At 41.9% G+C, this 116,482-nt stretch overlaps 1 protein-coding gene, 1 long non-coding RNA gene and 1 pseudogene across 10 annotated transcripts; 1 reads left to right on the top strand and 2 right to left on the bottom strand.

The window, feature by feature from the left end:
* Positions 1-12,000: 12,000 nt before the first annotated feature.
* PPP4R1 (protein phosphatase 4 regulatory subunit 1) lies at positions 12,001-76,663 on the bottom strand. Of its 4 annotated transcripts, XM_086682453.1 has the most exons (21): positions 76,510-76,663; positions 76,263-76,307; positions 64,064-64,159; positions 56,061-56,145; positions 55,163-55,269; positions 50,418-50,560; positions 49,810-49,956; positions 47,028-47,135; positions 46,825-46,890; positions 45,990-46,148; positions 41,761-41,888; positions 33,780-34,303; positions 27,355-27,527; positions 25,936-26,031; positions 23,495-23,680; positions 21,647-21,808; positions 18,556-18,656; positions 14,942-15,062; positions 14,710-14,844; positions 14,106-14,247; positions 12,001-13,151 (listed from the first exon to the last, which is right to left on the bottom strand). In XM_086682453.1, the coding sequence occupies exons 1-21, from the start codon at positions 76,514-76,516 to the stop codon at positions 12,988-12,990; spliced, it is 2,895 nt and encodes a 964-aa protein (XP_086538579.1). In that variant the 5' UTR covers positions 76,517-76,663; the 3' UTR covers positions 12,001-12,987. The 4 variants fall into 4 exon arrangements, with proteins under 4 accessions (XP_086538579.1, XP_086538581.1, XP_086538582.1 ...); XM_086682455.1 differs by lacking the exon at positions 64,064-64,159 and having other exon boundaries at positions 56,061-56,196; XM_086682456.1 differs by lacking the exon at positions 64,064-64,159.
* Positions 76,664-77,733: 1,070 nt separating this feature from the next.
* Positions 77,734-101,910, bottom strand: LOC147575492 (uncharacterized). Of its 6 annotated transcripts, XR_015242439.1 has the most exons (9): positions 101,659-101,910; positions 92,664-92,798; positions 87,740-87,834; positions 82,498-82,589; positions 81,043-81,179; positions 80,165-80,394; positions 79,830-79,930; positions 79,148-79,254; positions 77,734-77,973 (listed from the first exon to the last, which is right to left on the bottom strand). It is a non-coding gene; the product is annotated as an uncharacterized LOC147575492 (long non-coding RNA). The 6 variants fall into 6 exon arrangements; XR_015242440.1 differs by lacking the exon at positions 87,740-87,834; XR_015242441.1 differs by lacking the exon at positions 92,664-92,798.
* An 8,379-nt stretch (positions 101,911-110,289) lies between these two features.
* On the top strand, positions 110,290-110,785 carry LOC112868242 (ubiquitin-ribosomal protein eS31 fusion protein pseudogene; annotated as a pseudogene).
* Positions 110,786-116,482: the final 5,697 nt, after the last annotated feature.

Below are 116,482 nucleotides of genomic sequence, written 5' to 3'. Positions count from 1 at the left end.
TGTGATCAAAATATAAGGCATTAGTGCTTCTCTCTATCACTCTGAGGTTCTTGCAGTTTTTGCCAAATCTCTGTAGCGTTTCGCAGATCATGGTGTTGGGTTCACAGTCTTTAAGCTGGCCATTCTCTGTCCCTTTTCTCCTGTTCTATCTTAAGGAGTTTGCGTGGTGCTTAGTGGCTGCAGACACACAGTTAAAGCTTTTGAGAGATTCCGCGCACCGTGGAGCTACTGTGATCGTAAGCAGGATAATGCTGAGCGCACTTATCCAGAGTGCACTTCGGAGCCCTTGTTCCCAAGACCCAAGTCAGTGAACAAAGATTTCCCTGTCGAAGGAGTCACGTAAGGGCCGCCTGGGTGGCTCATTCGGTCAAACGGCCGACTCTTGATCTCCGCTCAGGTCATGGTCTCATGGTTTGTGGGTTCGAGTCCCGCATTGGGCTCTGCACTGACAGCGTGGAGCCTGCTTGGGATTCTCTCTCTCCCCACCCCCGCCCCCCTCTCTCTCAGAAAAAATAAAAATTTAAAAAAATTTTGTTTTGAAGGAGTCACTTAAGCCAGTTGGCTTGTACACAGACCTCATGTAGCTGGAGTGTCAACCTCCACGTAAGTGTCGATCCAAATGCAGGGAGCACAGACACCTCCTTGCTCAGCTGCCGGATAACTGATGGCTTTCCTATCATGGAGCCCATCTTTGGCGAGAGAGCTGAGGGTTTTTTGTTGTCATCGGGCAGCTAATTGCTTTAGCAGCAGATTCTTCAGTATCTTCGGAGTTCAGGAGAGGTTCCTGATCATAGCTTCATTTGCACTTAGCCCGGTGAGTAGGGGAATCTGTTGAAGGAAGTGAATTTGGAATCGATTACGCCTCCTGGAAATTCTGGTTTGAGTCTGTGGCTTGGGACTGGACAGCTGATCGCCATGAAGGCCAGTCTAATTTCCGGATCTGTAGGCTGCTCAGGTGGTTTTATTCTAGTCAACATCTTGTGTCTGTTTCTTTGTCCGGAGCCTGGAGGCAAGGTCCCCCGGGTTTGGGGTTAACTGGAGACAGGGAGATGGAGCCTGAGGGTTAGGGAGCCTGACAGGATTGAGGTGGCTGAGCTTGTTCCAGAGAAACTGAGGCATCGGGAATCAGAGAGAAATTTGTGATGGACAGAACTATAGGCTCACCAGCATCGTGGCAAATCCCACGATTGTTTGGATGCGATTACCCGCTTGAGAGAATTTTCTGGGCCAGAGGCAAGGCAAAAAAGGCTGAAGAAAAGAATCCTAAAGACCTTCATGATGTAAGAATTGGGAAAAGGATGGCCAGAGAGGGAAGGGGGAGTAGAAGGAAACACTCTTGGCCCTGTGTCTTGGGATGATGTTGGCTCGATGTCGGCTACTTGCCTTCCTGGTCAGTTTTATCTTGAGGTCTCCAGCATTTGCACAGGACCGGATGTCAGGTGGGGCCATCTTGTGAAATAAACACCCAGGGTTCAACGCCTTGCAGTTTGGCAGCACAGAGTACCTGGCGGGGCCTGTCCACAAATCTCACTGTTACAGAAGCATCGGAGTAGAGCAACCGTTTGTAAATGACAGAAGACTTCAACGGGCCCGTGCTTAAGGAGCCAACGGGTTCACCGGAGAAGGAAGTGGAGTTACTTCTGTGGCATATGATCATTTAGGGTAATAACTGGACACTGAGAGCTTTGACAGATCTCTAGAAACTTCGGTTCAGATCTCTAGAAACTTCGGTTTTCTGGTACATCCACACACATATAGCCTGAGGTTTACTGTACACACAAAACCAAAGCATTTGACGGCGCTTCCCACATATTTGAACATATTAAATTAATGAGAGACAGCCTTTGAAGTCTTTCGGGAGCCCTCTGGGATAAATCTCAAGCTAGTTTAAAGTTAAAAAGACTATTGAGAATTTTAAGAAAATGTTAAAAGATTTGAACATTTGATTAAACAGGATAACAGGTAATTATGAAATAATTGTGTAACAAAAGTGGCAATAGAAAACGTTAAGGTAGGGGCGCCTGGGTGGCTCAGTCAGTGGAGCATCCGACTTTGGCTGAGGTCATGATCTCATGTTCGTGGGTTCGAGACCCACGTCGGATCCTGTGCTGACAGCTCAGCCTGGAGCTGTCTTTGGATTCTGTGTCTCCCTCTCTCTGCTCCTCCCCTGCTTATGCTGTCTCTCAAAAAATAAAACTTTATAATTAAAAAAAAATGTTACGGTAAATATAGAAAATTAAGGTAAATACAGGTGAACAAAAGTTAGCTTTCTCAGTATGACAAAGACTGGATTTTCTTAAGTAATCAAACACCTGATATAAGACTGTAGACAGCACAGTAAGTTATTTGGGAAAGAAAAAAATCTTTGCTATCCAAAGGTTAAAAAAAGAACAACCACAAAACAACCTTTGCAGCAGTTGCTTAGGTTCTTAGTAGCAGACCAATAATCTAAGAAAACTTTGTCCTTTTAACGGAGAGAAAACCAAATTCTAATTTTGTACCAGTGTACTTTTGATATTAAAACTCATTTTTTAAAAAACTTTAATAAATCTATTCCAATCTTAGCCAGCTTGACCACATGTAAAATCCTGCCAAGATTCTCTTTCCACAAACCTTCTACAACTTTTTTCTATCCATTCAGATTTTGTCCTAGGTTTTCTCTTTTAATTCTGGAAAATTCAACCAATCATTTTACATTCCTTACCTATTTTCCATACACAGATGTTTCCTTCCGCCCTTATAATTTCTAAGTAGCTTTCATTACACACATGGAGAAGAACTTGGAAGCCTTAGATCTTTCGTTCCTAGTGAAAACTAAGAAGTAAGCAAATGTGGACCGTAAAGCCTGCATTCTGTGGACTGGCAAATTTATAAATACATTTTCAAAGTTGCTAAAAGCATATTCTTTCTCTTGGTAAAATTTCCAATGCAGCACAAAAACGGGTTTACTGGTAGATCCGAATGTCTTCACCTCCTCTGTAAAAGGAAGCCAAAGTGGTTAAAACCTTTGTTGAGTCAATGTTTTGGTATTTTTATCTTATTTGGAAAGTGATCTAGATACTCCATGAATATGCATTATCTGTCTCAGTATAACTTTAAGGCTTCAAGTTACCAAAAAGATTTTGAAAACTACTTTTAAGTAGACATACCAAAAAGCACAATTGTTGTTGAAAAGTTCATTTATAAAGTTTTATCTTGCATCTATTTTAATTCACTTGCCCTTAACAATTTAGACCGGTCATTGAAATTTTCCTGCAATTAAGCAGCTAACCACCATCTTATCTTTCTTGCTGACAAAATCTGTAACAGACATAATGTGAGCCTATTTGATTTTTAAGTAAACTAAGGTAGAATAAAAGTTATATGTACACATTATATTTAATGTTAGTAACTCTAAAGACATGCCTGTTTTAGTTAAACCAACAAACTTAAACTAGCTTTTATGTACTGAAGATTATCCTAGATCACATGAACTAGAAAGTCTTTTGGGTTAGTTCCAGTATTTCTGAGAGGATACTTGATTTACATAATACTTGTCTGTCTTTAAGCCAATTAAATAGGGCTCTTTACAAATTAATTTTGGCAACACCTTTTGGAGCTAAAAAAGAAATCACGTTTATAACGTACATACATTGACATACATAAACCTACAGATGCAAACAGATCTTGTAGCTTTCATTTTAAGATTTTAGCCGCGAGATAGCTAAATAATACAAAACTCACTAGTTTACAAAAGAACCAAATTTTGTTTCTGGCAGAATGGAGTCAGTTAAGGTTACCTGCTCAGATGGCTTAAGCTTTTCACTAATATCTGTGCAGAAGATGTTAAAATAGTTTTCTTTCCTGACAAGCATTACATCGGGGAGACCAGGTAGAGGACTCTTCCATCTCAAAGGCACAGAGAACGAATGCAAGTTCCGCTGAGAAGGACTTTTGTTCCCTAAGTCCGCATCTTTCACAATACCTGCAGGCCTTCTGAGGTGAAGGGGGGCGGTTTTAGGGTTCATGAAAATGACAGGTGAGCTTTAGACTGTTTCAGGGCCACATTTCTAGTCTTGTGAAGGCTCAATCTGTAAGGCAAACATGTTTTTATTTATTTTTTAAAGTTTGGTTTTAGCAATCTCTACACCCAGTGTGGGGCTTGAACCCATGACGCTGAGTTTGAGCCGCTCACTCTTCTGAGCCAGGCAGGCACCAGAAGTACGGTTGTTTTGAATTCCTTAAAGAATTGGGTTGCAATCAGAATGATACCAAGAGGCTGCCCCACCCATCCAACTACATTATCTTAAAAAAAATTTGTTTTTAGAGTGGGAGTGGCGGGTGGGACGGGGTGGGGGCAGAGAGAGAGGATTCCAAGCAGGCTCCATGATCAGCCGGAGAGCCTGATTCAGGGCTTGCTCCCACGACCCTGGGATGTGACCTGAGCTGAAATCAAGTGTTGGATGTTCGACTGAGCCACCCAGGTGCCCCCAACTATATTATCTTCAATTTGCCTTTTTTTTTTTTTTCCTTAGAGACAGAGACTACAAGTGGGGAGAGGGACAGAGGGAGACAGAATCTTAAGCAGTCTCCATGCTCAGCATGTGGGGCTTGATCCCACAACCCTGATATCATGACCTGAGCCAAAATCTAAAGCCAGACACTCAAATGACTGAGCCACCTGAGTGCCTGCAATTTTCTCCTTTTATTTTTTTTTTTTTATTTTTTATTTTTTTTAATTTTTATTTTTGAGACAGAGACAGAGCATGAACGGGGGAGGGGCAGAGAGAGAGGGAGACACAGAATCGGAAGCAGGCTCCAGGCTCCGAGCCATCAGCCCAGAGCCCGACGCGGGGCTCGAACTCACGGACCGCGAGATCGTGACCTGGCTGAAGTCGGACGCTTAACCGACTGCGCCACCCAGGCGCCCCAATTTTCTCCTTTTACATCAGGGAGAAGATCTTCAATTAAGATGGAAATCAAGATTCTTACTCTCTAGTTTTAGAGCTCTGTGTCTTTGGAATGTTTTAGTAAATACTTCCACAAAGACTTCAGAATATTTTTCTTTCCTTCAGGACCTATAGTTTCAGGTTAACTTTGGGGAGAAGGCCTAAAAAAGTTCCTATCAGGCTCTGAATATCAGCTTCCAGTTTGGCCAACTTCTGGCCATTTAGCTAATTTAAAAAATTCTTTCAAATAGCTTGTCGGGTTTTAGCTGAGACAATAGATACTCCTGTCAGTATTGAACAACCCCATGGACACAAGAGGTATCCCCAAAGAAGGTGCATAAGATACTACTGTCTGATTATCCTAAAGACAGCCAGAAGAGACAGTTCCCCTGAGAGTTGGCAACAGAGGTTTGGACCCTAGCCCCAAAGGGAGAGTGTAACCCACATTTTTGTCCAGCCATACTTTTGGGGTCCCCATCCTGAAAGTCGACAAGCTAAGTTCTGTGGATACAAAATGAGACAATGAGGCAACATAACTGTCCATGGGAGAGAAAGGATCGATAACCAATGGGTAGTGGAAAGCAAATTCCAAGTTACAGTTCAAAGATCTAATTTTTTTTTAATGTTTATTTTGAGAGAGAAAACACAAGCAGGGGAAGGGTGGAGAGAGGGGGTGGGGGGGGAAAGGACAGAACCCCAAACAGACTCTGTGCTGTCAGCACGGAGCCTGACGTGGGGCTCGATCTCATGAACTGTGAGATCGTGACCTGAGCGGAAATCGAGAGTCAGATGCTTAACCAACTGAGCCACCCAGGCGCCCCAGGAAGGTCTAATTCTTACAAATGCTTCTTGCCTGCCAGTCTGAATTTGGGAAGAAAGGGAGGGAGGGACACAGTAACATTTTACCTTCCTCTCTGGACCAGGCACCACAGAGACACGGGAGCGCTGACTGGTAAGAATTCTCACAGCTCGCTGGCTTCTGCCAGTTTCCCCAGGATCCTGGCTGCAGTAAGTGCGTTGTTCCACCAGGTCTCTTCCTGCTCACCAGAAACCGTAGACGAGGAAAAATAATTTTCCTCTACTTTTAATGGTGAGCGCTTGGCTGAGACCCATTTTTCTCTAGGCATGCCATAAATGGATAAGCTTAGCTAGGTTAAAAGTTGTCCACTGTGGCCACTATGTAACTCGAGATTATCCTTGGTAAGGTAAACCTGCTTGTTCAGCCTCACAGCAGATTTTATTCATCTGAGGCCTCACACGACCCAGTCCCGCCCGCTAAATTAGACTGAGTCCGACCCCAGACCCAGTCCGGTTTCCAACTTGGACCTAGTCTGACCTTGGATACAATCCAGTTTTCAGGCTGGACCTGGTGAAATCTGGATCCATTCTGGTTAAGTCAAACCCAATCTGGGTGGGGGGGATGGGCGGGGGGGGAGAGGCTCAAAGCCTGAAAGCTCACAACGCAAAAGCTCCAAGGGCCGGAGCTAAGAAGGACTTACCCACCATCTCCAAGGCAACCAGAAAGCAGCAAGCTCAGCCATAGATGGGCACCTATGCCTGGTTCCTCACTGGTCCTGGGGGCTGATGGGTGTCTCCTTCAGATCCCACATCTGACACCAGAACGGTTACAAACTGAGGCTTGTTAAAAAATTTGGGGGGGCAAAAACTGATTTGAATCAGGCAATACCCCGTCTAGTAGACAGAAGGGAGTTTAAGGAACTGTACGAAGTGAGATTTTATAGGCTGCAGCGAGCAGGGACAAAGAAGTTGTAACGGGCCAAAAAAGCAGGTCAGTTACTGCAAAGTTGTCTTCCCAGGATGGCCTGGGTCCACTACCTTACAATTCCGTTTCTGGGAGAAGCTGAAACTTTAAGCCGAGTCTCGGTTTGGTGATGTGGGGGTTAACGTAAGAGACTCCACAGCATGCGTGTGCTGTCACCACACACCCCTGAGAGGGAATGAAGTAGCCTCTGTGAAGACATCCCGGGCCCAGTTCCGATGGCCTCAAAACAGACCCGGGGGAGGGAGAGACGGGCTCAATTCTCTGGAGTGCCCAGCTCCCACAGGCCGGAAACTGCTGAGGATTCCAATTAGAGCAAGCAAGACCTGCCTCTTCAGGAGCATGTCTGTAGCCTCGGGATAAAGGCCGCACCGAAAATTCTACCATTTGCTGCTATTAAGATGGTCTCGGTGACATCTGCTGTCTGCTTCCCTTAGCAGGGAGCAGCAGCACGGAAGGAGTGGCGAGTTCTCTGGAATGAAACGTGACCTGGCAGGCGGGGCCACCCAGGCACGTCTGTCCGTCTGTCCGAGGGCAGCTCCTCGGGCGGAAGAGCCCCCTGAGGAGTGATGCCATCTCGCTCCCAGGCCTCTGGTCTTTTGACTTAGGCTGACCTTCTGGTGAGGTTGCCGTTGAAGTGCAGACGTCCTGGTTCCGTTTTACTTTCATATCAGCAGTGACAGATATTTGAATAAGGGTGTCCTGGCTTTTCTCTCCTCTCCTGTATTTTTATTTTTTGTCTGGTCAGCCCACCTCAGTGCGCTAACTAGCGACGGGGCTGCTCACGCCTGAGACCCTGAGTGCTGCACAGGCCAGGGCCGTTCTTGCTTGAGGGGAACAGAGGGGCCTCGGTGTACTGAAGAAACGCAGAGAAAATGCGGGAAGTGCTGACGCTACCAAGTAGGTGGAACTGGGGAGGGAAGGACGCATTTAGGACTGACCACGTTTGGCTCTTTGCCTTCAATGTAAGATAGCGGGGAGCCCCACTGAGCAAGCTCACGGTCTGATCACCAGGGGGCGGACTTATGTACGAAGGAGGCAGCAGACGGGAAGACGGTGGGTGAGGCGAGCGGAACAGTCTGGGGCCACTGGAGGACACAGCCCCCCCCCGTCCCGCCATCCTGCACCTGGCTGACCCTCGCCGATCCCAGTCACCTGCAGGAGGGCTGGCTCTTCCTGGGCTTCAGGCTCGCCTACCAGCCGCGTCTGGTGCTGCCGTTGCAGCCACTGTGGCCGTGACGCCTGCCTGATGGCCAGGCACCACGTGGGCACCGCCACACACATGAATGCGCTGGTTGGCAACTGAGGAAACCGACTATAAGTATCAAATACTCAACCCTTTTCTTTTTAATGTTTGAAGGCGGAAGGCGGTGGGGGGGGGGGGTGGCGGGGAGGGGAGGGGCAGAGAGGGAGACAGAGATTCCCAAGCAGGCTCCATGCTCCATGCAGAGCTCGACGTGGGGCTCGATCCCACAAACCGTGAAATCACGACCTGAGCCAGAGTCGGACTTGAACCAACCGGGCCACCCAGGCGCCCCTACCAGCCATATTTAGAAGCCAGAACCAAACAAAACCGCCAGAAAAACCTCAGAATAAATGGCTGTCCAAAACAAGCCAGCTGGCGGCCTTACGATGCACACACACGGACCACACCGCACTGAGAATTTTCCCGCGAGGGGGAGGGTGGGTGTCCCGCCGAGGGGGCAAATCCCTGCTGTGGCGGCACCAGAGGTTAAATGGCAGCGGGCACGGCCTCCCTGGAACGGAGAAGAGCGAGCCAAGTGAGACTGTCTGTGCCCCGGGAGAAGCTGGCCCGCTTTCCTCCTGTCCGTGCCTGAGTAGGTAACGTTCCTGTCCTCCGATACTTTCCTTCCCAAACTCGTACCTTCCCAGGGCACTGGGCTACCGGCAAGCCCCAGGCTCTGCCATCTCTCAGGGACAGGAGCGGTGACAGTTTCCTCGGCCGCCCGACGAGAACCGCTCACGGCTTCCTCACGGAACACCGACAGACACGACCCAATACGTGCATTGTATCCAGTCAATAACTGCTGGCATCGTGACACGAAGTACAGCTGGTCAGGCTGAGAGATTCAGAGGCTACACTCTCTGACTAGAAACTCCAAGTATCCGATCTTGCCACGTTTAGATCGGGAAAATTTGACTTAAATAAGCCTTGGAAATAAACCTGTGACAGCGGTGTAAAACGCTGCATGGAATAAAATCTGATCCCTGAACGGGATGCTCGCCGTCCGACTTTCTAAGAAAAGGATGCTTAAGGAAAACAGTTTCTGTAAGATTAAAACTAGTTTCTTCTCTATAGAAAACAGATGAAAGAATTCATTTGGCCTTGATGCAGTTCACTGCAGAAATTCCTTCACCAAAACGGATCACTGTTCGAATTTTTGTGTTCACGAACGGGCACACGTTCTCAAGGTCAACACCTCCCCTGGGTCAAAACATCCATTCACATTCAAAGGATCACACGGCCTCGGATTTGGGGTTTCTGGTGGGAGAATCGGAGAATTGGGCTTCTTTCCCCTACCCTACCCTCACCTAAACCACCACCTGGTTTCCTAGTGAGCAGCAGGTACGCGAACTCTCCCGGCTCGGACTCATCCAGGTCACGTAACCGTCAGGAACACCAAGAGGGAAGGGCCTGGCCTCCATCCACGCAGGGTCCCCACCCTGCTGGCTGCAGGTCCCAGTGCCGGGTGCAGCCGGGCCCCCTTCCTTCCCGGCCATCCTCCTCCAGCGACCGACCCCTCCAGGTGGCCCTGCTCTTGACCTTCTCCACCTGGTATGAGGACTTTAGAAAGGCTCAAGAGGGAATTCACAAATACAACAGAACCACAGAGTCCTGCTTACTCACATGATTTCCAGACTCACCTTCTTTTCCTCTGGTTTGAGTCAGAAGATTATTAATCGTAACGAGGCCGCTTGCATGGTTTCAAGTTGCTGGGAGTTTCTCTTCCTCCCATCACTCATTCCTTCTGTCTCCTGGAATCTTGCACGGAAACATTACCATACAAGGAAACAATCGCGTGCGTCCCAGAGCCTGAGCCGCGCTTTTTCCTGTAGATGGTCACTTTCAAACCCCGCCGCCCCCTCTCGAAACTCCCTCCTTGGAGCTGTGTCTGTGAAGTATTGCTCCCTGAGGCTTCCCAAATATGCCACACACCTGCCGTTTCAGACACCCGTGTTCCCCTGACGCCGGAGAGGGCAGATTCTCGACTTGCTTCCTTGGGCGTATTCAGCTGCCAGTCTGCCAGGAAACAGATTCACCCAATGTGAAGCGGGGCACGGACCCGACAGGCGTGGGAAGGATCAGTAACACACCGTGCACCCGACTGCCTGTCCGGCAAACTAAGAATCGCCTGGACGGACGTTCGGTGACAGGGTGCCGGCAGCTTGGGCAGCTCATAGGACATGTGCATGGTAAATGATCTCAGGAACTCAGCACTTGCCAACTCAGCTAGAGGGTTCCAGAAAAATGAGCGGTCTGGCATCACAGAAATACCTCCAAGACCTAAGGACAAAGATCACAGCCAAAATTCCACTACGCAAATAAGTCTGGTGACCTGGGGGCCGGGTAAAGGGATGCCCTGAAAACTCACAGAAGCTCGCCCACTGATTTCTCCCAGATGAGGGGGGGGGCAGCCAAGGTCAGGTGCGGCACCATGACGCTGAGCGCCAGGCAGAGGCTGAAGAAGGGGGTGCTGCACGCTCCCAGCCTGCCTGGTGGGGGAGGCGAGGGCCGAGGACGGGAGACGCGCCCGGCAATGACCAACTGTACTGGCTGAGTAATGAGCTCTAGTTTTTGAAAAATACAGTTTTCCTCTTCACCTTGTCGACCTGCCTCAAAAGTCCTAGGATCACAGAGTATCTTCTAAGATTGGCCACCCCACGTTAAATACCTAGGAGGACGTGATTATTACTATTTTATTCATTTTTCTCTTATGAAATTAGTTGGAGTATTAACTGGTTTGTAGTTTTTGCCTCCTCAAGGATTTCAAAGAACTGCTGAGTCGTCAACTTTACTCATTTGCTTGGTTTTGTGCTGCCTTTGGAAGCCCACTCTTCTCCCTTAGGAGATCCTGTCAGCCGAGAGGGCGCCCTTGCTGTCCTGGGGACCCGGCCACCGCTCTCCATCACGCCCCGAAGCAGGACCAGCCACACCTCGGCCAGCCCACTGCAGGGGCTAAATACAGTTGAGAACCGAAGAGGTGACACCTGCAGCCTTTTCCTTATCTTGAATGATTATCCACACCGGGTTGCTTTCATTGTCGTCGCTGCTCAACAGTGCAGGTGGCTTCTGTACGCACTGCCATGGACGTGAGTGGAATCCCAGCGTGGCCCCGGGGCACCTGGAGACCCCCAGGGCACCTGCTGCTGTTCCTCAGCGCGGCACCGGGCAGCAGCAGGAAGGCTCACGAGGAAGAACTGGCTGCTGCATTTGTCGGCTTACCCTGGGTTCAAGTTCTTTACCCCAAAACATGCTGTTACTGCCACTGCTTAAAAGAAAACGCTGCTGTTTGTGTAGAACTGCAGTTGTACACTTAGAGAAGTTGTACAATTTCAGGTGTGGTTTGTGCACCGCAAAGTTTAGGGGGCCAAGTGTATGACCAGAACTTAGCATCAGGGAACAAGCACCCCAGAGATTCGGCTACATCAGACGAGGCCACACCCTCCTCCGATCTCTGCTCTGATCGCCCTCCAGGCCCCACGGACCCCTCATCACCTTCCTGTTCTCCACAGCCCGGCCCTCGGCACCCGCTTCACATGCCACCCGCGTACTTCCTGCCTCCTCTGTCCCAGTGGAACTCGCTCACGTTTACGATCCTGGGCTGTTAACGCGAGAGTGAAGGAACACAAGGCTTCTTTGTAATGATCTGTACAGAAAGTGGCCCACGTTCCCAGATCCACGCACAAGGTTCAAGGGAGCCTGTCCTGCTTCCGCAACCCTGAGGAGCCCCTGGCAGCCGAGTCACCAAAACCAAAGCTCACCCACGCAGGCACCGCAGGGACTCGAGCCGAAGGTCTTTCAACCTGGGCCCATCAGAGGGACGGACATTTCTACACGGCACTTCAATGCAATGCTCTCATCGGAGCTCGAGACCACTCTGCCCCGGACGAGCGGGTTTCACTATCCTGTTCCGCGGAAACACAGAGGCTCCGAATGTTCTCCGAGAAACAGAGCTTCAGCACTAAGCGCCCGGTGCACGATGCTGTCTGCCGAGAGCAGAGCCCGGCCCTGGGTGGCAGGTGTGGATGCCAAAGAAATTACTAAACTACTTAAAAGACAAATATTTTAATCTAGTTTCCCCACTTTATACTAAATCATTGCTACAGGTCACAGATTGGATTTGCAGACACCTAGAAAACAATCGGAAGTGTATACATCTTTCTCTATAGATCTCATTAATAAATTTTATTTGGACAAGAGAACTTGTGCCACAACAGGTTAAACAGCATGATTAAAGACGGCAGCACTCCCCAGAGTGGTTACAGGCCTGTGCAGCGCGTGAAGGAAAGCCGCACCTCACAGCCGGTCGTGATCAAGGTAAAAACACCTGACACGCAGCACACGTGCCAATAAACTCCTTCAGGTCATGACCAGCATGAAGAAAATCAGGACACAGATACTTGGCCAACGTTCTGTAAATGTGCACAGCAATATGCTGCATTTAAGAGTTAAAATCGGATTCTACTTTAGTGTTAGCATCAAGCCCTTAGGAGAAACCCCCAAAAAATCTCCTTTCCCATTTACACACGTCAGAAACTATTCACACTTAGGGCGGACTGGGCAGAGGGCCACAGAACCGACAGGTCCTTGCCTGCGTGGAAACAGGGCTAATACTGAAGGTCTCTTTCGCATCCCGGCTCACAGCCGCCTTCTGGCTGCCACTCCACCTATTTAAATAAAACCAGGAGAAAGCAATGCAGGTCTCTGGGAATCTCCTCCCTTCCATAAGGAAAATGCTCTGCCAATTCAAGTTTCATTCAGTCAGGAAGACGGAAGGATTTAAGGCTTCGGTGACAATTATAATCCTCTGAGAAATTATTTTCCCTTAAAGTCAAGATAAGATAATAGTGTTTACTGTACTTTCTCTTGACTCTTAAAATCCCTGGTATCAGTGTAGGCAACTTGCACCTGCAATTAAGTCTGCAAGAGAGGGAGGTCTCTCCTCCTCCCAGAGGCTGTCCCAGATCACACACGTGCGGAGCGCCTGTCAGCCTGTGGATCCCTAGGAAGCAGGAGGACACCAAGGTTCAAGCTTTCTAGTAGGTTGAGGAAGCGGTGCTCATGGCATCTTCAGAGATTTTGGTGCTGGCGGGATGGATGCTTGCGAAATACTTGACGTCACTGTCACGATCCATCTGAAGAGCCATGATGGTTTGTTCTACGGCCTCCTGATGACAGCTGGCAGAGGTTAAGAAATATTCTGGAAATGCAAAGGGCAGATTACAAATGAAATCGGTTTTATGGACATGTCAGTTTTATCAAGTATAAGTACACTAAGTTCTCCGTCATAACCCTAACTTCTCCAAGTATAAACACAAGCCATGCTGAATTATACGCAGTAATCCAAACTGATTTGTGTGATATGAAAAGACTCCCCAAACGTAAGAGAGTTAGAAGGTTCATCTTGACTGTTTTTAGAATGGACTAAAAGGCTGAGTGGTGCTAAGCTAATATATTAAAACTTACACTTGTGACAGCTATTCATTCGCTCAGGAAAAACACCTCAAATACCAATCATACATGCAGACTGAAAGCCAGTCTTCTCTAGCCATTTCCCTATAATTGCTCCTAAAACAATTTAACTGGGTTCTAAAGGAGAAAAAAGAAACACTATTCATTTACCCATATTCTTATAAACCTATTACAAACCTCTTTCTGTGCTTCATTCATGAGTTCATGCATTTAAATGATATTTATTAGGTATTTTAGGAGGATTACAATAAAACAAGTGAAATCCTGAGCAGCTTACTAGGATTTGCAGCAAAGCAAATGCTAGGGGCATTTGTCTTTCGTCTAATGAAGAGGAGGGGGAAACACAAACATGCCTCCTAGCTCCAAACACAGTAACAGATGTCAATTGGGGCCGACTAAAGGCGGTAATTTTTCATGTCTTAAGTGACTATCCAATTTTTCAAACAGTAAGTTTGCAATTATCAAATAAATGCAACTAGAGCAGAAAGGTGAAAAGTCCCTGTCCTCTAATCTATGTCCTTTCTAGGGGGAACCTCCATTAACAACTTACAAATATATTCTTTTATTAGACTCTGCCTATGAACATACAATATTCCTGCTTAGCAACTTATCTATCCATGTAGTCTACGAACCTCCTCCCTGCCACGTACGGTTTTCCTAACACAGTCACCTACCCACCCACCTTTCTCTAGGAGGGTCTGTCTTAATGTCTTTGCAAGTAGCACTCGAACGTTTGGAACCCTATCATTTGCCAAGGTTAGCAAATGTGGCATCAGATGCACAGCGAACTGGTCCATGGGAAGGCAATCATCCTCAATGACAGTCTAGGGAAGAGAAACAGCTGCTTTAGATTTGCCAAGTTAGTCTATCAAACCATAATACCAGCTAGCGTTATCTTTTAGTGACAGCTTAAGTGCTACAGATTTTAGTTAGTTCCTTTCAAACCAATATTCCAGGCACCTGGGAACTCAAAACAAAAATGACAAAATTTTAAGCCCCTGCAGACACACAGCTTTTAAGTGGCTCCACGCAGACCTGGAGTGTGCAGTCACATTCATTTGCACACATGTGCCATGGGCCGTGGACCCCGAGCACCCTCTAGTGGATGGCTGTGGGATGGGCAAGGCAGACACCCAACTCCAAGGAACAGGTGATCCTGTGAAAAGCCACCTGGCAAAACTCTGTTCCGCAGGGATAAGAAACAAGGTGTTGAGAGGCCAAGAGTGAAAGAAGAAACATAGCTTTAGATAGAGAAAGGGGTCACAAATGGGTAAGTCTTCACTTACCTGGCAGACAAAGACAAAGGCTTGCCGACCAGACCACTTGGGACATCTACCGAAGTTTTCTACAAGCTCATTGATGAGGTCCACTCCAAACGTGGGTGGCGTGGCCACGTGCAGCTTCTTCACCATCTCACTGACCTAAGAGGGTGAACACACACAAGTGAGGAATGTCTTCTGTTCTAAGATCTTATTAAATAGTTAGCTGTTCTAAAATTATAAAAATTTTAACACATACCAACTTGTAGGAAATCCAACGAACAGAAGAAACTTTATCTGCACATAGATTCAGAGCAATGGGACGTAAATAGTCATAAACATCTCTGGGACTATATAATTCTAGAAGTAAAATCAGCTGTCTATAAAAATGAATTATAAAAATAAAAATATAATTACAATTTTAAAATAAATAAATGAAAACAGGTTAATCATGTAAATCATCTGTCCCACTGGACACTTGTCTGTAAGACAAGTGCATGCAAAGACTCGATTTTTTTTTTTTAATTTTTTTTTTTCAACATTTATTTATTTTTGGGACAGAGAGAGACAGAGCATGAACGGGGGAGGGGCAGAGAGAGAGGGAGACACAGAATCGGAAACAGGCTCCAGGCTCTGAGCCATCAGCCCAGAGCCCGACCCGGGGCTCGAACTCACGGAGCGCGAGATCGTGACCTGGCTGAAGTCGGACGCTTAACCGACTGCGCCACCCAGGCGCCCCAGCAAAGACTCATGATTAGTGTGGTCTCTCATGCATAGAGTTATTTCCAGTCTCCGTGTATCTGGAAATGCATCTAAACGCTATGAGAGTTCAAGAAGTAGCTCTTGCCTTCTGAATGTAAGGGAGACAACTGCGGCATTCTGTGTCCGCAGGGACTGACACAGAGCAAAGCATTTCCTAGTAGGTTCAAATGGGACACGGAACATGTTTTTTCCACAGGTATTGTCCAGATACTGAGATACTTCCACCTATAAATCAGTTTTCTAAATAAGAAGTTCTGGCGGTATCAGGTAGCCTGGTGTGGAACTGCCAAGGCTCTGAGCAGCTTTGAAGGGAATGGCAGGCCTACGAGGGATAAGAAGTGAAGAGGTCCTCTACCTTTAGCGAGTGTTCCTATTATGTCTCGCGAGACCTGAAGACTGACAGTGTCCATGATGCTACTCTGAGTGGACGCAACAATGCCCTTCAAGAAATACCTCAGATACGAATGAGACTTTTGCCTTTCAGGTTTTATGGTTAAGATTATTTACATTTGTAGTCGGCAGGGAATAAGCTAGAGGCATGAATATACATAACGCAGCGATGACCAATGTACCTGTGTATACATACAAACATAAATCCTTAGAGACGGGCACACTTATCAACTCTTATTTTGTGACACTGCAATCTTTCTTGTTGGCCTCCCTTCCCTGGGCGCACACCACATGAGCCAGTCTGGCACCAGGTAAGCAAAGTGGAGAGGCCCCTTAGCAGGCAGGAAATGATTGACACATGTTGGGGGACAGGCATCAAACCCCGCGCACTCCCCTCCTGGGTCCTTCTCTTTACCCAGCTCGAGCCTTAAGGCGCTGACGGAGGGGCAGCAGAGCCTGTCCACGCCTGGGTGCAGGCAGACACTGCAGCTGGGGGCAGAGGAGAAGAGCAAACTCTATTCCAGGGAAAGGGGTAGAGAACCTTCCAAGCTGAGACCCTGCACTGATAACAGGCACAAGTCTCCTTCTGCTGAGGAGGGGCAGGAGCCTCTGCCCAACACTGACCATAGATACAAGGCAGAAACTGGATGTTACAGGGAGAGGGCAGAATTCTGAGAAAGCCCAGGCACACAGGGCCTCCCCAAATAACCAAGATTCTCCCCTTTTCCAGCACGAGCCAACCACGTCCTCACAGCAGCCTACAGCCAGGGGAAGGGAAGAGACCCACCCGTTTTGCAGGGGTGCACGAGAGCTGAGGGAGGAATGCTAACACGTGAAAAGGCCCCCTGGCACCCCAGTCCCCACCCTCAGCAGAAGGCACTGGCAGGCCCCGGCGAGAAGAATCAAAGCGTATCCTGCACCGAAGACAATCACAGCAACAACAAGCCCAAACCCAGCTTGCTCCTGAGTAGATGGACCCAACCCTCCACACTAAGGGCAGAAGAGGTGTGCCTATTTACAGTCCAAACCTGGCAAGCCAGAACTCAGTGGACTGACACCTTTAAGGTATGAAGAAAACAACAAACAACAACCCAACCTGGCAGTCCCGATTCTATATCCAGCAAAGATATCTTTTAAAAATGCAGGGGCGCCTGGGTGGCGCAGTCGGTTAAGCGTCCGACTTCAGCCAGGTCACAATCTCGCGGTCCGTGAGTTCAAGCCCCGCGTCAGGCTCTGGGCTGATGGCTCGGAGCCTGGAGCCTGTTTCCGATTCTGTGTCTCCCTCTCTCTCTGCCCCTCCCCCGTTCATGCTCTGTCTCTCTCTGTCCCAAAAATAAATAAAAACGTTGAAAAAAAAATTTAAAAAAAAAAAAAAATGCAAGTGAAGTCTGGAATCCGGAACATATACAGAACTCCTACAACTTAACCCAACTTAAGATAAACCCAATTAAAAAATGGGCAACGGATCTGAATAGACATTTCTTTAGATTATATACGAATGGTCAACAAGCATATGAAAAGGTGTTAAACACCACCGGTTATTAAGGAAATACAAATTAAGATGACCATAAAACACTGCTTCACACCCACTATAATAATGTCTATAATCTTTTTTTTTTTTTTTTTTAAATTTTTTTTTCAACGTTTATTTATTTTTGGGACAGAGAGAGACAGAGCATGAACGGGGGAGGGGCAGAGAGAGGGAGACACAGAATCGGAAACAGGCTCCAGGCTCTGAGCCATCAGCCCAGAGCCCGACGCGGGGCTCGAACTCACGGACCGCGAGATCGTGACCTGGCTGAAGTCGGACGCCCAACCGACTGCGCCACCCAGGCGCCCCTCTATAATCTTTTTAAAAAAGGCAAATACCAAGTGTTGGGGAGGATGTGGTAAAACTAAACCCTTGTACATTACTCATAGGAATGTAAAATGGTACAGCTGTTGTGGCAAACAGTTTGGTGGCTCCTCAGCAAACGAAACGGAATTATCAAATAACCCAGCAAATCCACCACAAAATAACTGAAGATAGATAGGTGTTCACAGAAAAACTTGTATTTGAATATTACGGGCAGTACCAGTCACTTCAGCCAAAAAAGTAGAAACAACCCAAACGTGTATCAATTGAATGGATTTTAAAAAGTGGTACACAATGCAGTATTATTCAGTCACAAAAAGTAATAACGTTCTGACACCTGCTACAACATGAATGAATCTCGAAAATATTATGCTAAGTGGAGAAATCAGACACAAAAGGCCACATGTGATAAAACTCCACTTATATGAAATGTCCAGAACAGGCAAATCCATACATAATAGGTTAACAGCTGCTAGAAGTCGAGGGCAGAGAGGGATGCGGAATGACTGGGAAAGGGTATGGTGTTCCTTTTGGGAAGATGGAATGTTCCAGAACCAGAGAGTGGTAATGGTTGCATAACAATGAACCTACTACATTTCACCAATGGCAAATTTGGTTATGTGTATGTTATCACAATAATAATAATAATAATAATAATAATAATAATAAATGGTGAAACAGGCTTAAAAAAAAAAGCTGAGAAAATTCACTGCTGTCAACACTTGCATTTCAAGACATATTAAAAGGAATAGAACATCAGACAGACATTTGTATCTACACAAAGTAATGAACAAATCTAGAAAAGGTAAATAGGAAGTAAGTAAACATCCCTCCAAAATATAGTCCAATAAATTGTTAGAACTTACTCAGCCAATTCAGCTCGAAAGCGCCAATTTCTACTATTATCTGTCACCAAAAACTCCTGAAGTTGATAAAGATATTCTCTTCTTTTGTCAATATGAAGAAGCTGAAGTGACAAAATGAAAATATGCACTAAAACAATATATGGGCATTACTACTTTTATCACACTGCTTGAAAACGACTACAATAAACAATATAGTTAATTCTTCTGAAGGAAAACAGATATAGTAGGTACATCTAATTGTTCTAAAACCTGTTAAGTTCATTTCTCCCTGATAATCCCATTTACCACCAAGAGTCTTACCCTCTTTTGAAATACTTGTTCTCTGGGCCATGTGTGACCACCTCTGAACCCTACAGCACCTTGCGCACAGCTTTATGGTAGCAATGACCCACTTTATTCACTGGACACCCTTGTTACTGTGAACTCTTTGAAGACAATAACGTGCTCCTCCTCAGATATATGAGCCTAGTGGATGGCACCGTGATGGCACATGGTAGGTAATCTATATTTGTTGAGCGAAAAGAGTGAATTTATCCCAGTAACTGCTCTACAGGTATGGTCAAGTAGGTTTATAGTCAGCAAGGGGGAAAACCATAAATGTGATACCAACAGAAGCAAACTTAACTGTACATCAAACAGGTAAGAATCACATAGAAAGAAGTACTCTGACTATACATGTTTGTGGGTTATGCTGTAAGGACAAAGTGCTGAAGGAAATCTTGAATGTTACTGAATTGAGTTGATGTCAGAATTATTATTGGTGCAGTAATTCTGAAACTACTTCATGTATGTTGTAGAACTGAGCAAACGACTTAATATATTCATGTTAAGAACAGTTTTTTACCATGAGAGGAAAGAAAAAACACGAAGTGGAAAAAGGAGAGGAAATCGTATGGGACTGGAAGCTGAATGATCGAGATGAACTCAATAATTTAAACACAACAAACCAAAAAAAGCCCCCCACCTCCCCCCCAGCTCGTCTGTCCCCTGAAAAGTAAAGGAAATGACACTATGGGAGCAGTGTGCATATCCAGTGCCTGGGTCTTGGCTTCTAAATACCACTCTCCACTCTCTAAATACCAGGCTCCTTGGAGAAAGAGCTGACTCGGGGCTAGGGGAGAGGAAGTCCTCAGAGGTGGGCCTGGAAATAAGGATGTGCTTAAACGTGAGGGCACAGATCAAAAGGGGCACAGAAGTCAGCTTTCAGGGGTTCCTGGTAGCCAAGCTGATGTTCACAACCAAGGACAAAAATGGATTACACTAAACAGGAAAAGAATTCTGAGAAAAAAAGAGAGAGAAGAGAGAGAGAGAGAGAGAGAGAGAGAGAGAGAGAGAGAGAAGGCAAGGAATGTAAAGAAAAAAATATCTAAAAAAAATAAAGTTAAAAAAAAATCTGGAGTTCACACACTAAAAAACCTTCCAAAAACAGGGAGGGAGAGAAGGGAAAGATTAGCTTTACATGAGAATGCCAACTGATAATGGAGAAATTATAAAAATAGAAAATCAGATTATTACAACCAACACAGTAACCACTGATTTAGGCAAGGACCATGTATAGATGCACAGATGCAAAAGCCCTGTGTGAGAGACACGGGGGAAAAAGACTCACCCCACCAAGTAATTATTATTATTTTTAAAATTATTTTTATTTACTTTATTATCTTTTTGAGAGAACAAACAAGCATGTGAGCGAGGGACAGAGAGAGGGGGAGAGAGAAGCAAGGCTTACCTAAAGCAGGGCTTGTGTTTTACCCGACACAGGGCTCAAACTCACCCAGCGTGGGGCTCGAATTCACAAACCGTGAGATCGTGACCTGAGCCGAAGTCAGATGCTTACCCGACTGAGCCACCCAGGTGCCCCCCCACCAAGTAATTATTAATCACAAAGCTGAAAGGTTGTTACAACAGAGGAAACGTGCTGACATAATCAAGTGACCAGAGTCAGCATCACCAGTGATGATGTTCCTCCCAATAGGATACACAGGCAATGTGCCTGCAAAAAAACCTGTGTGACCTGAGTCTCACGGTGTATCAATACTCAGACAAATTCAAATTGAGAGCATTCTGGAAAACAACAGGTGGGCCTCTTCAAAAATGCCAATGATAATAAAGACAAAAGTCAGGGAAACCATCCTAGATTGAAGAGGGCTAAAGAGATACAACATTTAAATTCAATATGCAGGGGCACCTGGGTGGCTCAGTCAGGTACATGTCCAACTCTTGATTTTGACTCAGGCCATGATCTAATGGTTTGTGAGACTGAGCCCTGCATCTGGCTCTGCGCTGACAGTGCAAAGCCTGCTTGAGATTCTCTCTTCCCCCCTCTCTCTGCCCCCACCCCCCGCTCTTGCTCACCTGTTCTCTCAAAATAAACAAACATTTTTTAAAAAAAAGTAAATTCAACATGCAATTCCTGATTAGACTCTGATATTTAGCGGGGAAAGCTATAAAGGACATTACTGGGACAAGAGAAATTTCAGTGTGATCTGTATAAAATGTAACACCACGGTATCAAAATTTTTTTAAAAGCAGGATTACAGTACTTCTGTACCTCAAAACCTCAAATTACAAGAGCCCATTTCAAGGTTAAAGTCTAAAAAACAACAGTATTCCAGGACTAACAATTTTTAAGATGATAGCTGTTCATCTGCAAGGCCAGAGATCCACACCAAAGGACTGAAGACTACCGGGAAATTTTTGGACTCCTAAAATATCACAAAGCCTCCAAACTTAATGTTCATGGAATTTCTGTATGTACTTTCAATAACTGTATGTGTGTACTGTATTACTGAATTGTATGTAATTCAATAATTTGGGGGGGGGGAAGTACAAGTGTTTGTAGTCATGATATAACACCGTTTAGAAATGAGATCTGGTGTAAATATTCTAAATTAAAAATTAAAAGAACACCAGCAAAAGTGATGAGAACAGGACTATTTCTTTTTTTAAGTCATTACATCTATCAATTCATGGCTACATTTTCTGACGCATGAACATACAGAGACTTCATCTTGGTGGGAATAGAAAATCAAAACTTTCAGTCCACAGTGGAACTTCAGTGTGTTTTTATGCAGAATAATTTAAAAGTTACCTTCAGAAAATCATGCAAATGTTTAAGGACACCTATCCTGACTTCGTCGAGGTCTTTCAAAAATCCATTGAAGATCGGAACCAGATCTGCAGCCGTCAGCTGATCTCCGAGAATAACTGCCAGCTCATGGATGGAGAAGGCTAATGTCCTACGAACCTTCCACTGCAGAGACAGAGAGGACCACGTTCACAAGCGAAGCACACAGTACTGAGTGCTTTCACTCTCAGTACATGAAGGCTAACTTAACATCGGAACGTTACCAATCTCTAACAACTAAAGCAGAACTGAAGTAATGGAAGTAATAGAAGTAATAGATCCTCAGTTTGAAATGTATGCTATGTACCAAAAACTGGCTGAGAAAATTTCAAAGCCCTGCACAGTACGTATTCTCTCCTTCCATTTACGAAGGGAAAAATGATTGGAAATCACTAATGGCATAATCTCTGTAGTTCTCTGAACCCCTGATGCCCGATTTACGGATGTGTCCCATATCCATCATCCTCGCTTGACTGTTCCCCTTCTGATTCCTGTACAGCCTATCTTGGATTAAAAATTAGTAATGAAACTGGTTGTTAAGGAAGTGACAACTAAGGAAATGTAAGAATAGGAAAACGTAGGGAAATTTACATTAAAAACATGTTTTTCTTCACATTGTTTTAATTGTAAAATGTTTACTTTGTTACTTACCTTAAAACACTCTGCTTGAGGAGAAGCTATTTACAGCAAGCTCTCTAGACCCCGTTCTTGAAATAAAATTTTGCACCCACATTCAACACATCAAGCAGATGAAGGCAGAGGTGTTCGGATGGAGCGGAGGGGACAGAGAAGGCATGAAGCCCTAGCCATCTAGGGCCTTCCTAGTCACCAGGAACCCTGAAAGGTCTGTGGACTGATGATGGAAAACCACCAGCACTCTGGAAATTGGGCCTTTGTGGCCCCTGCCCAGTTCTACTAGTGAAGAAGTGTGTGAACACAGGATAAATTCACTTCACCTGGACCCTGGCTTCCTAAACTCATAGGTCAGTGGAAGAAATGAAACTATGTTCTCTCAAGATTACTTTCATCTCCTACCTTGCTTAATCAACAGCATGATTCCTTGAAAAATGCATTAATTACTAACACATTTAAGAGAAACTCATTCATATCGCAGCATAAATCAGTCTAACCAGACTGCTTTCTTAATAACCGAGAGATTAAATTCCACTGAAGGAACAGATTTTGTGCAAGAGGGGCAAAATTTTGGTGTACAATACAGAAACCAGACCTAATGGCAGGGGAAGTTAAGTCAACAAAATCTGGGAAAAGAGCCACAAAAAATACACAGATATCCAGACAAGATGACCCGGGTCAACACTTCACATTTCGTTTTCTTTCAGAGAGGGCGGTGGTGGTAGCGTGTGGGTCTGGACAAAGTGTGCACAAGTGCATGCACAAGCACGCAGCACACACGGAACTTCTCCCACCTTTATTAATGCAACACTCCCTGACCCAGGGCCAGAGCTCAGAAGTGCTAACACTACTCATACAGCTCTATTAAGGTCTTTAAAAAAAATCAAAGCAGCCATTTACAACACTATGTCTGGAATGAATCTATACATCAACTTCAGACAGTAACACACTTGTAAGTTAGGAACTTCGGCACGTAACTGTGATGATAATTTCCAAACGGTGGAACGTGGACCGTACAAAAAGAAACCTCTTTGGTATTACTTCTGAGCTCAGGCCCAATATCCCATAACACCAAGTATTTGCTGTAACATGGACAGAAATTCTAGTAGGTCTTGACGGGAAAATCACCACGCCTTCCATCCACGCACATTGTGCTTATTCCTCAGCTGCCCTGCTCACCTGCATGTCTGACGCCAGTGTCTCATAGGTCTCTCTCAGGCAGTGCCAGTTCTGCCTGCCGAGCGTCAGGGCCACGCCAGGAAGGCTGTATGCACAGTGCTTAGCAATCTCTGTGTCGACCGTCTGGGCACGAGAGGGGTCCGTCATAGATAAATACTGATCTAACAGAGCCTGAGGCACAACATCCTAATGAGGAGAGAGACACCACAGTGATTCATTTTAGCAGTGTAGACATAAATCAGGCAAACATATTTTTAAATCTATTAAATTTTTTGTTTTGTTTGAGAGAGAGCGAGCGTGAGTACCGGGAGAGAGGCAGAGGGAAAGAGAGAGAAAGAGAGACAGAGAGACATCTTAAGATGAGAGAGAGAGAGAGAGAATCTTAAGCAAGCTCCACACTCGGTGCAGAGGTCGATGTAGGACTCTATCCCACGACCCTGAGATCATGACCTGAGCCAAAATCAAGAGTCGGATGCTCAACCAACTGAGCCACCCAGGTGCCCTAAATGTATGAATTTAACATAGCATCTCAACTAACAGAGAAAAACCCAGTCTCAAAGTTTTAGGTATCTACTAACTGAAAAAAGGTAAGAAAAACATGCTAAGGGAAATACACAAATAAACAAAAGCAAACCTAGAAGAAAAATGGTTAAGATCTTAAAACTGGTAACAGCCTAAAGGATGATTAGAACTGATCACTAAATTTAAAAGAAACATTAAAAGACCAGCACATCCCAAAGACTGTAATGTTTGCAAAGACTGTAAAGTTTGATGTAACCTAGTACATGTGAGAAAACAGGCATTCATGTGCATTATTACCAACATGCATTTTTATAAAAACACCACCAAAATTTCCAATTTTAGATGGGAATTGAGCAACTATCTATAAATATTTATTTTAAATTTTTTTAATGTTTATTTTTGAGAGAGAGACAGAGAGAGAGTGCAAGCAAGGGAGGGACAGACAGAGAGAGAGACACAGAATCTAAAGCAAGCTCCAGGCTCTCAGCTATTAGCACAGAGCCTGACACGGGGCTCGAACCCACAAACAGTGAGATCATGACCAGAGCCGAAGTGGGCTTAACCGACTGAGCCACCCAAGCACCCCATCTATAAAAATTTAAAGTGTATAAACATCTAATCATCTGTATAAATGTGAGGAAAAGAAGGACGTATACACAATCTTGCTCACGTATATGTAATGCAGCTCTGGAAGAATATACAAAAGAAATGCAAAACTGGTTGCTTTGGGGGCAGCCAAATGGATAGAAGAGAAAAGCTGAGAAGGAACTATCACTGACTGCCTTTGTACCTTTTGAATTTTGAACTACGTAAACTTACAAATCTTTTAAAAGTAAAATGGGGCATCTGGGTGGCTCAGTCGGTTAAGCGTGTGGTCTCGCAGTTTGTTGGTTCCAGCCCTGCATCGGGCTCTGTGCTGAAAGCTCGGAGCCTGGAACCTGCTTTGGATTCTGTGTCTCCCTCTCTCTGCCCCTCCCAAGCTCACACAAAATGTACTGTCTCAGTCTCTCTCTCTCAAAATTAAATAAACATAAAAAAAAAAAATTTAAGTAAATTAAAACAAATAAATTCATTAAAAGAATGAGACAGTCTGTTTTAACTTGAAAATATCTCTACAGGAGTGGTTAAAAGACTGTTTCACAACGCCGTGAACACCAATTTTATTTTCAATAAACAGAAAAAGAACGTACACCATCTGACCTAGGAAATCTACAGTCCCAGAAGCAAATGCCACACATAATCACAACGAGTGCAGCACTGCTTGTAAAATCACAGGACTAAACCCGGAGGCGAGTAAGGAACCACAAAAGGCGTAAAGTCTTTGCAAGACAGAGGCCACGCTGCATGGACACTGCGCTCCCGTGGCGGGTGGGGGTGATGGCAAGCACATGGAAAGATCAACACATGCACGCACGCACGCAAGGTACAAACTACCATATTCCAAATATTCCATCAACACATTTTCCCATGTTTAAAATTTCTGAAACTGGAGTGTAACTTGTCACTGATGGCACTTCATGTGGCTTTGGGACATTTTTTCATTACTGTCATCCCTGAAATCGAGCTGTATCTTGTAATTCTTGGCAAATTAGGCATCATGACATACCTAGGTACAACGGCATGATTCTGTCTCCGACAGACAAAAAGGGGTGTGCATGCATGTTTCTGTACCCATGAAACGTTTATGAAGAAATATACGAGGAGCTGTGATCCGTGGTTACTCCAAAGGATGTTATCACAGGTATGAGAAGAGGAAGATTTCTGCTTGTGTTTTACTCTATTTGAATTTTCTTATCGAAAGTATGATATACTAGGTCTTATTTTTAAAAAACTTACCGTAAGAAGGACCAAATTCAGTGGGAAATGGGTTTAGAACAGGAAGGGACAAGACCCACACCACATAAAGGCTTGTCACTCACCTGTACTTTAGATCTCCTCTCCTCATCAGGGCTAAAACTGCTGTTGGTGCTCAAGTCCGAGTCGTTATGAATATAGCGAAGGGCAGAGTCCATATTCTGTTAGGAAAAAACATTTACATAAACAACCATCCCTTCTTAAACCTTCACTTTACTTAAACCATCTTACTAAGTTACCTACCTTTCAAGACTGCCAGATGATATACATACATAAATTCTTCATGCTTTTAAAAGCTTGTAAACATACCTAAGACCTCTTAAGAACTTCCCCTAAGTCAAACTCGAATAGGTTGCTAAATGTATGAAAATGAATTCCAGAGTAAGCTCATTAAAATGTAAATTTAGAAATAGTTTTGAAATGGTTCAAATATCTAAAATTAGCTTATTCATTAGATAGTATTTAGAGGGGGCTTTCGGTCAACGTTTTAAAGGCCATGGGAGGTCATACGTAGCTTTTCTTCTACTGTTTCTCTTCCTGGCTATCTCTTATTTCACAAATACACTTTTTTATCAGCGCCAATAAAACCTCCAAAACACACAAAACACCTTCTAAAATGCAGAGGTATCACAGTATTCAAATCTCCAATGCTGAAAGGTGGCCAGGGTTTCATTCTGAAGCACTGGTATTATAAAAGATTTCTAACTCTACCAGATGTCACCTAACAAAAAACAAAACAGAAATCCACTGACACTCCAAGAACCCTCTCCATCCCCGGTGTGTATGTAGGCACTTTTCCTGAGCTTATCACTCAAGCTGCTCTGATCTGTGACCGTTGGAGTCTGGCAACCAGTGGTGTATTGCTTATCCTTTATTTATATAAACAAGGGATAAGAAATACTGATACCAAATGATGCTGGCTGGGGGTGGGGGGGGAATGCAGGAGGAGATCAGGGAAGGATCACACAGAACAGCTCCAAGTACACAGCGAAGATGATGCTAGTAACAGTACCCACCCTCACACTCCAGAGTCCAGATAATGCCACTGGCCCCTCCGCAACATGGCCTCAAGTCCCGATCTTCCGCTCAGAATACTGTGTTGCTTGCTGCAGTGAAATGGTCCGAGCAGAAACAAAGCACCTCTCCAAAAAGAAAAGGGAAGAGTTAATTATTCTTGATAAAGGGCTTTGTTTCCAGTAAGACTATTTCACTGCAGTGAGCTACGTTAACACATTGAGGCTACTCAAATGGTCGTGTAGACAGGATCGGGATTTACGTCTCCAAGCACTGAACATGACACTAACGTCACAAAGACAGGATGCGCTGACGACTACTTTTACTTTACGCCAGAGGGAGAGCTGAGGCAATCAGCCACAAACGGAACGTACTGACGCGAAAGTGACCCGGCTACAACTATTCCCCAACAGAAGACTTTTCGGACTGGAACTATTCTCACTGGATAAACGCTCGACTGAGTGCGTTACCTCAACGGCATCGCTGATTAAAGGCACGGAGGCGTCGTGAGTTGTTTTACAGTTTGGCAGCTCATTCGCACCCAGCGCGTCCTGCCCGTCACTCCTCTTCTCGGCGTCGCTGGCCTCCTCACGGGCGTCCAGGCTGGAAGCGCGCAGCGCGGCGGACAGCACGTCCACTTGCGCTGTGGGCGGAACAGGGAGAGGGCGTGTGAGCGGCAGAGCCGACAGTGCGCTTGCCAGTTTTTTCTCCGTTTGCATTACAGGTTATCAATGAAATGCACACTTTTGTGACACTGCCATCAGAAAGCTGAAAAAAAACTACTGTGGTAAATCATTAGTCCTTCAGGAGAAAAAGGAGAAAACTAATATGCTTTCATGAGATTAAAAATGTTTATCCACTACTGTACATTATTCTGCGTTAGTATGAAAGAGAGAAGCTATCTAGTTTTGGAGGTACCTCCAGTTTATTAAAAGGAGTCAATTTCAATGTAAGTTAACTATGTTTTGGTAGTGCAGGAATCGAACTGACAAGGCTTACTTACTAAGCTAGTTTAGCAGAAGAGCAGTCACACAAGCCCTGCCAACATAAAACAACGGTAATTACAAAGATTTTTGTTGCAATTACATTTCAACATCTCATATCTTATCCCAGTTTATTTTATTTTCCCCTACTTCCTGTTGAACATGCAATTAGTGACTTAGACATCCCAAACTGAGCACTGTCTTGCTTGCAGCAAACCAAAATGACAAATTATAGCACCGTCTACATTTCGAGTTACATTTTCTTTTATAAAAGTGATTCAAAACTGAAATAAGGCATTCTTCCTTCCCCAAAAACGAGACACTTAGCAAAAAAACAAAAAAAACAGAAAAAAAAAAAACAACACTGCTTAGAGTTCACTTTAAGTAACAATTCACCTGGAAGCTCAAAATATAGTAATTCATCAATTTTAACTTTGAACTTAATTAGTACGAAGGTCAGAAAGTATGTCCCCTCTCTACTTAAAGATTATAAAAAAGCAATCAGAACTCTCTCACTAAGACAATCTGTTACTGTGCTACAGCCATCTCTGACACTCAAGCCCAAGCACATTGGGAACCCGGAAACGGAGATGCAAGAGACATACAGGATGAAGTTCTAGTCTATTAGGTCATTAGTTGCTAAATTAAGTAAGTAAACTGAAGGTGTTTAATCATAAAAAGTCACTCATGAAAAGTATGCTCATTCTTGTGAGAATTCCAGCTGTAATCTTTACTAATCCTTATCATTGGTTTAGTCCCCCTTCTGTAATCTACTAAGTTTCCAAAACAAAATCACAACAGTACTAAAAGAGACTGTACAACACCTAAAAATTAAAATGTTTTGTCCCACATAAAATGCATGCGGTGTGTGTGAGAGAGAGCCCCAATGGATTTTAATTCTGCTTCCCTGGAAGTAAGTGATTAATGAAAGCCTTTCAAGGAAAATGCCTTACGTGAGTCATTTATCTCTACATGGACCACATACTTCTCTTTCTCTATTTGCTAAAGACAGAGTGTGAACGGAGGAGGGACAGAGAGAGAGAGAGACATAGAATCTGAAGCAGGCTCCGGGCTCTGAGCCGTCAGCACAGAGCCTGACAAGGGGCTCGAACTCAGGAACTGCAAGATCATGACCTGAGCTGAGGTCGGACGTTTAACCCACTGAGCCACACAGGCGCCCCTCCCTTTGTCTATTTTGATGTTTGTGCGTTCATAAAAGTTTAAATGAGTTACACTGTGACATTACCTTCCTCAAAAAATTGATACATAAAGATCAGAAAGACAGAGCCTAGTGCTGATTCCTGAGGAACCCTGATCTGCTTCAATTCTCCAACCAGAGAATGAAGCAGATTCTAATGCCTGCCTAACGCTGACCTTTTAGAAGGATCCACCACCATGACAAATTTAAGAAAACAGAACACACACGTCCTTCATCAAGATCTGCATTTTACTTATAATACAGATGGAAACCCCAGGAACCGGGGCTGGTTTCATCGTGGACCGGTGAAAGAAACACAGACCCTAGTGACTCATGCTCAGAAACAGGGACAACCTAGAAACTTCGAATTTTACTCCCTGAAGAAGCTGGTAGAGTTAGGCCAAACCTTTATAATCTCTAACTCTTCCACATATTATACTGGTGGGTAGTCACAAATTCCTAACCATTCATTGATTTCAATCAAGAAACATTATTCTGACCACAGCTACCAAAATGGCTCAATTCTCCCACTGGGCCTAAATTGGGTAGAAATCTGTATTTTGTGAGCCTAGGCATTTTTTCCTTTTGTAGTCCATGAATCTAGCTAGAGTAAACCAAGCTGGCATCAATAAGGCTACTCAGTCAGAGTTCAATCCTGAATCAGCTCAGCAACAGAGATTTTGTAGCTGCCCTAAACAAAGACCAAAAAACCTCAAATTCCCTTGGTAAGTATTTTAGAAAAGGGGATCTCTTATGCCTTCTTTGCATTTGACTATTTCCCTCTTTGGCCTTCCATGTAGGCTACGTTTCTGTTCTAGAACACAGAAAGTGTTCTTTTTCTGACTAGAAGATCTCATTCTAATCCCTGGAAACACTTGAATTTTTTGACCAAAAAACCCACAAAGAAAAAAAAAATCCCTGCTTTGAAGAAGGTTAAGAGTTAAAGTAGCAAGACTGTTAAGCAAAGGTTGCCTTAAAAAAAGAAACCCTAGCCTTGTTACTGCTTCCCATGACACTGCCCGCTGGACAGCTAGCAACACAGGAAAGGAACGACTGACACAGAGGCTTGGGAACTTGGAAACCCGACTTTTGAGCATATGCCCTAAAACACTGTCTCTGGGCAGTGTGCTTCCTTACCATTCTATAGCCCAGCTGACAAAAATCTACACATGCAAAAATTACACATGAACTACTTATGTAGTAGTTCCGTAGCTGGGCAGCAGTTAGTGTCCCAATTTTGGACTAAAGTTCTCTGCCTTTCAAAAATGTGGACGTTTTCTGATAGTTTTGAAGGAAATGGCTACCCCAATGGCAGAATCAGAAACGAGAAAGCATCCAAAATTAAGGTATATCCCTTCAAAACACCCTCTGGCTATGGAAAACTAAGGCACGGTTACTGAAATTAACAGAAGTTAAACATGTCCTCAGATTTCAATAAAACTACAAATTCAAGCATTCTGTAGCCTAAGCAGAAAATGCCCAACACGGCCCACTGAATACTTTACTGTAGAACATCTGACACAGGCAGTTTGTGCATCAAGTGTCTCATCCTTCTGCGCTCTCTGAGGCTGGGATTTCTGTCCGGTTTGCGGCTGCTACATATTTAGTGCTTAGGAAAGTATCTGGCACAATAGGAGTTGCTCAGTAAGTAATGTTGAGGGAACGAGTCCATGCACAGGTTATGCAAGTGTCATTATTACAGGCAGAAAGGATACCATAACAAATTTAAATTGCAGCAGGCTTAAGAGATAATTTAGAAAGAAAACTGACTAAATCACAATATAGTATTTGTGCTGAAATCTCTCAACTGCAGCCTGTAAATTTATGGTACTATTTTAAGTCAAACAGCATTAGCCATCTTTGGAAACACAAGGTCATATCCTAAAACTTGCATGTACATGTAGGTCTTTTTAAAAAGCATGCTATGCATAGCACTTTTAGCTATTTATTAAAACATTTTAATGTTTCAGTTGACATTTGTTAGTGCTACGATGGCAGAGAACTAGCAGGTACTATAATGCAGTGAGAGCCCCCAGAACAGGCCAAAAAAGCTGGGCTAGCAATCTTTTTTTCATAAAAATGGAGCATAAGATTCATTCAAAATAGCAGTTACTAAAGCCTGATCAACTGAATAAATGAATAGTAAAATTTGTAAAGCTAAAAGCTATAAATGTTTACCAAAAATTGAGTACCCTCAGCTATGAACATCCTTAGTTTGAGGTGTAATTCTCTGTGTCTCACTGCTCCTCATCTGGAGTGGGCAAGTGTGGAAGGGGTGGAGACAAACTACTAAGGGAAGATTCTGACGAAGCTTCTGACAAAACAAAAGCCTCAGTAGTTGCTACATCACCAAGCTGTCATATACTGTGGAATCCTGGGTCATGGGTAAAGATCAGTGACAGAAGCCACACTGAGAAATGAGCAAAGAAAGTGGTAAGATTATTTTTCACAAAAAATAATCTACCATGAGATAAAAAATAGGATATTCTATTAGAAATATTCCATCCATCCTCTGTTCTTGCCCTTGTTTCATTATATAGTAAAAAGGAATGATCAAAATAAATAAAAAGGAATGAACTAGTGATACATGGAATAACCAGGATAAATCTCAAAAACATGATGCTAAGCGACAGAAGTCAGACTCAAAAAAGGCTTATATTACTTGATTACATTTATGTGGCCTTCCACAAGAGGCAAAATGACAGGAACAGAAAACAGGTCAGTGGTTGCTAGTGGCTGGGCAGGAAAGCACTGGCTACAGGTGCACAAAGGAATGTTCTAGGGTGATGGTAACAGTTCTGCATCTTGACAGTGGTGAGGGTCACACACAACTTTATGTGCGTCTACTCTTACACAAATGTCCCTTCAGAAGGCTGGATTCTACAGATCTGAATTATATTCCAATAAACCTAACACAAAAGGTTAAAAATGAAACTGACCATCTGCCAATTAAATAAAAATAACTTTCAGGGGCACCTGGGTGGTTCAGTCGGTTAAGCATCAGACTTTGGCTTAGGTCATGATCTCACAGGCCATGGGTTCAAGCCCCACGTCTGGCTCTGTGCTGACGGCTCAGAGCCTGGAGCCTGCTTCAGATTCTGTGTCTCCCTCTCTCTCTGCCCCTCTCCTGCTCTGTCTCTCTCTGAAAAATTAACAAACACTTGGGGAGCCAGGGTGGCTCAGTCGGTTGAGTGACCAATTTCAGCTCAGGTCATGATCTCACGGTTTGTGAGTCCGAGCCTCGCGTTGGGCTCTGTGCTGACAGCTCAGAGCCTGGAACCTGCTTCGGATTCTATGTCTCCCTCTCTCTCTGCCCTTCCCCCACTTGTGCTCTGTCTGTGTCTCAGAAATAAATAAACATTAAAAAAAAATAATAAACATTCAAAAAAATTTAAAAAAATAACTTTCAAATGTCAAGGATATGAATTTGTCTTTAGTCAAATCATTTTTCTCCAAGGGTAAAATTATAGAAAATCTCTGAAAATGATAAATTAAAGCCAAATGAAGATAACTATGATTTTAACCACCACGGATATAATGTTCAAAGTTTAAAGAAGCAGGTTTTGTATGTTTTAGAAGAATACTAAAGGTATCCCTTTATCTGCTTTAAAACTGGGTATTTCCTGGGGTGCCTGGGTGGCTCAGTTCAGCATCTGAATTTGGCTCAGGTCATGATCTCATGGTTCTCGTGAGTTCAAGCCTTGCATCAGGCTCTCTGCTGTCAGCACAGAGACCGTTTGGATCCTCTGTCCCGCTCTCTCTCTCTGCCCCTCCCCTGCTCACATGAGCTCTCTATCAAAAATAAAAATAAACAGTAAAAGAAAATGGTATTTCCCAACACTGAGCAAACCGACAGCTTAGAAATTTTAGCTTCTGAAACTAACAAGAAAAAGGAAGAAAAGAAAACCCACAAAGTGATAGATCTGAAGATGAGTAGTTACAGGACTTTTCCAAAATTGTTTTTTGTTTGGAATACTATTTCACTGAGTGGTTACAGAAAGTCATGAGGAGGGCTTTAGTCTTCAAAGGGAAAGACAACACTTGCATCGGGTCCCAGCCCCAGTGGGCAGAACAATGGGGACTGTTCCAGCGTGCCTCATCTCCCACAGACTGCCTTAGAACATATTGCCCCTTAGAAAGAGGCCCCTCTTTATTCTAACATCAAACAACCTTTAGGGCTATTGTTCACAATGAAAGAATCTGGGTGATACACATATAACCCAATGGAAAAAAAGTCAAAACTGAGAAAAAGAAATCCAGTTGACTCTTACACATGTTTACGGCTCTTAAAACACCACGTTCCACAGGAAACATATCTCTGTCTGTTACTAGACCACAGTCCCTTCTTAAAAAGGAACACTGTATCTGCTGCTATTGTATAAAAAAGTTAATGAAACCCAGAGCAAAATAGTTAAGGCAGGGCTCCAGATTTGAAATGGTACGTGTAAAGCACGGTTTGAATGACTGTGAAAATTTCAGGGCGAGTGATTTGTAAATCAACAAATCTGTATATGTATGCTACCATCAGAAACACAGGGATGAGCTTGTCTAAATGAAATTTACGAAATAATCAGATTAAGCGTATTTACCAAGACAAGAACACATGACGATGGTGAAAACAAATTCTTAAAAGGCAATTTTTCTAGGAAAAAGGGTCACCAAATGATAGTTTATATCAGCTTTAGGGTAAAGAACTTGATGGACTCTTCCATACCTTTAACGTCTGGATCATCAATATGCGGCTCTAGATTTTCTATCATTTCTTCAAGTTCCTTTCTGGTGGCCATAGTGATATTTGAAGAACCTGGTATGGTGACTTCAGGTGTTTCTTCTGGTCTCTCTGGGCTGAGTATATTCCCAGAGCCCTGCTCAAGCTCTATATCTAGATCTATTTCAGGAAGAGGAGTCCTCCAGAAATGGAAGGAGTTGTACAATTCCTGATCTAAGAGAGCTGAATCTGGTGAGCTGGTGCCACCCTCTGGCCGTAATGTAGATTTGCAGTTAGCGGGCTTTTTATCATTCTCATTACTAGCTGCTTCCTGATGAGATTCTGAGGACAAAGTACAAAGTAAAGAGCTGTCCATTGGAACACTTATTTCACCTGGAGATTTCCTAGATGTTTCAGCATGTTCTTCCACCATGTTTTCCAGTTTGACACTGGAATTACTAATACTGGGATCTGAAGAAACATCCTCTGGCCTGATTTGTACATCCTCTGGGACTTCTTGATCTCTGATCCTTTTATTGTTTCAGTTGGGGAAAAAAGAAATGAAAGTATAAAAATAATTACTGGAAAAAACTCAATGAAAGATACTACATAAAGTATTTAAACAAGTTAAATATTAAAAATTAAAAAGATTATCCACACAAACTGTATAGTTTATGTACTGGTAATGCTTCTTTTTCCATCAGTTGTTCTGTGTTCAGAGATGTAAATATCTGTTAAGCATAAGTCTAGATATTAAAGTATTACAAGAGTTGGAAAAGATAACACTGTAGAATCCCAGGATTCTTAAATGCCATGCTAATTTCAATAATAAACTAAAGAAAAACTGTAGGAAGATAAATTCCTACAATGCATTTAAAAAATGATCTGATTCTGAGGATTATGGTATTGCCACTGCTCCAATGACATTGAAAAGCTGAGAAATAAAACTTACTTGTTTACATAAAAAAGGAAAAAACCTCTATAATAGTGTTAGAAAAGATCCTTACTATCTGACAAAATGTTAAAATTCACTTAAGTGTAAATAAAGGTTTTTAAATTTCTTCCACTCTTTCCAGCTCTACTTCCAAAGATTTTTTTTCAAAATAGAGTCACGACTTAATTGATAAGGACAGATGGTACAAGCTCCTAAATTCGAGTCCACTGATTATTACCATCCATTGTCTAAACTAAAGCGCTATAGTAAGTTTGAATGTTTATCCCTTATATTTTATCTGATTCAATTAAATTTAACAAACACATATTGAGCACCTACTAGGAGCCAGGAAATTAAGCCAGTGCTGAGGATCCACATGGGAATGAGATGCAGGCCTTGTCAGGGTGATTACAATTGGAGGCAGACAGGAGAAACAAACATGCAAGCCAAGTACCTGCCACACAGAGTGGTGAGCACTGTGAATGGAGCTGAAATTCAAAGGCTTAGAGGAAATGACAGGAGTGGTGTTTGGAAGAACCAGTAAATGTTTACGAGGCTAAGGGGAAGAAAACGCACTCAAGGAAGAAAAAGCATATGCAAAAGCAGGAGTGACAGAGTAAGTATTATATACTCAAAAAGCCACCAGGAGTTTCTTACAGCTAAGAGAAGGGAATGATGGGTGACCAGGGTGAAAAACTTCACCAGCACCACCATGTGCCCTGCCAAACACCTATGGAATGGATCCTATGGGCTACAGGGAATAATGTAGGAATTAGGAAAACTGCATTTTACATGCGTTATTTTTGAGAGAACATTCTGGAAGTGGTGTAGGAAATGGGGTGGAGGTGAGACAGAAGGCAGGGACAATAGGAAGGGCGGTGAGAGGCAATGATGACTTTGTGAATGAAGGCAAGGCTGGGGCTAGAGAAGAAGTAAACACATTCAAATGATGACAAGACCAATAGGGTATATTTACTTGTTCCATACTGGTGACAGAAAACAAAAGGGAGGAATCTGGAAACTGCCAAATTTCCGGCTAGGTGTGACAGAACAGATCCTGGTAGCACCAAATGAAAGTGGAAAATGCCAAAACAGTTTAATGAGAAAGCTAATGGGGTTCTGGTTTGGACAGGCTATGTGAGCTATCTAGGGTGCATTCCAGGTGGGGATGCCCACAGGAAACTGGTCAGACACCGGGGACAGATCTGGAGGTCACCAACTCAGAAGGATGTGTGCGGGGCTTTGATGCATGCAAGGCAAGAAAGATCAATGAAAACACGATGGGCACAGAGTAACAGAGTGGGGGCATTTTTCTCGTGATGCCTGAGAGAGGTGAGCAGAGATGTAGCAAGTGCAGACATGGGAGACTGGCAAAACCGATGAGAAAGCATCATCTTTGGAGAAGAAAGAACATGCGCTCAAGAACACAGGTGCACAAATTAAATGGGGAAAGAGCCACCTCTTTCTAAGGAATATGAAAGGGAAGTAAGGATGAGTGGTGCAGGTCAATTTGAAGGTGAACGTGAGGAAAAAAAATTAAAGGTGCTCCCTTGAAACAGCATGTGCCTTTAAACAGACACAGTAAAACATACTAAACAGGGGCTCACCAGGACCGAGCAAACCGAAGGGGACGTTAACAGCTGCGTAATATCCCAGGTAAGTAGCCACCGAGAAATGATCAACTCCCCCCAGTTGGGCTTTATCTCATAGTAATGTTCACATTGTTTTCCAAAATATGTATTTTTAAAAACACGTGATTATTGTAAAGAAACTTCAAAAACATAGAAAAAAATATGTTAAGAAGTCATCTGAAAACATACCACACAACGACAGCATTTAAATGCTGGTGTTTCCCTTCTATTCTTAGGACTACAGTCAGTCAGGGTACACAGGGTCACAGTCAGGGTACATAGGAGAGTTGTCACACCTGTGGGAGCGCTGGGCCCCGAGATCTTGGCCCTTGTCCCCAGTGCCCGCACTGCACCCCCATAAACCTGGGTTCGGATTCCAGTTACTCCTTATTCATGCAGAAGGGATTGGCTTAGACAACCTGTAAGATTCCTTCCCTCTCCGAAACTGTTCCTGAAGCTAGCGCTGCCATGCCAAATAAATTTCTCCTACATGAGTATTTTCCAATCATGTGCTCCTTATTGGAAGACATCGTTTTACTTTTGTTTAAAGAATTTTAATGGGATAATTGGTGAAATCTGAATGGAGTCTCTAGATTACTGTATTGATGTTAACCTCTTAATTTTGGTAACTGGACTGTGGTTTTGTAGTCATGTCTGCATTTTGAGTAAACACATGCTGAAATATTTAAGAGAGGTAAAAAGAGTATCATGTCTAAAACATTTTCAAAGAACTCAGGAAAAACAGTGAAGCAAATATAGTAAAATATTCCCACTTGGAGGATCTGAAGGTATATGGAATTCTCTATGCTATTTTTGCTATTTTTTGATATGAAAATTAAATTTTTAATAATTACAGTAACAAGACATTGCTTGGTGGGAGTGTGGACTAAAGGGGTTAAAACTTGTAAGACTTCATCTGTTATCTGATAAATTAAAAACACCTGCATTTAAAATACACAAAAAGAATACAATTAAAAGCCCATTCAGGGGCACCTGGCTGTCTCAGTTGGTGCAGCATATAACTCTTGATCTTGGGGTTGTGAATTTGAGCCCCACATTGGGCATAGAGCCTACTTAAAAATGAATAAATAAACTCATTAAAAAAAAAAAGTCATTCAGTATGTAAAACTATTCCACGGGCCTGAAGTTCCTTGATTACTACTCTTACCGTGGCATTAAGATTAAATTTTAGGGGGGCCTGGGTGGCTCAGTCGGTTGAGCTTCCGACTTCAGCTCAGGTCATGATCTCACAGTCCGTGAGTTCGAGCCCCGTGTCAGGCTCTGTGCTGACAGCTCAGAGCCTGGAGCCTGCTTTGGATTCTGTGTCTCCCTCTCTCTCTGCCCCCAGCCCCCACTCACATTCTCTCTCTCTCTTAAAAATAAAATAAAAACATAAAAAAGATTAAATTTTAATATTCTTAGCCAAAATGAAGAAGAAGAATGGCCAAGTCATTCTATTTGCCTGATGTTACTATACTAGTCTGTATTTAAAACTCCTAGTAAGGGGGTACCGAGGTGGCTCAGTCGGTTGAGCACCCGACTTCGGCTCAGGTCACGATCTCGCGGTCCGTGAGTTTGAGCCCCACATCAGGCTCGCTGCTGTCAGCCTGTCAGCACAGAGCCCATTCTGGATCCTCTGTCCCCCTCTCTCTGCCCCTCATCTGCTTGCGCTCTCCCAAAAAATAAGTAAACATTAAAAAAACAAAACAAACAACTCCTAGGATGGTTTTAAAGGGACAAAAAAATTCTTCCTACTATTAAATTCTGGGAAGAATGACTACATGTATGGATAACAGTTGCTTCAAATTGTCAAAAATATAAATTATCTAAACACTGAATTTTCCTAGAGCTAGGTTAACAATCAATGCAAGATCAAGCTGCTAAATACCAAAATTCTGATGTTCTTAGTTGTCAGATTTCCAAATGCTATCATACAAGCAAACATTGTTTTGAAACCTGGGGAGACCTCTGATTCTGCAAAATGAGATAATTATCCTATCTCCTAAGAGATGTAGCTAATAAGAGCACGAGAGGGTAAGCCAGAAATTTCTGTAACAGAATTTTCCTTTAGCGTCTACTTAAGTTTCCTATTAGAGACTCCAGGTCTACAAAAATAAGTACGTTATATTTCAAGGAGAAAATGACCTGTGGGACATCTGGTTAAAGAAGTTCTATATCCTGACATGAAAGAAAAGAACATAAACCTCTTTCTAGTACTGTGAAATAAATAAATGGAGTTTTCGCATTAGTGAAATAAATTTGTACCAACAGCAATCTCACTTTCACACAGTTGGCGTTAGGCTAAAGTGACAAAAACTGGCCTAAGCGGCATAGCTACGTAAAGCTTCTGAGATTAAATTATTTCCAGAGCGCCTGGGTGGCTCAGTTGGTTAAGCGTCTGACTTCGGCTCAGGTCATGATCTCACGGCTTGCGGGGCTCTCTGTTGTCAGCACAGAGCCCACTTTGGATCCTCTGTCCCTCTCTCTGCCCCTCCCCGACTCACGCTCTCTCTCGTTCAAAAACCAAGAAGCATTAAAATACATTTTTTAAAGAAATGATTTCCTTACAATTCATTCAGGGTTTATTATGTGCCAACCACGTGCTAGGCTCAGTGAAAGTGTTCTTTTACATGAAAATAAAAAAACTAGATTGCCAGAGCAGATGGACTTGTAGTCTACTAGGTGGTATCTGCAAATGCACAACTGAAAAGCTATGGATCAGAAATTAGAACTCTCATTCCAGTGCTAGTGTCAGCCAAGATGCAAAAGCTCTGAATTTCCCAAAAACTCAGGAAAAGATTCGTGGAGGTAGTGAGTCCAGAGACAGCAAGCATGCTGACATTCACTTTGTTACATGAGATATGGGTGGAACAGAACAGCTCTCGAACAGAAAGCAGGGAGAATCAAAAGGACATAGTGTATTCAGAGAATAATATAACACTTGATTTGACTAAGAAGAGAATGCTTATTTTACATAATTTAGAAATGCAAACTTAAACGTTTAACTCTGCTTTTGGAAGCAGCCTTTATTAATACCTTCAAAGCATTAATAGCCTGATCTAGGATGAGTGAAAGATAAATCTGGTATATAACGTCAGAGGTTTAAAATCCATTAATGGGGGCGCCTGGGTGGCGCAGTCGGTTAAGCGTCCGACTTCAGCCAGGTCACGATCTCGTGGTCCGTGAGTTCGAGCCCCGCGTCAGGCTCTGGGCTGATGGCTCAGAGCCTGGAGCCTGTTTCGGATTCTGTGTCTCCCTCTCTCTCTGCCCCTCCCCCGTTCATGCTCTGTCTCTCTCTGTCCCAAAAATAAATAAACGTTGGGAAAAAAAAAAAAAAAAAAAGCAACACTGCCTTTTAAAAAAAATAAATAAATAAAATAAAATCCATTAATGCTTCAAAGTATTAAGTGATATTGAATGTTTCCAGAATCAGATTAAACTATATAATAAATAAATAGTAGTGGAAACAGGCTGTCAAAAACTTGCTTACTCTGTAAGACCTGAATTCCAGGAAAACTGAGAGGACCTTGAGAACAGGAACCAAGTTCCTGATTTCTATCTACAGGAGCTGGTTCATAGTAGGTGCTCAATTAATTTCTGCATAATCAACCAATCAATCCTAAATAACAAAACAAGTTTTACGACAGCTTAAAACCAAAGCCAGTATAGAATTAAGAGAGGGTAAACAAACTAATGGTTCTGACATGAGTAATACAGGGGACTACTTTTTTTGAAGTCAGGAAGTAAAACTACACAAAAGCTTTTATAGTACAACTCCCTCCTTAGCCGCAAATTCTCTTCCCTCCCCTATACCGTTAACATGATTCAATCAAGTCTAACAATATAGTGAAAACCCAATGCTACAAATAGTACTGACTTGACATTAAGACATGCTTCATTACAATGGAAGAGGAATTAATTAAGGTTTGCAGGTAAAAGATAGCTACCTTCACACAGCTCTTCCAATAATGTTCTACACCAACAGTCAGTACAACTACTGGCCATGACAGCCACACCAACTATTCTGGTCAGTAAAGTTTTATTGGAACACAGCCACGCCCATCTATTTATGCACTGTCTATGGCTGCTTTCATGCTGCAAGGGCAGAGCTGAGTGGTCGTGGCAGACATTGAAAATATTTATTTAGCCTTGGGAAAAAGGTTGCTGACCCCTGACCTGTACAATTCTCTGTAAATTCATATTTTCACTTACTAAACTCTCTCCAGATTTAAAAATAAAGTTATGTAATAGTCTTTGTACAATTAGGTAGTGAACAAGGCAGTGAACACTGACTTTAAAAATGAAAAACAGATAACATTCCCCCCCCCCCCCCATTTTTGTCAAACTCCTTGCAGCAGCTGTTTTTCAAAAGAACTGACAGAATTTGCTCGCTAGGAAGACAGGTTTAGAGTGATTTTCTTCCTTTACAAAAAACAGTACCTCAGGTTTGTTTGGCTATTCAGCAGGACAGTAGGAGAACGGGCAAAAAGGTAAAACAAGGCAGCAGAGAAGAAAGGAAGAACTGCCAAATCAAAACACCAAGAAAGCAAATATCACAGTATCAAGACCTACAGAAGAAAATGTCCATTAGCATCATGACAAGGGAGGGACAAGACACTATGGCAACTTAAGCATTATAGTAGGGACTGTTTCAAAACCAGGTTCTAAATTATTTCAAGTGCACACCTGTAAAGTGCATATTTCCCATGCACCAAGTTAGGCTTGAATTTTTTCCCCTAAGTATATAATAAATTTTAAAAACTAAAACTCAAAATGTCTTAATGTAAAAAAGGTTTAAAAATAAAAAATCAGAGTTGTCCTTTGTATCTTAAAACGTAGCTGCCCTATTACATTTACAGTTGATATTCTAGTTAATAAGCACATTAATTTGGTGCTAATCATTACAATGCTTTCCCCCTCCATGAGAGATAATCATCATTCTGCAGAGTTCAAGATCCACAATTAAATTAACTGACTGAAAGGAAAAATAATAGTAAGAAATGGACTATATACTAAAACATATTCCCAAATTAGGTTCTATCCCTTAAAAAACTACTCTTTAGGTTGTACAATCATTACTCCGTCTATTCTAAATGTCAACAGATGGCTTACTAGGTAACTAACCTGTTAAATAAACTTACTGATTAAAAAGCTATCATATCTATCTCTCATTTACACTTCTCTCCATGGCCGGGGTCAAGCTCACTGCTACATGCATCTTCATCTTCTCATTTAAGACACAAATAACCAGAGGCATTTAACAAATGTATTTACAATACAGCTCTTTAAAAATATTTATCCATTTTTACAATCGAGACAAGTAGCAAAGGCTCCAAAAAGAACATTTATTATGAAAAACAGAGGAAATGAAAATCTGTTCACAGGCAATAAAGCTGGAAAGTAAAGTTTAAAGAAATCATACCTATTTTTGTCTTCTACTGATGTATCTTCTGAGCTTTTGCTTTCTTCTTTAAAATACTGGCCTGAGCTAGACGGATTAGCAAAAGTAGATATGAAAGGTCCCAAAGACTGAAAAGCTGCTTGGCGAACCTAGGAGGAAAAAGAGGAGGTAAAAATAAGGGATTATTAACAATCTACTGGCCATATACTGAAGTATGGTTAAGACAGGAGTAAGGTATTCTAAAAAACTCTCCCAGATTCAGAACTGTAAATCGTTCTTCAGCTAGGATTTAAGATTCTTTATAAACTATTCTGTTTTTTTACTTTCAACTTTAAAATCTGGCTTGAATATTCCAATCGTCAGAATATGAATATGAGAGCCCACAGAGCATTTGCGTGGGACTAAAGGAGGTCCTGCAGTGTTCTCAAGGAAACCAAGATTGCCAAACAGAAAACACAGGGCAATAAAGTAAAAAAATGTGATAATCCATTTCATGTTTTCTGGTAGGAAAGACTGTAATTTGCTTACTAAAAGGAAACAAGACAGATGTGCCAAAACTACAGACTTAATCGGAAATAGAATACTATTTCACAAAAAACTGGGTACACATACTACTGTTATCCATGAATGTCTCAAGCAGGAAAACTGAAAAAAGGTTATAGAATTTTATTTATCTTATATTGTATTTCTGTATTATTTTTGCAATCAAGATCACAAAAAAAAAAAAATGGGGGGAAGAGAGGATTCATGAGAGGAAGCGGAAGGATGGACACAGTCTGACAGGTCACTCTGAGGGGAGAAAAACCACAAACCAATTTCTCGAAGATCCTGCCCCTGAGGCATATCAATACCAATACTTTTTCCATGGTTTAAAATGAGGATTATGTGGGGCACCTGGGTGGCTCAGTCAGTTAAACATCAGACTTCGGCTCAGGTCATGATCTCACGGTCTGTGAGTTTGAGCCCCGCGTCGGGCCCTGTGCTGACAGCTCAGAGCCTAGAGCTTGCTTCGGACTCTGTGTCTCCCTCTCTCTCTTTGCCTTCCCCAGACTGCAATCTGTCTCCCTCTCAAAAATAAATAAAACATTAAAAAAAAAGAAAAAAGAAAAAAAACCATTTAAGATAGCAAAAAGCAGCGTATGTGTGAACTTACAGATTTTTTCCCCTTTATATGGTAAATGTTACTTCCATAAAAAAATAAAAGGTAACTTTTAAGATTATTTTTGCATGAGTGTAGTCTATTCTGGATACTGTTAAAACTCTGAGCTTGTCCCAAATAGGCCTAGGATTTACATATACCTCAAATGACAGATTTAAGGAATCCTTCATTTTAATATAAACATATTCCCAAATTACCAGGAAATACTGCATGTGCAAACAATGATAAAATAAAGTTTCAAAATGAAAACTTCAAATAAGCTACATAATCTTTTCTATCAAGCTCATGTAAGACATTTTTTAAAAAACATTAAAATAGTACTAAGGCTTAACAGTCTTTCCCTTTATGTAGAGTCTATTTGAATACGGAAAGGTCCTGAGATCTATTTCAGGTGTGACAACATAGGAGCGCCACTGACCAGTGAAATGGTTGAAATGGGGGGGGGGGAGAAAAAGACCTCCAAAAACCCACAATTTAACACCCAGGACATAGTCCTAGGGGCAGGCAAACAACAAAAGAAGGAATATCTACTCAAAAAAATCTGTAAATATTCAGTAAAAAACAAAAACAAAAAAAACTGAGTCTGGGGTATTTGAACCAGGGAGGTAAACCACTACTCCAAACTGTGGCAGCCAGCAACACTGGGCCGCCTCTCTTCTAGCTTCTAGCCAGAGGGATTTTGAGGTTTCTCCTCCTGCCCCAGCTACCTGATGCTGAGGCCAGGTCCTGGACAAGTACAGTGGGTGCAGGGGCTCCCTTCTTCTGAACAACGCCTATGGGTAGAATGGAAGCTCTACCTTGGATCTGGCTCAGAACACTGGGCCATGAGAATACTCAGAATACGGCCCCTGCCCCAGCTTATGGGGCCCCTCCTCCAGAATAGAGGAGCCAAGAGTACCCTCTGGCTGCCCACCCCGAGGCAGCCACCACTCCCACTCCCACCAAAATGCGGTCATCCCAGGGTGGCTGTGGGCATGCCCAGGGCTGCGCCTCCTGGAGGGGGAATAAGAGGCCACTAAAGCATTCCTGCCAGTCACTAAGCAAGTAAGTAGGTCATCATAACAAGCCCCAGAGAGGGGTACCAGTCCCCAAATTTGCTGTGTTACCTAAAATGACCAGTTTCAAAAATAAATAAATAAAAGGCATGAAAAGGAACAAAAAAGTATGATCCATACACTGGGGGAAAAGTTAGGGAACAGAAATTATGTGTGGGAACAGAAATTATGTGTGGGAACAGTAAGATGTTGGACTTAGAAAAAAACTTCAAAGTGACCAGTATAAATTATTGACAGAACAGAATGAAAGCAGGATTAAGGAAGTAAAGCAAGGTATGAGGACAGTGTCCTATCAAATGCAGGTTCATGAAGAGAATCAGATGGAAATTCTAGAGTTGAAAAGTACAACAACTGAAATAAAAACACCACATAAACTTAAATAGATCTGAACTGGTAGAAAAAAAGAATCAGTGAACACAAGGTGCATCATTATAGATTAGGCAAGATGAAGAACAGAAAGAAGAAAATGAGGAAAAATGAACAGAATCTCAGAAAATGTGGGACATAAAGTGTACCAACATATGTACAATAGGAATACCAGAAGGTCGGAAAAGACAGTATTTGGAGAAATGATGGCTTAAAACATCCCAAATTTATTAAAAATCAGTAACGTACACAACAAAGAAGCTCAACAAAGTAGGATGAACCAATGGAGATCTATAAATACATCGTAGTAAAAATGCCAGGAGTCAAAACAAGAAGAAAATCTTGAAAGCAGCAAAAGGAAAGTGACATATCATTTACAAGGGAACCCCAATAAACACTAATTTCCTGGCAAAAACAGGAGAGACAGACCAGAAGGCAGTGGGGACAACGTATTCAACGTGCGCAAACAAAAACCCCGTTAGCCAAGAATCCTATACCCAACAAAGCTATCTTTCAAAAACGAAGGCAAAATAAAGATATTCCCGAATGAACAGAAATTGAGAATTTACTGCTACCATATTTACATTATGGTAAATATGAAAGGAAGCTCTTCAGGTTGAAAGCCAGTTACCCTGGATGGTAATTCAAAGAAAAAAGAATGATTTCAAATTGATAACTTAATCTTCTACCTCAAGACACTGGAAAAAGAAGAGCAAAAGCAAGCAGAAGAGAGGGTATAATAAAGATTAGAGTGGAAGTTAATGAAATAAAGGACAGAAATTTAGAGAAAATCAGTGAAGCCAAAGTTGTAAAAGGCTGAAGAAAACAGAAAAACCTTTAGCAGAAACAAAGAGACAGGACTCAAATTACTAGAGTCAAAAAGAAGGGATATTACTACTAATGTTAGAGAAATACAAAGATTATGAAGTAAATACTATGGATCATATACCAGCAAATTAGAGCACTTACGTGAAACAGACGAATTCCTAGACAAACTATCAACTCTGACCCAAGAAGAAATCATCTGAGTAACTCTTTAACAAGTGAAAATAAACTTAATAGCCCTGTAACGAGCAAGTAGTAAAAAAAAAACCCAAAATCAAAACAAAACAAAAAAACCGCACACAAAGAAAAGTTAAAACTGAGATCGCATCACTTATTTCTACTCAACATTTAAAAGAGAACACCAATTCTTCGAAAATTCTCCCAAAACATAGAAGAGGAGGGAGTACTTCCTAAACTTGTTCTATGAGGAATTACTGTGTTAACAAAACAAACAAAAGAAAACAAACAAAAAGCCATCACAAGGAAGCTACAGACCATTATCTTTTACAAAACTATGAAAACCCCTAACAAAATAGTAGCATACTGAATCCAGCAACACAGCAAGAATTATTACACTATGACCAGGTAAGACTTACTAAAAGTCAGTTAACATCTGAAAATCAATATACCACAACATATCAATAGAATGAACATGATTTACATCTGTACCAAAGTTCTGCCCAGTTTAATAAACAAAAGTAACACAGTAGTTTACTTATTGCCTATTCCTAAAAGTATTAACAATAACATACTCTGAATAAATTGTTTCTTAAATTATGAAATCAAAACCATGTTTTATGTAAAATGTATTATTTTCCAAAAATGATAATTAGACAAAGCCCTACCCAACGTGAAGGATCACTGATCAAATTAATAAACAGTGCTGACAATTTAGTCCGCCGGATCTCTTGACATGTTGCGCAGGAAACCGCCATGAAGCATTCAGCACAAGCCTTCCGGACTCCCCACACATTGTCAGAACAAAGCTGGAAAAACCTGGGCAGCTATGCAAGGATAGGGTTTTGTTAGGCAGACAAACCAGGTTTCAGTGGTTACTTTTATTTCATTTTCTGTTTTTAAAATATTAGATTTTCCTATAACAATTTAGAAAAACCATGTAGCATTAACACTCAGTAATTTTAAATAAATCACACCTAATTCACAACAATGTTGACTATGGAAGAGCAAACCCAACAAATAAAGGTTAAATGTTATTCAAAAGCTTGTACCTAAACTGTTTTGCCTAACAGATGGCTTCAGAAGCTCTTCAAGTATGTTAACTTCTACTTTAAGCATGTATATCCCATGTACTCACCATTTAAAAATAACAAGCTGTAGGTTTAATTTGTCACTGAAATACTTGAGAGTTGCAGTTAAATTACAGACTTGTTTGAATAAAGAAAGAACTGATTTGTTTAATAGAAAATGGGAGAGGTAAAAACAAATCAATGGTTCTTATGCAATCACGTACATTCAGTTTTAACAAACCATCATCTAAATGCAATTCAAGGGCCCAGATTACAGAAATTTAAACTCTCAAGGTCATATTATCTTTCTGGTTTACGTTCACGGAATTGTGTTCATAAAATGTGGGGTGAATGTATGCACTGCAAATTCACGTGTCACTCTGTACCGTATTGCTTGCTCCTTTATTTACCCCTTTATTTCTGCAATACTTACCAACATCTCCTCAGTAGCTTGCTGGCCAACCACGCTGCAAATATCTCCAAAATTGGCAGCACAGACCTGCCAACAAAAGCATCACTGACATTTCAAAATATTACAAATACACTGCTTTAAAAATAATCTTCTACGTTTCACATATCAATACAGTAACCACTAAAACCACATGTTCTTAAACAAACAAAATGCCTAAAAAATACCTTTCGAACATGAAACATTCTGCAATCACAGCACATCTCACAAAACCTAGGGAGGATAAGACGCTCTGTAATGTCCTTCCCAACCATGGGAGCCATTTTGCACATTATCTAAAATGGATAAGAACAAAAGCACACTGAAAATATCTTCAAGTTAAGACTTTTCCAGTTAAGTTTGCTAACTTGTTAAAAGTATATACTTCAGGAAATATAAAATAGGATATGGCATCACACCGCAAACATCACAAAAAACATTCATCTTATTTATCCAAGTTGAAGACAGAAAAATAGATACTACCGCCAATAAAATCAATCAATAATTACTAAATGCACAGTAAACCCAGAGAGAATCTGAAAAATTTCATTTTCATCTATAGTTTCAATCTTATTAATCATTTTGCCTGATAATTTAAAAGCAGAATCCTCTACATTTTCCCAGTAAGAAAATGAGTGGTAACTGTTCAACGGGAAAGATTATCCATACGAAGAATGTGGATTTAGTATATTTGTGCTGCTAAGACTTATTTGGAGGCAGTCATTACCTTGCAAAGTACCGTTTTAACAGAAACTTGTGCATAAGAGAACTGCCTTGGTTCCAAGGAAGACAAGGACACGGTTCCAACGCACAGTTTCAGTTAACGCAGTACCAGGCAAAGTGAGAATGAACTATGTTTGAAAACCTGCCCAATGTTATTTAAATAAATCCCCCTTCCCCACTCTCCCAGTTAGTACAGAAAGAAATCTGATGGCCTATTATTATTTATCTATTACATCTACTCCTAGCCATACAAATAGGATTAGAAGTAAATGGAATAGAGATTGCAAAGAAAGAAAACTCCATTCACACACGGCAGGACTGTCTAGCTAGAAAACCCCAAGGAATCTACAAAGAGGCCACCAGACAAATAAGTGTACTTAGGAAGTTTACAGCACTTATGTCAGAACATAAAAATCAAATGTATTTCTATAAATTAGCAATGAACTGAAAACATTTAACAGCAGTATCACTGACAACAATGTTAAGAAACACAGTTCAACAAATTACATACGTTCTGTTTACCCAAAACTACAGAACACTAATGAGATACATAAAAGACCTAAATAAATGGAGAGACCTACATGCTCACGGATTTTTAGGTGGGCAACTATCCCTAAATTGATCTACAGATTCAACACTATCCCCATCAAAATCCCAGCATCCTCAGAACTGGAGATAACATCTGAAATCTCCCAAATCCCAAAACCAGTTTTGTTTTTTGACTCCCTACTATTTCTAAGCATTTTCAAATTCTAAAGATCCAAAGTTATACTGTATCACTGATGTAGCATAATTAAATTCATCAGAAAGAATTATTCCCAAGACAGAAAACAATTATTAGGACCAGGGAATGCAAAACATGACTAAATAAACCGACCGGTAAAAGAATTCTGGGTTTCATACTACTGCTAAATACAGTCTTTTTACTACAGTTACCATGTTTCATTATTGTTAAATCTAATAAAAATAAAAGAGCAAGTTAAACTCTGAGTTCCCCAAAAACGGATTTCCTTTACTGAGGAACTTGTGAAATTAAGCAAAACAAAATAAAATAAAACCTATGTTTGGGATTTGACAGAGGTGCTGGTTGTACAACACTGTGGATGTACTAAATGCTAACTTAACTGTGTGCTTTAAAAAGCGGTTTTTGGGGGCACCTGGGTGGCTCAGTCAGTTAAGTGTTTGACTTCGGCTCAGGTCATGATCTCACGGTTCATGAGTTTGAGCCCCATATGTCGGGCTCTGCACTGACAGCTTGGAGCCTGCGGCCTGCTTCGGATTCCATGTCTCCCCCACCTCCCCCCCCCCGCCCCTCCCCCACTTGCACTCTGTCTCTCTCTCTCAAAAATACATTAAAAAAATAAAAAATAAAAAAATGAAAAATAAAAGGCAGTTTTTTATTATGTGAATTTCATTTCAATAAAAATGGTATTACTGAAAAGTGCCTAAATTTATTATTCACTTATACAGTGTGTCTAAAATAATGGAATCAAGAAATTTCCAAAGGAAACGGGACTAGAGAGATGACCTAATTCATTCTTCTAATGATCCGGAAACACAATACAATTTTGGTATAATTTTTTTTATATCAACAAAAGTGCAATTATATTATTTTAGATTTAAACAGTAAACTCTCACTACCCAAAGAGATTTGAATTTTTAGATGGACTTATACCTGACTTTGTTATGCACATAATGATTTAATCTGTGCATTTTTCTTATAATCACAATTTGTATCACATATATCATAAAACTACTCACCTGACTATTCTTTTCTGAAAGACCAGACTGTCAAGGGCAGGAGGTAAGATGTTTTTTTTTCTTCTGTGTTTACACAGTGCTCAGAAAGTGTTCAATGGCAGCAACTAGAGTTTCACAAATGTTTCTTCACCCAATACAGGGCTGTGTTTTTGTCTTAACTACACTGATTATTTCTCCCATCTTATTTTTCCATAATAATGAATTTATAGTTACTTCTTACTCTCTTGCTGCATATCTGCTTCCTCAGAGCTCAGTGATAGAGCCCTCTAATTCACAGGTACAAAGCATAATATGGGGCCCAAAGAACACAGACCTTTTTTGTATGCCTATGTCCCTTTCTAGCCCTTTCTAATGACCTGTGGTTACTTTGATACTTAATATGTATAAACTCCATAGCACAGAATGCAGTGTAATATTTGAGCCATTATTATTTGTCAATATAGTGACTTATTTTTACCTAAACAGAAAAAAATGCCTTCTACTTACAGCCACAGCTTCTGTTTTCACATCATCGTTGCTATCTGGGGCAGTGAGCTCTATGAGGACAGGGCACACTTTGGTCTCCACATCAAATCGCTCAATTAACTCCTGCTCCAGCAGAGCCAGCAAAGCTGCCTGACTTGTTTTTCTTACCTATGAAAAAAAATCAGTAGTGTTAACAAAGTACAGACACAACAAAACTCTATCACTTGATTTTCACAAAACGGAAAACTTTTCATTTCAAAGGGATCCGTAAGTGGCAAAACGTTGCAAATAAAAACTGACGGCTATGTTCTCCAACTGTTGCAAACACAGAACCCCTGCAGACTGTGATATGACAAATGGTGACTCACAAATCAGCAAACTTTCTGAGGGACACCCATGAGGGTACCGAGGGAGAATGCAGCAAATGACACTGTCTCTAATGCATTAAGGAGACTCCCTAGATTTGCAACACTCTCAATGTATCTTGTCTAAGACAAACGGTCATCTCAAAAAATGGAATGATGAGTGGAGGAGGAAAAAAAATTCAAATGAGACCCCCTAGGGTAGGCCATTCTACATACGTCATACTACACAAATTTCCATTAAGAACACATAAATGGCACTCTTACCTGATTATTCTGATCTGCGAGATATCTAACCACAATAGGTAGTAAGTATTTGGAAAAAGCATATGGGATTGAAGGCCGGTTTTCTTGACAAAACAATGCAATGTGAGGCACCTGTTCCATCAGCTCTGCTCTCACAGTTGGCTCTATTGAAATAATAGAAATATGAGCAAACACACTCTCCCACAGTAACAAAATCTATGCATGGGCTTAAGACTAGGAAAGCTCTGGACTTCCATCCTCAGCATTCAAAGGGCTTACAAAATGTTCTCTGACTCTGGGATCCTTTTCACAATCCTAGGCAGGTCAACGCACGAGTGAAAGAAGACCCGACTCCCATCCCACACTTCTATTTTCATACAACACACTGAGTATGCAATCATTTCCTATCATGACTGAATTCATCCATCACCTACATTGTGCCACATATGCTAGGGGTTAAGTATCCAATATTCACATCAACAAAATATAGATTATCTATAAACTCAACTATTTAAGAGCCTCTTAGGACAAGCCATAAGGACTGGTTCCTAATAAATTTAAATCACTGCCTGGAGAATTTATAGTTAAAATTATGACTAAAATGGTAAATGACCATTAAAGAAGACCAATACAGTTAGAGGAAAAAAAAAAAAAAAAAAAACCAAAAACCTGAAGAGACCCAAGTAAATAGAGCACATTTAAGTGTGACAAATACAGCATTTCAAATCTCTGGTTTCAAAAGGGAAGTGTCTAAGAGTAATGGCAGAGAATCAGCTAGTTATGTGAGGAAAAAAGGGTGATTCCTATACTACACAGCTTAAACTCTAAGTGAATTAAAGTTCCAAACTTTATTATTTTTTTTTAAAGATCAAAAGCACTAAAAGACAACATTTTAAAAAAATGTTTCACCTTGAGGCAGGAAGGCCTTCAAAGGCAAAGAAAACCCCCAAACCAACCAAGAGACCAACTAATTCCATTTTATAAAGCCTTCAATACAGACAACAGGTCCCATACTCAGTTAAAAGGCAAACCAGCCTGGGAGAAAATACACACATAACAAAGTATTAATAACTATAAACCAAGAATCCACTGTTCAAATGAATACAAGAAAGAAAATAAGGATACAGACAAGTAATTCGTAGAAGAAATGCAAATGACTAAGACATACATAGACATGATGGATTATCAATACAATTCACCATATTAGACTCTGTTAGAACTTTGGCACCTATTAATGATTATATTATTAAAGTTACTTTAAGGTAAATATGCATGCATGGGGCCAGAGGAAATTTCTGACTTCAACAAATAGAAATTAATGAAAGTATCAGCAGAAAATGTACTAGCATTTTACAAAGCTAAGAATCTTATCAACAAACCACTATGTGGAATTTCTATTACAGGGCTGTGCCATTTGAAGTTAGACCATAATTGAACAAAAATAGTGCTTCTGCTTTGAAAAATAAAAAATTAGTTAAAAAAAAAAAAAAAGACCTAGGCCTCTCCTTTTCCTCATTAACCCTGAATTTGCTAACTGACCTAATAGTTACATGTATTTTTGAAGTACATGAAGGACACAAGTTACAGTTTTAGTTGAGAATGAAATCAGTACGTTTTCTTTCTTCAAAGCCTTCTTAGGCAACGGACCAAAACGGAGCTGAGAAATGAACCCACTGTGAGCTGTCTGGGAGAAACTGAAGGGCTGGGGAGGGATTTCAGAGCTACTGCGATGGTTGAAGGGAGTGAAGGAGAAGGGAGTTGAGCCTAAAGTCTCTAACTTGGTGGGCTGGGCTGATCATGACATCCAAGTTAAGGACTACTGAAAAATATACAGTTGTAAAATTAATGCATATATTCCATTCTCCTAAGCAAACAAGGGGCTTAGAACCTTTAAATCTTCTGTCTGCCTTATCCTTATCAACTTTGATCTTGACTTTTTTTCCCCTCTAAAGTATAGATTTTTATGATTTTATATAGCAAATGCTTGGTTAGACTTACTACTAACTTACTAATTTTTTTTTACCTCATTGGTACATCTTTCATCCAACTCTTTTCTGGTTCAATTTAAAAAATCCATAAATACAGTTACACCCCAACAACATAACAAGCTTCAGAAGTATGAAGCAGCTAGACACAAAAGAACATATTTAGTATGATTCCATATAAAGTTCAGAGAGGCAAACCAACCTATATACTTAGTGGTCAAGATATTGATTTCCTTGGGGAACAAGAACAGGACAGAAATGGGGGGGTGCCCTGAAATGGTTTCTGGGACGCTAGTTCTATTTCTTGAGCTGAGTACCAATTACATAGCTTCATTTTGCTTTACTTCATGGGGCTGAAAATTTATAGTCCGTGACTTTTTGTAGTAAGTTTCATTCAATATTAAAGTAACAGAGTCCCTCCCAACAAGTGTTCCTGTTGCCCATGTTTTTCACCAAGTCAGTCCACACTGGTACATTATCGTTCTAAATCACAAAAACACAAACTCTCTAGTACGGCATACAGTATAAATCCTTACAATCCAGACCCCAACTACCTTACTGAACAGCCTCATTACTTTAAACTGTAGACTCAGTAACCTACCTGTTGGGCAAATGGGCCACTATCATGAACTCCTTAAACCTCTAAACCGGTCTTGTCTTCTCTTCTCCTGAGTATGCTCCTTCCCTTCTTCGTACTTCATCATTCTACTAAATCCAACTCAACGTCACTAACATTCTGAAGCCAGTGCTAATCCTCTCCATTATAATTTATTGTTTAGGAGTTAGCTGCATTCATCAAACTGTTAATTTGATGACAGAAATTCTTATTCACCTTAGTAACTGCTCTAGCATTTATCCTAGATTCTGGCATAGGACTGCACACTATATTATGTTTACTGAATAAAATATATAAATGTCAATAGAGATATTTACCATGAACTTAACAACTTGAGAATATATATATCGTTTAAGTTTATTTATTGACTTTGAGAGTGAGCAAGTTGGCAAGGGGCAGAGAGACAGGGAGAGAAAGAATCCCAAGCAGGCTCCATGCTGTCAGCTCAGAGCCCGATGTGGTGCTCAAACTCACAAACTGTGAGATCATAACCTGAGCTGAAACCAAGAGCCAGACACTTAACCGACTGAGCTACCCAGGCGCCCCAAGAATATATTTCTAAAATCTAGCACCTGGGTGGCTTAGTCGGTTAAGCATCTGACTTCAGTTCAGGTCATGATCTCATAGTTTGTGAGTTTTGAACCCTGCGTCGGGCTCCGTGCTGACAGCTCATAGCCTGGAGCCTGCTTCGGATTCTGTATGCGTCTCTCTGCCCCTCCCCTGCTTGCACTGTGTCCCTAAACATCAAAAAAAAAAAAAAAATTTTTTTTTACATAAAGTTTACCCTTGAACAACTAGGGGGCTGAGGGACTGACGTCCTTTGTGCAGAAGATCCACATGCATCTTTTGACTCCCCAAAAACCTGACTACTAATCGCCTCCTATTGACTGGAAGCCTTACCAATAACAAACAGTTGATTAACACATAATTTCTATATTATATGTATTGAATACTGTATTCTTACAATAAAGTTAGCTAGAGAAAAGAAAATATTAAGAAAATCATAAGGAAAATAAACTTATAGTACTGTACTCACTGAAAAAAATCTGTAAAACTGGACCTGTACACAGTTCAAACCCATGCTGTTGAAGGGTCAACTGTATATACATATATATTAATAAAAACCAGCACTGTAGGTAAAAGAAAATAAACAAAAATTCCTCCATAAGGAATATCTATTTCTACTAAGAAGGAAAAAATCACAATGGGATGAGCCAAAATTTTAAGTCAAATCGTTATATTTCTGACCAGTTAAAATTATAAGGAAAAATTATAATTGATGAGACTCTCCTAAAACCATTCTGGCACAAGCATACACATAAGCAAGTACATACAAAGAACATCGTAATGAAAAAGATTAACTTACAAATATTTTTTCTACCCTATAGGAAAATAAAAATTACTTAATGCTTACGTAAATAGTAAAACATATTCCTACAAAACAAACTGCTCACCAAAAGACAGGCTCATCTAAAAATTAAAAAATGAGACTGCTGACATGACAAAAAGTTTGTTAGAAAGTGAAAAATAACACATTTTAATAAAGAGATAATAGGCTAAAGAAAAAAAATTATTTACTTTTGAATCTTTCTAAAATGAAAACACGCTTATGACTTAAGATTATGTTAAAATGGTAAATTGCATGTTATACATATTTCACAAGAAAAAATATTTTAAAGAAACTTAATATAACCATATTCCAAGCCTCAAATCAGGTTTACCTCTTTCTTAAGCAGACCGTTCTAGCTTTGCTTTGGAGACAAAAATCTTTAGCTTTACCATGTGTAACTGACATTTTTTTGCAAGTGAGAAAGCATACAAAAAGGAAGCATTTTATATTTGCCTCAAAAAGTTTACAGCCCACTCTGTCCCTTTTTAAAACTTATTCAAAATTATTTTTACGTTTTTAGTAATCCTACAATTAACATACATGATGCAAAACAGTATTTTTAGATTTTTCTGATGAGAAATTTCCAAAATTAAACTAAACAGAGACCAACTATAAAATGTATGAATCTTAGGAACAGGATTTTCTTGTTACTGACACAGTTGGGAATTTACTTAGGAAATCTTTTAAAGAAGTCTCATATCACACTAAGTTTTTTCAATAGTTTTTAAAAACTCAAATTTGGTAAAAGAAACCTTTCTCTGCATTAAAAATATACCTGAATCGTCAGCTAATCTGCTAATTCTTTCCAAAACAGCAATGCAATCTCTTTCATCATCACAGACTTCCCTCAACGTGTCCAGCAAACTCCGGGCCACCATTTGTCTAACAGAAAAAGAAAATAATATAGCATTTAGTGGAATTTTAGAATTTCAAAGTGTAGAATCTATATAAAGAAAATTTTTTATACATTTTATAACATAAATTAAGTCACTGATTTCCTAAGTGACAAATGCCACTATGGATTTTATTTTACCAAGATGAGAGAGAATAGTTACCAAAATATTTTTCATCTTTAACTGATGTAACAAATTTCTAAGGTCACTGAAAATTCTATAAAATTTCAAGCGTGATCTTCAATTATCAAACAATGGGAAAATACACACACTCTTCATTATACAGATGACCTTCACACATTTTTACTAAATGAGTTTTACACATCTATACTCAAAAATTTAAGCAAAGACTTATCAGAAAAGTCTGATACAGGTGATCTGGGGACCACCATTGGAGAAACAATGCATTAGGAAGTGTGTCCCAATCCCCTTGAACATCACCTGGCACACAGTAGGTATACAACATCACCTGCTCAAAGAAGAATATACTCCCCTCAGTAATCGCTTTACACAATCATCAAAATTATGCCTAATAGCAAAAAAGCAATGGTATTTTTTGTTTTGGACAAAAAGCAAAGAAAGAGTGCCACACAGTTACTAGGATTAAAGAGTAAACAATTATAAAAAAAGCTGTGGCTGTGATTATTAATAAAACATGGTGACTGAGACTGCACGTTAACAATACAACTTTAAACTAAAAAACTGTATGTATTTTCCTTACTGAAATTAATGTAGGAAAACCCTCCTTCCACTTCCATAATGAAAAGAATATGCATGTACCTGTTAAATACGTTCTCACTTGCAGCATACTTGTCCAGTCTCCCCAGTGGCGTCAACATTTCATCTTGTGAGACAAAGTCCAGGGCTGAAGGTATAATAATCACATCAGACTCTGAGCTGTAGTCATCCACACCAACTATCAGAGACATCAGAAATACTCCTTATAACACTTTGAAACTAAAAAGTATCCCTTGCCTGTCTGAAGAGCTTAAATAAAACTGCCTTTAATGTTTCTGGAGTGGTATAAAGGGTCACAAGTGACTCTTACATCAACTCGGAAGCCATGAATAACTGAAGGATGCTTCCTCTCCTTTTCCTACAGATAGGTCTAGTTGTCTCTAGAAACATGGCGGTCAGAGGCTTCAGAAACAGCATGGGGTGATAACGGAGAACTCACATGTTCAATCAGAACACTAACAACTTGTAAATAAATAAAATGTCAAACACGGATACTCTTAATTCTGTAATGCAGTCAGAGAAAAATTCCCCTTATAAACAAAGATAAGAATTACAGCAGACTTCTCATCACAATAAAAGCCAGGAGACAGTAATCTTTAAAGTGCTAAAAGAGGAAGAAGGAAAAAAAGTCTAACTAAAACTCTATACCCAGTAAATAAGCATCTTTAAAATATCTTTGAAATTCGTATCTTTCAAATACAAAGGTACAATAGACCTTTTCAGACACACAAAAGCTGACAGACATCATCACCGGCAAACCTGCACTGTAAGAAATATTAAAGTAAGTCTTTCAAGCAAAAGAAAATTGTACCAATTGGAAATCCAGACCTACACAAAGGACTAAAGAGCGCCAGAAATGGTAAATAGGTGGGTAAATACTAAAGACTTTTCATATTTAAAAATCTCTTTGAAAGATAACTGTTTAAAGTAAAAATATGTGTTGCAAAATAAAAAGATAAAAAACATACTGTGGGGACTCCTAACTATAGAGAACAAACAATAGTTACGGGGGGGGGATGGGTGAAATGGGTGATGGGGATTAAGAAGTGTACTTGTGGTGAGCACTGAGTAATGTACAGAATTGCTGAATCATTATATTGTACACCTGAAACTAATTTCACACTGTATGCTAACCAGAATTTAAATAAAAGTTTTTAAAAAGTACTGTGGGATTTCTAACACATATAGAAGTAAAATGTATGACTATAATAGCACAAAGGCAGGAAAGAGGCAAAGTCCACCTTCCTAACATTCTTACACTGTATATGAAGAGATATGTATTATTTGAAGTCAGACAGTAGTAAATTAAAGATGTATACTAATTATAAACTCTAGAGCAACCATTAAACATCAAAAACAACCCCACCAAAAGTTATACAGCTAGTAAGCCAATAAACGCCATAAAATGGAATCATAAAAAACACTCAACCCAAAAGGAAGAAAAAGAGGATAAAATAAGAGATAGGACAAACAGATGAGAAATAGCAAGATGAGAGATTTAAACCCAACCATGTCAATTATCACGCTGAACACAAATAGTCTCAACAACCCAATTAAAAGACAGAGATTTTCCAAATGGATTAAAAATAACACCTAACATGGAAATAATTGCTTACATAGTGCAGGAAAGTTTTATACAGGTTGTGCTGATCTACAACTCACAGCAAAGTACCTTACTTATTTTGAATCAGAAAGTTGTAAAAACTGCTCAGACGCTCTCACTTGGCCTCTGTTTTCTCCTTTCTCACACACATCTGTTGAGCTAGCATGGCCTCAAAAGCGCCTTTATGCAGGCTCTAGAATTCTATGACTATGACCAAACTGTTTCATCAGCCTCACACTTGTCAATCTTAAAGATAAACATTAATAACACTGACTCTAGTCCTTACGAAGCCTAGAGGGGCAACCATCGAACACTGCTGTGTTTAAGACAAGCCTGGCGCACTTATCTCTGAATGCACACTCCCAGGTCACACATTCAAATACTGATTATGTAGGCTCGGAGTGCGGCCCAGGAGCACCCATTTTAATAAATATTCCTACCAACTCAAATGCAGATTATTGAACTACCGTATTTGAGAACTATATTCTCAGAGGGCAACAAAATCAATTTTCCTTCAACTTCTGTCACCACTCTATCGTGGTTGACAATTGTCTACAAAAGGAGGTGTTCCACTCTGGCATAGGCAATGGTGACAAAGCTTCATTTCTATTTCCCATTACTGCTGCCTCCTGCCAATATCTGTGGAATCATTCTGGCCTGAATCGTCCTTTCTGAATTCAAGATTTCTTCATCAATTCTTGACTGGACCAATAAAGCTCTGGAAAGCATCATTATGGAGGCCACAAGGATTGGTTACCACAGTTACAGACTGCATGCTTAGATCTTACCCAGTCATCCTGCAAACACCTACCACAGGTTATACAAAAGAAAAACACAAAAATAATCAATAAAAAAAAACCTCTTACCACAAATGAAAAAAATCCTACAGCATATACCCTGAGTGATGGTACAGTAAATAATATCCTCTGATAAAACAGACAACATAGAGTAAATGTAGCTGTACTGCTACAAGGATTCTATAGTTTATGCAAAGTACAACACTAACTTTAAACAGAGTATGATAAATTAAAGACAAATTATAGTCCTTAGGAGTAATCTCAAAAACATGTAAGAAAGCAGCATAGCTAGAAAGCCAATAGGGGAATTAAAATGCAATACAAAAAAAGTATCATCAACCCCAAAGAAAGTCAGGAAAAAAGCAACATGAAAAAAAAAAAAAAAAGAAAGAAAAAAAAGAGACAAAAAGAAAAAAGCAGACCCAAGGGTACCTGGGTGGTTCAGTCAGTTAAGTGTGGACTCTTGATTTGGGTTCAGGTCATGATTCAGGGTCATGAGATCAAGCCCCGCATCAGGCTCCACACTGATCCCAGAGCCTGCTTAAGATTTTCTTTTTCCCCCTCTCTCTCTGCCCCTACTGCACACACGTGTGCACATGGGCATGCACATGCTATCCCTAGTAGAAAAAAATAAATTGAAAACAAAGAAAAAGAAAAAGAAAAAAGCAGACCTAAACACAATCAGACCAATAATTACATCACATATAAGTGGACTAAACATTTAAAAGCAGAGATTCCCAATTAAAAAAAAGTAACACCCAATTACGGATGTCCACCATAGACATAGCTTTAACGGCAAAATTTCAACTAAGAGATTGAAAAGAAAAGGAATTTTTATTTTTTTATTATTTATTTTGATACAGAGTACACCTGGGGGAGAGACAAAGAGAGAATCCCAAGCAGGCTCTGCACTGTCAGCACAGAGCCCAACGCAGGGCTTGAACCCACGAAATTGTGAGAACATGACCTGACTCAAAACCGAGAGCTGGATGCTTAACCAACTGAACCACCCGGGTGCCCCAAGGATTTTTTTTTTTTTTAAAGACAAAACATGAAATAGTAAGATAAGAAAGCTGGAGTGGTGATATTCTTAGACAAAACAGACAAAGACAAGGAATATTACTGTGGATGAAGAGAGACATTTCATGCCTCCATACCCCACCTGAGGGCTTTCTTTCTAGATAACTAAAGTTTACAGAAATTCACTATGACAGCAACAGCCCTTTAGGGTTTCATAGCTTTAAAAACTTAGTCTCCTCCACTGATGAAGTAAAAAAACCCATGTCATCTTTCCATGTTATTTGAAATTTCAAATTTACCAAAAAGCATATAAAAACAATGATCACTCTGAAATGCTTCTTCAAATTATCTGACCTCCCCAAATTTCCATACTTTCTCAGCTCCCTACACCAGAGAAAGCAATGTTCCATTTTCAGCTGTTTAAAATTTTTTTTTTTTCAACGTTTATTTATTTTTGGGACAGAGAGAGACAGAGCATGAACGGGGGAGGGGCAGAGAGAGAGGGAGACACAGAATCGGAAACAGGCTCCAGGCTCTGAGCCATCAGCCCAGAGCCCGACACGGGGCTCGAACTCACAGACCGCGAGATCGTGACCTGGCTGAAGTCAGACGCTTAACCGACTGCGCCACCCAGGCGCCCCTCAGCTGTTTTAAATTTAAGGAAATGAATGTCTAAAACATAAACGTTGGACCCATTTTTTAAGGTGATTAATTTAACCCCTACATAGTTACAGCAAAGTAGTATGAAAAGGGCAAAGGCTCTTTAAAGTAAGACAGATCTGGGTTCAAATGTCATGTTTTGCTACTTATGAACTTTCTATGTGGACTTACACAAATACCTAATTAATTTGGGTCTGCTTCCTCATCTATAAAATAACGCGACTTAAATAAAGGCCAAGACTTTTTAAGACACACATTCAAAGATAATGTGTACAAAGTATGATATGGTGTCAGGCAAATAAGGTAAACGTTCTGTCCCACCTGCATGTAGGTTTCTTTCTAGATACAGTGAGTCTCAATGTGGTTTCCATGTGTTTTTAAATGTTGTCATCCACGTCAACCAGTAAGAGGGCAGCACATATACTGTAAGTGCCAGGCACTCAACAAGAAACACAGATACAGGGGCGCCTGGGTGGCGCAGTCAGTTAAGCGTCCGACTTCAGCCAGGTCACGATCTCGCGGTCCGGGAGTTCGAGCCCCGCGTCAGGCTCTGGGCTGATGGCTCAGAGCCTGGAGCCTGTTTCCGATTCTGTGTCTCCCTCTCTCTCTGCCCCTCCCCCGTTCATGCTGTCTCTCTCTGTCCCAAAAATAAATAAACGTTGAAAAAAAAAAAATTAAAAAAAGAAACACAGATACAAACATTAGACAAAAAGTGTATGCATGTAGTATGCATGTATAAATATGTGCAGGTATCTATATGTGTCTACATATATACACTAAGAAAAGATACATGGCGTAAGCATACAAAATATGCTGTTAACTATTATATGTTGTTCATTATTATATGTCTAATCTGCCCTGGTGAGTGAATATAAGAAGGCTTCCAAAAGTCAAGCAATTCTTGGAAGGTATACTGGACTTTGCCAAGCAGGACAGAGGGCAGGAAGAGGGCATTCTAAGCAAAGAAATCTGAAGACAATGAGGAAGTAAAGGAAAACTATTAGTACAGGTGGGACACAAGGTTTATACAGAAGTGAGGCAGGAACAGCAGAGGAATGTGGCCAATCAAAATCAACTTAGCCATCTAATTTTTAAAAAGTAACATTACTACATTTTGCAAAATCCTCTTACCTGGCTAAATAAACCACATTACCACCCTATAATTAGGAATGGCATTTAAAATTTGCTAAGGTGCGCCTGGGTGGCGCAGTCGGTTAAGCGTCCAACTTCAGCCAGGTCACGATCTCGCGGTCCGTGAGTTCGAGCCCCGCGTCAGGCTCTGGGCTGATGGCTCGGAGCCTGGAGCCTGTTTCCGATTCTGTGTCTCCCTCTCTCTCTGCCCCTCCCCCGTTCATGCTCTGTCTCTCTCTGTCCCAAAAATAAATAAAAAACGTTGAAAAAAAAATTAAAAAAAAAAAAATTTGCTAAGCAACAACTTAGTTAAATTCAACAGCAGTACACCTCCTTTGAGCAACAGACAATTCCAGGCAGCATATATACTCACTCGTGCTCTACTAAGACCTTACTAAAATTATTATTAATCAAAACCATCATTTTTTTTAAACGTGCATTTATTTATTTTGAGAGAGACAGTGAGCAGGGGAGGGGCAGAGAGAGAGGATAACAGAATCCCAAGCAGGCTCTGCACTGTTAGTGCAGAGCCAGATGCGGGGCCTGAACTCACAAACTGTGAGATCATGACCTGAGCCGCAATCAAGAGTTGGAAGCTTAACCGACTGAGCCACCCAAGTGCCCCCAAATCATCATTTTTTAAAGTTAAGAAGCAAAGATCATGCTGTCTTTTCCAAATCAAAAGACCCTTTGCCTTCACACACCTGGAAGCCCAGGTGTCACATTACTCCTCTTCCGATTACCTGACACTCTCAGCTTTTGGAGCAGAGGAGAGAAGGATACAGAGAAGCCCTAGTCCCCTTCAAGAGTCCATTCTAATTCAGTGGAGACAATCCTGGTTGTACCTGCATGAATACCACAAGCAAACCTCCTTTCTATTCCTTGCTAACAATGCTCAGACATACTATAACTTCATGCTAATTTCAGGCTCACTCAATAAGAATTTTGAATGTGCTATTCTTAAATCTCAAATTCTCTCAGAAGATGTTCCCAGAACTACCCTCAAAAAATCAACTTCCTTTCCTCCTTTACGATCATACATGTATTTGATGAACTCTATAGCACCGTGTCAGAGGAAGCAGTACCAGCAGCCAGGAGGACAAAAGCAAGGGAGAAGTTTGAATAGTGCACCTGACAACCATTCTACTCTACAACCACATATATGCTTAAGGGCAGGAGAAGACAGGGCGCCTGGGTGGCTCAGTCAGTTAAGCGTCCCACCTCGGCTCAGGTCATGATCTCACAGCTAGTGAATCTGAGCCCTGCGCTGGGCTCTGTGCTGACAGCTCAGAGCCTAGAGCCTGCTTCGGATTCTGTGTTTGTGTCTCTGTCCCTCCCTCGGCTCGTGCTCTCTCAAAAATAAACATTAAATTTTCTAAATTAAAAAAAAAAAAAAAAGAGCATGAGAAGACATAAAAGTCCTTCAGCTGTCCTTGCATGCTTCTCAAAATGTAGCATCTCACTACTGCTGTCTGGATATATTTTTCCAACAACACTGCCTTTAAACACCAACGACCTCATTTAGGACTCACTACAGAAACAGTAACATTACAGTGGTGGAGGGAGAGTGAGGCCATGTATACCATACTTTATGTGCAATATAAAGGTAATTAAGAACAATTCTGACTAGGTGGGTTTTTTCCTAACACACTGATTCTAGAATTTAAGCCTGCTATTCTCTAACATGACTCTGTCAAACTTCTTCAAGAGGTAGTTCCCTTTACAGTCTTCACCCCAAGAAAAATAATCCGTCCTATTTCTCTTTCACTCTCGTGACCCCTGTGTTAAAGATCGGCAATAACTTGACAAAATTAGAGGGCCCTTCTCAGATTTATTGTCTTACTTCTCTATAGCACTTGACAAGGCTGACTCCATATCCCAACACCCTCCTCTTAAATTCTCTTTTCTTGGGTTCTCAGGAAGTACACAATGCTGAGTATTTTTCTACCTTTCTAGACTGTTCTTGCTTGCTTCTTTCTGATTTCTTTACAGAGGGAGTTTCCTTCTAATTTTTTCCTCATATTTTACACACACACGCACACACACACACACCCCTCCTCCCCTTGAAAATCTCCTTCATTACTTACAATGCAGATTACCTCCAGAGTTCTCCTGCCATGACCCCCAGATCCATATTTGCAAGTACTTCATAGAATCTCCACCTCAATGTCACATTTGTTCTGACAATTTAACTGTCTAAACAAATCTTATAAAAACCAGCTCTTCCTCATGACTTTCTCCCCAGTAACCTTGAGTTCTCAAACATGAAGTCTTCAGTTACCTTTTTAACAGTAACTTTCTGGCTCCCATTATCTAATCAGTTTCTAAGAACTATAAATTCTACTTTTACAAAGTATCCTGTATTCCCACCTCCCAGTTCCCAACACCCTAATTCAGAGGCTCTGATGCTTTTTGCTGGGAGCAAACCAGGGCATTTGAACCTCACGAGGGACACAAAGATCTTCCTAGGAATAAATCAGACGGATGACTTTAAGGGATATTCCAGACCCCAACTTCTACGAGTACTTCTTGCAAAAATATGCCTAGTGGTTTAGATCCTAAGGCTTTCCCTTTTACAATCTCCCATACTCCCACTGGACAAGGAAAGAGATATCTCTCAACTCCAAGGCCACTGTGTTACACTGCCCCAAGGCTGGAAAAAACCTCCACTGTCAAACAAAGGGACCCACTGAGATAATGCTGAAAGTGTTAAGAGATCAACTCTCTAAAGACTGTAACAAATACTTTTACAAGTCAGGCATTTTTCAATCCTTTGCTTTCAAAAAACTTGAAAGGCTGATAGATCATTAAAAATATAATTTAAAAAATTTTACCATATGAGTTGGACGAAATTAAGGAAATCAGCGACACTGTTAAAATCCTTTCCATCAACTTATTTACGTCAACAAAACTTCTCAGTGCACATAGGTCTTAAAATAAAAAATAGAAATCAATGCTAAATATTGTCTCATTCTAGCAACAAATTACATTCATTCATGAATACGTAACTTTTCAAAAGCTCCATCCATTTCATTTGCCCATTTAATAAAATTTTGTTTACCAAGTGTTTACCATAATGTGTGATTTATTTTGGCTGACCAAATGAGTATTAACGATAATAATGGAATAATAATAGCTGAAACAAAAAAAATTTTAGTTTTCTGGCCGCAGGAAATTAAAATTTTCCATTTCTCTTTGTATACATATTTTTGATGCAAGAAATGTGATTATCAGTGAAACTTTCAAGTGTAAAAAATTATATTAGGGTAAAATTTTGTGTAAGAGATGGAAAGAGATCAAGAAAAAAAAACAAGGTAAAATTCCCAATTTAGTTTATTCTTGAAAGTGGATGGATAGTGGGTATCAAAGTGCTGTGCTATGTACATTCCATTTTTAAACGTTTTATAATCATTACATGTACATATTCATAACTGTTTTATTTCAAAAAATACTCAAACTTAAAAAGTATGAGATGGAATTTTTGAAATTATTTTAGGAGGTATACCGTAATTAAGTTTGAAGACCACTGCCCTCAATCGTGGACTTCGCATCCCTCACCCGAACCCGGCTTCCACAGCACAGCCACTTCCACCTTCCTTGTGCTCTACTCTACTCCATTCCCTGCACTCCCTGCCCTTCCCTTCCCCCCCAACACCCCCAACTCGCCAGAAGGCAGCGCGGCCAGGATGAACCTACAGCTCCGGGGGCTCCAGGATCTGGCCAGCCTGTTTTCCTCTCTGGCACACAGCCCACGCAGGGGGCCGTTTCCGGTCGCAGGCCCCGCAGCTCTCCTGCCTCGTGTGCTTATGTTTGCCCCATTTCTGCCATTCATCCTCATCTGAGTTTAAATTCACCTACTCACGAACACCATCCCGAAAGCACTTCCCAGTCTTTCTAATTAACATCTCTTCCTCCTTTGAATTCCCCAGTCTTGGGTGTCCCTGCTTTTATTCTGCCAGCAAGAGTAGTGTTGGAGCGGTTCTTTCTCCTTTGCCTTTTCCTCTGCCTGCCCCTGGCCCCAAACGTAGATAGATTCCCTGAAGGCAGAGACTGTCTTGTGAATCTTTTTATTCTCTAAAAAACAGTCTAAGGCTTCTCCTGAATAATGTACATTCATTAATATTTGTTAGTGAAAGATAGCCCACCGGGATACTTGACGGGACTAGGGCACTACATCCCGGGCGAAGCTTGTGACAAGTTCATTAGCATATTAATGCCTCTGAGAAGTACCATGCCAGAGAACTGGTTAATTTGTGTGACTGGACTTTCACCAAACTTCATCATAACATCCTTCTGTTCACCATACAGCCTCTAATAATAGCCTTTAGAACAGAAAAAAACAGGGGCGCCTGGGTGACGGTTAAGTATCCTACTTCTTGATCTCAGCTCAGGTCATGCTCCCTCTGGCTCATGAGATTGAGCTCTGCACTGTCAGCGCTTGGGATTCTCTCTCCCTCTCTCTTTCAAAAATAAATAAAAATAAAACTTTAAGGAAAAAAAAAAGAGAGAGAGGAAAGCAGATAGTGTGTCCTCCCTTCTCCCCTTCAATTTTTCCATTGATACTGCTTAGACCACAAAACTTACCAAATTTTGTTTTTCAATTCTTTACATCTTAGAAAACGAAAACGAGACACTCCCTAGAGACTTAATCATCTTTATAAGACTTGCCTTAAGGCGTAGGCTTTAAAATTGATATTTTAATAAATAACCAAATAAATAGGGAGGAAGGAGAAGCTCTTCTCTGTTACATTTACAGCCAGTAAATGTAAATTGATCCAAGTAAGAATCCTGGCCACATTCTTAACACTAACGGGTAAAAGTCTGTTTGGGAATAGCACATTTCCTCAGTGTCAAAGTATTCCTCTTACTAATTACAAAAGAACAGAATCTTTAAGTGAGAAGTCTTGCAGACATCACCTTAATCGGAGTGGTTAAAGAATTACCACCACCAATAACAGACAGCTGACATCAGGTGCCTCTTGAGATAAAGCGCTGAGAAAAAAAAAAATCACAGTATTTCTTACATAGTATTCCTGTCTTCCCCACAACCCCCCCCCCCAAAAAAAAGCATAGCCTACATCAAATCATGAGGAAACAGATAAAACCAAACTGACTCTTCAAAAACCTCAGTATCATGAAAAATAAAGGCCTTTAAATTTTTTTTTTTTCCAACGTTTATTTATTTTTGGGACAGAGCATGAACGGGGGAGGAGCAGAGAGAGAGGGAGACACAGAATCGGAAACAGGCTCCAGGCTCTGAGCCATCAGCCCAGAGCCTGATGCGGGGCTCGAACTCACAGACCGCGAGATCGTGACCTGGCTGAAGTCGGACGCTTAACCGACTGCGCCACCCAGGCGCCCCGAAAAATAAAGGCCTTTAAAGAGACATGACAAGGAAATGCAATGCTGGAGCCTGGACTAGCAAGACAGTTGCTATAAAGAACATTATTAAACAAGAGGTGAAATCGGAAAATGGACTACTTATTACATATTTGTATTGTACTGATGTTACATTTTCTGAATTTGATGGCTGATTATGAGAGAACGGCCTTGCTCTTCAGAGATCCAAGCTAAAGGTCCTGATTTCTACAATTTATTTTCTAAAGGTGCAAAGAAGATTAAGAACAATGTACACATTACATTGTGTGTGTGTATATATATATATACACATGTATATACACCCACATATACATATGTATAAACACACACACGTATAGAGAAAAATAGAGCAAGCTGGCAAAATGTTAACAATGGGTGAATATAGGTGAAGGGTTTGAGGAATTAACTGTAACAGCTGTGCAACTTATGCATGGGTCTGACATTTTTCAAAGTAACACATTTAATTTGAAAATAAATTTCATTATTTGACAGCAAGTAAGGTTTTATGGTCATATTTAGTTTGGCCAGAAGAACCAAGGCTCACCTCAGCAAGTATATGCTAAAGGTCTGCTGTGTGATGGCACTCTGCTATAGGTAAAGAATAAAAATATTGAGACTCTGGACTTACCAGGACAATGCAGGGGCAGCAAAATGGCCAGTAGGTTAAACCAGCCTACAGTCTGTTTTTGTAAATAAAGTTTATTGGCACACAGCTATTGCCCATTCATTTACATACTGTCTATGGTTGCTTTCACCTTAGCAGATCTGAGTAACTGCAAGAGACCATGTGGCCCACAAAATTTAAAATATTTACAGTCTGGTCCTTTACTGAAACTTTCCAACCCCTTGTAATGTAACAGACATGCACATAAGTCATTGCTTGGAGGAAAAAAATGAATTAAGACAACAAATTTGAAGGACCATATAACTTAGTCCTCGTAAATACAGCCTCAAGCAACAGGTATGCCGTTTCAAATTTGTACTTTGTGACAACATAATGTTTATCAGGTATCTTTCCTTTAAATACAAAAAGTTTACTAAATCTTTAGCAACGATCTTTATTAACAAGTCATTTTACACTGAACTTAAGAATAATTTCCTGAAGTTCATTCTATGACATTCCAAAAAGCATTTTCCTAAAGTACACATATAAATAAAACAGCAGTGTGTTTATCGACTGTCAAATTAGTTACAAAGATCATGCTTCCTAAACACTGTTTGTCAGAGAAACAATGTGGCCTGTCGAAGCCCTTCCAAGTGCAGATCTCCCATACATTATAGATGCGCTGTTTGTTCCCTTCAGTGAGTAAACATTTTCCTTACGGTCTTATTAACCCAATTACTTTGGTTAGTAATCCTTTTTTCCATAGGTAATCCAAATATAAAACATGAGCTAATCTAGGTCCAAATTACCACCAGTCTCTAATAGAGTCTTGAATTTGTCTGAAGTCTTGAAGTTATTTCTACCAAAACCTAACTTGGTTTAAAATTTAAATGTAAACAGGGGCGCCTGGGTGCCTCAGTCAGTTAGGCATCTGACTTCAGCTCAGGTCATGATGGCACGGCTCGTGAGTTGGAGCCCCGCATCGGGCTCTGTGCTGACAGCTTGGAGCCTGGAGCCTGCTTCGGATTCTGTGTCTCCCTTTCTCTCTGCCCCACCCCTGCTTGCTCTCTCTCAAAACTGAATAAACATTAAAAAAAAATTTTTTTTAAATGTACATGTAAATATGACCTATCAAATCTGACTTGGACTATAAATTCAAAGCACTATAATAAATTTAAATATAAATTCAGATTTTAAAATGGCCTCTTCAGGTGATTAGCTAGAGACAAGATGAGACACATTAGATCTCATCAACATTCTTATCAACTTTTACTCCAATGACTGACTCTCCCATACATGGGTGCTTAAAACACACACACAAAAATGTATATTTTGTAAATTATACCATGTTCATGGCAGACAGGAGCAACTTAGGACAAAAATTATTTTACCTACCAGACACCTGGAGCATATTACTACCTTCACATCCTCTAGAACCTTTAGGAGGTTAAATGACCTACATAAGTGATAAATTAAGGAAAGTCAAATTGGAAGGCAGTAAGAACACAGTAGTAAAATAAAGTAAGAAAGATTGTGTCACACAGGTTTATTAACCTAACACTTTCAAGTTAGGTGACCGAGCAAATTATTTAACCATCAGATAAGCCTCACTGGATACCACTTTTGTAACTTTGTGGTTACTACATACCTCACAAGGGAATACTATAAGCAAGGTTATAGCACAGTGACCAACATCAGTATGAAAATGGTAAGTTAAAAAAAAATAAACAAGATCCAGAAATTTCTCCCACCTCCTGTTTGCAGTTAAAGAGCTATGTTAGACGATGTCTAGGAAAAGAATATCCAAACCTACCAGATCTGAACTGTATTCTAACCTCTGCCACCTTTATCTAGGAGACCCCAGGCCTAAACTTTCTATTGCTTAAGGGACAAATAATTACTCTGCCTTCTAGCTCTTGATTTCAGTAGTTCTGGGAACACTGGCTCACTAGAGGTACAGCACAGCTCAAATTTTAAAAGTTTTTATGACCCTCTAAATGACAGAATAAACCAAAATAGAAAATTCAACTTTTGTTCACCAGTATTCTTTTGCTACCGTAAAGAGTGACCCAAAAGGGTGAAATGTGCTTAGCAGGATAAAAATAAACAAGATGTTGCTTCTGTTAATTTGGTGATCAATATGAAAGTGAATTGAGTAGTCATTCAAACGTGCTTTATTGCAGTAGAACCAGCAAGGCAAATGTCTAAAAAATTTAATCATTTAAACTTTCATTATTTAGCACACCTTACCATAACCTTAGAGTCCTTCTGTTCATAGATTAAAACATCACACTTCAAGTATATGCCTTGTGAAATATTTATAGTTAAAATAAAATGACACCCGGGATATCTTTTAAGCATTCTGGCTGCCTCCTCTGTGCCTCCCCCCAACAAAAGCCCAGATGTTAAAAGGGGATAAATGAAGGTTCAAGCTAAATGGTGGGTATATGATGGCTCATCGGCCATAGGTTTGAAATTTCTCATTAAAAAAAATGGCATTCACTTAAAATAAAAATCAATGTAACTCATATTAAAAAAACTAAAAAAGAATATCATAGATGCAGAAAAAGAATGTGACAAAATCCAGCATCCATTCTTAATTTCAAAAAAAGTTCCCTGAGTTTACTCAGGGAAGTTTCTCAACCTGATAAAGGGCATTTGTGAAAAACTAAATGGAACATCGAAATTCAAAACTTCTCCTCAAAATATACTGTTGAGACTGATAAGACAAGACACCGACCAGAATATTTGCAAATCACATACTCGAGAAAGGACTTGTGCCTAGAATATACAATTCTTATTAAGAAAATAATCCAATAAAGGAATGGGCACAAAATTTGAACAGATACTTCATCAAAGATATCTGATGGGGGGCGCCTGGGTGGCGCAGTCGGTTGGGCGTCCGACTTCAGCCAGGTCACGATCTCGCGGTCTGTGGGTTCGAGCCCCGCGTCGGGCTCTGGGCTGATGGCTCAGAGCCTGGAGCCTGTTTCCGATTCTGTGTCTCCCTCTCTCTCTGCCCCTCCCCCGTTCATGCTCTGTCTCTCTCTGTCCCAAAAATAAATAAACGTTGGAAAAAAAAATTAAAAAAAAAAAGATATCTGATGGTAAATGAGCACATGAAAATAAAAGCATTATTAGTCATTAAGGAAATGCAAATTCAAACTACAAAAAAAAAAAAACCTCTGTATACACTTAATAGGATCGCTAAAATGAAGACTGGGGGCACCTGCATGGCTCAGTAGGTTGAGCGTCCAACTCCTGATTTTGGCTCAGGTCATGATCTCATAGTGGTGGGATCAAGCCCTGCGCAGGGGCTCCATGCTGAGTGTGGAGCCTGCCTGGGATTCTCTCTCCCTCTCTCTCTGCCCCTCCCTCACTGACGCGTGCTTGCTCTCTCTCAAAATAAATAGACATTAAAAATAAATAAATAAACTAAAACGAAGACTGCCCGCACCAAATGCCGGCAAGGGCGTGGAGCACCTGGAACTCTTCCACACTGCTGGTGGGAGTGTAAAATGGTTACCACTGCTTTGGAAAAAGTTCCTGAAAAAGGCAGCCAGCCATTCCACTTGCAGGTATATACCCAAGAGAAAGAATGTATATGTCCACACAGAGACTCGTCACAGCTTTATTTGTAACAGCCAAAAACTGGAATCAATCCAAAAGTCCATCAACCTTTTACAGATCGAGAACAGCTGAGAAAAGTGAAGGCACTTAAGATGATAAGTGAATGCAAAGCAAGGGCCAGAATCTGAACACAGCAGACGTAACATTTACAAAACCAAGAGCTCTCTCCTGGGCGGAGAAGCACATACCGAGATGTATTCCAGGATTACAGCATGATAAATGCTCAACCACCACCGAAGCTGACATCAATTAGGCCAGAGACCAAGCCTGCCGTGTAGTCTGGGGGTGGGGGGTAAGGAGCTAAGAAAGCTTGACCGAACAGTTAGGAGGATCAGAGGATGGATCTGGAGAAGGGGGACCTTAGGTGACCTGCCAGACGAAAGATCTGCGTAGAAGCACCCTCTTCAGAATTTACAGGGGATACAGGCCCTACAACCTTCACAGCCCAGATTCCACAGGTGTGCCACCTCCTATTCCTTCCAAAACATCCCGTCAGATTTCATGTTCAGATACGAAGTAAACAGAAAATACCATTTTAATTCCAGTCGAGGGACTGCCCACCCTACCATGTAGCCGCTGGCAAAAATTCTTTGCCCTCGAGAGAAAAATCCCAAATTCCAAAATAGAAGGCAAACGGAGGAGTGAAGAGTTTAAAATATAAATTCTTTGTTTTGATGAGAGGAGGAACTGAGGCAAAAGGGCCAGAAATAATAAATCAGTGATCAAACAAATGTGGTAGACTAATGAAATTTACCTAGCTAGGGCTATTTGTGTTTCATAGGCAGAAAGAGCAAACATTTTTTTTTTTTTTATTGCAGCTGCAAGCCCAGGCAGCTGACATGCATATTTACAAAAGGTTTTCCTTTTTCCTTCTTAAAGAAAAAAAAATTCTATACAGAATTCTTACCCAACACATCATTAACTGATTCTATACACATGAGTGTATCACTAAAACCATTTTTAAGCATGCTTTTCTAGGATATTAATTATATTACCTCCAAATAAAGATTTCTCCTGTCCAGTCTTGTTGGTAACAATCAAAATATGTTACCAAGTCTCATGACTCACTCTTCCAAATCCCCATTTAACAACACTTCTAAATATCATGACTTTCAAGGGCACCTTCCTAGAGTTTGTTTAACTGATTCCCTGGCCACTACACAGCCCCAGTTTTTTGCTCCTTAATCCCTTAGGTGCCAAGGACTTTAAGAATCTTATCAAAACTAGTTTTCTTTTTTTTTTTTTTTTTTAACTTTTACTTATTATTGAGAGACAGAGACAGAGCATGAGCAGGGGAGGGGCAGAGAGAGGAGGAGACACAGAATCCCAACCAGGCTCCAGGCTCCGAGCTGTTAGCACAGAGCCCAATGCAGGGCTGGAACTCAAGATCCACGAGATCATGACCTGAGCTGACGTCGGACACTTAACCGACTGAGCCCCCCAGGTGCCCCCAAAAACTAGTTTTCAAAAAGTAGTCGGAGGGCCCAGAGACTCTTTGAAAGAAGTACAGCCCAGGCAGTTATACCCAAGTGGTTCTGGATCCATCCTTAATTCACTCTAACCCAACAGTGCCCTCAAATCTGAAAAATACAAGTAGTGTGAAAGATTTCCAAAACTTCCTCAAACATGAACAACAGCTCCAAAAGCTCTTCAACAGCATGCTAGTTACAGCTGAAATAAAATTAACATAAAGACTAAACAAGCTAGATTACACCCAAGCTTCACTTGAATGATCTCTCTTGGTTAAATTAAACCATATGCAGATGCCAGATTAATTAATCTTCAAGGGTATCTGAAGCAAAGTTCAAACAAATTGCCTATACGACAGGCTTGGGCTGCTCAATGTTGTAAATGGGCAAATTAAGAAAAGACTACTTCATATACAATATTTAGAAGCAGGAGGCCTACCTTAAAATTCTGGCCAGTAGTTAAGGAGTTTCATTTCTTCAGAAAATAATTTAGCCTCTTTGTGCATCAGGTGACTTACTAATATCAGAATACCACAGCCTACACCTCCCAGGAGTGCTGTGAAGAATAATCTGTGCAATAAAGCTAACTCATCCAATCTGACTTAAGTCCTATCTCACCTATTTTAGAAACCTAGTAAGTTACATTTGGAAATGTAAACCAAAACTATATCTTTAGAAAAGTGACAAAAGAAACTTAAAATCTCTCTCTCTGAAAGTCTATGTGTGATTTTTGCATTGCCTGCCATTATTCAAGGAACAGAAAGGGTTTTCCCAGCTTGAAGTCACTCTGCTGAGATACCTATTCAAACGTTGAGTCACTGGCTTGCTTTCACTTTGAAATTCAAAGTATGTTTCATGACGCAGTATGGAAAGAATTACTTTTAACCTAAAACAAACTTAATTTTAATAGCACGGAATGATTTTCTTACCTTCATGACCTTCTGCTATGTACATACAATGCACCATCTTTCACATATTAGGATTTTGTTTCTTTTTCTCTAAGGACATCAGCCAAGTCAGTCTTTGACCAACCCTTTTCTCATTCTACCCACTTTTCTATGAGCTCTGTACAGACTTTGGGGCTTAAAACAAATCAGAAGACCTGACTCTTATCAAGGGTTGGCAATGCCCACCTTTCAAGATCTAGACCCTACCCAGGTTCCCTCCAAGTCTCCAAAGCTGCAGATCACCTGTACAGTAGTATCTGCTCTCTTCTTAGTCTAGGTTCTGCATTCAGGAAAGGCAACCAAGATTCTAGAGTTTGGCCAGAAAATAATTTCTTCCCCATCACAAAGACAGACCTAGACCTAAGCTTGGCTGAAGCGGCAGGATCTGGTTCATAACTCCAGAGGCGGGCCTCCAGACCAGTATTACTTAAGACAGAAAAATCAGGCTCCTAGGATCTGTTCTAGTCGTAAGGGCAGCCCCATGCTCCATTCTAACATCTCTGGTCCTCCACCTTCCCCAGGATGTGACAAGCTTTCTCAGCTTCTCCATACTTCTCTTACCTTTGACCTAGGCATCACAGCCAGATTTCCCCCTCATTCTTTCCCCCTTCATAATAGACAGCAAGTGGTCCTTCAAACTGGCCACATGTTCAAAGATTGCTCCTAAATATTCTGGATAGAGGTATCAACTGTAAAGACCTTAGCAACTGAAAAAAAAATTATTCTAAAAAAATCTTTAATCAATTTATAAATATGCAAGTAAACGATTTATGCCTTCAGTAAACTATTTATGTCTAATATTTTATCCTAAATTAAAACGCACTGGGAACGAAAAGAACCTTTAAAAAGTTAACTGCAAGCATTAGCAGCATCTATAAATGTATTTATTCTGTACTGTAATGTTCAGCATCAGTATTTCCTTCTCTGCTTTCTTTTAAGCTTCCCTACTCTTCACTCGTAACCACCACCACAAGATAGTCACTTAATCTACCAGGTACTGTTCTAAGTGCTTTTTCTGCATTAATATACATAAGGTTCTAAACAAGTCTTAAGTAGGCAATACTTACTATGCCTATTTACAAATGACAAAACTTAAGCATACAGAGGTTAAGTGAGTTGTAGGAGTCTGTCCAAAGTGGCAATCCCAAAACTGGAACAGAACAGTCTGGCTCTAGAGTGTTGTCTATTAACCACCGTGTTATATACTGCCTTTGAAATCTTCATTATCACATTTATATTAAAATTGCTTGTAAACCACTAGAGGGCATAGATTGTGACCATCCTTTGCAGAGCCACATCCTCAGTACCCTGAAGAAGTCCTGAGAGGCTCATGAATAAATCATCGTTGAGTTCTTCACAGGTGTGCTTTTCCCCTCTAGGCTAGGCTCCTTTATGGTCAATGAGGAAACTGACACCATGGCTCATCCTTAAAGAGTGCATGACACCTAAGTGAAAATAAAGGAATGTGCAGAAGTTGTTGCGCCACACATTCCTACCAAACACCTGCTGAAAGACAGATCTTCTCCTTAGTCTTGAACCTAATTAGGTAAATGAGAAGCCCCTGTTTGAGATAACAATCAGAGCCACCTCTCCAATCCTAACTTTGCAAGCAATCAATAGGTGCCTTAAATAACCTTATAAACTTACTAGCAGGCAGGTAGGTGGCCTAATGTAAAACATTAAGTGAAACGTAAAAGCTGTCCTTCACTACATTAGTACTGCTCCCTTTAAGAGCACTTCTTACTTAAAAAACAAAAACCCAGAGTAGCAGAAGTTTGCGTTTGAGTGATTTGCGTTAAAAATAATCACTCTTTTTCGAGAACCCTTGTGAATAAATTCCTCTTACTTCACTCAAAACACCTAGGAATTTAAAAATTAAGTTTAATTTGGCCAAGGGAAACCACATTAGACGATGCTATGGATTAACTACACAGTATTTTAAAAGAACAATTGCAGACTGCAACCATCTCTGACTTACTTACCTAGGTATTAGCCACAGTAAATCTCAGCATCAGGCAGGCTTTCCCCTAAATACACCACAAATTCTACCAGGGTTATCATTTCAACCCAGAACAATTTCCAAATTATCTTCTGATGCTTAGAAAAGCACACACGAAATAAACAAATTCCTTTCTAAATATCAGTTCCTTCCTGACACTATTCTGGAAACAGTGTCAAAGTTTTTTTTTTTTTTTTGCTTTTTTAAACAAAAGACTCGACTCTTCTGAAACTCCCCTTCCTCAAAGAAAAGCTGAAATTGTAATATTTAGGGAGGCCTGGGTGATTCGCGAACATTTGCATTAAAGAAATACGCTCTGTTAACCTCGTATCTCCAGCTAAGGCCACACCTTCGAGCCTTCCCGTAATCCACAAATCACAGGGGGGTGTCGAGGCAATGTAAAAACTGTTAGGAGTTGTAGGGAAATTACAGGTATGTAGTCTCCACATCGGCAGAGCCGGGGCAACCAAACCGGGGCGGCGGAACGCGGACCAGGCTCCCATACGGCTGGCCGCTGAGTGATACTTGAGAGCAACTCTAAGTAAACACACCTTCCTTCTCGGAGCCTCTTCCTTCCTGCAGGGAGGCTGGGGTGGGGGTCCGCGGAGGGCCCCCACCGGGAACAAGCACACCCCAAATGCCCATCTCAAATCTGGGCCCCGCCACTTTCTCCTCCCGGAACAGACGCCGAGCGGCCCCCCGAGCCCACGGGCGCCCGGGTTGGGCGGAGGGGGGGAGATGATGCGAGGGTGGGCGCCGGGACAGAGCCCCAGCTCGGGCGTTAGACAGGGCATCCCTCGCCGCCCGCGGACCCGGCGCGCCGTTCCCTCCCCGAAGGGCAATACTCCCTCAAGCTCGCGGCCCCGGCCGGCCCAGGGCCACGCCTCACCGAGCCCCGTCCCCGCCGGCCGGGCCCAGGCCGCCGCCGCCGCCGCCGCCCGCCCTTCCTTCCCGGCCGCTCCCCGCCGGCCGCCGCCGCCGCGACAGCGAGGCGGGAGCACTCACATCCGTCCGCGTCCTCCTGCAGGTCCTCCTGGAGCAGCGAGAGGTCTGAGCCGAAAGGAGAGAAGAAAGGCCCGGTCAGCGCCCCCGGGACCCGGCGCGCCGCCCCGCCGCCCGCCCTCCCGACCCCGCGGCGCCTCCCCGCGCCGGGACCCCGCGCCGGCCGTGACTACGGGCGGCGGTGGCGGCGGGCGGGCGCGGGGAGGAGGAGGCGCCGCCGCCGCCGCCCGGAGGACAGGGGGCCACGTACCCGCCATCTTGTGGTCGCCCCCTCCTCCTCGGTCTCCCGGGGATCCGGGGCTACATGGAGCGGCGCGAGCCGGGGAGCCGGGGAGCGCGCGCGGGAGTGGCGGCGAGGAGGAGGGACGGGCCGGCGGGGGCGCGCGCGCGCGCGCGGGGCGGGCCGAGGGCCCGGGCCTGGGCCGCGGGCCGAGCGGCTCCCGGACGCCGGGGGCGGGCGGGCGCCGCGGGCCCCGGGCCTCGCCCCGCCTTGCCCGGCCGCTCCGCGCGGCTCCGGGGCGGCCGGCGCTCCCTCCCCCCGCCTCCCTCGCTCCCGGCCCGGCCCGGCGGCGCGCTCACACCCACGGCCAGAGGCGCCCTCACGCCGAGCGCTGCGACGGGGGCGCGCAAGCTGCCGCTGGCCCGGGACCCTGCGGCGTGTGCCCGGAACCGGGCCCGGGCGGGGCCTCCCGCGGCCCGGCCCGCTTTATTGGGTCACCGGCCTCGCCCACCGCCTCGTCGGCCTCTGCCCTTCTTCGCGGGAGCGCCGTTCGCCGCCCCGCGCCCCCTCCCCAGGGCTGCACGTACGTCGTCGGCGATCCGAGGCCCGGCTGAGGCCGAGGGTCCCACCCTCCGGGTGGAGGAAGCGCCGCCTCCCCGCGCGCAGGGGGCCCTCGCGAAGTGGCTGGTAACAAAGCCCGGGGCCCGGCTGCACTGTGGTTGAGTGACAAAGTCATCGTGGTGCAGCCCGCTTTCCCACCCAGGCGCGGTTAAGACTGAAGCACAGGTTATTGCCCCCGTGTCCTGCCCCTCCTTCGCTGACAAAGCGGGAAATGCTCCAGCAGGAGCGCAGGCAGGCCTGGGTTCAGATCTCCATTCTGCCATTTAACTTAGGTGTGTAACCCGTCTGCACATGAAAGATGATGCCTGCCCCAGGATTTTTGGGATTAGTAAAAAATGTAAGGAACCCAGAGAGTACTTCCTATCTAGGAGATGCTCGATGAAGGGGGCCTATGATTAGCTTTTCTTTCTTTAGCTTAAATAATCTTGCTAGCACTTGAGGTGTATGCCTGAAATCACTATTACAAATTTTATTATTCCCGATTTCTTTTTAACGTGTGTTAATTGATTAGTTCAAGTGCAAAGTGGAGGCTGAATCCAGGTTTTCTGACTCCGTTTCACACTGCCCTATCTTCAAGACTCTAAATCTATCTGCTACCCCACCTAAGACCTCCAAACTGGTAAGCTCCAGAAGTGGAGAGCAAAACACCCAATTGTTTAATTGATACCACACTGGCAGGTCTGGTTTCTTGGAGAGGAGAGAAAATTCCCCTTGTCAGCCTGTGCCTTTCCACAACGTGGTCTTAACCAAGGACACTATGCAGTTGACGCTTAAACTCCACAGATTTGAGCTGTATGTAGAATTTTTTAAAAAATTATATTGGAAAAATTTTTGGAGATTTGCAACGATTTGAGAAAACTCAAACAGCATAGCCTAGAAACACCAGAAAAAGAAAAAGATACTATTGTAAGCATGCAGTATATAATGCATATTATATACAAGTAAACTATGTTATGGGTAAGGCTTCCAGTCAACAGTAAGCTATAAATAAGTTTGGAGGAGTCAACAGTCTTATGGAGACTTTTCAATGCAGGCCCGTGGGCATCCTATCCCATTGTATTGGTATGTAATGCCACTGAGAATCAGACTAAGGATCAGATCGATTCTCTGAAATCCATAATTCTGTGTAATAAACTGGGTTCTACAGAGCTATTCCAAAAACTTGCCTCTCAGGTATTACAAGATGGAACACATCGTGTGGTATGTATTACATTTCTAAAAGCAACAAAAATCAGACAGTCTAATCTTCTCATGTATAGAATCATTAAAACTGAAGGCCAAACTCATAACCTATTTCTTTCTTTCCCTTGCAGAATGCCCTTATGTGAGTTCAGCTGACACTAATTCTCCAAATGACAGAAATTCACAAACTATCAACAGAAACCAGTCCCAATTGACTCAGTCCATGACAGTCCTGCCCTGCTTATGGATATTTCTCTTGTTGACACTTAACCATCTTAGCAATTTCTGGATAGAGAGGAGGAGGAGAGGATTTTGCTCTTTGCACTAACTGGTGCTCTTGTAACACCACAAAATCTACAGAGTGCCAGCTATACTTAAGTCACTGGGTATACAAAGATGAAGAAAGCTATCTGGACAATCTACCCAGAAGTTAGATTTATAATTCTCAGTGATGGTGATAAGATAGGGATTGTGTACCAATTGCTAGCCTGGGATATGAAAAGACAAACTCTGCCTTTGGTGGCTAGGCCTCCGTAAGCTTTATCTCACTATCCTCTGGGAAGGCAGCAAAGGAGGAGGGTCTGTGTAACGTTGGTGTTCTTCAAGAACTACGCATTTATAATCCTGCCTGCTTTACATGTTACTACAGGTCCTTTCAGGCACTATCGTCTTTAGACATTTCAGTGAAGGTTTTCTTATTCACAGTTCAGCACAAGTACATGTTTTTTACATTTGATTTTTCTCTCCTTTCTTAAAGATCAATGGTTTTTAAACCAGCATTTATAAAATTCACTCTGTTCCCTCCTTATAAAAAAAAAATGATATTTAAACAAAGAATAGCACTCATTTTTCTCTATACCCTTACCCCGGTGTCACCTATAATGCAGTCTGTGGTTTCTGGAAGCTGTATGTTGTTTAGTGGTCAGAGCACAACATAGGGTATAAATTCTGAATCTGTTTCGCCACTGAAATCTGTAAAATAGAGGGAATTGTCACAAGTCAATTTTATTTATTTATTTTATGTAATCTCTATACCCAACATGGGGCTAGAACTCACAACCCCGAGGTCAAGAGCCGTGTGTTCCCCTGACTGAGCCAGCCAGGCACCCCACAAGTCAATTTGTTAAAAAGTATCATCCAACTATGTGGCTACGAAGGCCTGAATTTTTCAAAGTAAGTCTTACAAACTTCCATGAGTCTTTCAAACTCATGAAAACTTCCATGAGTTGCCAAGAAGCCTTGGAAATCGATGTATTTGGCTCTTCAAAACCAAACAAATTTCATGGGGAAAAGATTGCCAATAAAAAAACCCTACCTGGGGCGCCCGAGTGGCTCAGTCTGTTAAGCGTCCGACTTTGGCTCAGGTCATTATCTAGCAGTTGGTGAATTCGAGCCCCGCATCAGGCTCTGCGCTGACACTCAGAGCCTGGAGCCTGCTTTGGATTCTGTGTCTCCCTCTCTCTCTGTCCCTCCCCCACTCATACTCTGTCTCTCTCTCTCTCTCAAAAATAAATAAACATCTAAAAAACATTAAAAAAAAAACCTACCTGGCATTGCTTAATGCTATTGCATTTATTAATTTTTGTATTGGTAATCGAACTGTTTACTTTTTTCTTTGGAATTATCATTTCTGTGGTCATTCTTGAAGCTGAAAATAGAGAAAAGGCAGATCTATCAGTTATTGTTTTGAATAATAAAAAATCTGTTTGAAAGTGGAAAAATACGAGAATGTGCTTTTTAAACAGATTTTTAACATTCATTTTTATTCATCTCTGTGTTTTTTGGAGCCAGGTTGGTGAGATGTCCCTCTACAGACTGCCATTCCCAAGTAAAAAGCACAAACATTTTCCACTTTCAAAAAAAATAATTGCCAGTCTCCTACCAAAAGCCTTCTTTCCGTATTTTGGTAAATTGTATGAAGGTGAATATTTGTGTAAAATTTTTCTTTTTTTTCCTTGCCTCTCCTGGCCCCCTTTAAAGCTCCGTGTCAAGGTGACATTCCAAAAGGTGAAATCTTAGCCTTTCCTAGATCTTTCATAGTTTGGTTTTGTCTTTCAAAGACATTGGCTGTCTTTTTACTCACATCAGCTAAAGATGTTTTCTCAGACCATCCTAAAAAAGAAAGAATAGAGGGGAAAATAGCTACAGAACTGAGCCCCATCCAAGTCACCCCTGTTCAGGCCATTCTTTCTCTGTTTATAAGAGTTGAAGGCTGCCCGTAGAATGTGGCAGAATGTAAGCTCTGTCCCACAGTCAGCCTCTGCTGCAAGTTTCTTACCATCGGCTTGTTCTGAGCAGAATAGAGCATCCTGTTAGAACCACCACTGTAAACCAAGAATAAAGGAAAACAAACGCCGTTTCTTATCCACCATGTGAGGTGCTCTGCTGTTTTCCACATTAGCAGATCCAAAAGGATTCTCCACTGACAGTGCTGTAGTTATTCCAGCTGCGGAATGCTAAGGCACCCTCTACGGTTTGTTTCACAGAGTTTAACTTTAGTGTCAAAACTAAGAGGTGAAAGTGACAAGCAATAAATCCATTAAAACAGCAGTGTTAATTTTCTCTGTGCCTTTCTCTGAAAACGCAGAAAACGTTAGTTGCAATTCAAAGCAAGGGGGAAGAGCCTACCCCCATACAGTATGGGGTGCTGACGAAATGTTTATTATTTTAAATCTGGGTGGATGAGTCAAGTGGAACCGGGAAGAGAACATAGGTAAACCACATATTGAAACCCAGATAAACTCAGCGATTAAACCATACCCTGATTCTAAGGTCACTTCATGGTAATGCTGCCCCGTGGTTCTAGGGTTCAGAAGAAATTGCTTCCGTTCTCATTTCACTTCTGTGTAATTCTTTGTAACCAAATTGCTTGTGTTCCTGGTCTTTGATTCCTTCATCTGATAAAAAATAAATTAAAAAATTAGCACAATGACACAATACAATTTATGCACATGATAGCTAATACATTTTTTAACTTTTGATTTTGAAATAATTACAGATTTACAGGAAGTGGCAAAGAACGTACAGGGAGGTACTATGTACCTTCCCCCCACTTCCCCCAGTGGTAATATAGTACATTTGGAAACATTTTTGAGATATAGTGTCAGGCATTATACTGAGTGCTTTTTTTTTTTCTTGAAGTTTATTTATTCATTTTGTAAGTGAGAGGCAGAGAGAGAGGGAGAATCCCAAGCAGGCTTGGTGCCAGCATAAAGCCCAACTCAGGCCTCTATCTCACGAACCATGAGATCATGACCTGAGCTGAGATCAAGAGTCAGTTGCTTAACGAACTGAGCCACCCCGGCGCCCTGATGCTGAGTGTTTTTATGTACTTCCTGATTTAATCCTTAAAACAATCTAATGAAGTAGGTATTGATATTACCATTTTTAAAGTAATAGAAACCAAAGCTCAAAGAGGTTAGGTAATTTGTCAAAAGTCAGATCACAAATGGAGCTAGAATTCAAACATTGGAATCCCCATTCTAACAGCATTTTCTATATATCATCATGCTCATGACTTTTCCATCAAAACTGTTCCTCAGCCAATTTCTCTGGCATCAGGGAAGCCTCCGTCCTTTTCCATGTACAGTCTTGCCAACTAGGCCATCACCATTCCCTGCTGGTTTAAGCACTGAAACTAAGATCACCTTTTCACTCTTTTCTCACATAACATCCTGACCAAAGTATTAACCACTTCACAACCATATTAGCAACTTTCTAACTAGGCTTTTTCAATTTACTCTGACCAAGGATGCAAAAATTTTCTTTCTAATATTTTGCAGCATCTTCCCAGTAACTAGACTTGTTGTGGCGATCAGTTTGCAATGTGTACAAATGTCTGATCACTGTGTTGTACACCTGAAACTGATATAATATTGTATATCAATTACCTTAATTAAAAAAACTATATAGGGGCGCCTGGGTGGCTCGGTCGGTTAAGCGTCCGACTTCGGCTCTGGTCATGATCTCGCTGCCCGTGAGTTCGAGCCCCGCATCGGGCTCTGTGCTGACCGCTCAGAGTCTGGAGCCTGTTTCGGATTCTGTGTCTCCCTCTCTCTGACCCTCCCTGTTCATGCTCTGTCTCTCCCTGTCTCAAATAAATAAAACGTTAAAAAAAAATTAAAAAAAAAATATATAGTCTTTATACCAAATGCCCTTTGCTTCATTAGCTACCATTTACCACCATTTAACTCTACTGTTTTAAGCCAAGTTAACCTGGGTTAAGACAGTCTTGAACTCAGGTGCCAAGTCATTTCTCCTTCGAACTATGTTCTTGTTTGTTTGTTTTTTGTTTGTTTTTGTTGTTGCTGTTGGGAAGAGAGGGGGAGAGAGAGAGATTAAATCTCTTTGTGACATTTCTTCTTTTTGATTTTTCCACTTATAAAAATACATGTATAAAAATCCAAAACAATAGAAAGAAAAAATGAGAATTGCCGAAAATCTCCCAATTCAGATATTACACTACAGAACATTAGTTTTTGTTTACTACTTTTTAAAAAAATTTTGTTAATGTTTATTTTTGAGAGAGAGAGAGAGAGACAGAGCATGAGTGGGGAGGGGCAGAGAGAAAGGGAGACACAGAATCTGAAGCAGGCTCCAGGTTCGGAGCTGTCAGCACAGAGCCCGACGCGGGGCCCGAACCCACGGACTGTGAGATCATGACCTGAGCCGAAGTTGGACACTCAACCAACTGAGCCACCCAGGTATCCCCTTTTACCTCCTTTTTTAAGCTTTCAAGATCCTACATAAAAAATTTTAAACACCTTTATCAAGGTATAAATTACATACTATAAAATTGACCCATGAAAGCGTACAGTTCAATTGTTTTGAGAATATTCATAGAGTTGTACTACCATCCATCACCACATCTAGTTTGAGAACTTGTCACCCTCAAAAGAAACATACCCATTAATAGTCACTTTCTATTACTCCCCCCACCTACCCCGCCCTAGGAAAGCACTAATCTATTTCTGTCTGGATGGATTTACCTGTTCTGGACGTTCTATATAAATGGATTCATAAGATATGTGGTCTTTTGTGACTGGCTTCTTTCACTGAGCATAATGTTTTCAAGTTTCATCTATGTTGTAGCATATATCGGTATTCCATCCTTTTTTATGAATGAATAATATCTTATTATAGAGATATACAATTTTAATTGTCCACTCATTAGTTGATGGACATTGGGTTATTTCTACCTTTTAGCTATTATGAGTAATGCTGCTATAAACATTTATGTACAAGTTTTTGTATAGATTTATGATTTCAGTTCATTTGGATATATACCTAGGATTGGAATTGCTGGATCACATGATAACTTTCTCTTTAGTATCTTGAATTTCCAACTGCTGTCCAAAGCAGCCACACCATTTTATATTCTCATCAGTAATGTTTGAGAGTTCCAATTTCTCCATGTTCTCCTACATATAATGTGCCTCTTCCAAAGTAAAACTGTCATTATTGATAAATGATGTGATCGTATATGTGGAAAATATAAGAATCCACAAATAAACTATTAAGAAGTAAATTTAGCAAAGTCACTGGGCACAAGGTCTATTCTACATGTGTCAGTGCCCAATAATTATATATAGAATTTAAAATTTTAGTACCATTTACAACAGCATTTAAAAAGTCAAATCTTAGGGACACCTGGGTGGCTCAGTCAGTTAAGTGTCCCTCACTTGATTTCGGTTCAGGTAATGATCTAAAGGTTGTGAGATCAGGCTGCATACCCAGCGCAGAACCTGCTTGGGATTCCCTCCTTCTCCCTCTGTCCCTCCCCAGCTCACGCAGGCTTGCTCTCTCTCTCTGTCAAAAAAAAAAAGTCAGATCTTAGAAATGAATCTAATGAAAGAGATGCAGGACTATTACATACAAAACTAAAAAAAACATTATTAAGGGAAATCTATTAAGTTATTAAGTAAAATGTAAGGCTACATTAAGGCCATGGATTAGAAAACTCAATTTTGTAAAGATGTCAATTGCATTAGATTCAATTCATTCCCAGTCAAAATCTGAGTAGTGTGTGTGTGAGTGTGTGTGTGTGTGTGTGTGCGCGCGTGTGTATCAACAGTCTGATTTATAATGTCTATGTGGAAATGCAAAGGGCCAAGATGAGAATAGCCAATAATTTTGAAGGATAACAATGAAAGGAGAGAAACCTCCTTTACTGTATATCCAGACGTATATTAAAGCTACAAAAATGAAGCATGTGTAGTGTTGGGTGGACATAACAAATAGACCAATAAAATAAAGAGTCCAAACACAGCCCCACTCATGTCTGGATGCCTGATTTACGACAGCAGCAGCAATGTCGAGTAGTAAGAGAAGGACAAAAGTAATACAGTGGGGTTGTAATGGAAAGCTGATGCAGAGTCAATGGGAGGGTCATGTGGGGGCAAAAAAAAATGAAGCTTGACCCCTACCTCACTATATACACAAAAACCAATTCCAGAGGGACTGAGATACAAATATGAAAGGTAAAACAATAAAGCTTGAAAAGATCTCGAAAAAGTATCTTTTTGGCCTTGGGATAGGGGATGATTACTTAAACAGGCCCAATCACATTGGCCATGAGAGAAAAAGATAAATTGGATTCTCTTAGAAGTTCTGTTATCCATTTAAAATAAAGGAGGGGGTGGGGGTGCCTGGGTGGCTCAGTTGGTTAAGCTTCCAACTCTTGATTTCTGCCCAGGTCATGATCTAACGGTTCACGAGTACCTTGTATTGGGCTCTTCGCTGATGGTGCAGAGCCTGCCTTGTGACTCTCTCTCTCTCTCTCTCTGTCCCCACCCCTGCCCCTTCAGCACTCTCTCCCTCAAAATAAATAAACTTAAGGGGCGCCTGGGTGGCGCAGTCGGTTAAGCGTCCGACTTCAGCCAGGTCACGATCTCACGGTCCGGGAGTTTGAGCCCCGCGTCAGGCTCTGGGCTGATGGCTCAGAGCCTGGAGCCTGTTTCCGATTCTGTGTCTCCCTCTCTCTCTGCCCCTCCCCCGTTCATGCTCTGTCTCTCTCTGTCCCAAAAATAAATAAAAACGTTGAAAAAAATAAATAAATAAATAAATAAATAAATAAATAAATAAATAAATAAACTTAAAAAAAAAAAAAAGAAGTTCTCTTATCCAAAGACACTATTAGGAGAGGGAAAACACATGCTATAAAGTAGAAGATAGTATAAATACAAAGATATACAAAGAAAGTAAGATAAACAAAGATTTACAAAGAACTACACAAATCAATAAGGAAAGGACAATCAATGGGAACATGGGCAATAGATATGGACATCATAAAAGAGTATATCCACATGGCTAAGAAACATATGAAAAAGCGCTTAATATAATTTTTTTGTCAGGGAAATATAAATTAAAACCACCCACCAGAATAATGAAAAGCTTGAAAGGTAATACCAAATATTGTTGAGGATGTGGAGTCTGTTAATTTTCTATTGATGCTTTAACAAACTACCGTAAATGCAGTGACTTAAAGCAATTCGAATTTATTATCTTACAGTTCTGTGGGTCTGAGGTCTGACACAAGTCTCACTGAGCTATATCAAGGTTTCATTTAACAGGGCTGCATTCCTTTCTAGAGGCTCTAGAGGCAAATTTGTTTCCTTGCCTTTTTTAGCTTCTGGAAACTTCTGTGTTTCTTGGCTCTTTTCCCTTTACCTTCACCTTCATAGCCAGCAACATTACTGTGCATTGACCATCCCTCCATGGTCACATCCCCTCTGACTCTCTTCTTCCTCTCTCTCCCACATTTAAGGACTCATGGGATGACATTGGGCCCACCTGTATAATCCAGGATAATTCCTCTGTGTCAAGATTTTTAATTTAATCACAACTGCAAAGTCCCTTTTGCCACGTAAGGTAACGTATTCACAGGTTCTGGGAAGTAGGATGTGGACCTCTTTGCAGGCGGAGCATTATTCTGTCTACCACATAGAGCAACACAACTTTCATACGATGCCCTTGGGAATGTAAATGAGTTCAACCACTTTAGAAAATATTTGGCAATATTTACTAAAGCCAAACACAGGCAGAACCTATTATCCAGCAATTCCACTCCAAAAGGTAGGTACACATTGTGCACACCATTATTTGTAAAAACTTCCAAACTAGAAAAAAAAATCCAAGTGTCCTTTAACATTCAGGACGGATACTTAAAATTGTGGTCTATTCATATCGTGGAGTATTATATAGCAGCAAAAATAAATGAGCAACTGTCACATATTGCAAAATGAATGACTCTCACGGGTGTAGCATTAACTGATAGAAGCCAGATGCTGAAGAATACATTCTGTATGATTCCATCTGTTTGAAATTTAAAAACAGGCAAAACTAATCTTTGGTGTCAGAAGTCAGTTTAGAGGTTAATGGGGGGGGGGGTGTTGCGGGGGAGGGGATGGGTGGAGATGATAGAAAGAGGACTTGAGCAGGGCTTCTGGGAGTTAGAAGCCTTCCATCTCTTAACTTGAGTGAAGGTTGTGCATGTGTGAACTCTGCAATAATTTTTCATGCTGTATCTTATGATCTGAGCATTTTTTTTCTGATTGCATGTTTTACTTTTATTTTATAAAGTTTTATTAAGCATGCAAAGTGAATATACTTAACTAAATATATACTCAATATACGTAATATGTGTGAATATGCTTAACTAATATGTTACTAAGTTGTACATTTCAAAACGGTTAAGATGATAAATTTAGGGGCTGCTGGTTGGCTCAGTAGAGCATACGACCCTTGATCTTGGGGTTGTAAGTTCGAGCCCCATGCTGGGTGTAGAGATTGCTTAGAAAAAAAAAAATCTTAAAAAAATAATTACTAAGGAAATAAATGGTCATCTTCCAGAAAATCTGTGTGACAAAATCTAATCCAGCACTCAAAGAATTTCAAACACTGAATTTTTCTTTATCATCTTTAGGGAGAAATGAAGGGGAGGAGAAGGGGGATGGGGAGGGGAATGGCAGGGAGAGGAGGAGGAGGAAGAGGGGGCAGAGGAGGAGGAGGAAATGTTTACCTAAGTCAATTTGATTATGTGGTAATTATTTTGCTTTATCAAGCAAAGCGTCCTTCTATGAGCAAGGTAAGCTTTGCCTCTCCCCAGGCAAATTAAAGAAGCCAGTATATACCCTTTGCTTTAGTCCCACCTATCTTTTCTCTCTCATCCTTCCATTTCTTCCCTCCCCTGTTAAGTCTTTGACCCTGCTTTCCTAGGCTGCAGTTTGTGGTTCTCAGTCTCCTTCCTGCACCTCTGAGCCCCTGGTGCCTAAAGCACTGGTGAAAGTCCCCAGGCCTGAACTTGAGAGAACAGGACATCTGAAGCCAATCACGGGACGGTCCCTCCATCCCCACAGTGACTCGCACACACCCAGGCAGCGTGGTGGTCAGTAGGGCCCAGGCTCCAGGATCCTGGCTCTGCCACTCCACGTCTGTGGATTTTTAACAATTGCCTCACCTCCTCCTGATGTGGGTTCCGTGTCTGTGAAATGGCCATGATAAAACAAAAGTGCCGTTCTCATGGGCCGTTGTGAGGACTGGAGGAGTTAGTGCCTGTAAAATGCAGAGACAGTGGCTGGCAGATGGTAAGCACTCAGTAAGTAAACCTAACAGAGAACTTATTAAAGAATCATCCATTCTGAGCATCCAAAATTACTGACTAAGGAGTAACGTTAGTAGATCTAGCTGAATTCCAATAAACTTGGCCTCTGATTGCTTTCTATTTTCAGCTGTCACTGCTTCAGAGCCTGGAAATGACAGCCCCCCAAAGTAATGATACTTAGGATGGACTAAGATCCCCATGCTCACAGAGCTCTCATTTCTATCTTTCGGCTGTTTTAGAAATAAATAATGCATATATTAGGGATGTAATGGCCCTTGGCTTGAGCCTTGGTGCTCGGCCCAACTCTGCTATTTAACTTCAGCTTTGCTTTCAGCCTTAGGAAGGCCAAACAACCCAGTGATTCCGGAGCAACATTTCTAGAATCCCTGAGAGGCTGCTGCTCAATGATCAAGTACACGCACAGCTTCCCAAAGCATCCAATCAGTGTGACAGTGTCGATAATCGGAATAACTGTGGTATGGATGTGTTGTTATTATCTGAAGATACTCTTTCAAATATAATTAAGCATTCTAAATATAACTTGAAGGCAAATCTCCTTATGGACTTCCCACGTTCGAATTCTGACAATCAAAAGTGCTACATAAACTTATAATTGCCAGAGTAAATGCTGCAATATTCATTAATATTGTGAAATCTTTTCTCTAAAAGAAAGTGTTTTAAAAATAAATAAAGACAGTGTTTTAGAGAGTTTATTTTATTTAAAAAAATTTTTAATGTTTATTTTATTTTTGAGGGAGAGAGAGAGAGAGACAGAGTGAGAGCAGGGGAGGGGCAGAGAGAGAGGGAGACACAGAATCCGAAGTAAGCTCCAGGCTTCTGAGCTATCAGCACAGAGCCCAACGCAGAGCTGGAACCCACAAGCCGTGACATCATGACCTGAGCCAAAGTTGGACACTTAACCAACTGAGCCACCCAGGAGCCCCTAGAGAGTTAATTTAGAAAGAACGTTATATATTTTGGAGCCAAAATTTTTTATAAAAATTTAATTACTAACATAAGGTAATAGAAGAATGATTATATCATGATTCCAATATTTTCAGAATTGTTTGTCTTGATTCTATCACTAATCAAAATAATCTGTAACAACTGCATTTGATTTAGGTTTTAAAAACTTCTCCTTAAGACCAGAGTCTTTTTTTTTTAATTTTTTTTTAACATTTATTTATTTTTGAGACAGAGAGAGACAGAGCATGCACAGGGGAGGGTCAGAGAGAGAGGGAGACACAGAATCCGAAACAGGCTCCAGGCTCTGAGCGGTCAGCACAGAGCCTGACGCGGGGCTTGAACTCACGGACTGCGAGATTATGACCTGAGCTGAAGTCAGACGCTTAACCGACTGAGCCAACCAGGCGCCCCAAGCTCAGAGTCTTTAAAAAAAAAAAGTTCTGTGTGAAAATCCCTTGTATCTTCTGAGAGTGATATAAAAATCATAATGTCAACTTTGCCACCTCATTTCCACAAGGAAAAAAAAAATTCCAAAACAACATACAATAAGTTCATGACAAACTATCCTTGATCCAAATAGATACACTAAAATGTGTCAACAGTCGAAAAGAAGAATTAGAGAAAAACCAGGTATCCCAAATACATTTTGTTCCTTCTAATAAACTTAAAAATAGATGCTGTAAGAACATTTAGAAGAAAACAATTCTTTATAGATTTGAGCCCATAGAAACTAAACATTAAAATATAAAGCTTGGGGTGCCTGGGTGGCACAGTCGGTTAAGCGTCCGACTTCAGCCAGGTCACGATCTCGCGGTCGTGAGTTCAAGCCCCGCGTCAGGCTCTGGAGTGATGGCTCAGAGCCTGGAGCCTGTTTCCAATTCTGTGTCTCCCTCTCTCTCTGCCCCTCCCCCGTTCATGCTCTGTCTCTCTCTGTCCCAAAAATAAATAAACTTTGAAAAAAAATTAAAAAAAAATATATAAAGCTTGCCAAATGTTTGCTGCGGTGTGACAACCATTTTTTGGTAATTGAAGATATGTTTTTATGACATTTTCCTGGGTACACAGCTCCTTTGAGAAAAGTCAGGACTGAAAACTGAATTCTGTTCTGCCATGCATAAAAGATTGACGCCATGTGTTCAATGTGCTGGTGACAGTCTAGTCTCAGGAATATGCAATGAAATGACTACAAAAGTTGTCACAGATGACAACATTGACTAATTTTGTTCCTACGCTAAAGTGTCAAACTTTAAAATATTGGTTACTAAAATATTGAAGGGTAAAATTATAATCTTAATTAAATTTTTGATAACATGTCACTGATTTTTATACTTCAGGAGTTTAATCTGTGATGGTGATATTCAGCTTCTGTTTCAGCTTTGAGTGAGTTTGGAGCTCTCCCCGCTTTGGCTGAATATGGTTTTTAAGATTGGGTTATTTGGTGTTTTGCCATGATATGTATTCAGTGTGGTGGCCAAATGTAGACAATGAAGAAATATGCATATTTCCATGCATGTAATTTGACTTGCCTACAGTTTCTTTTGATTTTTCCTCACTATGTCCCAAATCAATATGGGTTGATAAGGGACACTAGCCTGTAACAAGATGAAAATATTTTCTATATATATTTAAGAACTCTAAGAAATGAGTTCCCCCGAATTACAGTAAAAATTATTTTATCTTTTTAATGGGCAAAGGACTTGAATAGAACTTTCCCCCCAAAAGATACAAATGGCCAACAAGCACATGAAGAGAGGCTCATTATCACTAAGTATTAGGGAAGTACAAGCCAAAACCTCATGATATATCACTTCATACCCATTAGAATGGTTATTATTTAAAAAAAAGAAAAAGAAAAAAGAACAAGCATTGGCAAGGATGTGGAGAAACTGGAACCCTCGGGCGTTGTTGGCGAGAATTAAAAGGGCGCAGCTGCTGTGGAAAAAAGTATGGTGGTTCAACAAATTCAACATAGAATTACCATACAATCTGGCAGTACCCAAAAGCATTGAAAGCAGAGACTCAAACAGATATTTGCACACCTATTTTCATAGTAGCATTACTCACAATAGCCAAAAAGTAGAAGCAGCCCAAGTGTCCCCTGATGGAGGAATAGACAAACAAAATGTGGTACACATACACACACACACCCTCATATCCTGGCCCCACACACAATCTGGGTGGCTCAGTCAGTTAAGCGTCCGACTTCGGTTCAGATCATGATCTCATGGTTCGTGGGTTCGAGCCCCGCGTCGGGCTGTGTGCTGACAGCTCGGAGCCTGGAGCCTGCTTCTGGATTCTGTCTCTCTACCTCTCCCTGTCTCTCTACCTCTCCCCTTCTTGTGCTCTCTCTCTGTCTCTCAAAAACAAACAAAAATGTTTCAAAAAATTAAAAAAAAAAAAAAAAGGAAGGACATTCTGACACAGGCTACAACATGATGAAACTTGAGGACACTGTTCGAGGTGAAATAAACCAATCACAGAAGAACAAACGCTGTACGATTCCACTTATATGAGGGACCTAGAAGCAGAGTCAGAAAATAGAATGGTGGTGCCAGGGCCTGGGGGGGGAGAGGGAAATGGGGAGTTAGTATTTCATGGTAGAGACTTTCCGTTCGGGAAGATGAGAAAGTTCTGGAGATGGATAGTAGTGATGGTTGCACAACAATGTGAATCTGCTTAATGCCAGTGAGTTACATACTTTAAAATGGTATATTTCATGTGACGTATATTGCACTGAAATAAAAAGTATTTTGTATTTAAAAATGTACATGTTATACATGCTTATTTGACTACAATGGGCAGGGCGAGGACAAGTTTCTCCAGAAGAAGTAAAGGGGGAAAAGAATATTGATCAAGGTGCTTTGACTTTGCAGATAAAGCATTTTCCTAGTGCACCAGTAGGAAGTGGAAAGAGGCATTTCTTTGAAAGATCTAATGTCCTCCCCCCTCCGCCCCAGCCAGTGGGCCAGGGCCCAGGATTGGGAGCCAAGCTGGGACAAATACACTACTTTACGTGGTCCAGGATCAGGAGGTCTTGGGAGGATACACTCTAGAGCTTTCAAGTCCCAGGGTGAAAAACTGGGCACATGCCAAGCTCCCATGGGCCTCGATTGGGTCAAGGGGAGAGCGAATTAAACCCAGAACTGGATGGGAAATGGCAAAATGAGAGGTAACAAGCCCGACCATATCTGTGGTATAGGTCGACGTATTACTTGACTTTTTTCATCATCCTAGAAATGCGGAAGATACCGCCGTCAATCCTTGGAAGGCAGCTGGGGTGCTGTGAGTAAAAAGGACCTCATCAAGCATTCAAATGGTTAGGCATGTCAGACAGGTTGTTTCTTATTACCTATAGTCCTATATTCGGATGCCATTCGTCTTAGTGATGGATAGAGTCGCTGATCATTGATCCAACTGGAAAAGCATGTGGAGCACCTAACAGCTGCTAGTGCATGACTGTTACATGTACTTAGCGTGGTTAGGGAGCAGGGCTGCCCTGGAGGCTGTATGGATCCCACCGCATGAAAGCGGAGCCTGGGAAAGGCCCAGTCTCCCCTGTTCCCGGTCTTCATCCCCTCGGCTTGTCACTGGAGTCTTCCTTCCCGACTTCCCTCTGGACGGATGACCCGCTGGTTAGTGTCCATGGCTTTGTAAGTCACCTCTCCAGGATGCTGCATCTTGGCTCTATGCAGGGTTCCGGACCCAGGCTCTGAAACACCATATGCTAATCCAGACCAGCATGCCCGGGACCCCATTTACCCTTCCAGGACAGGATTTAGCATCACTTTTCTGGTCGAATAGCACGAGCGCTCACCTTTATCTCAATTTATTCTCAGGAAGTCCTGGCTTCAGATGGAGGCAGATGTCCAAGCACTCGGCTACTACGTAAGTGTCATTCACTCATTCAGAAAAATACTCAGTGCCTTCCGTATGCCTCGGTGATAGGGTCCTATAGGAAAAAACGTGTTCAAGGAGCTCACAGTATAGGGACAATAAAGAGTAAAACAATTGTAATGAAGTGCATTAAGCGCTTTGATGGAAGGTGGCAGAAGGTGGGCTGGGAACAGTCGGGGTGAATTCGAAGAGCCTGGGCCAACAAACTGCTTGCTCAGAGGTCACAAGTGAAGCAGGCCCCTGCAGCGGTGCTCCGGCTTATATATTAAAGAGCAGTCAATGAGGCAATGTGGTTGCCCCCATTTTACAGAGGAGGAAAGTGAAGCTGGGAGACCCTTCGTAAGTAGCCCGAGGTCTTGTTGGCTGTACTATCCAGGTCCTCGAGTACAACTGGCATTGGTCACTCCTCCAGGAGAGCATTGCCTGGTTCATAAGGGCAGTATCACGTCTTCCTGCCTCTCCTGACAAACAAGACGTGGAAAATAATCCACCCTTTGGATTCCCCCAAGATTACAAGCTCGGAGGTCAACGGAGAGCTGTAGCTATACCAAAGTTACACGGTTTCTTCAGAGTCACATATTTTAAAATTATTTTTAATGTTTTATTTAATTTTGAGAGAGAGAGAGACAGAGCAGGGGAGGGGCCGAGAGAGAGGGAGACACAGAATCCGAAGCAGGCTCCAGGCTCCGAGCTGTCAGCACAGAGCCCGACGCAGGGCTCGAACTCATGAACCGTGAGATCATGACCTGAGCCGGAGTCGGACACTTTAACGGACTGAGCCATCCGGGCGCCCCTAAAGGACATTTAATAACTATGCCTGCCTGAGTGCAGAACCGCCAAGTGCCCAATAAAAGAAGCCTTTTTCCTTGCCTTTTGCGGCTTACAAAACCCCTTTATAAACTATCTCACTTGTTAATCGAAACAGTCCTGTGAGATCAAAGGCCAGGTGATCTGCCAAATTATGGAGGACGGGCCTGAAGCTAATTAATTAATTTAAAAGAGGTGCTTTATTTTATTTTTTTAGTATAATTTCTTGTCAAATGAGGTACTTTATTTTAGAGTAGGCTTAAACATTATAAAGTAGGTACACAGGCAACGCTGAAGAAACAAGGAACCTCGTAATGTTGAATTTTTAATAATTGTCATTTCTTTTTACTAAAGCTTTTTAAAATTTTTTTAGAGAGCGAGAGAGAGAGCACAAGCTAGAGAGAGGAGCCGAGGGAGAGAGAAATCTCATATAGTCTCCATGCTCAGCATGAAGCCTGACACGGGGCTCAATCTCCACGACCCTGGGATTATGACCTGAGCCAAAGTCAAAAGTCCAACGTTCAGCTGAGCCACTGAGGCACCCCAAATAATTGTCATTTCCAATTTTCAATCTCTATTTAAATAGTGCACATGGCCCCATTTACGCATATACTATTTTAGGGTGATTGCCACCAACGTGCTATCACATCTGCCTTAGTCCAGAGGACTCGCACAAGAATGTGTGACCAACTTTTGGAGCATATTCACTTAAATTGTATTTGTTGACTAAAGAGATGTTTATTTCAGAACATAACGGATTCCAGCAAGCATGAGATTGAGAAAATTATGTAACTGACATGCTTTAGTTGACCATGAATTCAAAATTTTTAGTGTTTATTTTTGAGAGAGAGAGAGAGAGAGAAAGAGAGAGAGAGAGAGAGAGACAGAGCACAAGCGGGAGAGGGGCAACGAGGGAGGGAGACCCAGAATCTGAAGCAGGCTCCAGGCTCCGAGCTGTCAGCACAGAGCCCAACACAGGGCTCGAACTCACGAGCTGCGAGATCATGACCTGAGCTGAAGCCAGACGCCCAACCCAATGATCCATCCAGGTGCCCTAGATGACCATGAATTCAGTCGACCCCCTTGGGTTAGGTAGTTTAGCTGTCTGCTGAGCAAGTTGCATCATCCTTATAACAGTGGTTCTCAAACTGTAATTTGCTTGGGAATACATGAGAAGGCCTTTCAAAGCAGATTCCTGTACCCTACCTCAATTTAGCAGGTCTAGGGTCAGCCTGAGAATTCCCATTTCTGACGTAGCATCCTGATCAGTGCTGCTCTCCTAGACGCCTCACTTTGAAGGCCACTGACACACCTAAAGCTTGTGGGGAAGGCATGTGCTAATCTCACAAATTTGCATTAAATAACAATTGGTTCTTTCAGATTTTCAAATTTCCTCTTCTCAAATAGAATATGTATCACACAGCCATGAAAAAGTTTTAAAAGATCAAAGGGCTGCACCTTGAGAGAGATTTTCAAAATTTCATGTATAAGAATGTATGATTGTTTCCATAGAAGACACCCTTGTATTGAAAGGAAAGGGGGCGACAAACCAAGGCCTGTGTTCTCAATCCCTGAAGACCCTGCTGAGAAGCCCGTGGACTGGCCGCAAGAGCAGGTCAGGGTCATGTGACCAGCACCTTCTCCTTCCCTAACTGGCGGCCATGTTTACAGCAATCCACGAAGAACGCAAAGGAGATTAAAAAGACAGCAATGAAAAGACTGAATTACACTTCTCAAAAGCATCTATATCTTTGGGAATACTGGGGTGACATCGACGATACGGTTTTGTAAAACTCTCCATTTTTACAAAATTCAAGAACAATGATATTGCTCTTTTTGGTAAAGGTTCAAGGGCAAGACTCGCTGTACCTGAATTGAATCAATCATTTGTGGCGTATGTTCTTGAGTCAAGGGAGGAGAAAACTCCCTGGAAGGTCCCCAAGGTTGCTTGTCTTGCCTTTAATTAAAGGTTTTTGTTTTGTTTTGTTTTGTTTCCCTGGGAGTCCTATAAATCGGGGAATGGGGCTGGGCTATCTGCTGTTGAAACCAAATGAGCAACCTACCCTTCTGCCCGTATGTAATAAATGCAGAAAATATGAAATGTAGGGTTGAAAGGATAGCTGGGACCTAACTTCATCTCTGCTATCTATCAGCTGTGTGATCTTTTACTCACTTATTTAGAATACACATCATTACCAAAAGCTCCTTATCTGCCAGGTACATAGCTTAATACAAAGGACTTTGTTTCTGTTGTAAAATAGGGAACATGCTAACCCACCTCCCTGTTGTGGGGGGGGGGGGAGGGGAACCACACCCCCAGAACCCCTGGGGACTCTGGATCTATGAGGTGTCTTCTCTCTGTCCCCTCATGACGAGCCACCCCACCAGAGCCACTCCTGGCTGATGCGTTGTCCGGTGAGTGTGGCCTCCCTCGGTGTGACTTTCCAAACTTCTGTTTTGAGGGCCAGATGAAACGCGAAGAGAAGTGCCCGGCAGCCGCTTTCTCAGCTCTAAGACACCACACACGTGAGGCCACTGTAAAGAACCTCACGTACCTAGAGCACGCCACAGGCAGTGGTAGGCACGATACATACACCCGCTTGGTCCACCTTCACACGTGCTTCGTGCAATGAAGCAGCTTGGCATTATTTTTTGCAGTCCCCACAAAGCCCCTAACAAAGTGCCTTATGCTTAGCGGGAGCTCAGCTGTTTACTGAAGTCAACTCAGCACCCTCAAATCGAATGCTTTTAAGCAGTTATTGTCAAAAGGAATTTGCAACTGTTCTTAAGAAGTACCCAGTCGGGGCGCCTGGGTGGCTCAGTCAGTTGAGAGTCTGACTTCGGCTCAGGTCATGATCCCTCGGTCCGTGAGACCGAGCCCTGCGTGGGGCTCTGTGCTGACAGCTCGGAGCCTGGAGCCTGCTTCAGATTCTGTGCCTCCCTCTCTCTCTGCCCCTCCCCCGCTTATGCTCTGTCTCTCTCTGTCAAAAATAAACATTAAAAAAATTAAAAAAAAAAAAAGTCCCCAATCATTTTCTTTCCCTGCTCCCACCTCCCCCCATATCTGAAAACAACAACAAAAATCTCTTGAGTTAAGCCTGGAACGGACATCTTTCATCTCATGCTGCCTCCACCTTTAGAGGTTCAATTACAATTTACCTCCACAGAAAAGAAGTAGAGGCACAACTGAAAAGAAAGATGTGGAAGGCTAATCCTTAAATTCCAGAAATCGTATCTTTTCAGTAAATTCTTTTGTGATCGTGGTCAACTCAGCTGATTGGAGAGTAGCTGTAATATGCCAGATTGCAAGTTTAATCCCTATACAGGCTCCACACTACGCAGTAGCCACAGATGCTTCCTTACCCCAAGCAGCTGTTGGCCACTGAAGGGGCTGGGCCAAACTTGAGCCTGCAACTGAGTAGACCGCTGTGAATGTTTGGGAAAAGGACCCAAGTTCCTTTTCCTGGTCGATCCACAGCACTCTTCATTCTCCTTTATTTAATAAGCTGATGAGGACGTGAGTATCTTCCACTAGCCAATAGGTTGACCAGCCTTGGAGATAGTGCAGCAAAGAGATAGAAAGCCCCTTCTGATGTGAACCTATGTGAGCACTGACACCGGCTCAAGCGTGCCCAAAGTCCCCATTAACAAGGTATTTCCTGCTTCCTTAACTTCCCCAAACAAAAAAGTCCTAAGTGGATAATTATTATGGGCAACATTTCTGTACAGAGAAATCAGGGTGATAGAGTGGAGCGAGGACATATTTAACCTGGATATAACCATGTTTTAACATCTAATTTCCAGGTTACTGGAAATACAAGAGAGAAGGGCCGATGAAACAGCATCTTGAGAAAACAGAATTCTAGAAAGTGGGCGATGAAATAGGACAGCAGGTCACTTCAACAAGTCAATGTCAAGATTCAGAGCAGCAGGGGCGCCTGGGTGGCTCAATCGGTCAAGCATCTGACTCTTGACTTCAGCCCAGGTCATGATCTCATCACAGTTTGTGAGTTCGAGCCCCACATTGGGCTCTGTGCTGGCAGAGCAGAACCGGCTTGGGGTTCTGTCTCTCTCTCTCTCTGCCCCTCCCCTGCTTGTTTTCTCTCTCCCTCTCTCTCCCTCTCTCTCTCACTCAAAATAAATAAAAATTACCTTAAAAGAAAAAAGATTAAAAGTAGCAGAGGAGTACTGTTCCAGATTAAAAGACAAGGTTAATTTCTTTTTAAGCAACCAAATGGAAAGCGTGATCTCAAATAGAATTTGGTTTGAATAAGTCAACTGTCAAAGACAATTTTGATGCGGTTGGGAAAATTTGAATATTGGCTGGGTATTTGTTGATGAGAGGGCAATTAGGTTTGGAGATAATACTGCTACAGTTATGTAGGAAAAATATCCTTATTTTTCAGAGGAACATTCTAAGTGCTCAAAGATGAAATGACATGTCTATAATAGAAAACTTTTCAGGAAAAGATGAAGCAAATATGTCGGATATTTACTGTTAAATCTAGTTATTGGGTAGATGATACTACATTCTTCTCTGTACTTTTTTTATTTTGAAATTTTGAAATTTCCTTATTTGTAAACCGGCGATAACAATGAGGTTGCACGAAATTGAATATGCATGTGGACGTACTTCCTAAATGGGCAAGGCGCCCGCATTTTGTTCCTTCTTGTTTATACGCCTGGCTTTTTAAAGACTTGAACCCCGGATTGCATGGCAGTTCATCATCTCTCAAAGTGATGTAGGTGCTTGTATTAATCCGGGTTTTCCAGAACCAGTAGGATGTATTGAGAGACAGAGACAGACATTGACAGAAAGAGGAAGATTTAAGGAATTGGTGATTGTGGAGGCTGGCAGCCTGGAGACCCAGGGAAGGGATAATGCTGCAGTCTGAGTTTGAAGGGAGTCTGCTGGTAGAATGCCCTCCTCTCCATGGAACCTGGGTCTTTGTTCTATTAAGACCTTCATCTGATTGAATGAGGCCCACCCACGTTTTGGAAGGCAATCTGCTTTACTCAGTCTAATGATTTAAACGTTAAATCTCACCTTTAAAAAAATTCCTTCACAGCAACATCTAGAATGTTTGACCAAATATCGGGGGACTCTGGCCTAACGATGTTGACACATAAAATTAATCATCACAGTGTTTAAAAAATTTTTTTCTCTAATTTCTTTTTGAGAGACAGAGTGAGACAGAGTGCGAGCAGGGGAGGGGCAGAGAGAGAGGGAAACACAGAATCCGATGCAGGCTCCAGGTTCTGAGCTGTCAGCACAGAGCTGGATGCAGGGATCACGACCTGAGCCAAAGTCTGACACTTAACTGACTGAGCCACCCAAGTGCCCCAACCATTACAGTGTTTAATAAAGAAGTGATTAATGAGAGAGATATCTAGTGTTTTGCTCTGTCGAATTCTGTGCAATTACAGAAAAGCAATGTGTTGTTGGTGCTGTTCTGAGTCATTCGAAGTCACAGCTTTCCAACTAGCAAGAAATATTTAGGGTTTTTTTAAAAAAAATGCGTCCAAATATAATTGGTATCTTTCCTATAACTTCCTATGTAAAATTTACCCTCAACCAAAGTATAGTAAAGCCGCCATTTTCCACAACAGGAATGTAAGACCCATGAGAATCTAGGCCTTTCTATCCCTTTACTGCTGTAGCCTTGGTGAGTAGGGCAGTGCCTGGCCGAGGTAGGGCATTCAGGAAATATTCATGAATGAAATCTGTGACGATGGAACTGAACAGATATCGAAAGTACAATTAGTGAAGCGTGATTGGGATATCGCATGCGTGTAGTCTATGATAAAATTTAGCATCGGTCCACATATGGAGAAGAAACTCCGATTCAGTTTAGTTTGACACATTTTACTCCTTGCCTGGACATTTGGAGATCAGGTTTATTGAAGTAGCAATTGTAATAAAATATGAAGACCATGTGCAAATGTAGTTTCTATGGAATCTTTCGTATAGATGGAATTACATACTGAACAGTGAAATGATTTAACTTTTTCTAGTGGGAATCCTCAGTGGAGCCAGCCTTCGGGCTTACGCGTGGGCAGCTGTCTGGGGAGCAGGATGGCCTTTCCCCGAATATCTCCCGGTTATCTCAGGACATAAAATACCTGAAGTGCCTCAAACTGGGGTGTATTCCTTTGAATCTTGAGGGACTTTTAACTTCCAGTATTCTCCACCCACACAAATACCTCACAAAGGATCTGTTAAAGCTGTTCTTTTAGTGCTTTGCCGAAGATCGACTAAATCTATCAGTCAACTCATCAATTGGGAGATGTCCCATGTTTCTTTTCCTTGGTGAGGGCTTTTTCCAATTTTGACAATTGAGAAATACCCATAACCAGTTCTGCCCTGATAATTGTAGAGGAATCGAATCCCCTGAAAGCCATAGAGTTTTTACTTAGGGTTTTCCGCTCCCCTCCCCCATACATGGAGTTAGATTTACATTGGAAATAATCTTATTGTTTCCACATTCATGAAAGGGAAGAGTAACAACTGTGGAATGCTGTTGGATCTTCCTGCTGACGTGGTCTTTGTGGTTGCTAGGGTACTCACCCATATGTTTATACACTTATATAAAAATGACCTAAGAAATGAGGAAGGAGCACAAATACTTAAGGGATTTGGTGATCATTTTCACAAGCCTACTAGATTCTTCTTTCATCCGTTCTTCCCAAGTCAAAACCACATATTTAACAGAAAATATGACCGCGAAAGGTCTACAGCAATTCACAGTCGTAATGTTGGATTCTGATAGAAGATTTGCTCAAATGATACAATTATATGAGAAAATGTAATTAAAAAAAAAAAAAAGACCCAGACCTGTTGGAAGAGTTTAAGGCTCCCCAATTGTCTGTTACCTTCTGTTATGAATGTATCTACTTCCAAATACCTGTCATTGAAGTTATGATACACAAGAACTTGCATTTTGACTAGAAAAACTGTTTAGTTCTTTTTCTCAGTTACAATTTTACAATAGTATATTAGTTTTAAGGTCACTCAAGATACAAATGGATTATAGTGATAAAGTCGTATTCTCTGAGAAAAAAATTTCCATGCCTTAATTCTGTTTCTTTTGGTAACAGAGACATTGGAAATGAATGGATTGCAGTGAGTGCCTTATCTTTGATACAACCAGAAGCAGAATAATAAAGCGGTCTCTGGGGCAGTTCTTAACCACACATCTCCCAGGGCTGCAGTGGAAATTAAATGCAACAAAGTATCAAAGTTCCCAACAAAATGCCTGGCATATTTTAGACACTCTCCCAGTATTAGTTTCCCTTGCTTATCCTGAGGGATTTTTACATTTGTATATGAAAGATTGGAAAAGGAAAATGATGAGATAGATGGGAATTTTTATGAATCAGGCACAATTCTATCACAGGTCAGGCAGTTTTCTATTTTAAATCAGATCAAATCTGTTAAAATGTTTTGTGTGATAGGACTGAAAACATTTCCCTCCCTCTTCTTTTTTTCTTTTAATGTTTATTTTTGAGAGAGAGAGAGAGAGACACACACACACACACACACACACACACACACACACACACACACACGAATGTGAGTGGGGGAGGGGGCAGAGAGAGAGGGAGACACCCATCAGAAGCAGGCTCCAGGCTCCAAGCTGTCAGCACAGAGCTTGACATGGGCCTTGAACTCCGGGGCTTCGAGATCATGACCTGTGAGCCAAAGCTGGACACTCAACCAGCTGAACCACTCAGGCGCCCCCTTTCCCTCCCTCTTCTAAGAAGGCCAACCTCTTCTAAGAAAGTACAAGTTCCTTGTAGTGTTAAGATTGTGTATGTATTGCTGCCCTTTTGTTAAGATAAAGAACAGATTACATGCTACATGCTCAAGGGCACATCTAGAAAGCAAATGTGCCTATACTCAGCATGACCAACGTTATTTGCTAGGCAAAAATACAACTGTTTCCTCCTCTTAACTGGTATTCAGCTGTTTTGAGAAATGATCTATTTGAGAAGTCTAATAAATCACAGATTTATGTAGCCATCGTAAGTCAACCAGATTTTCTTTAAAAATGTAAGACAATTTTAGAGCAAAGTACCAGAGTTCCTTGTTATATATTCATACTTACACAAAGCCACAGGTATTTGAGGAAATGTCTTGCGGTTCTCTTCCCACACCGTGGCTCTGGTTCTGATGGACGTGTAAGCTCTTAAAAACCCCCTCTGTGTTCCCTAACACTTCATTTCACTAAATAAAGGGTTGAAACCTTATTGGTGAACATGGTTTTGCCTCCTGTTATAGAGACACCGAGCTCTCAAGTGTCCTCTCCTTCACAAATGACCATTGTTCCTCGCTGACCAGCCCCCAGCCTCTGCATCCAGAATTCAGGCCCAACGATGTCAGAATTGTGCTTGCGGGTAGTTACCTAGGTAATTTCAAGATACCCATCTTTCAGAATGTTGCAAAATGCAAGTTGCTAATGTGAGATTCTCTCAAATAACAGATAAAAAAGATTAGGCGAGATGCCACTGTCTCAGTTTCTGTAAAATAAAACCTAGGCACTTGTCGCAGATGAGAGACGGGCACCAACATGCTGTCATTTGGGATGGCAGAAACAAGCCATTTGTGTCATGCATAAAAGAATAGTGACTCTTGTCCCTTGAAAATGTGTGATACTGTTTGGCATTCTCAACTATCTTTGCTGCTTTGCCATCTGTATTAAATTTTTTCTTTGACCTATTGCCCTCGCTTACGCATCCTTGTCTCTTTTAAACCCGGTTGATAACGGTTGTTTGCACAATTGTATCAGTTTTTTCTGCTCCAATTACATTAATAACTGAAGGCTGCAGAAGTCCGCCAGGCTTGGGCACCAAGGACAATTAAGTTGTTGGCTGTCTCTTGTGCCTCATTTGCTCCCTTCCAGTGAGAACGTAAATGCTTGGCACTAAGTGTGCTCCAGGAAATTCCAGGCTTCTGTCGAAGACCATTAGGCTGCGCCATGGGTTGCCGTGAAGTCTCAAAGTCTAGGGCAAATAATATGAATAAGCAACATTACTGCCTCCCCATCTCTTATCAGAAAGTCAAACAAGGCAGCTCAGCATTGACAATGAGCCGTAAGTGGGCTGGAGGAACTGAAGGGGCTGCTGGAAATGAAGGGGGAAGTCACCGCAGCTTGTTTCCAGTCTCCTCCTGGCTCCTAGCAGATGGCAAGTTGAACACATGCAAAGGGAGAAGGGCTTCTGGGGCTGGGCTACCACTTCTTGAGACCCTAGATCCAAGGCTCTTTCCAGGCTAGGGACTCTAAGAAATATACAAAGCTGGATGCTCTCAGATGTGCCAGCCCCGTCTGGAGTATGGGCACGGAGGGACAGGAGGGTCGATTGCGAAGTGTCTGGGGTAGTTTGGACTCCACGCCTGTTGCAGCGAGTGTTTACCATGATACTGCGAGGAAGCGCCCTCTCCGATGATTGGACAGTGACGAGGGAGTTGAACCTAAGGTTCAAGTAGCAAGTGCAAGTAGCTTGCCCGAGGTTGCAGACTTAGCAAAAGTGGCGAGTAAGATTCTTAACAGAAGTGCCTGATTATGAACCTTTAACACCTTTAATCGCGAGGAGCAAGACTAGGGGAGTGGAAAGAGCCGAAGACCTCAGATGGACAGAGCGCAGACGGCGCTCCAATTCCTCCGCCATCGTCTTGCCTTCGCCCCCTCCCCCCCCCCCCCCCCCCCCCCCCCCCCAGTTTCCTTCATTCCTCTCTGGCAAGAACAGATCTTGAGCTACCCACTCGAGCCTTCTGGGCCTGTCATCACCAAAGCCTTGCTCTGATGTGGCCAAGCCACGTGCGTGCACTTTCTCTGTGGCCCCAATTCGGTGTTGCTTGTTCTGATTCGACTTCACAGAGACTGTCCCGTGGGTGACTCACGGTAATCCCCGGATTATTGTATAATACAACAAGTGAGCTGGGCAGTTGTTTATCTAGCTCTGATCTTGTTCTTAAAAATGTAAGGAATTTCTCTTCTTTAACAAGTGCCATTTCATCTCAGACCACTTTAAAACAAAACAAAGGTTCTGGTGACAGCTTAGAGACCAAGTGACTCCACCCTGTGGGCAGGAACCCTGTGGGGCCCTTATCTTCACCTTATAACTACCCTTGAACCACACCTGTCCCTTGTTCAAACCGAAGTAGGAGAGGCCTCGGGCAAGGAACAGAACTCCCTGTGCCCGGTTCAGATGGTTACCAAGGCAAGAAAAGGAAATGAATTCTGCCAGCTCCCCACCTTGCCTGTGGGGATAAAAACTCAGGGTACCCATTTCCCATAAGGAAAGTACCAATTCTCTGTGTGAAAAGTTTCCAAACCCAGATAAGTGTATTAGGGAAAATAAGGGCTTTTTTTTTTTTTATTTTAGTTTTTCGATATCGGATTTTATTTCCTTTTTTTCCCTTTCAATTTCATTTTGAATTTTTTTTTTCAACGTTTATTTATTTTTGGGACAGAGAGAGACAGAGCATGAACGGGCGAGGGGCAGAGAGAGAGGGAGACACAGAATCAGAAACAGGCTCCAGGCTCTGAGCCATCAGCCCAGAGCCCGACGCGGGGCTCGAACTCACGGACCGTGAGATCGTGACCTGGTTGAAGTCGGACGCTTAACCGACTGCGCCACCCAGGCGCCCCTCAATTTCATTTTGAAAGTTAAAGAAGTTACTCTTATTCGCCGCAGTTCAAGGAGTTGCAGGGCAACTTTGTTCCAGAGCTGGTAGCAGAGGTATCTGTTGAAATAGAACAGATACTGTTGGTTTTGCTGATTGATTCAGGTCCCTGGTAGCTCGTGTCTCTGGAGAGTGAATGAATGCTTGCTACATCAGGACCTATGTATGTTTCATTGGTGTCATTCTACATGCTCTAAAGTACCTCTGTCTGAAGGTTTATCATTCAGCTGAGCAATATTTGCTAAGCTCCTACTCCGTGTAAGCCCCAGGGCTCACTGCTGAGGAGCAGACGAAAAATAAAGGTCATGATTCCTTTTTTTGTTTGTTTGCTTTTAAATGTATTTATTTAGTTTGAGAGAGAGCATGCGTGCACACAGAAGGGGCAGAGAGAGAACCCCAAGCAGGCTCCACACTGTCAGCGCAGAGCCCGATGCTGGGCTCGACCCCATGAACCGTGAGATCATGACCTGGGCCAAAATTAAGAGTCAGATACTTAACCAACCGAGCCACCCAGGTGCTCCTGTCATGATTCCTTCTCTTTTTTAATTAAAAAAAATTTTTTTTTAACATTCATTTATTTTTGAGACAGAGTGCGAGCAGGGCAGGGGCAGAGAGAGAAAGACACAGAATCCGAAGCAGGCTCCAGGCTCTGAGCTGTCAGCACAGGGCCCGACGTGGGGCTCGGGGTCACCAAGAACGAGATCATGACCTGAGCCGAAATGAAGAGTCAGATGCTTAACTGACTGAGCCACCTAGCTGCCCCCAGTCTGGAATTTTTAATTGACTATTTTTTTTGCTTTAAACTCATCGATTTTCAGCTATCTTAATGAAATCATTATAGTAAATTTCTAAATTATTGTAATACATACCATCTACCAGTTTCCTCTAGCTGCTGGTTCAAATGTCCACATAATTAGTGAGACTTAAGACAATACTTATTCTCTTAAACTTCTGGAGGTCAGAAGTCTGAAATGGGTCTGAGTTAAAACCAAGGTGTTTGTCCGGAGGCTCTAGGGGAGAACCTGTTTCCTTGCATTTTCTAGCTTCTGGCCGGCTGCCTGCATTTATTGGTTCTCATCTTCCTTCTCCATCTTTGAAGCTAACAGTGTGGCATCCTCAAGTATCCCTCCTTGACTCTGACCCCTCCTGCCTTCCTCTTCTACTTTATTTATTTTTTTTTTTTAATTTTTTTTTTTAATGTTTATGTATTTTTGAGACAGAGAGAGACAGAGCATGAACGGGGGAGGGTCAGAGAGAGGGAGACACAGAATCTGAAACAGGCTCCAGGCTCTGAGCTGTCAGCACAGAGCCCGACGCGGGGCTCGAACTCACGGGCCGCGAGATCATGACCTGAGCCGAAGTCGGAAGCTTAACCGACCGAGCCACCCAGGCGCCCCTCCTCTTCTACTTTAAAACACTTGTGATTAGGGGCGCCTGGGTGGCTCAGTCAAACATGAGACTCTTTATTTTGACTCAGGTCATGGTCTCGCAGTTCGGTTTGTGGGATTGAGACCCACATTGGGCTCAGCACCGACAGCGCGAATCCTACTTGGGATTCTCTCCTCCCTCTCTCTCTGCTCCTCTCTCGCTCTCTATCAAAATAAATAAATAAACTTAAAAAAATTTGTGATTATAGTGGGTCCACCTGGAAGATCCAGAAGAGTCTCTTGAAAACCAGCTAACTAGCCATCTTAATTCCATCTGTAATCTTAACTCCCCTTTGCCATGGAACCTAAACACATACAAAGGTTCCAGGCTTAAAAAATTTTTTTTTAACGTTTATTTATTTTTGAGACAGAGAGAGACAGAGCGTGAATGGGGGAGGGGCAGAGAGAGAGGGAGACACAGAATCGGAAGCAGGCTCCAGGCTCTGAGCCATCAGCCCAGAGCCCGACGTGGGGCTCGAACTCACGGACCGCGAGATCGTGACCTGAGCTGAAGTCAGAGGCTTAACCGACTGAGCCACCCAGGCGCCCCTAAAGGTTCCAGGCTTTAGAGTGTGGACATCTTTTGGGGGGGGGCATTATTCTGCCTACCCCCATGCCATATTAGAGATTGAATGTCACTTTAAGGAAATCCAGGGCAAAAGTTATCCCAAGAATGAAGTGGTTAGTTTAACAAAAACCACGCAGATGACCAAGATACCGTTAAGTTTATCTAAACAAACTGCTAATTGCTCCCAAACTGCTAACTCATGCTCCCAACACCATTGGTTTCTAATTCAGCTTTCCCATAGGCTCCAGAGTTCCAAAAAGGGCACTTGGTGATTTTGAGTGCACTTCTGATCCTATGATGCTGACTTTAGGATAACAGAATGAATGGCATTCGTGTGTCATTTACTGTTGTTGGCCCGGGACAACCCTGGACTTGTTCTCTGCTCAGCCCCAGGGCATCAGCCGTGCTGCATGAGATGAGGGTGTGTGTTCCAAGGACATGACCTCAGTGTCCAACATGCCTGGCCCTGTCACAGGTACAGGAGATCCACAGGCAGAGTAGAGAATCCTGACCCAGAAGGGAACCTAGAGATTGTCTGTTTTTTTGGGTTTTTTTTGTTTTTTTTTTTTTCCCCTCCAGCTTATCTTATGGATGGAGAAAACGAGACCCCAGGACTCTAAGTGACTTTAAAAAGACATTTGGTAGTGTCAGAGACCAGAGCTGGAAGCAGACCTTTGAGGGGCCAAACAGAACCTCCTATTTTCAGCCTGCAAATCACCACAGGTGACATCTATAATTCTTTTAGAAGAAAACTTGCTTTTGGGGCACCTGGGTGGCTCAGTCGGTTAAGCATCTGACTTCGGGTCAGGTCATGATCTCATGGTTCATGAGTTCAAGCCCCATGTCAGGCTCTGTGCTGACAGCTCAGAGCCTGGAGCCTGCTTCGAATTCTGTGTCTCCCTATCTCTGTCTGCTCCTTCCCTGCTTGCATTCTGTCTCTCTCTCTCTCTCTCTCTCAAAAATAAACATTAAAAAAATTAAAACATGGAAGAAAGCTTGCTTTTAACCAGAAGCTCGATGTCACGTAATGTTCCAAGACTAGAGTCTCATGATAACAGAACGAAACGCCTTTGTTCCAAAAGTATAAAGGACATAAGACGCGGTGAAATGAAGGAAAAGTAACACAGTGAAGATAACGGTGAAGCCTGTATTCAGAAGAAGCTGCGAAGTGGGGCCAGAGAGGGACACGTGTCACTGCCCCGATCCCACCACGAGGCGGGGGATTCATGAGGCCAGCTGCACCCCCGCACCGAGTGAGCTCAGCCTGCTGGCCCAAGGCAACAGTGCCACCCAGACTACGGACTTCTCCCCAGGCCTTGCTCAGGCCTTCTGTAGTCAATCATGCATCCACCCATTCATTCATTCTCAGGCCACAAGTCTGTAATAAGCACCTGCGCTGAGCTTCCAAGCAGGGGCGACCGGAGACAATGAGGTCATGAACACGCCTGCGGGCGTTGACTTCATGGAGCCTCCTGTCCCGTTGAGTTGTGGTGGTATGAAACTTTCATCCAACTGAGGCGAGCACACTCTGAGAAGTACCACAGCTAGAAATGTTCGAGTGTGCAGAAGGACCTCCCCAGGGTGAGTCCAGAAAAAAGGCACTCAGGCGGGTGCCCTGAGAGGGGCTGCATCCTATAGACCAGCTCAGAGGCAGCTCTCTTTTCTGAAGAGTAAAGTCTGTGTGTCTGCTGCTTGGCACTCTTTCCCCCTCCCCCGGAAAGCATTGTCATAACTCAATGGATGTCTCGTAATCTGTCCATTTCAGCCCTTCCAGTGAGTAGATTCTATCCTCAGGCCAGCAATCAGTAAATATATGTTAATTGCTCACTGGGGCCCTGAGGTCAGGAGGTGCAGAGTGCTTCTTATTTGACACCTACATTTAAAAAAAAATTTTTTTTAATGTTTATTTATTTTTGAGACAGAGAGAGACAGAGCATGAATGGGGGAGGGGCAGAGAGAGAGGGAGACACAGAATCGGAAGCAAGCTCCAGGCTCTGAGCCGTCAGCCCAGAGTCCGATGCGAGGCTCGAACTCACGGACCGCGAGATCGTGACCTGAGCTGAAGTCGGACGCTTAACCAGACTGAGCCACCCAGGCGCCCCGACACTTCCACTTTTTAAATGAACCCAGACCTGAACAAAGACGGAAAACATGGTACTCTCGGTGACAGTTTTGAAGGGACAATTCGTGTTACATGGTAGATTTAATTGTGGGGTGTTCTCCCTATCAGGGACTGGCAGTTTGATTCAAGAGTAGTTTGTCAGGGGGCTCTCCCATGATCAGACATCTGTGTAAGCTGTGTTTTAGAAAGAGAAATATATTTCCTGCATGAAGTCTATTGAGATGATTTATACGTTTTTAATGCAGAAAAATGACATCTAGTTGAACAATGAATCCTTTTAGGTATTAAATAATACAAAACGATTTCTGACAAATAGGCGTCAGATTAAAAAAAATACGTGAGCTTCTTAATTCAGTTTCACATCATTTGACCTTGATATTCTGATTCATTGTCACATGAAATGAGCTTTCATGAGAGAGACCAATTTATTGCTATTACTTTTCTTTCTATTTCCTTCTTTATAGTACTCCTGAAATAGGGCTAGAGTTATTTTTAAAAGCACAGCTCTTTATGTGCATCTGATCAACAGCAAATAAATCTAGAATTTTAAATAAAGTAAATTGGAGGATCCTTATAAGCCTCACCATGGAGACCAGAGCGCGAACTGTTACCATGGAAACAGTTTTAAGTCCACTCTGCCTGGAGTTATGAATACCACACATTCAGGTATTCGCGTGGATCGGATATGATGCGAAAGCATTTTAAGTTTCTCACTGGAAGCATGACCTTCGTATCAAATGAACTTCAATGCCCTAGAAGTGCCCTCATCTCTGGCACAAGAAGGGAAAACCCATGGCTCCTGGACTCCCCCCCACCCCCACCCCCGTTCCTGATTGAGTTTGGAGTAGAGGCTAAGCAATTCATGTTTTACACAAGCTTCTCAGGCGCTGCTAAGAGCGAGGCCAATGTGAGAATCTCGCAAACAAGGGTCTGGGTAGGTAGTCATCAGAAATGGTGTCTCAGTTTGCTTTTGGTTCAGTAAGAGTTTTTCCTGCTCTTTTATTTTTATTATTTTATTAATTTTTATTAATTTTCTATTTGAGAGAGAGAGGGTGTGAGCCAGGGAGAGGGGCACAGAGAGAGAGAGAGAGAGAGAGAGAGAGAGAGAATCTCAAGCAGGCTTCATATAGCACGGAGTCCAACACGGGGCTCTACCCTACAACCCTGGGATCATGACCTGGGCTGAAATCGAGAATCTGATGCTCAACCGACTGAGCCACCCAGGCAACCCTAGAGATGTATCTTCATGTTGTAAATGAATCACAATAGATTACAATTTGTAAAAAGGTAGTTCTTTCCTAAGTGTTTATACTCAATTCACTTATCTTACTCTATTTAGTAATTGGACACATTTTAGCCATCGCTTTAAAAAGAAATCTTCATTTATTTATTTATTTTGAGAGAGAGAGAGTGAGTATGGGCAGGGGAGGGGCAGAGAGAGAGAGAGAGAGAGAGGCAGAGAGAATCCCAAGTAGGCTCTGCACTGTCAGCGCAGAGCCCAATGTCCGGCCTGATCTCCCAAACCGTGAGATCATGAACTGAGCCAAAATCGAGAATCAGATGGATGTTTGACCGACTGAGCCACCCAGGTGCCCCTAGCCATCACTTTCAGAGGGATTTTTACAATTTAAATTCCCTTAGATATTTCCAACTATTTGTTTAATTATAAGCTACTTGATTTTTTTAAGGACCTCAAACTTTCAAACTTTCTCAAATTCTTAAAGTTAACTTGAAATTTGAACTTCGATTGTCTTCAGTATTCTAACAGTACAAAAGCACCGTGAGATTTCACCAAAATCGTCACAGATCAAATAGCTACACATTTTAAATTTGAATCACTGTGCTAACCTCTCTGACTCTGACAACCCAATCATTAAACACTTGGCAAGTAGACTTCCTTTCTGATCCACTGTCTGCGGTGGATCTGCCACCAAGATGTAGATTTCCGTGGAAACTCTTAGGGTGAAGACCATCACTCTCGAGGTGGAACCCTCGGATACAATAGGAAATGTTAAAGGCCAAGATTCAGGATAAGGAAGAAATTCCTCCTGTTCAGCAGAGACTGATCCTTGCTGGCCGGCAATTGGAAGATGGACATCCTTTGACTGACTACAACATTCAAAAGGAGTCCATTCTTCATCTTGTGTTGAGACTTCGTGGTGGTGCTAAGAAAAGGAAGAAGTCTTATGCCACTCCCGAGAAGAATAAGCATGAGAGAAAGAAGGCTAAGCTGGCTATCCTGAAATACTATAAGGTTGGATAAGTATGGCCAAATTGGTCGTCGTTGTTGGGAGCGCCCTTCAGATGAACGTGGTGCTGGAGTTTTTATGGCTGGCCACTCTGACAGACGTTATTGTGGCAAACGTTGTCTGACCAATGCTTCAACAAACCGGAAGACACGTAATTGTATGTGGGGTAACGAAAGACATGAACTAAATGCAAATAAACAAAGCAAACAAGAACACTTTGCAGGCATATAAAATTCGAATTCACAAATTCCACAACACAAAAATGCCTCTAGTAGACTTGATTTTCTTAAACATTTCTAGACAATTCTAACTCCTCTCGGGGAGAAAATGTCCTCCTTGCTTGTCAGTCCGAGATTGGGGAAGCAACAGCAGCAGATGGGATCTGCTGAAGATGCATTTTAGTCACTATATATATATTAGGGTTTAGAGTTTTTTTTTTTTTTTCTAGAGATCCTGGGCGACAGCCCTCGTGGGGCCAGTGGTCACCACTGCCGCGGTGGTAACATGGAGACTTGGAGCCCATGGCCTCCACCAATGGGGCTGTGTGTCCCAGCCAACGGATCTAGGCACCACAGGGTAGTGAGTATGTGGGGTTATACTTTTTCAAAATTATATATATATTTATCTTTTCTTTTTTTTTTTTAAATAGTTTAAGACATATGGAAGTGATACTATCATTTTAAGTCAGAGCTCTTCCATCTGAAGGCCTGGGGATTGAGATGGGAGGAGGGGCCGGATGCTAGGACTCTCACCTGGTAAATGTGCCTTCTAGGAGAGGGTAATCATAACGGATATCCCCTTAAGGACAATAGGCAGCGGATTCCCAAATAACCAGGGTCTGAGAAGTAGTTCTCCATCTGGATTTGGTGAAAGAGGGTCATAAGTTGGTGAATTCAACGAAGAGTGGTCTGTATCAGTGAGGGTAGCTGCTATGACAAAGAGCCCCCAGATAGGGTGGCTGTTCAAAAATAGGGCTTTATATGACTTTCACTTAAGAGCCCTATGGAAAATGGGCCAGATTGACCCAAGAGCCTCTGTCCCACGTGACCACTGTGTGACCCAGGTACCCAAATGCTGTTGCTCTACCACCCCTCAAGACTACTTACACTGGGGTTCTTGGACCTCCAGAGAGTCCATGGATAGAGTTCAGAAGCTCTGTAAGTTGGAATAAGAAAAAAATTACATCTCTGCTTTATATGTAGCATTTTCTTCAATTCCAAGTATAGGCAACGAACCATAGTATTATTAGCAGTACTATTCTGCTAATAGTACTATGATTATGAATTTATAATGAATTCATGATTATGAATTTATCACCAATACAAATAGTAGATATTTCATATCAGTTTCAATCATCTTGAAATATCACTTGTATTCATCATCGTCTTGAAATTATGGTAATTATTAGACCTGTTGCTACTTAGTTGATATGTCACTAAAGAAACGTATGGTATTTAAAAAAAATTTTTTTATTGCGTATTTAATTGTCACAGAGAAGGAGAGACAGAGCACGAGTGCGGGAGGGGCAGAGAGAGAGGGAGACACAGAATCCAAAGCAGTCTCCAGGTTCTGAACCATCAGCACAGAGTCTGACGTGGGACTTGAACCCACGAATTGTGAGATCATAACCTGAGCTGAAGTCAGCCACTTAACCAACTGAGCCACCCAGGCGCCCCAAGAAACAGTTTTTTAAAACGTTTATGATATTTTAATAGTGAATTCCAATATAATTTCTTTATAATTTTCAAGAATTTTGGGGGGGTAAACTCTACCCCCAACATGGGACTTGAACTCACAACCCCAAGATTAACAGTTACATGCTTCACCAACTGAGCCAGCCAGGTGCCCCAAGAATGATATATTCTATTTATTTATTTTATATTCTACCTTTTCACTGCGTTATATACGTATATAGTAAGGTGAATAAAATAAACACAGATCTTAAGTGTATAAGTAAGTGAAATTATATGTTTTAATGGTACCAAAATATAGAACTTTTTCATTATTTCAGGTATGTCCTGTGTCCTTTTGTGGCGCCCCTCTTGCAAATTATTCGGACCCCTGTATCATTAGTGTTATCTGTTCTTTACATTCATATAAGTGAAACCATGCAGCATGTATACTTTTTTTAAAAGACTTAATCTTTTTTTTTTTTTTGGAACAGTTTTAGGTTTATGACAAAATTAAGACGGAGGTACAGAGATTTCCCATAGCTACCCTGTTCCCACACATGCACGGTCTCCCCCATTAACGCCTCTCCAGAATGGTACATTTTTTGTCAAGAAGGAACCTATGTTGACACATCACAATCATTCAAAGTCCATAGTTTACTTCAGAGTTCACTTTCGGTGTTGTGCAGTCTATAGATTTGGACAAATGCTTAATGATGTAGATCTATCATTATAATATCATGCAAAATATTTTCACTGCTCTCAAAATCTATGCTATGCCTCTTCGTCTTCCCCTGTGACCCCAGAGCCCTTTCGTATCGTGATATAATTGGCATATAACATTACATTAATTTCAGGGTATACAACATCATGATTTCATACTTGTATATATTGCAAAATGATAACCACAAAGTCTAGCAAATGTATGTACACTTTTGTGTTGGCTTCTTTTATTCAAACTAATGTCTTGAGATTCATCCCAGTTTTTGTGCATATTGTTAATCCATTCTCTTTATTTTGTGTGGTATTTCATTTTATGAATAGAAACGATCGATTTACATATTCTTCTGTTGATGGACATGAGTCACTTTCTGTTTTTGACATAAATAAGGCCACCATGAACATCTATGTCTTTAGTATATATGTGTGCTCATTTCTCTTGGATATACACGTACGGGTGGGGTTGCTGGGTCATGGATAAACCTATGTTTAGCTTTAGTGGATACTGCCAAACTATTTTTCAAAGTGGTTGGATGAAATTATACTCTTCCTAGCAAGCAACGTATAAGAGTTCCAGTTGCCCCACATTCTCACAGATATAAGGGGTTTTCTGTCTTTTAAACTTCAGCCACTCCCGTGGGTGTTTTGTGGTGTATTTTATTTTATGCACTTAATTTTCTGAGGAGGCATCCCTAGGTGTCACCAGACTCTAAGATGTGCATTGCACAAAAGGTCCTAAGAATCCTGTATTAGGTCACAGTCATGGTCCAGTTATGACCTGGTCAAATGCCTGGTCAAAACTGGGCACTTTGGTTTTCCAACTCTAGGGAAGGACAGAAAGCAGAAGTTCAGGATGAGCAATTTCCTTTCAAGCAACGAGGAAGTTGCTTGTTGCTTAGTCACTTACTAACTTAGTCACTTGGCCACACCTAGCCTCCCGGCGCATCTGGGAAATGTAGTCTCTAGCCGGGCAGCCCTGTGCTCAGGCTACACTCTATTAATACAGAGGACAGGGTGATGGATTACTAGCAGTCTCCACCGCAAGATGCTATTGACTATCCCGGTGATTTTTTGGTGGGGCAGATTTTCACAGCAGCATAAATGAACCTCCACCTAGGGCGAGGAACTGTTGAATCACCCACTTACCCTGTCCTGACTTTCGGCAACATATTCCCAGGGCCTGGGGCAGTGTCTCCCAGGGAAGTCGGGCACCGGTTTCAGGCTCTCATGCTGAATTTGCCCCTCAGGCAAATGTGTAGATTGACTAAGTCTACGGGGTTCTCTCTACATAAGACATGACATTTGAGATGTGTCAGTAAGTACCTGCATGACCCAAGGGTGAGTAGGACAGTTTTATTCAGGTCTTGAGGAAGAATTGCTGACAGGGTTGGTACACGATGGCCTAAGTCATGCCTTTGTGAAATACCCTGCGTGACCCTTCACTCTTCAACAGCATTTCAAAAATGTGTTGAAACCTTTCCAGGAAGTTGTCACAGTGTCCTGACCAAACCCTCTTGGGTCATCCATGAATGTGGTTACCTACTTCTCAGATTGGGTACAGTGGCTACCCAAAGACATCTGTGGGCCTCAGAGTCAGCTGTCCCGATTCCCTGTGCCATGCACTTAAATGGCAGTTACGGAGGAGGGCAAATGGTGAGGTGGGAAGAAGTGAGAACACATCTGTGAGTGGAAATGCACAGATGGCAGCAAAACTACACGGTTGCCTTGCTCAGGACTTCGGGAAGTGTACGTTGGCCTGGATTCTACCAATGCCAAGTTGATGGAAGAGGCTTTGCCATGTAACTGAAGGCCAGCATTGAACCCAATACTCTTTTTTCATAGTAACCTCACACACGCCAGCAGGGGTTGGGATGGAGCTTTGAGTCCACAAGAAAACCCAAAGAGGGCAATGATAAAGAGATTAAATCTTGCAGTGTGAACCATATGTAATTTAAAACATATCTACTTGGCTTGGGGCGCCTGGGTGGCGCAGTCGGTTAAGCGTCCGACTTCAGCCAGGTCACGATCTCGCGGTCTGTGAGTTCGAGCCCCGCGTCGGGCTCTGGGCTGATGGCTCAGAGCCTGGAGCCTGTTTCCGATTCTGTGTCTCCCTCTCTCTCTGCCCCTTGCCCGTTCATGCTCTGTTTCTCTCTGTCCCAAAAATAAATAAATGTTGAAAAAAAAAATTTAAAACATATCTACTTGGAAACAACCAAAGAAAAGCAAAAAGCCAAACTACATCTGGAAAGTGGAGACTCACCCCAAGCCCCCTTCTCCCCACTGGGTGCAGTCTTGGGTTCCTGTGTTTGTACCTCCCCTCTATTTAGCAGACATAAGCAGAGATGAGACTAGTTTTGATTTACAACTCAAGGAAGGGGCTGGGAAAATCTCTACAATGCTACAGAAGGTTTGGGATCTACTGACATCTGGGGGCAAAGGAGGAGGAATATGGTGCCACCAAGAAGGGGGGGGTAGAGATTTGGGGGGAAGAAAAGAAACTAAAAAGGCAAACAGCATTGGGAAGAAAGTGTGTTTACCCAAAGAATTTCTTCTATGAAGGGAAGTTTGGGCAGTGAGTCGGGGCTCTCTAGTATGACACAAAGGGATGTGTTAGTAAGAATAGAAAGTCTGTACTGCTGTCTTTATCATCCTCTCCCTAAAGCCCCCAAACTCTGTACCATGTGGGTATTAATGCTGGAGACCCTGAGTTTGCTTGAGTCCTGTGTGATGTATACGAATGCCCCGGACATCCACCTTCCTCCCCACCCCCCCCCAACTCCCCACAGCCCAGGAGCACTCAGGACACGTCTGTGGGTTGCACAGGTGTGCACAGTTCATCAAGGGGGCTTTGTGGAAAATCCAGCTCTCCGAACATCATTTGGTTACAGGGGTTGTTTAGACTGTACCTAAGTTTTGAACGTGTGAATTCCATTCAGGTTTGTTCCAAAGTTCTAGTTTGGGAAACGTTATAAGTAGGTTTCTCATGAACACTTATGAGGAAAAAAACACACAAGTGAAAACACCCCATTGGCTGGGGCTCTGCCGACAGATCTGAATAAAAACTTCTTGGTTGGCACAAGAGACACTGGGATCGTTTGAAAGAAGCCTCATGCCTGCTTGGCAAAACGTGAATGTGCTGACTGCATGAAAAGAGCATATTATCCTCACTTGGCAATACACACAAAAAGTGTGTTTACGGGACAATAAAATTCTGACCGTAACTTTGTACTCTTTTTTCCCCTCATTTGCAGTATTTGGTTTAATTAAGAAGCGAAACTGTGAATGTTTTCGTGGCAATTTGGCAATAAACATTTGTATCGAACGTAAAATTCCATTTGGTGTTTGGGGGCAAAGTTACCAGTTCCCTCATGTATGGGTAAGTTTCTTGGAAAGTAAAAGAGGGTCAGTGTTGGAATCCAACCTTTTACTTGTTTTTTTCTTGTTGTTGTTGCTTTTCTCCTTTAAAAAAATTTTTTTAGAGAGAGCGCA

Source organism: Puma concolor, chromosome D3, assembly GCF_028749965.1.
Source record: "Puma concolor isolate L17-30 chromosome D3, mPumCon1.1.hap2, whole genome shotgun sequence".
NCBI lineage: Eukaryota > Metazoa > Chordata > Mammalia > Carnivora > Felidae > Puma > Puma concolor.
Note: the sequence above shows the minus strand (reverse complement) of the source record. Positions and strands in the feature narration are given on the sequence as shown.

Coding starts and splice junctions, on each gene's coding strand:
- PPP4R1 (XM_086682453.1), bottom strand. Junction 56,146..64,063: donor AATTTCGTCCAACTCATATG/GTAAAATTTTTT, acceptor TTATACCTTCAG/CCCTGGACTTTGTCTCACAA. Junction 49,957..50,417: donor TCGCAGATCAGAATAATCAG/GTAAGAGTGCCA, acceptor TTTTTTTCATAG/GTAAGAAAAACAAGTCAGGC.